General features: G+C 32.8%; 2 protein-coding genes across 5 annotated transcripts; one reads left to right on the forward strand and one right to left on the reverse strand.

Moving 5' to 3' along the window:
* The first annotated feature begins 1,576 nt into the window (after window positions 1-1,576).
* On the forward strand, window positions 1,577-73,843 carry LOC147067180 (uncharacterized). 4 transcript variants are annotated; one of them, XM_085954897.1, is made up of 5 exons: window positions 1,577-1,721; window positions 7,341-8,081; window positions 46,364-47,668; window positions 48,691-48,915; window positions 72,204-73,843. In XM_085954897.1, the coding sequence occupies exons 2-5, from the start codon at window positions 7,480-7,482 to the stop codon at window positions 72,394-72,396; spliced, it is 2,325 nt and encodes a 774-aa protein (XP_085811023.1). In that variant the 5' UTR covers window positions 1,577-1,721; window positions 7,341-7,479; the 3' UTR covers window positions 72,397-73,843. The 4 variants fall into 4 exon arrangements, with proteins under 4 accessions (XP_085811023.1, XP_085811024.1, XP_085811026.1 ...); XM_085954898.1 differs by having other exon boundaries at window positions 7,376-8,081; XM_085954900.1 differs by having other exon boundaries at window positions 7,506-8,081.
* An 18,798-nt stretch (window positions 73,844-92,641) lies between these two features.
* Polr2H (DNA-directed RNA polymerases I, II, and III subunit Rpb8) lies at window positions 92,642-99,990 on the reverse strand. Its single transcript, XM_085953912.1, has 3 exons — window positions 99,602-99,990; window positions 98,803-98,925; window positions 92,642-93,381 (listed from the first exon to the last, which is right to left on the reverse strand). The coding sequence occupies exons 1-3, from the start codon at window positions 99,769-99,771 to the stop codon at window positions 93,222-93,224; spliced, it is 453 nt and encodes a 150-aa protein (XP_085810038.1). The 5' UTR covers window positions 99,772-99,990; the 3' UTR covers window positions 92,642-93,221.
* Window positions 99,991-143,951: the final 43,961 nt, after the last annotated feature.

Genomic DNA, 143,951 nt, shown 5'->3' on the forward strand with positions numbered 1-143,951 from the left:
CAAGTATTCGGCTGTTCAAATTTAAAACACAGCAAGGGACATTTTTTTTTAAATATTGTAAGTAGTTTTAAATACACATGCCTGTATTTTCTAACATTTTAACAAGGAACTGTTATTTTTTTTCGTTTCGGCTCAAGTAAAAACATATATATATCGGTTCGGTTCCGGTTTTCGTTCCGAAAAAAATAACGGGTTTTCCGGTTCTCGGTTCAGCTCCGAGTGATTAATTTTCTAATGTTGTTTCGTCAGTCCCTTCAATAACGTAAAAACGGGGTTCACTATATTAACGAATAAAAGAAAAAAACATTTAAAAAAAAATACGTATGGTTGGTAGTGAGTGACCCAAGAGTCCAAGGCACAACCAAGATGTAAGACGTCTTGCGCCTACGATAACTGAACGAAAACTAAAGTGGGCAGGGGAGTAAGATCATAACGTTAACGCGCGTATTTCAACATGTACCGAACGGAAATAAACCGATATTTTTTTCGGTTTTCGTTTTGAGAAAAATAACGGTTTTCCGGTTTTTGGTTCAGTTCCGATTCGAATCCCTGATTTTAACATTCAACGTTAAAAAAACCTAGCAAGTACACAGATTCATTACACAGTATCAAAAAAAAAAAACAAGTTCGAAATCAAGTAGGTGAGCAACACTAGCTGGGTTATAATTTAGATTGTGGCGTTTTTTAATATTAGATTATTGTATTATTGTTGGATTATGGCCACACTGTGATTAATTGAGACACCCACGGTGGCCGCGCGGCTTAAGCGTCGGACTATCACGCCGTGGGTCCCAGGTTCGAATCCTGGGTTTGGCAAGTACACATATTGTTTTTCAATTTGTGTCTGTCAGGGTATGGACCTAATAGGTTGAGCAAGTGGCTGACATCCATTTCTCGTAAAAATCTAAATCTGTTAATACAAACCTCTACTCTGTGGAGGCCCATCTGATCCTATTAGGATCGGACATGGTCGAAAGAAGAAGAAAGAAGTGATTAATTGATGTATACTTTTTTTTAATACCCACCGATAAATATAAATAATTGATAACTACAAGCACATTGTTTTCACAAGTGGACTACATAATGGTATTTTAATCATCTCAGAGTATTTTGTCAAAAAGGTAGATTTATAAGAACCAGCGCTCTCAGTTTGCGTAGGTGACTCCCAACTGTCTTAACTGCCAAAATTGTGATTATATTGTAAATTTTTAACATACCGTTTTAGTCATTGACACCGTACCATGCGTGATACGTATTTTGTTTAAAATTTATGAATATGCAGTGCTGAAAAATTTATGATTAAGTATATGATTTTATTTTCACTGTCGGCAGTATATTTGCCTACCATTTTTTACGAAATGGCATAATTGCTGTTGTAACTAAAAACATTGTCATTATAAAGAGTAGGTATCTGAGTTGATTTTAATTAATATTGTGGTTGATGCAAGAAAACAACACGTTTATAAGAGAGATGCAACTGGTTCGTTGTGATGATGATTGATCATTCGATGGTTGAAAAAAGTTTGGGAGCCGGTTTGGCACTGATGCAAGCATGTCGGCCGTCTCGATTCGCGCCAGTGTCATTTCAGACTTCGATCCTCTAACATCAAAAGTTCTGCAGTGCTTTCATTCGTGCTCGGCGGTTAAGTGGGGAACCGCTTGTCAAACCCCGCGGTAAAAGTTCGGGCGTCTTGTGTTAAAGTTAAACGGATTACAAAGTGGTAAATAATACATTTAATAGGAAAGCATTAAAAAAAACAACGGCGAACATTCAAATTATTGCGGATAATTAAAAAATAGTAACCTTGATAATAATAATTGCATATTATGTATATGCCAAAAGTTCATATTATCGTCGATAAAAATAATATTATCGAAAGCGCCGATTTTTAACAAAACTGAGAAAGTTTTACATACTTAATACATTGTAAAAAAATTAACACTGATAATATTATATACTCGAACATACCTACATTATATTTTTTGTACTTTTTCCATAATTAATTTATTATTATACTTAATATAATACCGTTTTCGCGAACATTTACAGACGAACAAAATTAATATAACTTCCATATTATTATATAAGTGTATAATATTAAGTGTTTGTTTTTCTTTTTATATTATCACGTCTTTCTATCAAGTATACAGTGAAATTATACATTATTTTGGTAACCTTGTAAGGCAATCTTAATATATTATTAAAAGTCACAAAAATATCTACCATTATTATATTTGTATAAAGCTAAATTATTAAAAGTCTATTAATCTAGTAAACAAGTCATATTTAGTTGTAAATAATTATAGTTCATTGTATCAACAAGGAAACTATAATATCACCTTAATTATAAGTACATCGTTATTATAAATACATGTTAGTTAATCCATTCCATAATATTATAAATTATAATATCAATACGTAATTAAATACGATTTTTTTTAAAAAAATTGTAGGTACTTCAATACATTGCTGTTGATTATTTATTTATTTTATTTATAAAAAGAGTATTACGGCATTACAGCTATTGGCCAATGCGCCATAATACATAATAAATACAAATGTATAAAAATATCTTAATTACAAATAACAATAAAAAGACAGCATGTGTAAATATTAATGAAATATGATAATTTATACAATTATAAATTTAGCCTATTTAATGCGTCCACAAACATTATAATGTCAATAAAAAACAAATCAACCTTTATGGTGCCATCAAATATTAAAAATTATAATATGTATCAAACTATTTTTCAACAATTTACATCATATTTTGATTACTTACCAAAAAATATCATAATCTAATTATATCGCCTGTTGAGTTATTAGTGGCCGGTAGTTGTATTCAATTTAAAAAGAAACTTTGTTTTCCTTATCGTATTTGTTTTTTGACTGTAATTAATTAGTATTTATATTTTTATATAATTATAACATTACAAAATAATAGTTTATCTAAAAGTTAAAGAAATCTGGTGTAATTTAAGGATATTTGAGTGATTGGTAAAATTGATACTAACATAAATTTATATAAACATTATCGACATGTCGCGGGTTCTGCTAAATAATGTATGGAATTATTTGTACGTACAACTAATATCAGAATTGCTATGGAAATATAAACGTTATTGTCTCAGGATAAAAAAGTATACAGTTTACGTAACATAACCATTCCATTTATTATAAATATTGCCCCAAACGTACGGATATCATTTCGTTTAATAGATATCTTGTAATACCAACATAATAGGACAATAGGTATAAAAATCCAATGTTATAAACTACTTACATCTCAGTGATCATACATACCATGGTAATCTTTTAAATATAACCAGTTATTAACACAATATTTATTGGATAATTGGATTGCTTTATCAGAAAGTTTTTAACTAATAACAGATGCATATTTTTCACAATCTAATGATTGTACGTGTAAACTGTAAAGTATCCTTGTAGTACAACTCTATTACTGAATTCACTCAGTATATTTACTTCTTATAGTACAGGGCTACATGCTAAATATCACAACCTGCCATAAGATATGACAGTATGACCAATTAATAGGGAAGTAAAAAAATCGTATACGTAAGTGCTACGTCAATCTGTTTTCGCAAATTAATGAACTATAATAGAACTGGCTTTTAATATTATATACTTACAAAAACAAAATTTGATTTTTTATTCTAAATGTTAAGTGATTTAATTTATATTGTAGGGGTCACGAAATAAGTTATCGCTTGGGGTCTCTACTTACCGTGTAAACCACCACTGATTATAGTATTTATACGTGGGTATCTTTAAACAGGTAGGTAGTACATATTGTATGCGAATGCAAGTCATGATTTTGGCGACCTATTAAAGAATTAGTAATCCACGTGTTGATAAAAAATTCGTTACTAAGTGAAAATAAATCTAAAATACTGGACAACTTAATTATTATTATTGCTGGTCAAACAGAAAATAATAGATTGTTTGTGTGTTAAACAAAATATAATTATTGTATTATCATTTTCATTACGATGCAAATCGCCCAATATTTCCCACAACGATAATAATATTTGGCCTATCTATGGGGGAGTTCGTGTTCGCTAGACATATTTATAAAATAATGTCTCATCATGACAATTGTTATTGAATGTAGGTAATTAATACTTTAATTAGAAGCGTCAGATTTCAATATGATTACCTCTTCTAAAGGCTAGATAAAGTGTGTTGCAGGACGAATGTATTGAAAACAATACAAACAAAATCACAGGTAGAGATAGAGGAAGAGCTGCATGAATAGAGTCTAAATTACATTGTTACCAATAGGCTCTAATTAAATCAGGATTTTCGTAAATAAATAATTGATACCCTTTTTAAAGCTGTCATAACCACAACTCTTTCTTTTGTTAATAATTATTATAAATCGATTTAAATTTAAGACCACCAAAGAGGTGTTTTGTTATTTCAATTTTTGTAACTTGAAATTGTAAATCGTGTTATTAATTATTATTATAATATCACGCCTGTTATTTCATGCAGTGTTTCTCAATTTTCCTAGATGACAGCTTTAATATTTTTGGACGATATGCCTAATTTTATTAACACTACAGCTAAAGAGCCATCGCTATTCGCCATTCAGCCTGAACCTCATGTCACCTGCATGACTTTTTTTAATCTTTAACGTTAACAATTTTTATACCATCATTCACCATGGTATCTTTCCAAATAAACTCTAGGTGTCCTACAGTATATTTTAAGATTTCTATAGTACCTATTCTATCTAAATTTAAGAACGTATTTAAATAACTTATCATTATCATTTACTGTTTCCACCTTGGACCATTCTAGGTTTGGCGAGCATCCTTAAATTTTCTCTTTCCATACGGAGATGCGTAGGTAACTACCACAGAACAGATAATTTCTGAGTTCCCTGGTACCTACATTTAGCGTAGGTCTTTTTTTTAAATGCCACGTGATCTTTTTGCCCCCATAACGTGTGTAGGTACAACCAACACCTCCTCACTGTTGTACCTCGACCTCCAAATGCCATTTTTCATGTAGGTAGTTAGATTTTAGGTGAAAATGTATTTTAATTTTCGTATCTGATTTCAATTGTTCGTAGTTTCGTAAAAAGTTCGTCGACGTTCGATAATACATTTTTTGAGTAACAGTGATAAATTGAACAAAGCAGTGTGTAAATTAAACAAATATTATAATCTTTTCGCAAAGCAATTATAGATTTCGTCGCGACGGTTCACTTGAAACTGCGATGGACTTCGATCCTCATAATCAAAAAAAAAACAAAATTTAACGAAAAAACATACATACACTCACTTAGTTTAATATCAATGACATTATTAATGGACAACTCACTCAATACAGTAGCTAGCAAGTAAATTCGCGCAAAGCGACATTCGCACATGTATAGGTAGACGTCACGCAATTTCCATTATGCGATATAACGCATCGGGAATTTATAGCAATATCACCTTTATTGTAATGGCGTTAGAACAGTGTTTCTAGTGTCAATGTTCATTTGAGCGAACCCGTTCGAACCGAACCATTCGGCAGACCCGACAAAAAGCATCGGGAAGTTATAGCAATATCACCTTTATTGTAATGACGTTAGAACAGATAATGCCATTCGGCAAAAACGACAAAAAAGTGAGTGTCATTTTTTTTCCAAATGCTTCGACCATATTAATGTCATTGCAATAATATACATAATTGTGATTAATTAATAATACTAGTGAAATAGTAAAAGTATGAGATATTTTTATTACCCTTTTTATCATTTCCTATTACTACGTTAGCACCTTTGGATATTATTAGTACATCACATAAGACATAACGTATACCAGTTATGTTCAACTTCTTCTACTATCCAGTATCAAAGCATACTATATTCTTCTACGTTCTACATGCTTACCTCCATCATTGGTGTGACGACTGGGTCTGCATTGTATTCACTATCTGTTGGATATCAGGCGAGTACTGAGTGAGCGCCAGCCACAGGAAACCCTGAAGCTATCACTAGGCTCGGTCTTAGGGCGATTGAACCGATTGAGCCCAATCGGGCCTAGTGCTCGGGAGGAGGACTTGCACCTTAGACTATAGATACATCTAGACGCCACCCGTTGCATTGCTAAATGAAGCTGCGTGCCGTGCGTTTGGTTTGTAGGCGATCGAACGCATTCGTACACAAATGTTTGAGACCATAGACCATTTCGCTAGTGCTCGCACTAGACGCTCAAAATTAAAATCTAATTTTCTATTTTTTTACGTTGTATAGTATTTTTAAGCGGTCAAAATGCAACCATTAGGTAAAGATATCCATAATTTAAGTTATTTTAAAGAAACACTAGGTCACTGATATTAAAATATATATTAATATACAAATAAATTATCACGAACATGTATCAACTACCTATGAAACGTAATACCATCTTCTTGCTTATCAGTACGGCTACCACATTTTAATACAACACACAGAATCATCTTTTATACTTCATTAACTAAAAATATTTACCACTGACTTTATGTTTAACACAAAAAATATCAATTTTAGCAACACGTGCTCGCAGGTTATCGACGCTTAGTTAAGCAACAAACTAAGATTTGGCGGCGCTACTGCTTGTAGAAAATTATGTGTCATATTCAAATAAAAATTAATAGTTTGAACGAAATATGCAATATCTTCATTTATTGCAAACAGGTTACCGCATTTCATTCGAATATAATAACTCGCACTACCATCGCAATTCGCTTAATACAGTGGGGCTTTGGTATTGACAGTTGTGTAAAAGCAATATTACTATCATTCGTGGTATTAATTATCAAATCTTGATGAAAAGACATTGTATTAATTACATTTTAACACAATCTGTAGTACTTGTTCTACATAGTTTAATAATGACCAGAGCCGTACTCGACCGCTTTAATAGAACATCCTCAGTTGAAACCGATCCTCATCATTATTTATTTATGAAATACGTACTTATTACATATTGTGTTTTATTTTGAATAATATGATATTTACTACATAGATATTCCATAAAAACTAATATTTTTATTTAACGAATAATTCACAAGATTTGAGAATATTAAATTATTTATTGAACATACATAATTTGAAAACACCTCAGAGAAATATATAAGCGGTTCGAGTTCCGCTGGGCGTCGTATTTTTTCAAAAATATATTTAATGGTAGTTATATATTTCTCTGAGGTGTTTTCAAATTATCTATGATAGATATTTTTTTTTTTTGTATAAACACCACAGTATAGTTTTAGGGTGATTATTACTTAGGAAATATGTAAATATCTATGTGAACGTGATTTATACTAATTGTTATAGAATACTTCAATTTTATCCAAAGAACTTAATTACAGTAAAGAATTTCTATATTTAAGTATATTTTTATTATACTTATACCTACCTACGGAGTGGTTCAAAGGATTCTATACGTGTGAACAAACAATGTGTGTGCATTAAAATGCTAAATATGTCATTTTACCATAGAAATTACGATAAAACATATAAAATGGCTTCAAAACTATTGTGTACCTTTATGCTATGCATACTCGTGCCAAATATTTTGGCGGAAAATTTAAACTTAGAACATTCAAGTGACAATCTCGTGTCAAAAAACATTGAAAATGCGAGAAAAGTACGATATAATACTTTTGATCCAATACGAGATGATGACGTGGATTATAAAAGTGAAAAGGTTGACAGTTATGATGCGCTGAATGATGGAGTCAAAAAAATTTCAGCAACAGACTCATACGATACAAAAGACTACGGTATTGTACATGATAATATCAGTGATGTTGTAAGTGAAAAAAATGGCGAGGTAGCTCCGTTCCAAAAAAAAGAATCTGATCCAGACGATGAATACCGGAATAACAAAAAGAAACGAAGACATGGCGGTAAACGAAACCGACATTTTGATGACAAAGACGCGCAAGATGGCGATCGCGACGATTGGCGAGATGGCGATTTTGTGATGACAGACGTTCTCGGCGATGGCGAGCGAGAGAAGAGGATTCGATACATGGGTATCAGCGCAAAAGAAACAACTGCTGGATCAAACGGGTAAGATCTTTTGATTAAATATATACTTAATACTGTAGTGCAGTGTGTGTCGAAAACAAGTGGTCTAATTACGGGGTGACCACGGACAGCACCTAAAGTGGTTTCCAGTGACGTCCGTAGACAAAATGCCACCCCTTGGAAGCGCCTAAATGCCGCCCCATTTTTTATACAATATTTTTATCACGCGTGCTCGTGTCGTTTCTGGTCACCAATGACTTCGAAGGGCAACGGAAGTAAACTAGACATGGTGAACCCGACAAAAATATTACAGCACTGTTTAACCTTCTATGTTAATTAATACATTTTGTTTGCAACCAGTGAGCTGATTTTTTTAAAGGAAAGATATTTTACCACGTTTTTCTTAGCTCGTATTCTTATTTGTCCGGTGGTTGTTTATCCAGTACAAATCTTGCAATCGACAAGTTAGACATTTTAAACTTTTAGAATATATCAGAACCATGAATGCCAATGCATTCTTTTAATACTTCTTGTCTTTTAGCCATCTTTAAGTAGAATTGAATTCATTTTCAGTTAATTCTATTTTGTATGAACAGTTATTTCGGAAGAAATCCATAATCCAATCCACTATTATTGGTTGCTAAGGGCAACCCCCCTAGCAATTAAATTATTAATATATGCGTGCGTTACTATGGACATCAAAATGACATTTCAGTATTCTATATTTGTTTGTTTGTTGCAAAATAGCAAAAAAATGATTTGTTGACAATTGCCTTATTTGTCCTAAATTATTAATACATAGAATTGTCAAGTTTATATGATTCAACAGAAAATTTAAAAACGTGGTATATAAAAAGTTATTTTTATCTTGTAATTATTCGTTATTAAGTACTCACTTTATGTAGCTATTTCTATATATACCAAACGATTCTCCTCGATTTGCCGCCCTTAGAGTAACTGCCGCCCCCAAGCGAAGCTCAATCTGCCTACCCCCACGGGATGTCACTGGTTGTTTCTCTGCAAACGCGGCCCTTTGATTTATGGGTTTATATGAGAGATTAATTCGTGCTATTAAATTTCAAGTCTGATTTTTATCTACGGATAGGTGTGTAAACAAAAGTAACTGTAGTAATTACACTTTTATGCCTCTTTATTGTATATCTTGTATTAATTGGTGAAACGATACTTGACTTGACAGATGTTCTAAAATCTAAAGTCATCGTTTGAACGTAATCATTTCCATTCCGCATGAGAAGGGCGTCGCATATAAATAAAGATATTTGTCAAAATTATTTATTAGGTAGTAGACTATTTCTAATTTTCAAGCGTTGCCTATTTTTCCACACAGGCAACTACCCCCTCAAGACACCCCTGCAGTGTAACCAATATTTGGAAGTTTTAAAAAAAATAAACTTACCTATTTAGAAATTCCATTATAACAATAGATTTTGTATCGTTTTTAAGGACGTCGTATCAAAATAAATTTATGAATAAATAATTCACTTAAATAATATGTACTAATTTTTTATTTATTTATTCACCTTTTTTAAGTTATCATAATAATATTTGAAAACACATAGGGTGGATTCACATCCTAATTCTCCTTCATTTGTGACAGTCCTATCTCTTGCCTCCCCACAGACTTGCAACTTACGACAGCCCTTCTATATCATAGTCTCTGTTAAATACCTTTTGATAGGGGGAATCTCATACAACCTAACCCAGAAGAGAGCAACATTTCTTCTATCTAATGATTATTTTCGACCATCATTGATACGATATATTTTAATTTTATATGTTGATAATTCATTATATAAGTTCGATTTTAGAGAACATAATATATGAACCAAGTTAGTTTTCCTACCATTTTTCAACATAAAAAAGTAGTCTGGCTTAAGTATTTTGTGTTACGTTGGAAAAATAATTCCCAACACAGCACAATAGGGTTATAAAATAAAAAAGAGAAAAACATGGCAATAATGCATTAATTGTACACTAAAAAAAATGGTACGCTGCACTATGTGATTTTGGTGTCATGTATTTTCAACGTAAGTATATATGGTAATAAGATAATAATGAGATGATTAGGATTAAACGAGTACAGGTGACATATAACTAAATAATTACAAGATAAAAAGAACTTTTTATATAAGTACAACGCTTTTAAATTTTCTGTTGAATCATATAAATCAAGTATAGAAATAGTGAATAAATATACTGAAATGTCATTTTGACACTTCATATTGATTTCCATAGTAACGCACGTATATATTAATATTAATAATTTAGTTGCTAGGACCCGCTTAGCAACCAATAATAGTTTTACTTTTTACGGATTTCTTCCGAAATAACTTTTCATACAAAACAGAATTAACTGAAAATGAAATCAATTCTACTTAAAGATGGCTAAAAGTATTACAAAAATGAATTGGCATCGTGTTCTGATATATTCTAAAAGTTTCAAATGTCTAGCTAGTCGGGAAGTTAGTTAAAAATCGATTGCAAGATTTGTACCGGACAAACAACCACCGGACAAATAAGAATACGAACTAAGAAAAACGTTGTAATAATAATAACATGAGTTAACGTCAGTTTTAAAACCACCATATTAAATTTATAGTACATGAAACAAGATGTAACTACTTTGAATGAAAATATATAACTATTTTTTTCCAACATTTAAGTAGGTGATACCTAAATGTTGATCACATTAACATGGTGTATATAATATTGTTATTATTTTTATATCAATCGTATATTATTTAAATATTTTGGATTGACTTAACCTTCTTCACCAATTAAACATAAATATTATATCTTTTCATAGAGTGGTAATAAAGGATAATTTGAAAATCAAACCTCATTAATAGAATATTGAAAACGGTTATGTAGAATTTTCAATCGTTACCAATGCTCTTGTATTAGGTCACTCTTCGGAACCTTTACGTCTTCATTCCAATAGTTGTATGATATCATATAATTATATTCTGACATAACTTAGTGTTATAATATACGCGGTATAATATTGAAATATTGTCAATATCTTTTATTTTTAAGTCTTTCTGATTATCGAGGCAATGTAGCCGTCGACGTAGGATACAAAATTAGTGAACGTTCTGATCAAAATTGTTGTGTAACAGACTTTGTAAAAAAATATATATCTCTTAAAAAATCTAAAATTATTACAATAACAATACAACCTACAATGTAAATGTCATTTCAATCAATGATTTTATTTCTCAATAGGTATGTCATAATATAATCTAACATCAGTGTCGTTCTGTGGGGTATGATAGTCAGGCCCACACTAAGAGTACATTTTGATGTAAGTATGGTAAATATTATATTGTATAAGAAATAATAATGAAATTAATATAAAGATAGTCTCTTGTGGAATAACCAAATTTATTATACTGGTATATACCTACATGTCTACTATAAAATGTAATACAAATCATATTATGCACTAATAAAAACATGTGTCTGTCTTTTACTGTAAAAAAAGTATATATTTTTAGTTATACGAAATGCGATTGGTGTAAAAATAATTATGTATCTGGGAAAGACATTCTAGTGTTATTTATGGTTAAAAAAAATCAATTAGATGCAACCGACAACAGGGGCGATTTTTAACTTTGTCTAACGGCGGCAATTTGCCTAAGAACGTGACTGTTTATTACAATACAATATATCAAATATACCTATCGCTTATTTTGATCTAGGTTTATATTATTTGTTATCCGTGGTTAAAGATGGGCACGCGTACCTCAGCTGGGTCACCTTTCCAGGAGTTAGTCAGTAGTCAGTAATGCAAACACATCGTCTCTCTTCATCCATACGTCGTCATTGTTTCAGATTGAGACGACTCAAAAGGTCGACTGCCGTTTGTCTTTTGTACGTTTTTTCTCTCATTGTGATATTTTACTAGTCACTTTTTTCATCATATCTGCTTTTAGACTTATCTTTCCGTGTTACAGTCTATCTCGTTGCCTCATAATCTTTTCGGCCGATCGCTTACTCAACATAAATTCTCAACATAGTTTTAAAAAGTAATTTATACAATTTACCATCATTAACGAACTAGTAGAAGCAGCATCTGAAAAACGAAAGGGCTCTTGTAAACGACATTTGTCATAGACATATGGGCTCATATTATAAATTCCATTCTTTCTATAAATATATGAATACGGATAGATGTGGTTGGAATCTGTACTCTTAAACTAATTCGCATTCATATCTTTGACTTATTTTGTTAGTTATCTATTCCCATTAAAAAGTCAACGGGGACCATATAAAAAATAAGCCGATCGTAATTAGAATACAATACACTGAAGCTAGGAACCACTCGAAATGAACCGGAGCAGACCGGAGCGTTGTTCCGGATCATCAGATCATCACGACCACCGCTCGTCTTATGGGAAAATTATAAATAGTGTTCCGGTTCATTTGCGTATGGTATTGTATGTTATTATTAAACATATTAATTAAATGATCGTTAATAATACATTATTTATAAGTACAAATCCAAAAAACAATGTCCCGTGAAGATAGATAGACCACACACTACTTATGGGTAATAGATAAAGGAGGAATAATACGATTTTTGACAGTTTTTCTATTGGGTAGATTTTTTCGCTGGGAAAATATTGTCTGCCCTAATAATTAGTATACTATAAGCGTGTTAGCCATTTAAAGACTGCTGTAGCATGTTATTCGTCCAATATATACGTAGCTATATAAAAAATATAAACACAATTTCAGAAAATTATTGGGCGTCAAAATATTATATTTCAAATGAGAAGACTTTTACGTCATTTCTATCGCTGTACAAAATTATCGGTAACTAATTATTCATTATTAATTCGGTAAGTCACATAAACGATACTGGGGGTTGTACTGAAGCACGTTGTAGAATTCAAGAAGAATTTCACAGCCTATAATATAATTAGGCTTAATAGAAATCGATTTTAGTTTTCAAATTGTCTTATATTATTTTATTCTCAAATAGATTGGCAATTTGATTCTTGCCTTACGCTTGATAAACCTTCTCGATTTATCCATACATGTGAAGATATAGAAAGGTGAGGTGAAACTAGCGTTGGAAAGGTATTAATGGAAACATGCTTACTTAAAATAATTAATAAAATTAAAATAATCAATAAACAGTTATATTAATTATTACAGCGTTTTTACTACGTTTTCTTCTTATTTATTCTTATTTGTTCGGTGGTTGTTTATCCAGTACAAATCTTGCAATCGATTTTTAACTAACTTCCCGACTAGCTAGACATTTGAAACTATTAGAATATATCAGAACACGATGCCAATGGATTCTTTTAATACTTTTAGCCATCTTTAGTAGAATTGAATCCATTTTCAATTAATTCTGTTTTGTATGAAAAGTTATTTCGGAAAAAGTCCGTAATCCAATCCACTATTATCGGTTGCTAGGGGTCTGGGGTCCTAGCAACTAAATTATTAATATATACGTGCGTGACTATGGAAATCAATATGAAATGTCAAAATGACATTTAAGTATTATTTCTATCAAGTACAATTTTTTTTGATCGTTTATGCTAGTCAAGTCAAGTTTATATGATTCAACATAACATATAAAAACGTTGTATATAAAAAGTTCTTTTTATCCTGTAATTATTTTTATATCATTAATTTTTCAAAATTATTTAATCACCTTTATCCTTAACTCGTTAAGGATGGATTTGCTGTTACGCCTGGCAGTCGATGGGATCATGAACATAATATTATAATATTATGCTTCTAACAGTCCAACATCATATCTTACAAGCATCGATCCTTTTCCGATACGCTGATTTTATGATCCATGTTTCCGCTGCATAAAAACATGTGAAAAGACCAAACTTTATACAAGATAGACTTTATACAACGTTAAGATGCCTCTCTCTATCTTTCCGGTCACGACACCATTGCAATTAGTCTTTTTATTTCTCCAAGGTAAACAAATTCTGTCATCACCTCTAGGGTGGAAGACAGGAATACAAGGGAGAAGGGGAAGAAATACAAAATTATATAGGTAAATGGAATATTACTTTTACTTATTTTTCGTCAGGACTTTATGACTGAGGATCGGGAAATGGATTATTTGGCTGTCAAACAGTGTATGAACGGGATGGACCTACTCCTTTCGGCATTCTACGACACGCAAAGCCTAGCTTTAATATTCCGATGTGAAAATGTCTAAAAGACAAGACATCGCGGACAACACAACATTTGCTTGTAGATGCGACAGTTCGCAATAAATTATTGTAGGTGAATACCATTGGTTATACCTGCAAGCTTTGTAAAAATTCTGCAAAATTGTTTATCACAAGATGCAAAGTGTAGAGTCTCTAGATATTGTGAATGTATCTGGTTTACCATCCTTGCTTATTTTAAAAGTCATCCTGATCGATTTAAATTCAACTCACACCCGGGAGAATTATGTGTGTAACATGAAGGGTGCATGCACTCGTTTAGGAGCACTGCTCTATTTATATTATGTATATTATGTCAATGTACCTACCCACATATCTTTTTAAAAATAAGTCAGTTTTACTTGGTTAACGTCGCCTACTCGTTTATAAGCGATGTGAAAGTTTTGCGACGCAATATTTATTGTAGGTCATCAAATTTTCTTTTTGGTATTTTCGATTTTTAATTTTGATATGTCCGTACCTATTAAATTTTCCGGTGTTTTGAAAGAATTCTAACTTTCTTCAAAAGTGAATATTATCCAAAAATAATTGCTGTATGCATACTTAAATAATTATTGTTGGTTTCGTAGATTGCTTTTATGCCTAGATCAGGGCTCGAAATGGACCAGAACGCACCGGAGCGCCATTCCGGTTCATAAGATCCCCAAAATTTTCGCTCCGTCTTGTGGAAAAATAATTTGACCGTCTGCGCTAGATCGGAAATATAACAAAAGAATCTTACACACTCTTTTTATAAAATACCCGTAAAATTAGATAAGTACGTTAATATTTTCGTAAAATTATCGAGCGCTCCGGTTCGTAATTTTTTCCTTTTCGAGCGCTGACCTAGATGGAATTTGTCAGCATATAAAGGGATTATCAAATCAGTGCTATAGATTTTCAAAACGTCATAGCAGCCATTTTTTTCTGATTCCTACCAAAATTTACATTTTTTTCAGTATTGTTTGGCAAATTATCATTGAAAGACACACAATTCTACAGTGTATACAAATTGTTTAAATGTAAAGTGAAATGGATCATATTTTTTTGAAAACGTAAATAGCAATGCAGTTACTTTCAATGGAGAACGCTACAAAAACATGTTTTCTGATTTTTTCTAGGATGAATTAAATGATTTTGATCTGGACGATATCTGGTTCCAACAAGATGGTGCAACATGCCATACAGCTCGCGATATAATCAACCTATTGAAAGAAAAGTTCAGTATAGATATATCTCTTATTTGATAACCCTTTACAATAAAAATAAAGATAGATCCCATGTTACATACGATTTTATAACAATTCGACAATAAGTTATCACTATAGTTAGATATATTCATATGAGCTTTTTTGGATTATAACGCTTTTTGACAACATTTTAAGTGGTTGGATTGGTGTAACCGTAGAAAAATATGTAATATTATGTATGTTGGCGCATTAATAGATAGCAACTTGTTATAATGTACGAATGACATACTATTTATTGCGATGTTCTTATCGTTCATAATATAAATATTTTATGAATAATAAATTTGTGTAATAATAAAAAAACTTGTTCTATACTAAGTAATATCCACAAATGTAAGGCTTTTGTTTAAGTATGGTTGTGCAAACCTGGAAAATAATTTTCAGAATTAATCTGCAATGTGAGATGACTTTGCGATTTAATCATTAACCTTAACTACTATCTAATCATTTTTTCTCATTCTTCTCAACTTTTGTACTACCTATACCTATACGAAACATGTTTTTGCGAAAACTGTATGAAAATGTGACTTATGAAGGTGAGATAGAATTAATTTTCCTTTTCTACTTTGTGTTATTAAAATTTCCCATGATCTGTGAATGCTGCGCCGAATTGTTAAAATTTGTCCAGGGGGCGATCATGGCATCCATGACAGACCTCCCGTCATTTTATTATACATACTTAATTGTATTAAGAAATTTTAAACTGCGCAATCCCTTTAATTGCACAACACTACGTAGGTAATTGTTTGTTTACGAATCGATTCCGAAATACAATATTCTTCTCAATACTTTCAGTATAAATTGTAAAATAAATGTTGGCTCACGTCCAGAAAATATTCGAAAGTTCTCTGACTTGAGTCATTCATCAGCGCAGGGAACAATAACAGCTATTCCTGATTTTCTCTGAAAAATAACCATTGCACGCAGTTCTCAAATCAAACGGACGTAATTGTACACCAAACGGTAAACTTGAGATTGCTTGCGCAGTGACTTTTTATTATTATTGGATTGAAGGCAAACCGAGAATATATTTCACAGTGGCATACGAATTCGATATGTAAGGTTGGCGAAAATTAATTTATGTCAAGACCTACAGACAAAATTTGAGACCGAAAACCAATGTCATGCTGAAGGGTAAATTATAATTATTAATACCTGCATAATTTTTATACACAGAAACTGAATATGTTAGATGCCTACTATTTTGTGAGCAGTTTTGCCAAATAATGTCGACTAGAAAAATATGCCAGGTGGGGTAAAAAAGTTTGTTTGGATCTAGGATTTGAATAAAAATCCGTCCATATTTTTCAGCTGCACATAAAAAAAATCTACCCATTTGGCGAGGCCGGAAATTGTAAATTTAAAGCCATATGTCAGATGCGTATTTTGCACGATATATACCTATATGCATAGTATAAAACGCTATTCTGGCAAGAAAACAACTTTTGCATCGCTAAGTTGTCTTTGTGTCAAGTTACATTATATCCATTTCTGGATAATTTGTGAAATGCTGCAATATTTAAATCGTCAAAAAGGCAAAGTTTAGTGTGGTATATTTTGGAATTATCTAAACGTGGTAATTTACTTAGAATGTCACTGCCGATATTCTCACAGGAAAAAAGAAGGTTCGGGACCTTAGAGAATTATAATATATCAGTTACACATTTTGTTTATTTTAAGCTAAATAATGTGTTCTAGTAAAATACTACTTCTTATTAAAATAAATGTTTTATAAAAATACGTATCTACATTTATAGCAAATTAGTTAATTAATGTAATATAATATTTTTGTCTTGCTGATACCGTAGATATGACGTCTGACGTCAAGAAAAAAGCTCTGTTTAATAACGGAAGAGCTTCTCCATACAGCTATTCTATAATAAAAAATAATAATAAACACATTCGAAGTCGTAAATACCTTTCTTATGTATGCAATATTTACTTTATTATAAGATAATACAAGTAAAAAAGGCCAACATGTTAATTTTTAAGCAAATGTGGTGTAATATTCTACCTTTTTATGAGAAAATTTAAGCTGTTTGCGTTATTCAAAAACGCTAGATTTAACGCCATACGTCAAATGTTTATTTTTCAAGCTAGATACATATTCAAAAATGCTAAATCTGCGTTAATAAGTTGGCAATATGCTGCTAAAGAGGCGGCTTTTCTAGGATTCGCGCGGAATGCTTATCAATATAATAATATGTATTCTGCCCTTTGCCATTGAAGACTTTTATTATATTTATGTTCGATTTAAATATTATGTAGATTAGTATATGATTCATTGAATTTAATGCAGTTATTAGTTTTACATTTTGAAGATAAGAGCATTGTAGGTATTTTTATCGAAAATATCGTACGATATGTTTATCTTTTATTATTCATTGATGCATTGACACGTCATACGAAGTTATGTGCCTATCTCACGCCACGTATTTCACAACAGCCTTTTACAACATTTTTTTAATAATTTCTGTATCTGTATACATTTTAAAACGGATGAACTAACCGCAGTGATTTTCAGTCAAGGTTCCGCGAGCTGTGTCCGGAATCCAGCAAGAATTAACAAAATATTGCAAAAATCTGTAAGCATGCGTAAAATTACACCTTGACACTTTTTTGATAAAAAAAAATATTTAACATGATTCATTTTTTAATCAATGGAGTATTTTCATAACATGGGTCATAATAATTATTACAGTCGCAAGAGTTTTGGTGGGAAGGGTATTTTTAGCAACAATAGAGGTACCTAAATATCATTTACCACCTCTACTGGTATCAACAGTAATTTTATGTAATGTAGATGATGGAATCGATTCGTCAGAAGGATTAAAAAGAGGCCACGAAACAGTTCAACGCAGTCATATAATTATTAAATTATACAAAAAAAACTTAAAAAGATCCTTATTTCGAAGATGAGTATAAAACTTATCCCAACGCATAACAAAGTTTCTGCATTGAATATCAAAAGGGCCTATAAAATAGCCACCCACACATAATATACGTATCTATGTACTTATACACAAAAAATCCACTAACTTCTTCGACCATGTCCGATCCTAATAGGATATAATTATTTTCATTAGTTACAGGACGTGATTCAAGGAAAGAGATACCAACTTTTTTTTTTCTTTCTTAATTTCTTTTATTTTGTTAACTGTCAATTCATGGTGGAACTGCATTGTATTGTTGTTTTTATTTAATAAAACGCATTTTTTTTATAGTACTTATTCCACTTTAATTAATATATTAGGACCGGTTTCGTCCGCCTCAGTGGGACATTTTCAACTGAATACATTTTTTTAAAACAATATTTTTCAAACAAAATTCAAAGCGATAGAAATAATATAACAATAGGTACATAATAATTATCCGTCCAATAATACCTTCCCAATAACAGACTAATTTAAAACTAATGAGGTTGGACATTAATATTTCATACTACGTCAGGGGCATTAAACAAATTATTTAAAATATTAACAAACCACAAAATATGAAACAATCTACACTTACAATAACATTAATATCAACAAATAATTATGATTAGTCAAAATTTACAATAAAATTTTTATAAAAAATAAAATAAAACAATATTATCAATTGAAGTGAGATCGAATAAAAAACAAATACAACCAAAATATGAGTCAAAATTAAATAAAAATTAAAATAATGTATCTGTCTTTTAAAAGCTGGCAAGCCGGTTCGCCCCCGCTTCAGCATCCATCCCGTTTCCTCCCATTGAAAACTTGCAACAGTTGAACGCGATGGCACAATGCTTTCCGTGTGACGCGTACGCAAGTTGATGGAATACAAACTCTAGTAGTGTTATTGAAATACTGTTAATTTAGAAAGGACTGAGAATAGTACAGCTTTAGAGAATAAATTTAGCGGAGATGACAAAATTTTAGCCTGCGGTACTAAAATATAACAATGTGTATATCAGAATTTTAAATAGTTTCTTTGCGTTTATCCGTTTAAGAAATGCTGAAATATTTAAGTATGAATATATATAATGAATTTACATACAATAATTTTAGACACACCGTAATAAGGGCACTTGATTGATTCAGGTCTGCAGTTACCTAGGCCCTAAATGTGTTACTGTCTACTGCTTTACACGTAGGTAAATTTTATAATTCCCTTTCCTTGTTCCACAAGATTTTAGAAAATGCTTCAATCTAAAGAGGCTGAGAATCACTGAACTAACGTACCTACCTATAATTTTTCTCAATGTGACGAGTTCTTCAGATTTCAATTAAGACATCGTAATAATGAAATATTAGTCGTCTGATTGAGTAGTTCAATGAATTTATCGTAAAAGTCACGAAAATTACTTGACCCAGAGATCATCTGTAATAACAGCAATCAAAAGTAATAATAATTTGTCACATTGTCGGTAAATATAAATAATAAATTAATTTTAATTAAGAGCGTACTTCAGTGAAACGGCAAATAATTTTCAACAGTAGGTGCGACGAAATTTCTCACTAGTCGCCAATCGGAGACGGACAGCGAGGTGTCTGCACGTCGATTTGTTTTGTCATGGCATCGGATGAAAATATTCTTAAATCGTGTAAAGATGACTAAAAAACTTTACGTATGTACTTAAAAAAGAAAACATGTCAATGAATATACTATTATTATTAGTAATATAACAATAAACATAACATTAAATGGCGCGTGTTGGATTTTTATGACAAATTATATTTCGTTCAGCACGCGTCATTTGAACAATCCACGCATCGCCTAGCGACGTTCTTTTTAAACCATGCCTCAACTGAAGCATAGCCTTAATACAGAAAGTGATTGAAATTTTATTACAGTAATTTGCAACCTGGTTATTTATTTTATACCGAATGTAATATGCGTTCTCCTTATTGTCTAGATTCTAGAACTACATCCTGCGAGGTTCTAAAGCAGGGAGGCTCAACCCGGTGCTCGCGGTCGCAGGCGCTCACGGAATCATTCGTGCATTTTATATATTAATAATACATTCTGATAAACTGAAAAAATACCCCCAAAATGTGGACATATACAATAACTTTGGTTGAACTTATTTGTGGGAATAATTATTCTCAAAACTATATCCATATACATTTCTAATTATGAAAAATGGATTGAAGAAATTCATTTCCAAAGGTCCAACTAATTAAATTGTAATTTTCTTTTGTTAAATATTTTTTGCATACCACGTTCATATATATTTTTATTAAAAAAAAAAACAAAAATTCATACCTAAATATCTAATTCATTATATTAAATAATTTTTTTGAATATTATTTTAACTTCTTGACAATGATTTCTTTTTAAATATAAGTAATATGTATTTGTCAAATATATTGAAATTGTTAGTTTCATCGGAGAAAAAAAATCCCTTCATTACATTTTTTGTTATATTATGTAGGTACTCCTGATGAAAACAAGGTTGGGAATTGTTCTTGAGGTTGTGAGAAATCATGAGAAAACGTGGTTTTCTTTTCTTGAGACTTTTAGTTCAGGATAATCATAGAGTTGAGGATATGTCGAGATTTTTATTTTTCGAGAAATTGTTAACGAGATTCTCATGAAATCAATAAATTTCTACTATAACCATTGGTGTATAATCAATCCAATGAAGAGAACCATTTCTCTTCATATGTCCCAGATTAAATAATTTGCCATCCCGTATATCATCCAATATAATAAACCTAAATTTTGTAATAATGATAAGAGTAGTGGAGATTAGGGATTCCAATACCGAGATCCCGAGCTATTTTCGATACGTATGAATCCCGGGATTGATAACCAAAACTTTCGGGATTGATTTTTTATCAATTTTTATGGAAAATAAAATAAAAACGAAAATATAACAGAAAAAATACTTTTAATAACAAATAACTACATTAGAAATAAACTGAGTTTGAATGAAGTTTGATTTATACCTATGTGTAAGTTGCCGATTCATTTTATTTTTTTCACATAAATTAATAAAAATGAGAAAGATTGGAAAAAACAATGCTTCGCACTATTACAAAGTAATTCCACCATGATCTCATACATTTTACGGCAGTTTCATATTTGGCTGACTAATTAGATTTATAAAGCGGAAAGGCCATAAGTACACCATGATTTGCTTTACTATTTTAAATCTCGCTAACCCATTAAGTCTTTACTATCAGAAACAGCAATCTCCTATTAAATTCACATTATTATTTATATTACAATATTATTTACTCCATTAAACTTATGTATTTCCAAGATTGAACGTATACAATAACAATAAATGTCTTAAATACTTAGTATAAATTATACCAGATTTATGTTTGACCGATTTTTACAATGTTATTTGTAAATATAAAAAAATTATATTAACAATGGAAAAAAATGCCAATCTCGGGACCAGTCCCGGGATTCCGGGATTTTCAAATTGTAATCTCGAAATCGCGCGATCAGAATTTTGGTTCGGGATTGGATTCCCTAGTGGGGACAATATCGTGTTACGCAAACATACATAATTTTATTAGTTTTTACTTACGTGCATACTGAATCTTAATTATGTGTATAACATAATATTTATAAAATTGTGGATTTCATTAGGTCGGTACCTACGCATTGTTTTATTAAATAATTTTAGATTTTCATAATATATGTAGAAATAACCTCATGTCTGGCTGTCACCAGACCGTATAAAAACTGTCAAAAAGAATAACAAATGTTAAATCCACGAGAAAGAGTCACTTAACTTACGCATTGGAAGTTCGCACTACTTGGCAAAGAAAACCACGTATACATCAATACGAGTATCATTAGGATTTTGTCGAAATATTATCATATCATTATTACTAGGATATTTTTATATTCTCTTCTTCTTCTTCTTGGTCGTGCACTCATGGCTGAGGATCGTGACCGCATTTGAATTTCGCCATCATTTGAGCGATCAAGACTTTCCATCCTTCTCGATCTTCCGCTTCACTCAGGGCAGAAGGTGCCCCCAGTCAGCTCTATCACTAGGTAGCTCCAGCGCGCAGACGCTCTTACTCTGCTTCGCCTTCCCTGGAGGCCACCCAAAACTACCAGTCTCTCCAGGTTGTCCGGTCCGCGCCTGATAATATGTCAAAAAAACTGCGAATTCTTCTCAGACATATTGTCGAGAGCTGTTCCTTTATCTTCAGTCTCTGGATTATTGACTGGTTCGTCATGTGCTCCGTCCAAGAAATACGAAGCATTCGTCGCCAACACCACATCTCAAAGGCATTAATTGCCTTCTGTTCCTTTGCCTTCAGGATCCACGACTGGACTCCGTATAGAAATATCGAGAACACTAATGTTTTCACAAGGATCATTTTTGTGGCAATAAGGGTCTTTATTACCTACCAATCTACCGCTGAATATGTCCATATCATATGTAGGTACCTACATCCATCAAAGTAGTTACCTACAAGATTAAGCTTATTGCAGGCATGTCCAACGCATCGATCGCGGGATGGATTTTGGTGGATCTCACCATATGTCCATAGGAATTGAATCATGTAGACGTAAAAAAACGTGTACGTTCCAGTCTCGAAGGGCAGAGGTATGCTTTAGAGATTTGACATGAATAGTGCACAATAAACTTTGACAGTCATACTTATTTGTTTTCATTGAATTAAGAATACAAATTGAACATGGTATTGGTTAGTTTAAAAAAAACCCAATACCAGTTATTTAATACTTAATACACTTCTTCACTGTGAGTCTTTGTGCCAGAAATATATGGCCATAAAGCATTGAGATCAAAAAATTACGCGTTGTTCGTGGAGAATTGCAGAAAGTAATGTTCCAATTTTATTACATTCAATTAACATTAATTTGATATTGGTTAGGATAAAATATCTGATAATTACGATATTATTATTATTATTATTAACTGTTTATGACGACTTTGCTTACGAGCACCTACTTGCTAAAATGCATTTGAATAATTCAGAATTTTGTATACTTACATATGTTTATTTCTACGATATGATTGTAGTTCTAATTTATTCTGCCTTTCCCTTGTATTCCGGTTGTTTTTATTACGTATTTTTAAGTGTTTTATATATACGTACATGATTTTATCCCGTATCTTCTATTTCCAAACTGTGAACTGTAATTCGGCCAAATTACCGGACACGCCTAATACCAATATACCGATTAATGAACGATCCTGATTGTTCGACGGAATGTCAAAAAATGTGCATGCGTTAAACCTGTATGGAATTATCAAAATGCTATCCTATAATAATTATAGTAAATATATGATTTTTTCTGTTAATTTCTATTCAGTACTATCGCTAAATAACTAATTTGTACTCGTAAATAAGATAATACAATGCTGGTTCTCTACTTCACGACAATGCTTAATGCGAATTTGAAAAGACAATATCTTGTTATGCTACATTTATTTTCTTTTAAAATCTTTCATCGGGTATTGAGTACAAATAATATATTTCAAAATTGTTATATTTGACGTGAAAAAAATGTTCAATTTATTGATGTAAATAAAAAAAATCGGTGTGTGTACTTATGTACATGCGTTAGAAGTTATACTTCTTTGGCGTAACAAAACAAAAAAAAAACTTGTGATAAACTAGATTCTTTGACTAGCTCTTAATTATCTTAAATTACACACTCAAGAAAAAGGACCGCTTATTGGAACGCCGTTGGTTTATTTCTATACACTTTAACTTATATTACTAAATTATATAATGGTTCTCGTTGTTTTTAAAGTACCAACTGTCACTCGTTGAACTCGTTGAAACTGGCGTTTAATCGTTTGTTTACGTAAGGAATTGCAAATGGCCGACAATAATAAATACGCTGCCTAGGAAACGGAACAATTCTAAACTATAATATTATACTGTATAATATTCACGATTGCAGTATCATACTGTGGCGTAAAGGTAGTGCGTTCGGCTGATAACCGAACAATCGGTGGTTCGAATCCAATCGAGTGCGTTTTTTTTCGTGTGAAAAAATATATTATGTGTTACATGTCACACGCGAAAAATACACTCTGATCTGATTTCCCAAATGCCCCAAAAGCAGTATAATTTCAAAAATATCTCTAAAGATTTTAATATAGGTAGGTAACCTATGACTTTCTTAATTATTCGTCTGTAGACGAATAAATGAATTATAACTATATCAATGTAATATATCTATAAGCATGTTTTATTCCAATATAATTTATGCCTGAAATTGTCCATATTATATAAGTTATATTTTTTTAAATTTGATTGTCATAAAAGTAACTACTTCTATGGTTACGGGGATGCGGCCTTTTGTAAAGCTTTTTTACGAATACGTAAAACATGTTCATTTTAATGGAAAATAACAGTTACCACGTTGTTATTGCGTCGATAACAATTATTAATATTATACACATGCTGCCATGTAATTCGTATGCTTGCATTTTTTTGTGTCGGCGGATGACATGTTTATTTGGCAAACGCTTCCGAAAATGCCGACGTGTCGTTGTTTCAAAAACAACCTGAAAATACTTTCCAACTATTATGTATTTCAAATATTCTGACATTGAAATAAATGGCTCTAGATGATTAATTAACAACCAGAAGTTTAAGTTTAAGCTAATAATAGATACATATTTAATAAATCTTACGAAACCGGAAAAAATAGCAAAATTCTATTTACCTATGTTAGGTAAAGAATATGATTATTAACAAGTTATCATTGTCTCACTGTAAATTAATTTATTACTTTTAATTATCTGCTTGGATACCTGGATGTATTTACGGATATATATTAGACACCATGGCCCTCACATCCCGAATCGGGCCCCTAGGCTAGGATGTTTGGCGGCCCCCCTACCTATCGCTAAGGGTAAAGTCACTGTGAAATTTTAAAAAATTGTAAAATAACGTGTATTTTACCGATTTTTTGTATTTTTAATATGCGCATCCGTTTGAATTGTAGAGTTGTCGAGTAAAAAATTGCATCATACAACCATATATATTTAATTATTATTATCACTGAAGTGGCGAATATAGCGCCGCAGGCTACTTTTTTACTATTAGAGCAAATTTGTGATGTACTGTGTTTATCTCACTTATCTGGTCGACTCGTCACGCCGGGCCCTTTTTGAGCCCGGGCCTCCAGGCTAGAGCCCTGTCAGCCCCCCCTTTGTGGGGGCCATGTTAGACACGTATTATAAGTATTATAAGTTATTCGTATAGGTATGCCTTTGTAATGTTATTTGTGTATGTTATTTTACGTTTTTTTCTATTCTGAAAATCGAATATTCTTAACTTACCTGACCCATATTTTCATGTCTCAGACAATTTGAACAAAGCTGCGTGCACTTTTTCTATTAAATTTATTACCATTGACATCTTGTTTGTTTAATGTAAGCACTGATTTATTAGGCATTGCGCATTTTCTACCAAATTTACTAACATAGCAGTTTATTTTAGTGATATAGATACCTAAGTTTTATAATATAAGAGAAAGTATAGTTTAAAACGAGGGTTCTCATTTCACTAAAACCAAATACACTGTCTTTTTACTTAGCAGGGCAGTATTAGTAGCCACGTATAGTCAGATTTTTTATTAAGTTTTCAGGTCAACGTAATTTGAATGCCAAATTAAATACTTACTATCTAATTAAAGAAAATACCGCAATTCAAGATTTTATCAACACGCTCACCTCAACATCCTTCAAGATAAAAAAAACTCTAACCACCAATAAAATATAATATTTTGTTATCATCAAATTCAATGATATGTGTATTTGCTGAGAGTTTTTCCCCGATAATGACGCCAGAGCAAAGAATTGTTTGAAAAGTGCTGATTGCAATGAGGTTGTGATTGAGAATAATTCTCGAGAAATAATCAGAAAAAGAAAATCTCCAATCCCGAGAAATTAATCTTCAGATATTTCGAAAAATCTCATTTCTCGAGAAATCGTCAATGGGATTCTCAAGATATTGTTACTAGGCTTAGCTGCCGATTGCAATCGGAGTTTTAAAAAGTCGCCGGTAAAAACGGAATTTGATAAATTTGTCGATAATAGGTTGAAAAAGCTGAATTGCGAAAAAAAATCGGCAAAAACAGGTAATTTCATAATAATGTCTCTCTCTGAAAATTGTTCTTGATAAAAACAATTATTGTTGATTTCACAATCTCGATTCGAGAAAAAACTTCACAAAATAATACAAAACTCTCATTCATCAATTTTCATATAAATTCAATATATATAATGTAATATAATACTAATTTTATTTTCTAAACGTATTATGTACTTATTTCTTAATTATAATATAAATTGAATTTCCATGAAGTACCTTCCGTCGTTAGTATTAATTTAATATTAGTAGACAATTATTACAACCCAGTCAATACAGTACAAATACAATTATGAAACATAAAATTGTGTTAGCCATTTTTGTTTGGCTCATATGTTTCGAGCCCTGCAGTTACAAGGGCGTCGTGTCCATACGTGATCTATTATAAGATTCCTCATCTACAAGTACCCAGACAAAAGTGGATTAGTTGTCATACAATATAATTTAGATTTTAATACATTATACTTACCTACCACTAATTAAACAATATATTCTTCAACTAGTGCACCTTAATATCTTATCCTATTATTATACATACATAGATAATATGATTTTGTGAAACGATGCCTATTCTGATACATGACGACAGTCTATAATATAAATAATATTTAAATTGAGTACGCGACGTATGATTGCAAGTTATCGGCTGGATAATGATTTTTTTTTATTACTAGACTATTATTTCTCAACTCGGGCGGCGTTTTCTCTCGCATCCTTCCGTTAGTGTTAGAAGAACACATTGGTTAAACACGTTACGTTTCAGGAATGGTGGGAGGTCACTTTTGAATATCTTATTCATGACTCAAAATGCTCTCAATCCCGTTGAGATCTCTGGACAATTTCGTCTGATGATGTACTTACCTATGCATGTTTGGATTAGCTAATGTATATAATTGTGATCTGAATATGTGAATAAAAAAATATCTAGTAGGTATCCAATCAATTAAAGCTCTTAACGCGGCTTAAGCGTTGGACTATCAAGCCGTGGGTCCCAGGTTCAAATCCTGGGTCTTGCAAGTATACATATTGTTTTTCAATTTGTGTGTGAGTCAGGGTATGGACCTAATAGGTTGAGCAAGTGGCTGACATCCATTTCTCGTAAAAATCAAAATCTGTTAATACAAACCTCTACTCTGTGGAGGCCCATAATATGATCCTATTAGGATTGGACATGGTCGAAAAAAAAATATTTAAGTGAAATGTAGGTTATATTATTTTACGAAACTTTTTATCTTAGTTTGAAAATCACTGCGACAAGGGTCAATGTAAAAAAAATATTGAGGTAGTTTACACTTTTAATACTTCTCTATTAATTAAAAAGGGATATCCCGAAGATGTTTATCACTACTAGATGTACCTATATATCAATTAAAATAACTCTCGCTTTCCGACACGTCCCCTTGGGGTGAACGGGGTTTTTCTAATATTTTATTTTAAATGAACCTTTGTATCGAATATGATTAGATAATACAATGTTAAAATACAAGAAGAATATTTTTTTATATATTTTAACACGTTATACATATATAGTTAATTTGTACTATGATAGTCATTGAGGCTATATACTATATTCTTGTAGCTCTCAGTATATTATTGATCAAATATCTATTTTTAATGTATCAAATTATTCGACCGCAATAGTAAATTCCCAGAGACTCATATACCGGTAAACAACTGTTTACCTGGGTCAGAAAATTGATTGACGATATTAAATACGGTATCGCAATGGAAAATTAGTCTAATATCCATTCCCATTGTATCATATTATATTATGATTGTAATAATAAATAAAATTCACAGCTAGTCGTATTTAAGCCGCTGACTCGTTCAATATAATTATGTACTGGAATATAATGTTTAGGTATTACTTTTGACTGTATAAATTACGAATACTGATTTATCAAAATGTCACTCGAATATACGTTTCCAGTTTGTTACCATCGCAGTTCTCTATATCGCTTCGCCCAACACCTGATTGTACCGAGATGCGGACCTCGGATCCGTACTTATCATAAGTTTAGTATTGTAACATAACTGCTGTAACCACAGATTTCTGAGTTCCCTGGCTGTAACATACTATTGTACGAGTACCAACCGTTACGCCTAATAAAATTCGCTCCTGCATACATCTTCGACTTCTTCATCATCAGCCTCAACACCATAACCTACGACACATCGACGACTCCCAAAGTGATAACCCACACCCATCCAACACCACAGTGGTAACTCACACATCGAACCCCAAATTCTTAATTAGTAAATCCAGTCCAGATCAACATATATATCCATATCCATATATCCACAAATAAATAAACACTGTATATAAAAACTGTTAACCTTATAATTAATGACTATGTTTTTGTATTCGCCGTGGATGGAATACATAACGTGTAAATGCACTAACAAACGAACATGCGGTGATAACCCAAAAATCGATTGCAATAATAAACAACAGTGAAAGTCGCATACATTATAGTTATAAGAAGAAATGAAAGGCCGATTGAAATAATGACTTTGAGCGTTTTAGTTTTGCACAATAGAATTTTCTAAATCAATTCGTCTAACATGGAAGCACGCGAAAACTTAAAATACTGGTACTGTTAGTAAGCAGTAAGCAGTAACACCTCCCGTGGGAGTCGAACCGCAAATCGGATTACAGCGGACGTCCATTTGCAGTCGTTGGCCAACTTTGTTGTTTGTTAACTTCGTTCGGAGAACGAACATACTGCGCGGTTTTAATAAGCATTATGAGTTAATCGAAGCGCAATATGGTGGTTAGTGCGCAGAAAGCCATTGGACTATCATTATTGTCAAGTTCGAAACACCGATGAAAAATCAAGATGCTTTCGTATTTACTTGATAACAATTTTTAACTTTATTAGCTGCTATTACGTTTTATTATTGATATGTTTAAATCTGTTTAACGGTTCATGGTCCACAGATCAGATCATATCTTAAGTTAGAGCTCATACTTCTTTATCTAATGGAAAGTGTTTCGTAATTACTTAACAATTAAGACTATCAAAAGCATAGGCAAATTCATTTGTACATAGGAGGGGGTGGGGCAATAAGTATACAGACTATTTATTATGAGTTTTGTAACGAAGAGGGCCCTACGGTATTTGAATGATCAAAGTAGCTCATGGCGCCTAATTTTTTTTTAATCACTGGTTTATAAATACCGCACCGTTTATAGGTTATTACAAATTACCTATTTTTACGTCAGTATATAATTTTGTGAATTACTTTTTCATACTAAATGCCAACACAGTATATATTTTCTGGATGCACTGGTGCTCAGAAGAATCATAATCAGTATGCACTATATGATAAAATACGTTCATGTAGGTCGTAGTCCATTATCAAGAAGTTTTACAAGTACGTACTTTAAAAATATTAATTAGTATTAAATCATTAACTTGGTAACAATTTGTTCATCTCTACAGAATTTACCTTGGAAAGGTGTATTTTTCGTATTACTTCTTTAATTAAATTCTCGTGGAACCCCATGGTTCTACGGAACTCTCGTTGGGAATCATGTGTTAAAATTATTTAATATCATAATTACACAGTTATAATGAGATAGTTTTTTTTTAATCATGTTAATTGGTATTATTAAAACCCGTTGCCCTTTGAAATACTCATAATAAATTGTCATGATTTCTCATAAAGAACAATTGCTCTAGGCATTACACAATATTATGAAAACACGTGAATAAATAATGATTGATTGATGTGACATTCGATTGACAGTAACGCTGAATAATGTTATTTGTGGATTATGTATGCCCTATTTGGCGTAGCTTTGTGACAACCCTAATCCCCAATAAATACCTTCTGATCGCTTTACATAACGAAACAGATAATGCGATAAAATCAATCCATACTACTTCTCGTACATTGACATCTTAATTAAAGAACGACATCTGTCGTTTGTTGGAACGCTTTTCTATTTTTATCTCAACTATTATGGACGTGTTACGGTAAAAGTCTTGAAACCAGGTATTTCAGAAACCTGGATAGATGTAAGGTAATTATTTACTAAATGTATTGTTTACCAACTGATATTGTAATGTTTCACTTTTAAAACTAGATTATGTAATGGAATTCCCTATGTAGTGAATACATTTCATAGAATAGGGATGTAAATGTTAAGATTTTCTTGATTCAAAAATATGTGCTGAGGATGAGAGTCATAAAGAGAGAAACAAATAGGATACTCTCATAATATTTTGACAGACACTTACAGTGCACTACTAGCAAATCGATAATATATTATAAAGTATTAAACGACATTACAATTAATTTGTATTAGAAAAGAACGGAAAAGTATAAATAAATATAGTATTGGACTGGAAACAAGATTTTGAAAATGTCAATTTCTATTTTTAAAAAATATGCTCGATTCAAATTGAAGGGATTTCGAGAGTGACTAAATCGAAAGAAAAATGTTTAAAAATCAACTAAGTGGCGTTTATATAAGAAATAAATAAATTATTCAACACAATCAATCAAGAATAGAAATATTATGGAAGAGGATAACCATCAGCTAAGTATCTCCGCGCCTTGACAAATTAACGAGTTCGAGCTAAATCCAAGAATGTTTCTAGCATATAGAATAAAAGTCCACATATTACTAAACCGTCCACGTATCTGCTTTATTTACGTGTGATTAATACGCCCTCACCTGTAAGTTATCTGACATGAACAGATGCTAGATTTTCTTTGAAAACTAATCTTTTCTTATAAATTTCAATATGAAACTATAAACATAATTATTGAATATCGTGTTTAACATCGACGTTTTGATGAAACGAAATACACGATGTTTTAAACATGTTTGAACATTTTCGAAAGAACTTATAACATACAATCTCAGCAACTCTTTGGGGAAGGGTTACTTTTGTAACCTGTTGCACCTTTATCTGAAGATGTTCCGGGGAAGTTAGATATAGCCGGTACGCATTCGTTTGAGACAGATCTTTTACCGATAATGATAACATCTTTATGGCCGTGCCGTAATTCTCTACAAATAAATTATGTCTATTTACCTGCATATTACAACAACAGGGATACCAAAAATAATATAGAAAAAACGCACTGTAATAAAATATAGCAGCTAATATCAAGTTGGCAATAAGTCTTAGCCGGGTCGTACACAGTGACGTCCCTAGATAAAATGCCGCCCCTAGGCAGCGCGACAATGCCGCCCCATTTTTTATACAGTATTTTTATCATCCTTTTATGACTCCAATATCTAAGAAATGACGTGTTGTATGGATAAATTAATAACAAAGTATATATCACTAAAACATACAAATTAAATTTCGATATAAAAAGGTCAAAATATAATATAGGTCTGTCATCCAAATTCTTCACCAAATCATCAGAGTCTGAGGTTCTATTCGGTTGATATTTCTGTCACATTTGGTTTGTATCAATCAATAATACACAAAATTATTATTTTCACACTATTTTTGCATACATGTAAACAAAATAAGTTTAGCTATTTATATGTACTTATACCAAATGGTTCTCGATTTGCCGCCCTTCGAGTAACTGCCGCCCCCAAGCGACGCTCAATCTGCTTACCCCCACGGGACGTCACTAGTCGTACACCTAAACTCGTCTCGACTGCAACACGTCTATGTCGATGTGATTTTATTGGTATTCACAAAAAACAATATATAACGATCGAATTCAACACTTTAATTTGAAAAAACACAGCTGGTGTCGCAAGTAACAAATTTCATTCGACATGTCGCATCGGCACATATGCAGAAGCTGCTTTTTCATTCGTTTTTGCCAGCCGCGTAACGTAACTACCCCGCCATGTCCTCGCTTGTGCTCACGGAAGACAGTCGCCACATTACGCCCGATTTTGTTTTACGACCATATCAAGACGAGACTATTTCTAATGTGCGACCGGACTAAAGTCAAAATATGAATATCTGAAGCGATTAATTTGATAAACACATGTATTGGCTTCCCAATTGGCATTACCAATGGCAGGTTAGTTTAACATTTTGGGACAGAAAACAAATCACAGTGACTTAGAGATCAGTAAATTTCTTATATATATATTATGTTTTAATTTACACCGCAGTCAGAAAAATATAGTTATTTTCTAAATTTTAAACTACAGTATGTCAGAATACTTAAGAGGAAACTGAAATAGTTATCGAAGAATAAACTCATTTTATGGAATTTTATCGTATTTTTATTGGGTCTACGAAAAAGAAAAGGATTCGGCCATACTCTGCGTCCAAATAAACCTGAAATATATATTTTTTGCCAGACCCAGGATTCGAACTCAGGACTCGTCATCACTACATTGGTACCTAATATAATTTGATAACAATGTTCGTAAGTGTATATGTAGGTATATATGTTTAGGCACGTGCATTTGTGTAACGGAAAAACTTCGCAAACAATTATTGTAGGTATAGCCTAGGTTTTATTCATATATGTCTGCTATTATAACTAATATTGTTGTTATTCATATGTGATAGCAGAGTAAGTAAACAATAGAGTGGTGCATGTCGACTATTCGCTGTATTAAATATAAATAAGTACATAATATTATTTTGTCGCTGAAACGCGTCGATCGTGCGTTTACGATGCCTCGGCGTGTTGCAATTGATTTACAGCATGTTAGTAGTCCTTTTACGACCCATGTTTTATGATATCCGTTCTTTCACTGAGTGTTTTTTTGATTTAATAGTGTTTTGTGTCATATGTTTATACCATAATAATATAAACTCTATGATAAATAGAGAAATAAAAAATTGTTGCTAATATCTAAAATATGCGACTGTTGGGAGTATTATATAATATGTATATACATATCAGTGGCGAAGGGTGGTGGTAGGATATGTAGATTCGACATAAATAGTGCACACTAAATTTTGTCAGACAAAATAATTATTAATTTGTTTTTATTGAACTAAGAATACAAATTGCAGATGGTGTTGTGTAGTGATTGATTAAATTCAATTAATCCCCGCTGAACTAAATAATAATAGATTATATAAATGTATATTGTAATAAAATAAGAAGATTTGGTGTAGTTACCAATGACATGTAGGTACGGATTTATGAAACATCCTGTTTAATTTATGGAAAAATGTATCAATAAAAAGAAATCTTAATATTTTAAAATCCAAATATAAATTCACAATAGAAGTTCAAGGTTCATAAATATAACTAAAATGTAACATAATAGAATTTTTTTATCATAATACCTATGCAAGTAAGTGCCGCGGCCTGATTATAGGCGGCCTTGGTTTATACATACACCATCGTAAGAACATACGAGCAGGAACATACTGGTATCTATTTCAAAGTGTTCTATTTCAAATAAGTAATGAATGAATTTATATATATATATATATATATATATATATATATAATATAATCGTCTCTGTTCTGGCATAACACACTAACTGGAGAATACTAGTTTTGAGTAATTTGACTTTGAAGTTGTTAAAATGTTTGAAATAATGGTCTATCATGTGAGTTTATTAAGTAATCGTAAAAAGGATGACTTTAAAATAAAGACTGTTTATTTATTAAGAAGGTTTCCACACGGTAAAGTTTGAAATAAGGAACATTTTGGTACTAACTCAATTTGTCATTTTTTCGAATTAGTGTTTTCTGCCAGAACAGTGACGTTATATATAGCCATTTTCAGTTAGTTTTTCATATAACAAAGTTAACGTATTGTTTCATAGTAGATTTTATCTCACATAAAAAGGTGAGCCATATTTGAATTAAGAATTGTCATAATAATATGTAAAACTGCAATTAAAAGTCTCACAGGTAGTGTAAGGAATATTTCCGTTAAGTAAACCACAGTCAACTTATTGTGCTTTAATAGAGCGTTAGCAGTGGTCCAGACAGTCTCTGGCGTCCAGCAGTGAATTTGTATGAAAATTATTTTGACGTCTACCGCTATAATTCGTTTTCCCGAAGAGGAGTGCATTATTTGTTTTTTGTTTACCTACAGTAATTTTATTACCGATATCTCCGCATATTATTTGGATACCTAGATAGTATTTCAATTTATTTTTATTCTGTCTTACAGGTAATAATATGAATCTTTTGCTTATGTAAAATAATCCAAAGAGGATAATATGTATCGATTAAGTATATTAGATTTTTAGTGGATAGCAATTTATTTCGTAAATAGCATAAATGTGTCGCTACCAGGGAACTCAGAAATAATGGGAACTGAAATACACAACGGGTAAGGCGATAGCAGGTAACCGACTCGAGTAAGGAAGAATCCGGATTAAACTTACACAAGTGTCTAGAATACGTTTTACGTCGAATACTGAAAACTGTTCTCGGTTTATGCATTTACGCTCATTTAATGTTGGTGTATTACACACACTATTGCACGTGCATAATGCGTGCTTCATTTTCGTAGGACACTCACACATTCAAAAGCCTGCTTCACCATGCGGCGTATTGAATATAGCCTATCGGTATTCTATTTATTATCTGTTCTGTGGTCGCTACATTTCAAAATCAGCCAAGTCCACCTTTAGGTATTTTTGACTTTTTGTGAATTGCTGAAGAACTACTGCTTTCTAATATTTCTGCATTATCAAAATGTGGAATTTAATAATTTTAAATATTTTATACTCGAAATAATATGAACTTTCACCCTTGTGACTGTGTATTTGAGAAAACAAAAAGCTGTTTTTGTCCTATTCATCTATTATGGACTTGGCTGATTTTGAAATCTAGCGACACAAATATATTGATTATAAAGCGAAATTATGCAATGTAAATTCTAACTAAATTAATGTTAAACAGTGATTTTGGAAAATCATACTATGGGAAATAGTCTAGAAAAGTTACACACTTAATTGACATCTTTTTAGTTACGTCCAGTAGCGGTTTTCAATGAAACAGATAAGATGGTAGCGTCATCAGAGAGTATGATAATAAAAACGGTTCACAAATTTCATGGTTAAATTAATTAAAACCGTCACTAGTTTTGTTTTGAGAGTTGAGATTTGTACACATTTTTGTTTTTACGATAAATGGGTGGGACCATACTTTGAAATTGGGCATTGAATAACAATAATATGTGTATTTCTCAGATGTATGATTCGAACCTGAAACCTAAAACATTATAAGACAAAGCATGTCAAATTGAAATCAAAATTGTTGTAGTTATACAGAAAGCAACCAGCCGCAATTTGGGCAAAAAGAGTTAATATCACGTAACAACGTAGGGAATAGATACACAATAATGACAGTAAAAGAGTAAAACAGACAGTGAGAAAAGTTGTAAAATGAATTATATAAGTATCTACATAATTATTACATATAAACTAATTTTTATAAAACTTTTGATATCCTAGGTTTCCCTAGTGGTCTAGTATATAACACATCTCCTCCAGTCCCCTGGTTACCTCAAGAATATTCAAAACAGAATTTGCATTACCTTTATATTATACAATTTTTGTGATAGATTATTTTGATTCTAGATGGTTAATATTACTATCAAGGCTTTATGAGATTTTTTACTTCTATTTTTAAATACAAATATAAAAAATCATATTCGCTTTATTATTAAAGCCAGAACACACTTTGTTTAGTTTTCTTTGATGAATAATATACAATATATTATATTATTTGTAGACTATGCATAAGTACTAAAAGTATGTAAGTAGTTACTTAATATACCTATGACGTCCGATCCCCAAGTCTTTCTCTACTTTAGGATTACCTCTAAGTGAATTTAAAACAAATACTTAAGCCTTCGACATGTTTTAAAAATACAAAGAGTGTTTTTTGAAACACCACTTTTAGGATTAAGCATAGGTACCCCACATGGATTCGGTAAAAAAGGTTATAAAGTATCTACCTTCATGACAAAGATAGATACCTACTTATTTCTTTCTAGTTGTAGATTTAATGTTGATTTCTACTTTGCGCGAAAGTGTCTGGCATAATGTCTGAATGACATGGCAGAGAAATATAATTATAATCCATGGATAGTAATATATAGCAGTCGCGTTTTACTGTAAAGCATATGCGGCATCAGAAAGCCACAAAAACTTGACCAAGAACGTATATTTTTCGCAATCTGGGGTTTCTCTAATAAATCAATGTAGAACTCGATTAGATACTTTTCCTACTTTTAACACTCAGTACCTGCATATATCGCAATAAAATGTAACCAAACATGTCATAAAATACGAACGTACAGTGATTTTGTATGTAAATTAATTTAATACAATAAAAAAATCGGTGTGTGTACTTATGTACGCGTTAATAAATAAATTGACATTGGGTTATACGAAAAATATTATCCTTAACTGTAAAAATATGTATTTTTGTGTATGAAGTGTTTAAATATTGTAAATTTACAACGTACCATTGCTTGAATTATTTACCAACTCATCATTCACAAAGTTTATTTATTTATTGATATAGAATTTTACTCATAAATAATACTTACATAAATATAGCCTGAAATCTTGATACACAATCTTTATAATGAAAAATAAATATACACTCCAATATAAATAAAGTTTTATGAATATAAATTTACAGTGTAGAATATTAGTTGCCAGAAATTTGTTTATAAACACATATGTTTATTATGACACAATATTAGTTATGTTTATAACACGTGCTGTTTACTTGGTTGTATTGAATTACTATGCGCATGTACGCTTGAGACCGAAATGAAAAATGAATAATCATAATAAAAGTTGCAACATTCAGTCTTTACCCAACCGGCCCAAGCCACAGCCCTCAATATCACAGCTGAAAATTACAAACCTCCAGCATTTAGAATACCCGAACGTCGCCGCGCAAAAAAAAATATGTTGCATTGGCGGGCAAAACTTCCGTCCCATGCCAAATTAATGCGTTACATTTACGCGCGCAACTTCGTCACACGCCAAAAATACACTCTGATCTTGTCTCTGTTCTGGCAGAACATACTAACTGGAGAATACTAGTTTTGAGTAATTTGACTGAAGTTGTTAAAATGTTTGAAATAATGGTCCATCGGGTGACTTTAAAATAAAGACTGTTTATTTATTAAGGTTTCCAGACGGTAAAGTTTGAAATAAGGAACATTTTGGTACTAACTCAATTTGTCATTTTTTCGAATTAGTGTCTTCCGCCAGAACAGTGACATTCTGTTTTCCCAAACGCGCCTAAATAAGTATAACTTCAACAATATTTTTGTTAATGTTACAATATGAAAATGAAACGAATTAATATAATACATATATATTACTAAAAGTCGATTTGTTTAATTTTTACCGTTGGAACTTATGAAGCTCTAAACTGGTCAACGGCTGCCACCACCAATATACCTTAAGGTTATACCTCAGTTGAGGCACGGTCTAAAGAGATCGTGGCTAGGCGATGCGCGGATTGCGGGTCGCGGGTGCAAAAGACGCATGTCAAACGAAATATAATCTGTCATATAAATCCAACATGTGTCCATTTAATGCTCTGTTTATTTTTCTATCAGTAACACATTTTCTCTCTTAACTTTCTTCTTTAAGCACTACGGTGCATGGTTGCAGCATCAGTCCCATGCGGCTCCGTCTCGGGACGGAATGAGCACTTAAAATCACTTCTTTCAGACATGTTTAAAGCGTCATAGAAAGCGGCCGTGCATATCCACGGTTGTGCATATATGACGGGTGGTGGTGGGCACTTTAACGTATGTTCTATCAGTAACAATAATAAAATAATATATTCATTGACATGTTTTCTTTTTAAAGTAAATGGGTAACGTTTTTAGTCATCTTTACACGATTTAAGAATTAATACGCCCGTCGCCATCACGAAACAAATTAACGTGTTTCCAGCTTTACGTTCTCTCTCCGAATGGCAGCGAGTCCAAAATTTCGTTGCGCCTATAGTTGAAAATTATTTGGCGTTTCACTGATGTATCACCTTAAGGTGAATACTTTGTTTCTTGTAGGTATTTCACATTTTATTGAATTAATCAATAGTTACCCGGAGTTAACAATAGCATAGGATATGAGTGTAGGCTTGATATATAGTATGCAGAGACAATGAAACACAACGTAGGTATAGAAGAGAGACCAAAAATTATGCAAAAACCATTCAAAAAATAAATTATAGATACAAATTTAATAATTGTTTTCACATGTCTGACTTGTGTGAGACTTGTCCTTACATACATACTGACTATCATTCAAGGTTTAAGAAATGAAATTATTTCTTTCATCGTAAAATGAGATACAGATGACTTTAATTAAACAATAATTATTGGATCATGATACAATATTTTTTATTGTTTAAAATTATGTTTGATGAACTTTAACTAGTAATATGCCACATGTTGCCAAATCAGCGAAGTTTTAATTAGAGCAAGACGTAAAATATTATAATCAAATTACAAGAAACTTAATTTTAATAATTACCACATGTCATTAGTACATACTAGGTACATAATATGCAAGTCAAAAATATCATTGATAATAAATACTGAAATATCAAGTATATTTTGAATACATGTATATTATATCTTCTTCGTATGGTGCCATCCCCTAGTGGAGGTCGGCCACCATCAGGGCGATCTTAGCTTTGTAATCTGCTACCCGGAACAGTTCAGTGGAGCAGTACTCGTACCAATCGCGGAGGTTCTTAAGCCACCAAATGCGATATCGTCTTCTGCTACGATTATCGTTTGGAGTACTGCATTTTTATCCTAATAGAAATTCTCGGTCATTTCCCATTAGATTGAGAACTTCAACATTAATTTGTCACCCGGTCAGTCCAAGGAATTTTGAGGATGCGTCTATATACAGCCACATATAAATACATTATTTAGATAATTAGGTAGTTTGAGTATAATCTTAGCAAAGTTTTGCAATTGAACGCATAATTAAATTCTTATTACACTTACTCCCCTTTAAGCCGAAGTCCGGAGTAGGAGTGTATGTACATATTATTATTATTATTGCAACCCCTGTTACAATAAATGTGATGCATTCTCCCTCGGGGGTTAGATGAACACTATTGTGTTACATTTTATACATCGCGATTCCCACGTGACCTTCTATAATCTGAAAACACTTGTCGGTACAAAGTAGGTACACGGGTTCTGGTGATCTCCCCAGTTGCATAAATTAGTGCACTGTTGATGCATTTATTTTCAGAGTGAGAGATCTACGCACAATAATAGTTCTTTTAATGTTATTGATTCATTAATTTTCGCTTGAAACACAAAGTCGAAGTCGCTAGAAACACAATGACGCGCCAATCGTGGGTGTTGGGGTGCGAAACACACGAGCGGCAGGATTCTGGGGGCAGAAAAACGCACAGAAAACATATTTTATAATACTTAATATTCACTATTAAAAAGATAATAAATTGTGTCGCTACATTTCAAAATCAGCCAAGTCCACCTTTAGGTATTTTTGACTTTTTTGTGAATTGCTAAGAACTTACTCCTTTCTAAAATTTCTGCATTATCAAAATGTGGAATTTATTAATTTTAAATATTCTATAAGTACTCGAAATAATATAAACTTTCACCCTTGTGACATACTTTCATACTTGTGTATTTGAGAAAACAAAAAGCTGTTTTTATTCTATTCATATATTATGGACTTGGCTGATTTTGAAATGTAGCGACCACAAAACAGATAATAAATAGAATACCGATAGGCTATATTCAATACGCCACATGTTGATGCAGACTTTTGAATGTGTGAGTGTCCTACGAAAATGAAGCACGCATTATGCACGTGCAAATTGTGTGTGTAATACACCAACATTAAATGAGCGTACATGCATAAACAGAGAGCAGTTTTCAGTATTCGACGTAAAACGTATTCTTGACACGTGTATAAGTTTAACACGGATACTTCCTTACTCGAGTCGGTTACCTGCTATCGCCTTACCCGTTATGTATTTCAGTTCCCATTATTTCTGAGTTTCCTGGTAGCGACACATATACAATTACGCAAACTAAATATAATATTGAAATAGGTATATGAAATAACAATGTACGTGTGACGTGTGTTGTATACTACCGTGGGATGACGAACATCGAAAAAATAGCCCATGGTACATTTTAAATATAGGAAGATAATAATAATCCTATGTTTGAGTTCAAGATCTCCGATCTATGACTATTGAGATGCATCATAAATGTTTAAAAATATACTGAAAAGCATTCTCTCGAAGTCTTCCCAGAATGGTTCAGTGCCATATAATATTTCAGCAAAATGTAATTAATTGTACATAGTCAGGATATTAACCGAATCATTAGGCTATAATATTATATGCTAAGCAATAAATTGTAAAGAATCGGTTTAATTTAATCGGATAGCAAAAAATGGCATAGTTCTCAATTTTATTAATAAACATCGTAGTAAAAAATGGCAACATAATCTGTCATAATATAAATATTTTGGTGAGAATAAAATAACGATTTCACTGTTTTCACTAATTTTCATATGTTTTAAGCTCCATCTGTATAGAATAGGGTTTCTTTCAATATCTATTTTATAGAGAAACTTTCTTTTTCAACTATCTTACGTGCCGTAAAAGAAAATCGTGACATGCAGTTATTTATCGTGAACAAACTAAATAAACAAATTGTACTGTCAATATCTCTGAACTTGCAAATATACCGCGGTTGAATGGTTCTGTACTCTGCCTGTGTTATATGTTGTAATACTTGTAATAGAAAAATAATTTTATGGTACGAAACTGCCATACTTTCCAATAAATCTTCCCGCATTAAATCGTCAATGCATTCACCCTCCTTATATGAAGATATCACAATTCACATTACAACAATGATAACTCAATTACGAAAACAGCGAAGCTATTAATTTTATTTTGTATTACTTGGTTTGTGCTATGGTTGCATTTTTATTTGTAACTTACAAGCGATACATAAATTATATCAGTGAAAATATTGGTGCATACACTCATCTATAATAATATTAATGTATTAATTGCTTGTAGGGTGCGTTCTTTGCAATACGCGCGAGAGCACGAAAAACTCAAACGAAGAGGTGATTTTTTGTCCAATGACAGGCTATTTTACAACGTTTTTATTAGCTCGTATTCTTATTTGTCCGGTGGTTGTTCATCCAGTACAAATCTTGCAATCGATTTTTAACCAACTTCCCGACTAGCTAGACGTTTGAAACTTTTAGAATACATCAGAACACAGATCAGCCAATGCATTCTTTTAATACTCTTAGCCATCTTTAAGTAGAATTGAATTCATTTTCAGTTAATTCTGTTTTGTATGAAAAGTTATTTCGGAAGAAATCCGTAATCCAATCCACTGTTATTGGTTGCTAAGTGGGTGGTCCTAGCAACTAAATTATTAATATATACGTGCGTTACTATGGAAATCAAAATGACATTTCAGTATTCTATATTTGTTTGTTTGTTTGTTTTTTATTTACTTCATATCAAGTACAAGTTTGAGCATATTGAGCATAATGAATCAACAGAAAATTTAAAAACGTTGTATATCAAAAGTTCTTTTTATCGTGTAATTACTAATACTATAATTATTATATCCTAAGCCCACTTGTTTGCATTCATATACACTAATATATTTAAAATAGATTTGAATGCTGATAAAAAGGGTATTATGAATATAGGTACCACATTAGTGTGAGGTTTGATAGTTTTGATATAAGACAAGAAATATTCGGACCGGCACCGAGTGAAAGAAAGCGATGCAACCTGGTGAAAGCCTAATCTAGAATACCAACCGTAACATTAATAACATTCGCCCTGCCAAATGTTATCAGCGCATGTTCAAGGTTAAATTGTTCCACTAATGACCAAAATGCTTGAAAGCAATTTCGCATTACAGATTTATTTGCAGTAAGTTTCACACGTTTGATTTTGGATTTATTTTCCGTTGCCACATCAAGATAAAAAAACACCTTCCATTTGTATATTATTTAGTTGATCAATCATGCAAAATTTCGAATAATATTTAGTGGGTAAGTAAACAAATCAACACGTTAACAGGAGACTGCCATTAGTTTTTATTAAATTTATAAGCGATGCATTCAATGCTCCCAACACAGAATAATATTAAATTGTTTTATATTTAGCAGTTCAACCATACTAAAAACTATCTAAAACTCTATAATTGTTATTCAAATAATTTGATGGCACACCAGGTAATGAGCATTACTGATTGTATTTTTTTGTTACGGCTATTTTTCTGAAGTTGTTCTAATTAGGACGATACTTCAGTGAATCGGCAAATAATTTTCAACTATAGGTGCGACGAATTTTCGGACTGGCTGGCAATCGGAGAGCGAAAGTCGAGCTGCGAACACGTCAATTTGTTTTATGATGGCGACGGGGGAATTAATTCTTAAATTGTCTAAAGATGACTAAAAAACGTTACCCATTTACATGAAAAAGGAAACATGTCAATGAATATATTAATATTATTAGTATAGAACAATAAACATAACATTAAATGGACGCATGTTGACTTTTTATGACAAATTAGGTTTTGTTCTGCACGCGTCATTTGCACAATATTCGCGTCGCGTAGTCGATCGTTTTAGACCGTGCTCCAGCTGAAGTATAGCCTTAATGATCTGTGTACGTTAATGTTCAATAAACAATATTTAATTCTTAATTATCGTGCTTGAAAAAAATATATATAATTACCTACCTTAAAATTCCCGTTATAAATAATTATAGGAAGAAATTCAAAATGTCATAATGATTACATGCATAAATAATTAATTAAGTACAGTTATTAAAATATTTTTAATAGTAGCATTTAGAAATCAGCTATGTATATTTAAAATTATCGTTTTTATGTAGTCTGTAGTCAGCTTCATCAATGATGACCTATGAAATATCAATTAGAAAAAGTAATTACAAAAAAATAGTAATAGGCACATAGTTATTAGCATCTGGAAAATTATTCAACCATATTCACTTTAATAATTCGGTACCTACACTATTTTTATGTAAGTAGGTATGTAGTTTATGCATTTATATATTACAATATTATGTTATATATGTAGGATACGCTTTTAACTAATTTTGGATAATGCAATGCAATTTTGACATTTAAGAATGATTTTGACGTTTTAATCACAATTATTATTCTGCCCTTCTAAGCCAAAAAGGCGTATCTCATTTTTTCCTTATCGGGTTTTGGTTGTATTAAGAAGATTTAGGGGGCGTCGTAATTAAATTGGTTAATACATTATTATGGATAATTTTTCGAAAAGGACCCCCCCATACCGTTTTTTTCTGTGTGCGCGCCTGATGTCTGTCTGTCTATGAGACGAAAAATATGAGATACGCCTTTGTAGTGAGGGCAGTATTGTGCAGTTAACTTCACAGTAGCCAAAGCTGATAGTGGGTTCTGTACGATTTCTGCAAATATTATCATGTCTATAAGTCAAAATCTATGAGTTTAAGTATCTTGATTTATTATTAGAGATACTAATTACTTATGTACGAGTATCATGCACAAAACAAATCTTTGCAGTTTTGTCCTAAATTTATATTGTCTACGAATACTCTGATAAAAAAAAAACTATTTACTCGAAATGTCCAGGAATACATTATCTATATAGACCATCAAGTTATTTTGCACTGGAGATTAATTTGTAGGACCAATAATAACTTCATACAATTTATTATCGGTCAAAAACCGCAAGTATTTCAATCTAAGAACGAGAATAAGTTAATACCATGTACTGAAATAAACTCTGAACCGTGACTTAATGAATGATGAAACAGTACTATTAATGTTAACAAAAATATACCATAGGTGCATTATATCAAACCATAAAAACAGAACAATAATAGTTAATAACATCCATCTTTAAATGTGCCAATGTTAAGAAAATTCATAATTTGGAAACACTTCAAAAACATTCATATTAGGAAAAATATTGAAAAAATAGTGTGTCGGGCGGGACTTGAACCCACATCCATCGAATTCCGGTCTGTGTTTTACCAATTTACCCACATACTACGTTATACACCTTACCTAATTATGAGGAAATTAATACTTTGGACGCGGAAGACGCACACGGTGCGTAATGACCAGGCGGCCGATCGATGTAATTAACGTGCATTTTAAAGGGGGCAATTAAAATCTCATTATCTATTCAGCAGCGAAAGCGTTAACTAACATTTATGCATTTCACACGCTTTTCAAATTTCATTAATATTGCCTACCGGCTTTTGTAGTTTGAAACAAGGTACCTAGATAGTCTAGTCGACGTCCGGATAAGTCAAAATTTTAGTCTTAACGTATTTGTACACCTTGCTAATAATCGAATAAACTATTTTTTATTGAACGAATCATTTACAAAATTTGTTGAAAAGTTAAAGAACTTTAAATTCTTAAATCTTGTGAACAATTCGTTGAATAAAAAATAAATGAAGAAGTCTAAATTTTCCTATTTCGTAAAACCGATTTCGTTTTACTAACCACTCAGTCACATCCCCTGGACAGAAGTATAACCTACCTATAAATGAAACTCGTTCGCAGTTCGTTAAAATTCCACAAAGCAAGTTTTGACGAACACGACGAGAAACAATTCCAAGAAATTTGACGGAAAGTGGAATTCTTCCGATATAAATCTAGCTTACTTACAGCTGCACTTAATCGACCGCAGCATTGTTAAGTACTACAGTACCTACCCACTTATGCGCACGTGCTAACTTGTGTAAATTGGCGGAAAGCTTTTAAAGCTTTTTGTATTGGAATTATTAGGCATTTTAATTGGAGGCATGTTCAGCAAAATAATATGTCCTCATTTTGTGTTCTGGTCCTCTCAGACCTTCGACCTAACGAAAAACCACTAGTTTTTCTAAGTTGTCATTCTTCTTGCGGTATATGTGACCAAACAACTAGACTCCGGAGTCAGTCTTTGAAAGTCAACCTCATTTAAATTGCACTCGTTTGTCCGTTTGAATATCCACGAGATTCAGCGTCCACTTACTGCACCACATTTCAAATAAGTCGTTTCTCTGTCTTTCTCTTATCTATATCGTCCAAACAGTGACGTCCCTAGGCAAAATGCCGCCGCTACACAGCGCCAAAATGCTGCCTCATTTTTTTATACTGTATTTTTACTACTATGTACATCAGCTTCTGGAGACGTTTATCTTTAGGCTCGTTGATTACGGTTTATTATATTGATGCTTGAATTTCTACATATTATGTACTCATAATTATTTGAGAATAAACTTAATGTAAAGCAACGTACCGCAAACTAGACACAACTTGCTTACTTACTAAATAGTGTGAGGCTTTAGTTAGATGTTGAGTTAAAATGCCCACATGAAATATCAAATAACTGCATGTGTCCATATAATACGCAAGTACCATTTTAAGTAAGTATTCCCACTTACCCCTGATTTTCCAGCAAGACCAAGAGAGCGAAATATTGGGAAGGAAGTAAAATCAGTTTCATATAGTTCAATCCATTTAAATGTTCCTTCAATTTCATAGGATTTTTATTTGAAATATTATGCATTCTTCGTGAAATATTGAATTAGGACATAGAAATTGTAAATGGACTTATTTCAAAACAGAATGTTTTTAATGTTTCGTGGGAAAATCCACTATAATTAATTATTATTAAAATGTCAATCATATTATTATTATTATAGATATGAACTCATTTTAAATGAATCGACTCAATGTGTTTTAAATGTGCAAAAAATACACTATGTAGATAATTATGCATAATTAAATTAATATTTTTTTCGTTGTTTGTTCACAGAAACGGTCTGCTGCTACGACAACTAACAGATGGTCGTCATTTTATTCAAGTCATAGCAGATTTAACTGGAAAAATTATAGACTGTGAATATGTGCACGAGAAAATATACATCAACGACTTCCTGACACAATTCAATGAAGAAATAACAGCACGAGGGGCGTCCCACGACAGTAAAACATATGGAAAATTAAAGAAATACAAAAATAATCACGACCATAAATATGGTGAAGGGAAAAAATATAAATATCGCGATGCCAAGAAAGACTATAAAAATAAAAAATATTTAATAAAGAATAAGAAATTGAATTTTGATATACACGTGGACGATTATAATTTAGACCGACAGTATGAAAGATACGGGCATACTGAAAATTATAAATTGACAAAACCATATTCGCTTAAGAATCACCGAATTGGTGAAGAAGAAAAACCAAATACTGATTATTTAAAGAAATATGAAGGGAATAATGATGATATTCTTGAAGTAAATGCTCGTCAAATTAAAGACGGTATAGATATTGATGACAATGCGGCGCTGACTAATGAAAATTACGATTCCGATGTTTTTGACAGGAATGATCGTGATAAAAGGTCATTAGAAAATGGCCGTGAACATATCTTGCGAGACTTCAAAAAGGAAGCGGATTATTACACTGATCTATATAATAGCGGAGCGTGGAACGATTTTAATGGCGATGTTAATGAAGACAGTGAAGAAGATTTTCAATCTGAAGCTAAGGAAAGTTTTAGAGAATTAAATTCAAATGAATCTAAAGCGACCGCAGAAAGTGAAGATAAACTCGGACCTCGTATAAGGATACCACTTGAATTTGAGTATAATGAAGAAAAGCACGTCCGTCCAAATAAACGATCCAGACAATTTAATAACCCGAATGAATTAGGACACGATCTGCATAAGCATGTAAAATTAATGGGTAAAATGAATAATCAAGAAACAAAAAGAAAAAAACACAATGAAGATTTTCAAACATATGACGAACAAGATGACAAAACATTTAAAGGAAGATCTCAAATAACAGGATATGATGACGAATTCATCGAGAGAACTTATAACGGTTTTAAAAATCGTCCAAGAATTTCACCGAGAAAATCGTTTGATGGACTATACAATGTGACTATTCTCAAGTTAGGGCGAAATTCCTTAATTTCAAAAGATCTCTTTGATTGGTTGGACTATGCCGAATTGGAAAGAAAATGTGACGCCGTTCATTCTGAATTATCCAAGAAATTGGGAATTACGGATAGTCATAAAGGGATGGATGACGCGCAAAATGGAAAAAGCAGGTATGATTTTTTTTTTTTGTTATGTTTTGTGTTAATACTTATTCGAATAAGTGGGTGTGTCAATCGGATTACAATTTTTATCAGTGCCGGTAAATGATAAAAATATAAATAAATAATTACAGGCATCAACCAACACACTGAAAATTTTGTATTATAACTATTATTGCAGGAAAACGATGTTCAGTTAAGTAATCATTGTATTAATACATGTCGTTGTGACAGGTACCTTCATCACTTATTGTTGAAATGAAAAGACAATACGTAATATTGTGCATATGATCGATAATTATTTTTGATTAGAATATGTAATACAGATTGATTTGATTTGAAATTTTTATTTGTTTCTTCTGAGTTCATTGTTGAAAAAGATCTATTCATTTTTTCTTCCTGGGAGACGAACTTTTACGTTTTATTTAAGGCTGTTCGCTTTTTTTCATGGTCTTAAACGTGCATCTTCAAATCACGATTAAAACAAACTGATATAATTATATATATATTATATATATATATTTATTTTTTCAATACCTTATAGGTAAAACTTTCATACACTTATTTTTAGTATTTATAATTTATAACCCATATAAGATTTCCAAATACAACTCAAACAATCACTGACGTTTTCAGATTCGGTCTAAAAAATTCATACGCCACAAATCTTTTTGAATTAACTTTTGAATAGCAGTTTTAGAAGTAATAGATACTAATATATGTATAGTAAGATTACTATTTGCTGTCTATTAGAAAAAGTTACATGTGTTATAAATTATAAATAGTAAAAACGACCTTAGAATAGTAAAAGTGGTATAAAAATGTGGCTAATACGTATCAGTTCGGTGTAATTATGCCTGGAAGATACATGTTATCGGCATATAGTGAGCGAACGAGAGTGACTGCCTTAACTATCCGTAGATGGTTAGTAAAATGGAAAAAATTGCATCGTGAAGTGATGAAAAATCTAATCGGTTTTCATTTTTGAATCCAAAATCAAGATTGCTAAACTATAAAGTTTAAATATTGCACAGAAGTCGCCGGTCACTTCGCCAATTCGCCATGATGCCAGGCACCCTGTGGTGTGGCTCAGGACAAATAGCAAATACCAACGCACAACTGGGAGAGCTCCAAGACACCGACGTCTGCTGTCGAGCACATGACGCGTGTCCAGGAAGTGTCCCGGCCTTCCATAGAGCTTCCGGCGGCGTTATCAATAAGATGCCATACTCGCTGTCCAAGTGCGAGTGTGATAGGAGGTCAGAAAGCTAGCTTTCAATGAGAATTGTTGTTATATAGCTTTGGGAATCAGCCGTTGTGGTCTAATGGTTTTTTGAGTGTCTAGTTACTAACACAGCTTTAAAAAATGCCGACGAATGCAAGGGTTCTTGCTAAATGAGGAAAACGGTTATACCTAATGTTGACAATTTATTATGGAATTTTAGAATGAGAACTTATTATGAGTTAAGTACCTATTATATATTTATCTGGATAACCTAAATTAAAAGCTTGCCTCACACGGGCCTAATTTTGCGGTTGATACTGTCGTGTCTCGGCAAACTGTGATAAACTTATATTGTATGAGAACATAATTACGACCGCAAATGAAGTCTGTGTGGGATAAGGCTTTTGTCACATCCATCAACTATTAGAATACCGGGGATAGTATTTTAGTTATTATTGATCTACAATAATGTCGATATTGTATCCATTATCGTAATAATTGTAAGTACAACAGTTTCTTATCCGTATTTTGGCATGAACTAGTGATTTAATTTTTTATTTCTATTTTTTTGGCTTTATGTAGATTTTGTGTTGTTTTATTGTTTAATGTTTTTTTCGTTTTTTTAATTTTCTTATTCAATTTATTTTATTGCTTTTTCTATGCTTTGTTTTATTTTGTCCTGTATTGTATAATATTATTGTGACCAAAGCCTGTGAATCATCGATAATCAACGTTCTGGATACGTTATGTAGGAGGTATGTAAATCATTGTTAATTGTTTTCAAGATTTAATGAATACGTACTAACTCCATAGTAATTCCTCATTATAAAATCAGTATACATAAATCGACAACATTCTATTTCATGTGGTGTTTTGTATGCAGTTTCCAATTTCAAATTATCTTATCGTCGTTTTTACATACTAATAAAAGGATTCAAATAAAGATAACCTTTTCATTTGAAAATTAAATCATATTATCTATTACGTCCTAGTCTGTTAATTTATATAAAACTATGTAGGTGTTGCTCAGTAGCTATCTGACAGTGATTCTCAAGCACTGTTCTGCAGAGCTTTGGGGGTCCGCGAGAATTCGCGAAAGCTTGCGAATAAGGTAGGTACCTACCTGTTACTTCTTTTAATTGAGCGAGCAATATAATAAATAATACTTAACCACGAATTAAATTATGTTTAAATAAAGACGCTCAAGTTTGACATGAAATTATGAAACCATTGATAACAACGATAAAATAAAATTTAATTAGTTTTCGTAAACAACTTTACAAAATATATTCGTACACATTTTTCGTTTGTAACCAATAAGCCGTACCGTGAAGTGAAAATGTTTTTTTAACATGTATATAAATTAAATAAAAAAAATACACACTTTTGTTAATAAACCTGATGTATTTTTCGTAATTCACTCCCGTAATACCTAATATTTGTTTACCAGAGAGTAATTCTCCGTAATTTTACAATATGTTTCAAAAGTTACCTTTATCAACGAGGTTGATAATTACTGGTTTAACTCATCAATATAATCAATGTAAAACCGCATATGAGTTTATATATATATAGTTAGATTTAGATCATTTATTATAATATAAGAGTGGGTCGATTGTTTAGGCCCCGCATCAGTTGAAATACAACCTTATGGTGGACCACAGCGCCGACTGAGTGAACTTATCTATAATATGAATAGTTTCTGTAAAGAAAGACGGTTATGAATTGACACATCCACTTTATCTACAATAATAGTTTGAATACTTGATTTATTAATCTGTTTATAATTCTTAAGAAAATATCAAGTAAATATGACTGTCTATGTTCGTACATATGTTATTTATTTAATATTATGATATTTATTATTTTATTACTATGGCAATTGATATCAACAAGTATTTCTTCTTTAATACACACGTCATAATAAATAATATACAAAAAATAGTTTTCTTAAAAACATAATTATGTATCCGTTACATAGTTATTGAAAAATTTATTGCGGTAATATTTAATTTGACTTGCACATTAAATTTGAATAAGTAGATATATTTTTTATACTTCACATAATTTTCTTCTTATTGAAATCGTCACTAAATATTATTATAAAGCAGTAAATTGTTGTAATTACCTACCTATAGAGTAAACTCGATGCAGAAAATACTAAAAAAAACACGTTCTGCCATATTATTAATTACTATTTTAATGTCACTAGAGTTATTGTGATTTGTTAGTGGTGTCATATCGAATTTTAAAACAACTATGTCGCAATTTAATTTAACCATTTGTATAATATCTAGTAGTTTGCGTAAAATATCGAAGCAACCGATAGGTGAAACCATTCTAATTGCAAATTACCCTCTATGTATATGAGAGTTTTGTAAGATATTTGTACATCGGATCTTCATACCCATACAAGGTCTTTGTTGAAGTGATAATAATATATGAATAATTTCAAGATAACAAGAACTTTTTATATACAACGTTTTTAAATTTTCTGTTGAATCATATAAACTTGACTTGACTAGGTTAAACGATCAAAAAGATTTGTACTTGATAGAAATAATACTGAAGTGTCATTTTGACATATTGATTTCCATAGTAACGCACGTATACATTAATAATTTAGTTGCTAGGACCCCAGACCCCTAGCAACCAATAATAGTGGATTAGATTACGGATTTCTTCCGAAATAACTTTTCATACAAAACAGAATTAAGTGAAAATGAATTAAATTCTGCTTAAAGATGGCTAGAAGTATTAAAAAAATGCATTGTAATCGTGTTCTGATATATTCGAAAAGTTTCAAATGTCTAGCTAGTCAGGAAGTTAGTTAAACATTGATTATAAGATTTGTACTGGACAAACAACCACCGGACAAACAAGAATACGAGCTAATAATAACGTTGTAAAAAAAAATAGAAATAGGAAACCAAACGATGGTAAAGACCAGAGAATCACAAATTTATTTCTTTTAAAACAGCCAGTTTCACAAATTAGAGCGAATCAATTGAATGAGACCACATGTCATAATGTCATATCATTAGTCTGGTTATAATAGTACAAATAGCTATGAATCTCAACCAATACTCCTGTCTCCTGCAAGTAGGTAAAACAATAACATCATACGTTTGTGCTTTTACTTTCCCAACTAACACTCCCAGGAATTTCAGGCGCAGAACTGCTCGGTCGGTTCTTGTACCCGGCACCCTCTGGTGTGGACGAGGGTACAGTGCATCGACACACGCTCAGCTTGGAGCGTTCTCGTCGGCGGACAGATGCTGCAGAAGTCACGACATGAGGTGTCCGTTTTGGATAGCCGCCACTGAAACCAAGTATGGCCTTTTCAATTGGAGGCCGAATACTTTAATGCACTGTAGATGCGACGAAAGGTAAGCTTAGATTTTTTATACGTTGCAAATAATATATATATATATATATAAGAACACTTGCAAATATATCTGAGAAAAGGAGAACGAGGATTTTATATAGTCAAATTTAACCTCGAGTGACTTGTAAATAATAAGTGACCCAGTTTTTAAATGTAAGTCTTGCATAATATTATGTTTTTGGACAGGTTTTATAAAGACACACATACCTGGCAATTCACCAATGCATTCGAGTTAAGTTAAATATTTCTTTCTAATGATTTTTGCCATTAAAATTTTAATATACGTTTTCCTTTTGTGTGATTTTGATACGTTGATGATACAACAGAAATTCCCTAAATTAACTCACGTATAGATAAATATTTGAAAAGTTAAAGTATAACCTATCTGGCGAAGCGATTATTTGTCATTTGTGTATATAATAATTTTGTATCGAAGTATTGTAAGGAATTATTCATCAAATGCTACAAGGCTAAGTGGTAAGTGTTTGTTATTTTTTCTTATTGGTTGGTTTTATGTGTTAACGCCTTAGATTATAGAAGTTAACGCATATATTAATTTATTCATGTACATATATATATTCGGGAATTGGGTATGGGGTGTCTTTTTTATTTCTTGGTGTATGCTGTATAGTGTATGTAATACTATCTATTTTTTTCTAGGCAATATACCTAATAAATAATATTGTTTGTACTATGTAAACAATGGTTGATAAAAAAACCATTTCTTTTTGTGACATTAAAAATAATTGTTTTTCTCTAGATCGGTATAAATGTTGGTAGGTATAAATTAATAACTTCGATTTTTCATATTCGTATAATAAATAAAGTACCTATCCAGTAAGATATTCAGACAATTAATATCTTTCTAACTGACCATAGATCACTTACTACTCGTAGAAGTCATTAATCGCCGTCGTACATTGTCTATTCCCGCGCTTTTTTCTTGCTTCAAATGGTAACAATGCATTGAGCATTGACACGAACGCGGGGAAGGGGTTACGATTACTGACGCACCGATTGGCAAAGAAAACGGACGTTTTGGAAAATGTGCGCATGTCAAACTTTTCCCGACGGTGTTGTCATAGACAATAAATACATCGGATGGAATAAAATACCATAGAAGCTTGTATGGTTCAAATAGACTATATGACGATCGGGCACATATATGCTAAGAGCGTTTTAGTGTCTATGATCAAATCTATGCCATTCTGACATTTATACATACATATTGTATGACAGCTATGACTTCGTATTTACACTCTATGACACCCTGTGACACAGGACGCCAACATAAGAAACGGGGTTTTCGACATATATATGACCGATCGTCATAGTGTGTATTTGAAGCATAATATGATTTTAAACTATTATTTATGAAATACAATTAATTATAATTCAGTTGAATTCTATTTTTGAATTTAGCATTTTCGTGCAATGCAAAAAATATAATATGTCGACGCCTAATAACTATGTCTATCGTGAGGTACCAATAAACATATAATAATAATATCGAATATGTCCTAGATCTCTTTTTTCTACGTTGATTTTAATTACGATCAATATAATTATTACCAGGTATGGCATTATGAATATCTCTCCTACAATATTATAAATAGGAAATGAGAATAGTTTGAGGAAGTACCTATGTCAAAGATGGTGAATAAAATATTGATATAAAAGTTTCTCTATTAGATAAAGCCTGAACATGAATCTAAAAAAAATATATTTTATTAACTGACGTTTAAAGTCGTATCGTGAAATCATTTATTACAAGCTGCATACTGTTATAATTATTCATTTAAACACAGTTTCAGATCCACTCAAACAATTTTATTATTATTTCCAAACATTATTAAATGTGCAGCAATTTCTAAGATAAAGCCTGACGTTCTTGTTTTCTTTATTACCTACTATATAATATGTAGGTATTTGACCATTTCGAGTACTAAATATGGCGTTTGACTTGTACCAGAACCAAAACATTCATATTCAATAATGTAAACGTAGCCAAAAAAAGACAGACTCTGACAATTACTACACATACATAAACCGAATAATAATTATCTAGAACAGTTAGTTGATCAATCACAAAAATTGCGTATGCTATACGTCTATTACCGAAACGTCAATTGCTAAAGATAAAAATGGCACCTATAAATAATGGCAATATGTTTCAATGTAGATATTCTAGAAAATAATTTTCTGTGGCCCCCAATTCTACCGCAATAAAAACATCATCAATCTATAAACATAGGTACCACTCATGAAGTTCGATAGTTTTGACAGAAAGCTGCACATAGTCAGCCAAACAAGAGAAAGCGATTCAACACTGGTAACGTAAGTGCGGTCCACAAATGCAACCGTAGCAATGATCACATTTGCGCACTAGTAGAAATCATATCTGCGCATGTTTAAGGTTAAATTGTTAAATTTGTGGATTATCAAAATATTTTCCTAGTGTGCCTACATGTATGTGTACCTAAGAGCCTACTACGCGACTGAAGATTGAGCTACGCCTCAGCTTGGAGCACAGAGATCTACATCTTCTCTTTCTGTCACTCCTGTGGCAGACCATGAGTGATGCAAAGAGGTCACGTAGACTTCCTCATAGTTAATTTGAATACTTCTTTCAAGTAAGCTGGTTATTGAAATACAAATCAGAATAGTTAGCTTCGAATTTACACGCTTTTTAGATTTTCATGACTCAATTCCCATGGGCCAAACTCTATTACGCGTTCGACTTGATGGACATGTCTGTATATTAAATAGGTATATAGTTCAAAATCTATGGAGTATGCATGTCCGTATTCATCGTAAATCTAGTTACTAGTGACTAGTTGTTGGTAGAATGAGGTTAGATATGTTTAATGCTAATTATTATTAAATAATATTATATACTAAGCATTATATCTATATCAGTTTGAGAAGAGTAGAGCACCCCAGTTGACAATGATAGTCAAACAACAATAGAGGCATTCGCCCGTAATGCGAGATATCCCTTTGCCAGTCACATGTATTGGTGAACTAAAATCATGGACATGAGCCACCTTCTTGTGTATGGGTAATTTTGAATATTTTGTTATACTTAGTTGTCATGTGTGTGTACTTTATTGTTATTTAATTGTCCAAAGACTTACCATAGATCAATACATTATTGAATTTCTCCAAGCATAGACAAAAAGTAAGCAGCCTGCTGTAAAAAATATTAAATTCCGGGAGGTTGATAATTAATAACTATTGCTTGCTATTTTCAGACTGTCATGATTCTATTTTCAATTTAGCATATACACATTAATATGACCTAATAAATTACGAACAGTATAAAAAAACTAGTGACCTGTTTAGTCGATAGCCCCAATCTAGGGGGTACTACTACCTTGGTCTTAGTCGCTAATTTCAAGTATGTACCTATAATGTACTTATATATTATATAAATTATCGATAGCTTGCGACTTCTATATGAAATACGGATAGAACTATGGAATGAAAAAATATACCGATTCATGAGTTAGACATCGGTTGGATCTAAGCGCGACTCACCTCACCACTCTACCGCTACAATCTGATCAGTTTTACGAGTAATAAATTTTGGCTAGTGCGTATTTTTGAGATTTTTATCCTATAAATTCAGAATCTTTTGAGATATTGAGATAAAATTGTACTAAATTGGTACCTACTAATAATGAAATTTGTGTAGGTTTCATCAATATTGATTTAGTAGTTTTTTTGTGTTAGTAGGCAATCTAACAAAATTTGAAAAATAACAAACAGCTATATATTGTGGAAATATTTTGAAATAACATACAAATATATGTATGTGTACATTAGCAAGAAAGAAAAACTTTCTTGATATAACCTTATTACCTAATTCATTTGAGAGCGTCTACACCGTACCGCGTAGAGGTGCTACGCTGGCTGTAAGAACTAGTTTTTTTTACCAATGATAAGATATGATCTCGACAATGCTATGGAATATTTAAAAACAACATATTGATTTCAAATTGAATACATTATATCACATACATGGCTATATCGATATTCTTAATCCAATATGGCGTAAGAAATCATTTGCTACCTCTTTACAAGAGAAGTTAAAAAAATTTTTTAATATTCTTCACGAACAACACTAGGTATCCAAAAATAGTTTTAATAACTGTTCCTGTTGCACTTTTTGAAATCTGAAGATGACATTCAAAACACACTAATCCAATAAACAACTGATATACACCAAAATTCCCTTACGCATTTTTCGCTTAGTAATTAACAGAAACCAATAAAAATATATATGTAGGTAGGTACTAACGACAATATTAAATTTTATTATTTGAAGTATGATAAATATGTTTGAAGTGTAAATTATTAATGAAATGTTTAAAAAAAACAGTTGGAATTCTGTCCTAATTTAATTTATACGTCTGATGTTATATTGTTTATAATTAATCGGGTCATACACTTATAGCATTTTTTACAAACATACTTCGTTATATTATTCTATTTAAATCTATAAATAAAATTATCGATTGGTCAAACCATACTTATCTTGAAATATACAAATAATAAAATGATTATCATGCTTACTTTATTATAATGAAAAGAGTGTGGAGAAATATTCAAATTAAGAAAACATTAGTTTTATTAAAAATGTATAATTTTAACTCTTTGACCAATAGGTTTTCTTTATCGAACTCAATACTTACATGTCTGGATTATATGCATTATAATTCCAATTATATTATTCAACAAGAGACCAACTTTACCAACAGTTCTTATAGACCAAATATATTTAGTTAGGTACCTACAGTTTTGTATGATAGTCTTTTAAAAGTTTAAATACAAAGGATTCTGACTGGATACTTGACTAAACGGAAATAGACGAATCTCAAAGTACCGGAAGTGACTTTGAACACCGGAAACTCGAACTTTTAAAGTGTCCTTCTCTAAAAAAGACTTGATCAAAAATCTGCTACACTTAGGTATCGCTAAATATAAGCAAATACAATATAAAAATCGATTTAAAAAAAAGGTAATTGCTACACTGCCGTTATATAAAGCTGGGTTACAGAATCATACATGTTTTTAGTAAAATATTCTTGATATGTACAAAGTTATAATATTATCATAGCAAAACACAATTTATAATGGATCTGTTTTTATAAGTAAGGAATGAATAATGTCATTTGGAATCAAAAGAAAATTATGTATATATAATAATAGTAGATATAATAATAGGTAGGTATTAACTATATAATATGGCAATATCTAAAAGATACGAAAATATGTAGGGTAGGTAAGGTAATCTTTAGGGAATTTATTTAATAATAAACACATAAACACGGTCCATAGACTAGATTTATCAATATCGAATGACTCATAGATAATTGTTTAATGGTGTGAACACTCTTTTACATGTATTATATTTTCCAACGCTCCAGGAATAAATGGTCGTAGCTGTACGTTTGAATATAACATGCTAAAATTATGTTGTGCATATCGTAACTTAATTATTATTTATAGAATTGTTTTTTTTAATACTGTTAAATCTTCATTTAATAACATGTACATATAGTATAGTTATACTATATAGATACCTATAAAATATGTGAAAGTAATAACTTGAAAAGTACTAACTTAAAGTAATAACAACTCATATATTATTATAAAGTAATAACTTGAGTAAAATGCAACTTAGGCATCAAACAATAAATTTACTAGTTTTTAATGTTTTAATGCGAGATATTAAGCAATGCAAGAGACAATTCTATAATTCTCATCGTAGTACATAACGATATTATTATCTAGGTAGGTACTATAATGTCATACGAAAAATTAATAATATAATAATTATTGTACATCAATATTTGTGTAGCTAGATTTCAAAATCAGCCAAGTCCATAATAGATGAATAGAAGAACAGCTTTTTGGTTTCTCAAATACACAGTCACAAGGGTGAAAGTTTATATTATTTCGAGTATAGAATATTTAAAAATAATAAATTCCACATTTTGATAATGCAGAAATGTTAGAAAGCAGTAATTCTTCAGCAATTCACAAAAAAGCAAAAAATACCTAAAGGTGGACTTGGCTGATTTTGAAATGTAGCGACACATTTATCTGATATAGATAGATTCTTGATTAATTGTCAAGGTTTAATTTTAGGTAATAAATATTTAAAAAAATATCATTTATACTAGTATGCCTAAATGGTAGAGAGTTATTATATCATCCACCACAAAGCAAACCAAAATTGTCTATTGTTCGTTTTAGCCTAAAATTTGGGGTTAGGAAATACATCAGTGGCTTCTGAAATAGGGAATAAATCAAATAAGTTGAACCACTATAAGAAGGTTTTTCTTGAACATCTTTTGAAAAAATATTATTTTAACCATGACCTATTCTTTTTCAATTTTTCGGCATGTACATTTAAATTTTATATCGCTTATAATCATTATTTCATAATTCCATTCAATCATAAACATCAAACGGCAGGGCTCTGGCTTCTCATAATATCAGAGGTTCTGGATTCGATTCCCTGTGAATGTGAGGTGACTGTGTTTTTTATGCCAATGCTTACAGGAGCGATTTTAGGTACGTGTAGGCCCGACGCGCAAATAGGTTTGGAGGCTCCCTTGTCGATGGATAGTTATGTTGATCAGCGCATCTATTCTATACACAAGGCTACTATCGGCGGCTATCGAGGGCAGTTTATATATTTATGTATTGAGGTATTATAATTGTTACAATAAGTTAGTCGTCTAAACTGTCAAAATTGTCTATATCGCTCTAAAAGTTAACAAAGCCAAGATAGGTGCTGTTAAAATATTGTGTATGCCCAGCTTTATTTTACTTTATTACGATTTTATTTTTCACATTAATTTTGGAAAAAATCTTTTTTAGATTTTCTTTCTACTTTCTGACAACCGTCAATGTGTTTTTAGGTTTTAAAATAGAAAGCATCTGTTAACTTCATAATCATTTTTGGTTATCAATAGAATAATTATTGGGATATTTTATTTAGGTAGGTACATATCTAAAATCAGTTTCAGGTTTAAGGACATGGATGACCGAAGCATTGACTAATTTTGAGCTACTATAAAAACTAAATAAAAACCATAAATTCCATACCAACATTATCAATAGGTATATATATTATTTTCCATCTTAGAATCGCATGCTGTAGGTATATAAAAATAATTATTGTAGAAAATGACACAGTGATTACACTTCATAATAATTTTAGTGGTCTATTTTCTGTGTAAGTACAAGTGTGTATTTGTTTGTGTTTATATTATTGACCCCGTTGATGTTAGTTGCAGGGATTTTGTAATGCTTAGATATTTGATATCTAGATATAAGATAGTTGTATTCAGTAATTGCATTACTGGTTTGATCTGTTTCAAGGCTCCTTTTAAATCTTCAGAGTAACCGATTGCGTCGTTTGCGTCAAAGAAACCCATCGCTTACTGAAGTATAAGCGTAGGTACAGACACCAAAGTGTCTACATTTAGTAGTTAGTAAGTAGGCAAACGCGATGGCAGGCAAAATTTGAATTGCATTCAAACATGGTTACAGTGCCACAAATTTATTTGAAGAATTGATGGGGGAGCCACAGTCGAAAACTACCCAATCAAGACTCATAACTGGACAGAATCTGACAGTGGAGTCACGTATTCAATATGGCGTATAGTAGTTCCATTTTTGTCCGTTCTTCAGATAAGTTAGTGGGACTGTATAAATACCGTGTTGCTATGAAAAGATGGATTATCATGGTTGTGAAACTGTGTTAATAATGACAAAATTACCCCACTGATTAGCGTTAGGGAAAAATGAGTCGAGTCAACATTTATAATTTATTTCTAACGGAGATATCGAAAGGGAAGTGATACATTTTGTCGAAATAACGAATATTTTACGTATTCATAGCTTAGTTTTTCCAAAAAAATCCAATGTATCTCAACTTTCTTTAGTATCACAGAGTGATTAAGTATATTCATATCTAATAATGTAGGAGGAATATTATCAATTATGTTTTTCTATTATATCAATGTCGACGTAAGTTAAATCATTCATCAAGTAGGTACGTCTATGGAAATTCGAAATCCATACTCGGTTGTGGTAACATATAATATAGTATATACATTTTGTTAATAAAAAAAACTGCTGAAGCCTAGCTATGTTTAGATACTACTAAACTATTAATATGACGCCATAAACATATGTAAATATAACAATATAATATATAAGTATATATTATATATAGATATATGTTACACGTTACACTTCATGCATGCAGACAATAACAATATTACTATATTAATCAATTTACATTAGGTATATTCTTGTAAAGACGAATCCAGAACGAGATACAAATGAACATTGTATTAAAATAATAAGAACATAATATAAACTAACGTGTCGTTATGAATGTCTATATTTTTATTTAAAAAAACACGGACGAACTAACTACTGCTGGAGGGTCAATTCAAGTGTTTCGCGCGTGGTGTCATGGATTGTTGTTTTGATTAAAACACTTAAATTTGTACTATGTATTTTATTTATAGTGAAGTTTATAGGTGTGGGCGTGCATTAGTTTCGAATAAATGATTATGCGTAGACATTTTTAGTACAGATGTTTACAGACATTTGTATAACTTCTCCACATATAGACGTATATCGGTATGTAGTCGCGCATAACAAACAACCTTCTTGTAGGAGCTGTAAACGCCGGAAATATAATTTAGATAAATAATACGATTGATAGAAAATTGACTTTCATGAACAATGATAATAATATAATGAAAGAAGACGCATTAATTCATAGGTGTTTTCAAATCATTTATTTGCTCACTTTATCGTTACTGTATTAGAAATGGATAAAAAGAAAAATCTACTGGCGTAACTCATTTAATTGATTACAAAATACAATTGTCCAGAAATATATTTAACTTATTTTATGAATACAAAGTGGTCTTTACACAGTTTTAATTTTAATATCGTAATGGTTTTTTTTAATGATATTAGCAATGTGTCCGCGCGCGCAATTTTTTTTGTGGCAGGCAATCATTTGGGTACGATTGGTTTAGTTTAGTTTATAATAATATAATACCTTCACAACTATACTAAGCACAGAGTCTAACTTAAAATGGAGCTTTTATGCCATTTTAAAAGCATGATCCTGGACATTCCTTAAACGTTGTAGATAATCTATTTACATAATTTTGAAGCCTTATTATCCTTTATATATTTTAAACATTTGATGCCTGCATAAAGTATTACATAAAATAGTATTCTTTAAAACCTCTCGCTCTAATGTTTTAGAATATAGTCATATTTCAGTACGTCCATGTGAAGTGGTGTTAAGATTTTTTATATTTATTAATTTTTAAAAGCATTTATAAAACTATTAGTAAAATTTATGTCGACATTATTATAGTAAAATATTTACGATAAAACATTATATTGATAATCTCTGTGACCAAATTTGACAAGAGTTAGGCATTTTATTATTCAAAAAATGGGCAAGATTTACACATTTAAAGATAATTTTAAAGATACTGATTATAAGCTATGTCTTTGAGCATTCAAATGTGATAAACATTCTACGAATAATGTTTGCTTTATAATAATTATTGACCTAAGAATAAGGTAGTATTTTTTTGAAATACGCCATTTCTATTGGCATTTCCCAGTGGCTAAGCTAAAACATACAGCCGTAGCCATAAATTGACAAACGATATATGAAGTAGGGAGTAAGATCATGTTAACGCGCGTGTGTGAACATGTACATAACCGATTTTTTTTTTAAACGGTACATGTTCAAACACGTTTAAAAGAATACTATTGTATGCAATAAAAATACTTTATGCAGTCATCAAATGTTTAAAATAAATATAAAGGATAATAAGGCTTCAAAATTATGTAAATAGATTATCTATAACGTTTAAGGAATGTCCAGGATCATGCTTTGAAGATAGCATAAAAGCTCCATTTTGACGTACGCTGAGCATGTCCCCACATTTTTTTTTTATATCTTGATTTTGTTATTAGGTTTCATTGAATGAATATAATTAATATAACTTCGGATGAGGCCAGTCATCGTGTGGTTTCCTTTATTATTTTTTCATTTCAATGATTCTGGCATGTTGTAGTGGCCAATTTCAAGACTGATGAACCATTCCCTTGAATCTTGGAATTGGCCTCTGCAATGAGCCCGACCATTGTTGACTCAAGTAGAAAGCCGATACATTCATAACGACTAGTCCTACTTTTTCTGCCCCTCCCGTTGTTGTCTACAAATGACCTGTGACTGCCTGCCATTGTTCTATAGAGTGCTCATACTGACGCGTTTGTCGTGTTCACACAGGGAATGATTTGATTTGGATAGATGAGTTACAATATGATAAATAATACACTAGCATTAACACACCTTCTACAAATATAATGCATAGATTAATGGTACATATTTTTTGAAAATAGATATTACCACCGTTTTCTGTGTGAAGGACTAGTCTGACTTTGACAGCTGATATATAACAGGAATGTATATTATTTATAAATAACACTGATAGATAATAATATATTTGATTTGAGATTTTTTATAATTCAATTTGAAACGAGACAGGGCGAATCAATATGTCAAGCAATTTGGGATCTGATTTTGGCAGCTGCACAGTGGACCACTCGTTGTTTGTGAAAAATGATATGTTTAGGCTTTATTAATCTAAAGATAGCGCTGGCCCGACACGTCGAGGATGGAAGGAGAAGAAAGAACATGCAGCGACAGTCTTAATACCAAATGTGCCAGTGCGTTTAATATTAGATACCTACCAAAAACTATCCGTTAAATCTTATTTATTCTTCTGTTTATTTAAAAGTAGTACTTACCTTCTACTTGGTAGGTAGTTACACCATACGTTGACGAAAATCTTCTTCTAGAGATAAATATATGAAAGCGAACCTGAATGCTAATGATCAAATAATGTACGAGTAATTTAGATTTGCAGATTAATTTGAAGAAAACATGGCATTCACTAAGTATAAACAACTTTCATTTGTGTTAACAGCAACAAACAAATCAGTTTTTTTATACAAATTACTCAACATTTTAGAAAACGGGTCGCGGTAATGATTTTCCTATCTTACGGGGGGATAAAGGAATACAAAATTGTCGGGAACTGCTGAGGTAAAACACTTGTTAAGGCTATACTTTAGTTGAGGCATGGTCTAAAAAGATCGTGGCTAGGCGATGCGCGGATTGTGCAAATGACGCGTGCCGAACGAAATATAATTTATCATAAAAATCCAACATGCGTATATTTAATGTTATGTTTATTGTTATATTACTATTAATAATATATTCATTGACATTTTTTCTTTTTTAAGTACATACGTAAAGTTTTTTAGTCATCTTTATACGATATTTTCATCCGACGCCATGACACAACAAATCGACGTGCGGACACCTCGACTATCCGTCTCCGATTGGCGACTAGTGAGAAATTTCGTCGCACCTACTGTTGAAAATAATTTGCCGTTTCACTGAAGTACGCTCTTAAAGAATATATTATTTTCAATAGTTACATTATGTATCATAATATGGCTTAAAGTTGTCACGTAAACAAAATGCGCATCCAATATTTGAATACAGTCGGCTCGCTTCGTGTTCTTTGGATCGGGTCATAAAATAATAAAAATAGCCCTGCTTCAAGAACTTGGTCCAGGGCAACTGGCTTTCACATGTTTACCTTATTAATCATTTTTATGCGGGGGGCGATATTACTCTCCGGCGAAAAGTGTGTATGCATAGATCAGGGTTATCTAGAGGGAATTTTGGTACTAATGCATCTACGGTGTTCATACTTAATCTCCGGAATTTTTCGTGAGGAAGGGCTCATAATATAACGTTTAACAGTACGAGGCATGATATTGTATAAACGGATTGTAATTCTACGACAAAACACGCCGAATTGAAAGATAGCTAACTCAATATACATTACAACCTTATCATAACCCGTCTATTCCAACAACAATCATAGTATTTTCGTCTATATGGTGATCTTTGAATTTGAAAGATCCCTCTATGATCGCGACCAACGCTATTTATTACGTACAGTATAGCAAAATTCGAAGGAAATGCAATATTAATTATTCATGAATGGTTGCCAATTTAACCACACTTAAAACTTTATCGCTAAGTCAAGTGCTGTAATACCAAAGTTATGAAGGACAAACTGTTCGGCGTGCACTTAATAAATTAATATTTTGCTAATAGGATCGTTTATTATAAAATTAAAACAAAATAAGATTATTTTTATATTAAATGGGCAGTATATTTTAGACATAATAAAGGCTGCGACGTCGACGCCCGCGACGTCGTTTACCAGGAAGCGCAGCGCAGCACGCATTGCTACGTCCGCGGTATATTTTTATTCACAAAAATGTTCACCCTGAAATATTGTAGGGGTGTAAATATGGCTGTGTACGTTTTTTCTTATCTTAATAGTTTCCAAGCCATAAAATCATTATTTTTGGCCTTAAAAACACCGTATTTTCATCATAAAAATATGTTTTTTCTGGTTATTTATGAATATGCCATATTTTCTGTTTAGCCTAAGTATTTGCCAGAATGTTTAGGTATTATGAAGTTCATATTCATAGACAATGCTTCTCGTTTACAACCAAAATGCGTATACAGACATGGTGCTAACTTTGTATATAATAACTAGCTGAAATAGCCGGCTTTGCATGAGGTCAAAATAATCATAATCAATAATGATCGAAAATAATTACATTTTTTAATATCAAATTAACTGAATGTACCTACTCAATAATGTCAAATGGAAATAATTCAGCAGTAAAATTCAAACAAAAGAAAACCAAAATAAAATGCACAATATATTTCATGTTAAATAGTGAATATTCGTTGAATAAAAGAAATTGTTCATTACAAAATTGAAGGAAACAAAATATAATTTATTATATCTACGTATTATATATCTACGTATGTTAAGAATCATAAATACATAAAGTTAGGCACATAAGCAAAATAAATATAATTGTTGGGAGCATATTTTCGCTGTAAAACACTTGCAATTAAATTAAGTTACATATTTCTTTTTGTATACCTACATAACTGTTGAGGTTCGTGATCATTTTTAAATGTCTTCGTTGTAATATCTCTCCATTCGTCTCAACATCTCTGCATCTCTGAAGGTTTCTGTACTGATAAGCGATTTAAAAAAAACATTTAATAACATTTAGAGTAATTTAGACTATAATTATTATACCTAATACAGTGGTTGAAAAAACGATTTGCTTTAGTGTCGCAATATTTTGGCAAGTTTCTCATTGGATATGACTTCAAACGAAATTTGGAGTAAAGAAAGACGATTCTATAAACTTATTGTATTACATTATTTATTAATTAAAATGATGGCCTGCTGGCGACGTTTTGTTTCGATTATATTCTTACGTATTATTATTTGCTATATTGCGTGAGTACCATAATGAGTACCATAATGAGTACCATCATGATGATTCGTTGTATAAAAAAATGTAACAATAATGCAAGGTGCTATTTTTAAATTGAAATATAAATCTTAAAGTACGAGTGTAATTTTCGCCATATGAATATCAATATCTGAAATATGAAACAGATAGACACCGGCTTTAGTAATTTTGGGTCTTTAAATTTGATTCAAATCCGCAAATCTCGGATCAAGAGGCAAGCATTTTAACGTCTACTCCACGATATACCCATACCAATATAGATATCGTGATTTTGATATACAAAGAAAAACGATCGCATTTCTATTTAAGACGGAATTTCTCACATTGTTTTCTAAAACAATGTACTTACATGATTAAGTATGTGTCTAACTATTCTTAAGATCGTGTTTAATCCCATCTTAGAAGTGCTTAAACCACATCATTAGTAACAAAGGCATTCGATATGTTTTACTCTATTTCTTTTACTGACCATTATATCTGGCTTTTGATTCTTAATTGGCGCCCCCACAAAGAAAAGCGCCTCGTGTGGCGAGAGGGTGCAACGTTTGTAGTTTTTTTTGTGGAGTGAAATGCACCTACGTACCTAAATACTTTGCCAAGTTTTAAGAACGGGGGTTTCCGCTTTTGCAGTGTTGCTGGAATTTTAGCTTTCCATTTCCAACCATTTATTACGTTCAAACACCATTCGAAAATTAAATAACATTTTGTCATAGAGAAGTAATACAGATTGTATGTACTTACCGACGTAGAATATAACTACCCTATTTTTTAATGTATATAAAAATATATATATACCTATATGGAGATTTGATAGAGGCACATGAAAAACGTTTATAATAAAGATGTATATACCTACGTTGTAATACGTTGTTGTTTATTAATTTTATTATTATTGATAAAATAATAAGAACAATTTACATACCTTTTTATATTTGGTTATAAATTTGGCACATATCTGTCGTCTCATACCTGTTATTTTTCTTCTTTAAACCATTAATTTCTCAATTTTGCAATAGTCACTTTCATAAAACTAACCACCAAATACGTTTATCATTTAATTTTATTTGATTTAACCTATGAAAAAAATTCGGAAAGTTTATATTTACCTATCTTTGAATTATTAATTTTTCAGATCATACATTGACTTAATACCACAGGTATTTCCCCCAATTTAGGTATTTAGGTGCTTAAGAATTTAATTAAAAAGAAGAAATAAGATTATATAGATAGGTATATACCAGTGGTCGGCAAACTCATTAGTCAAAAGAGCCAAATATCAACAGTACAACGATCGAGATTTCTTTTGAGAGCCAAATATCTTAAACTGAAATTATATTATAATATGTAGGTACACTGTTTATTAACTTATAAACTTTAATTAAAGATTTAAGTCTTAATTAAACTATAGGTACACTGAATAAAACTTGATATCATACTTAATAATGAACTTATTTATTGATAAAAATTAAATTATAAGTTAGGTATCAATAGTCAGAGTTGTATGTTGATGCTTTTAATTTTAAACCTAATTCCAGGTTCTCATCAATAAAACGACTTCTCAATGATTTGAACTCTTGATTTTCTATGTTAGAAATCTCTTTACTAACCACAAAACATGGAATATTAACATTGTTGGAAGATTGTGTTCAGTAATTAAATACAGAACTTGATTTTTCTTGACTCTTCTAAAGTTCCTCAACTGCTCTCTTCCTTGAATCATCGACAGGATATTCAATGCCAAATTTGACTTCATGTTATGCGCCATTTTTTTTCGACAAATAATACAGGTCGGTAAGTCATTTCTAAGTTTTGAATAAACGCGAAAGTCTCGGTCCATTCAACTTTAAATCCACGGTTTTCCTCATCCATTTTCCTTTACTTCTTCTTTGTAGCCATGTCAAATAGGGCATGGTGTGTAAAATTCCCACCTCCGCTCTCCTTATGTATATGCAGAGGGCATTTGTGGTAGAGCCGCACTCAAGGGACCAAAAAGCCGCATGTGGCTCGCGAGCCGCGGTTTGCCGACTACTGGTATATACAATAGATACTCAATATAATCATTACATACTATTTAGTTATTATTATTATCACTAGTATTTGATGATTAAATCCTGCATGAATATACATAATATTATTATATATTATAATATGCACAGTTAATTAATTTTACTTCCATGTGTGGGTAGGAATCTACCTAGAATTTTCTCTGTTCTATTTTTATATAATCAAACTGCTTTATCAGTTATATAATATGTCAATCTATAGGTAAATAAAATGAAGTAGGTGTATGGTTGGCCACAGAATCCTAAATTACCTTAGTTACGCTTTTATTTCACAAAGGACAAAGTCGCAATAGTATTTATTGTAAGTGGGCATGTGGTTACTTTTATGTAGGTAGTAAATCACGATCAAAGATTTGTTAGGAAGTCGGGAGAATATATTTTTAAAAAAATCTAGTAAACATAAAATAGGTACGAATTAAGTAATAAGTTCATAATTTTAGAATGAATTGAAACTGCAGCGAATAATAATATGACAATTGGTCGTGGCCAAAAAGAAAAAAATAAACTAATTCTATTTTACCACGTTTTTATCAGCTCGTATTCTTGTTTTACCGGTGGTTGTTTTTCCAGTACAAATCTTGCAATCAATTTTTAAATAACTTCCCGACTAGTTAGACATTTGAAACTTTTAGAATATATCAGAACACGATGCCAATGCATTTTTTAAATATTTTTAGCCATCTTTAAGTAGAATTGAATTCATTGTCAGTTAATTCTGTTTTGTATGAAAAATTATTTCGGAAGAAATCCGTAAAAAGTAATACACTATTATTGGTTGCTAAGGGGGTGGTCCTAGCAACTAAATTATTAACATATACGTGCGTTATTATAGAAATCAATATGAAATGTCAAAATGACATTTCAGTATTCTATATTTATTCAGTAAGTATTTCTATCAAGTACACAAAAAAGTATTTATTAATACATAGAATTTTCAAGTTTATATGACTCAACAGAAAATTTAAAAACGTGCTAAGTATATAAAAAGTTCTTTTTATCTTGTAATTATTACATACTACATTGACTAAATTATTAAACCATAATTGAATTACCAAAAAGGCATTTGGATTTTTTTGTCGTGACCGATAGGAGGGCTTTTTAACGCTATTTTGTTCGTATCCGGAAATATGTACATATGCAGTTAGCCGTATCACAGTTTACCGTGAGATATTGTATTGGATTAGATGGCCGTGTAGTATTGACATGAGATTCATATCTGACAATTACGTAATACATACTACCATTATACAAGGGAAAGACTGAAGAAATAGGTAGGCAAGAAAATCAGAAATACAATCATACCGTATAATTTACACAAATTTCTGATGGGTGCTCGTAAGTATTAAGTCGTACCTATCAAATATCAAATAATTAATGTTCTTATTGGATCTAATAAAAATGGAATTTTACTGTTTGTCATACATACTTACTCAGAGACGTCCTTAGACAAAATGCCACCCCTAGGCATCGCCATAATACCGCCCCATTTTTTATACAGTAATTTTTATCATCCTTTCATGACTCCAATTTTTAAGAAATGTGCTATATGGACATATTACTAACAAAATATATAGAAATCTAATTAAAATGCCATCTGTACTTTAACAGACAATATTGCGAATCCACGGCTTCGTATGCATTTAAATATACACCTGACAACTTTCGAAACTCGCGAGTCACTGGCATAAGTAGGTATTTAGGTAAATTAATTATGTAAGTATGTACCTACCTATAATTCAAATATGATTCGCAAATCTGCACGTGTCATTTCTGGTCATCAAGGATGTGACGTCCAAGGAAAATGGAAGTAAACTGGACTACAAATCTACAGTCCTGTCAAACCTTTTATGTTACTAAGTTTAAGTATTAATTTCTAATGTAATATATATCTAATGATTCTTCTCGATTTGCCGCCCTTCGAGTAACTACCGCCCCCAAGCGACGCTCAATCTGCCTACCCCCACGGGACGTCACTGTACATATTCCACGAATCATGCGTATTTTTGATACGGCCATTTCTTTCTGGCTATGCGTAATGAACTAGTGTAATACGTACAATTTACATGTAACCATTTAGGATTTACCGATGAAGAGCTTCTAGCCATTTGATCAGCTTTATGTGGATTTTTTTTGACCTCATTGCGAGGTGCAACAAAACGGACACTTGAGAACGGTTAATATGTTTATTGAAACAAAGTATTTTGTTTTATAAATCCAGAGAATAGGTATTATTTGAAACTATACATAGGTATTATAAATATAAATATATAAATCAAGTTTCCCTCATTACAAAGGATTTATTCTTTCCCCCTTTTTTTCTTTTTATACGTCACTCTGCCAAAGATGTCAGATCAAACGATTCCTACAAACTAATCCATCGGTTGGAAAAGCTAACACGGATTCATCATGGGAAACAAGCGTATATGTAGGATTTCGATACATTAGAATATATTTAACAATATATACTATCTTAATTACAAAAGAATATTAATAGTCTTAACACATTACAGGTCACACCGTATACCAGGTTTAATTTGTTATTTTTCGTAACTTACCAATCAAAAGACATTATGAATAGGGTCTGCCAACCATCCCTATTCGCTCGTTATAGTCCCGGTAAAGAAGACCGTGCACCAGTGTTGCCATCTTTCCAAAGTGGGATTATAGTACAGAGCCTCCAAAATTATAGTATTTAGGGAAAAAATATAGTATGCGTTGCAATCTGTTGAAAATGTATAGGCTTTTTGTTTCTCAGAAGAAAAAATAACGGAGAATTTGAGAAACTCCGAGACCCCTATTTAGGCATCTCTTCCGACCAAAAATGCTTAACGATAAATTCAACAAATTTCATTTTAAACCAAAGTCAAAGGATTTTTTTACGTTTTTCAAGCAATTTTTGTTCCAAGTTCTACAAATCTTCTTATATTGCGAAATTATAGTACTTTGCAACAATTTATCGAAATTTTAGTACCTACTTTTTACATATTTTTTTCCGATTATCAAAATTATTGTATTTTGGGCGTACTATACCTGTTTTATATCGTACATAGTACACGGACCAAAATTATAGTACAAATACTATAATTATAGTACGGTTGGCAACACTGCCGTGCACGGACCTCGGATGAACTTCAACCAGGACGCACAATGTCCCAGGATTTTAAAGCCCACCAAACTATTTTTTTCCAAAAGCAATAATTTAGTAAGTAACATAATACATGGAAAAATTAGAAAAGAAAGATAAATCTGACGACAATCGAAATTATACTGACGAAAGAAAGTATTAGACGGAATTTTAAAAAGCTGAAAAGACGAACTAAATAAAAGTCTCGACCTGGATTAACCATAATTCAATTGATATAATATGCACCGATGTACAACCTTACTTCAATACGGCCTTCGTAGTCTAATGCAGTGCTCTTCAACCGGCGCCGGTCCGCAAGAATTTATTACCGGTCCGCGAAAGCTTTCACCATGCTATCAACCGTCTATAATATCGCTACACGATTCGGGGAATTCGCACTGGATGAAATGCTAGGAGAATTTTTGAATGCTGTTGATTATTAACCTGAAAGTCATTCAACATCATCAGCCAACATTTAAAAGCGTTAGCTGAAAACTTTAATAAACATTTATCTGAAAATTAAGATCTACGTAAAGGCGAACCTCTAACCACTGGATTAATAATCCCTTTTTGGACGATATTAAATCATATGCACTTGATCCTCGTGACAAAGAAAAGCTGATCGAGCTATCTTCTGCTGTCACTCTGGTGTCTCAATTTCGGATATCCTTTGATAAATAATATCCATCTCTGAATTTATTATAAAGATCAGATAATTGGTAATTTTGTCGACTTCCTATCTATGTGAAAAGACTTTTTCATCGATGTCAGTAATAAAACCAAACAGAGAAATCGAATGGATGTTAATGCAGCGCTTTGTCTCTCAGAAATAATGCTACAACCATGTATATCAAATTTGCTTACAAAGAAGCAGCAGCAGATGTGCCACAAACCAAAAGTTGTAAATTTAAAACATAAGATTTAATAAATAAAGTTCTACCTATTATGGTTATTAGATATATCTGGCTTTTTCCGGTCCGCGAAATATTTCTCCTATGTTCACCGGGCCGCGGGTGTTAAAAGGTTGAAGAACACTGGTCTAATGTATAAGGCACTGGTTTCTCATCCGGTGGGTCAGTTTTCGATTCCCGGTGATGTCACAATATATCTACGCGATTTTATCAAAACTGGTGTGTCTCTGTGATTGTTGCTACTGATGTGTTGCAGTCTGTTGTGTTCAAAACTTATTGTCGATAAAATTGATTGGGGCAGAATTAATTCATATTTTTTTGTATTTCCAGATTCCGGTCATGTCTGAAGCTGGCCAACACTGACTCAGCAAACATGGTTGGACAACTCTTCTTCAACGTCGTCCAAACGAAGTGCTTTGTCTTAAAACCAGCAAAGGTTTGCCTGGAGAGATCGTGGTGGGGGAAATGCTCGCAGGTGGGATACGCCAAGATGGCGCACCTGAGGGACAATCTCAGATATTAACAATAATAATTAATCACCATTCAAATAGAATATGTGCATCAGATAGGAGAGAAAACTGAATATCTCTGAGACTTATAAAATATAGTGATGTAATTTACTTACGAGCTTTTCGAATGACTGCTCGAAGAAATGACGGAGAGACAAACGATAAATCAAGCTCGTAATTATTAAACCGAAAGCTTAGTAAAAAATAAGCCACATTTAATCTTAGTATTTGAATGTTCTGAAACAGATGACAAGATATTTTATAGTGCGGGTGTAACATGTAAATACGACACGTACGAATTGTGCATTGTTAGTTTCAGAAAATACCTGGATGCCAGGGCTAAATGTAGACAGTCTACCTAATGGTTTTAACATGATGGCGTATTGTTGAAAATATACATTATCCAAATAAGATAATCAACTGTTTTCATACAATTAATAAGTGAATGGACACTTTGGAAGAATTTCGATTAGATTTTTAGAGTAATCATTAAATTACTAGATATCTAAAGTGTGGTGAATAGTATTTGTAGCTACTTATTTTTTTCTTGGAGAAAAACTTATTTTTTTATTGGGCAGTATTGAAAGGATTATAGCATATTTGGTTAATCAATCTAATATTTTAAAATTTGATATAAAAGTTTAGAATCACTCTGGACTACTTTAGATGGTCAATCTGTTATTTAAAATGAACGGATAAAGGAAAGTAGGTATTTAAAAAATGCAGGGATGTATAATTATACGAAATATCTTTTCGAATGTTGATGCTAGGCTATAATATTTTACCTGCATACTAAAAATATCTTCTAACCCCTCTTAAAACAAATAGCCTTAATATCCCGTTTACACATGCATGGAATTACTGCTAAGAGACGTATTATCGCGGGCCGCGGCCATATCAAAAAAATGCAGGTGTAAACACGCATTGTCGTGTAAATTGCAAGATTGCATGTATCGATCAAAAAAGTTCAGAAGCTTCTGAATTTTCATGTGACAGTAATTGGAATTTGTGAGATACCTGCGCCTGCGCAGAAGAACGATAGTGGCAAACCTGCCGGTAAAAAAAATGAACTACACCGCACAAAACATTTTTGACGTTTACCAATTTTCACAACCGCTCAAATAGCACCATACAATAACAACATCACGTCTCGCTTATGCTTGAGACACTTTTATGTGTAAACAGTTATTATCGCGATAGCTTAAAATACTCACTATTGGTGCCAGTAAATCCATCCATGTGTACAGGCGCTATACCTACATAATTGCATGATAATGATATAATGGTTTTTGATATCAAAATGCTCATATTTCTACAATTAATTCACAACCTAATAATAATGTCTTGAATTAAGATATAATTAAAATAAAGTATGCAGTGTTTAATTCACATAGGTAATTTTAATAATCATCACGACCAGTTTCATCCGATTACAAGAACTTTGTCAAGATATTAAATTATAAAAAAATTTAAAACATGCGGAATATTTTTGGTATTTTTGGTAAGCAGTATTCTATAACAATACAAAATAATAAACCGGTAACTTCAATTCCATTTTGACAGAAATGTATGTTAAGACTATTCATTTTATAAGGGTAATTATAATAATCTACCCGCTACCATGTGGGTAGAATCATAAAATTACAAACCACTTGGGTATTAGGGGAATTACCCAAAATATGTTTTGGTAGATTATTAAATGCATTCAAATTTTAACTCTCAACTATTCAATGATGCAGTGAAAGCGATTTCGGTATTCCAATACTTCACAATGAGACTTAAAGAGACAATATTTAGTTATTAGAGAAGAGAGATAACCATGATTGTAATAAAATATAATAATTTATTAAGCATATTATAAATGGCTTAGATGTGTACATTGTACAGTCCAGGGGCAAATATGTGTATTCAAGAACCATCGGATAACATTATTTATTGGCATGCAAGTCATAATATTATAACCATATTGCTTAGTGAACAAGAAGATTACTCAAATAGGTATGAATACATTATTTAACCCTGACCATAACTGTATTTACTTGCGAATGCTGTATAGTCATAAAGAAGTGGTGCAATTGATTTCTAGATACTTTATTTTAACCATAATTAATATCCTCATGTACTTAACAACTTACTTATTGTAATTTATTGTCAAAATCGATGAAATATTTTAAATGTGTTAATCTTTTAATATCATACATATGATTTTTCTTTATTTTATTAAGAAAATATGAAACACCGTCTGTCTGATAAAGAGTATAATTGTGATGAAATAATTTTTTTAATTCAATTATATTGAGGGGTACTATCGTAGGACAATTTTCAACTTTAAAGAGAGAAAAACGAAACTGAAATGCTGATGGCATTTTTTGGATATTCCAAATGAAATTATAAGCAATTTAATCCCTTAAATAACGTTTTTTTGCCATAATTCCCTTTACACCGTTTTGACCTCGCAAGCACGATTTTACATTATCGTGTATTCAGTGTTTCACCTTTTCAGTCAAGCTTGATACCTATAAAAATAAATATATTCGAGACTTTTATAAAGGAAATAAAGTGACCAGTAATAATTATTGAAATAACTTGTATGGCGATAAAAATTATTATTATTAACTCTTATAAGTACATATTATTTTATTTACCGACTTGTAACAATACTCTAAACTTGATAAAATTTAAATAGCTATTCATAGATGGCGCATTATTTTGTAGGTCTACAATAATACATTTCATTTTTAACAAGTAGATGTCAGTATTGGAACATTTTTTCATTAAATTACCATATAAATTTATTTTAATAATCACAATGTCACTATTATTACCAACATTCCCGTGTAAAAATGATAATTATCAGAGTGTAGATAATTGAAAAACAGATACTTCTTTGGTGAGTTCAATGTTCAAAGCGAGATTACAATGAAAATAAGATAGTAATCCAAAGTGGTTTCGGTCTAGCCTTATGTCAATGAGATTTAAAATTTTGCCCTGTGCTAATAGAGATGCCTTTACAAGCGAAAATCATACTGGGTACAAGTTTAGTCCTACGTGCCCCTTAGCGATATATAAAACTTTTTTGGCTACAGAATATTCCATACTAATCAGCAAACATCTCATTGGCTGCATCAAACCTACCAATAAGCCGACCAATGAACAACCTTGATTTTTTTACGAAATGTCAAAAAATATGCATGCATTAAACGTATGTCAAATCAGCTAAAAGTCTCTTTGGTAAATCAATGGCTTATTTGGATTAAAAACACAATCAAAATAAGATGAAAAAATAAAAGAAACGACAAGAAAGTCTCATTTTTTAGTACTGATGGGCTTCAAACAGGAAAAACTGATACTGGTAGGATTCTGTACGAATCAATGTTGCTAATGACGCGTTCTCGTATAGAGATTTTTGTCATTCAACTGTATGTTGACAGTTAATGTAAATTAACAGGTGAGGACAGTAATCGAACGAAGTTGGAGTTCTTTCTACTTTTGTTGATTCAACAGTGAATCATTATTTGAGTGAACTGGTTGTCTAGCAAGTTGCGTAGAGTAACCGAGACGATAACAACTCGTATCGGCATGTCAAACTTTTTTGTTTCACTTGACACCGTCTTAATTACAACTATCGGTTCAACTTAAATCAATACATGAGCATTCCTTTCAATTTCTTGTTGATGTAAGAACGCGGCATTAGAGCAATGTACAAAATAATAAATTATAGTAAGTATATTTTTATAATCCTGATAGAACACGTAACTGGCTTATGTAGGTACCCATTTTAATTCTTTACTGTGTATATTATGTATATCGTTGATAAGATTTTCCTGTATAAGTATCTGTAAATATTAACAATAATTATTGTAATCGTTTCGATACTTTATGCAATTGTTTTAAAAATCATTCTCATTATTAATAAATTTTACATCATCACAGATGGAATGAACAATTGGATGGTGATAAGCAGAAAGGAACCAACTAACATTTTTAAGTATTTTGAGTTATGAATGGGAACTTGTTCAAAAAAATCCAAATTTCAATTTGCCAAAGAGATCCAAGTTCAATTCGCTCTAGCTTCCATTTTATTTACATTATTTTCTATTTGCTTAACGGACAAATGTTCTAAACCTCAAATTTTCTGTTATGAAAAAAGAATGAACAGCTAAGTATCTGTCATAGTTAATATCAAAATGTCAGGAGAGGCAAGAGGTCAAGGTTTCTTTGATGGTATGGAGTACTCTATCTTTACCTTAAGTTATTTTGCTTAGGTTATTAATGATATACAAATATTTATTTGCAATTTGATGTCTTATGATAAATAAATAGTTGATAACTTTGCAAGTAATAATATGGAATAATAAAAAAGAGAATCAGCAGTTGGTTCATTTGTGTAAAATAGTTTCTAGTGATTGTTTGTATGGAAAATGTTATAAAATGGAAAGGAACCAACTGTATTATTGATTAATATCCTAAGATATATTACTGTATTTTATATTCTTTTACTGGTAATAGAGATAATATATTAATAATAGTCACAGTATTTAATAGTTTTCATGTTCCCAACATTTACATAAAGTATATAAAAACATGTACAGACTTTGAAGCTCAATATCTCCATTTAGCAATTTTACAGTTGGTTCCCTTATGTTTATCTCAATCCAATTATAATTCAAAGAAAACTCACTCATGTTCACGTGTTGTTACATTAAAATCATTCAATCAATCAAAAATACATTTTTACTGTTGCGTTCGGTGATGATTATAATTATATTATATTTATGTGTGAATAAATTGTATGTTGATAAGTGACATATTACATACAGATGTATAATTATGTTGTATTAAATAATATTTAGAACATTTACTGAAGTTCCTTTTAAAGTAAGGTGTGAAATAAGATTTAATATTGTAGGTATTCAATAATTAATTGTTAATATTTTAATTTAAGCATTAGAAGCAATAAACATTTAGTATAATATAATAAATTTTAACCAGAATTATGTATTTATTATGTATTGCTATACTTAACACTATTGTTGATGTAATATCTATCTACGATATGATATCATATCGTGGATGACACTGGCAAAAATTGATTATTATTAAGTATATTATTTTAATAATATAGTGTAGTATGCTTAATCCAGTAGTGCATTCATCTCCAAATAATTATTGGTGGTTGTTTCTTAGACAGCTTCAATATTCCTATAAATAAATGTGAAAACATTAATAAAAAACACAAATCATTTCATTTATAAAAAATATATATTATTCTTCCTTTCTCAAATAGACACTCGACAAAAAATTTAGAGACCTTAAATCTGTAGCTCGATGGCAAAACATGATATGTCCGTTTTTTTGGCAAGTTGAGTTATGTATACAGACCTACAAACTTATCTGGAGAATGGCCAAAAATGGAACTACAAACTACCATGGGACGCCATATTGAAAAATGTCATTCGAATGTCAGATTTTGCCAGTTACGAGTCGTGATTGGGTAGTTTTCGACAGTGGCTCCCCAACTCATTTTCCAGATAAGTTTGTAGGTCTGTACCAGTGTACCTTCAGACTCGTCTCATTGAGATCTACAAGATATTAAAATATGGTATCTATGTCAACGTCTTATAGGTTGGAAATAAACTGTGTCAATATGTGATATGTCAAAGGTGTCCTTATTTTAAGGCCAATACATATAAAATATGCAAAAACTAAATTTTCCAGCAGAGAGGAAACACATTTGGCAAAATAAATAACACAAATTTCAGTAGTCCATGGTTATATTTTTAATCGTAAACATGTGCTTAACTTAAAATATAACAATAAAACACAGCAAAATTAATGTTCTTGTTTTTATTTTGCCACATACGTCTCTGATGTAAAATTTTGTTTGAACATAATATTATGTTTAAATATTTAATTATACTTTATTGTAATTTTATAGGGATGCTTTCAAACATATAAAATATATACAACCTAACATGGATACAATGTTTTCTCTAATTATTATGTTGCAATTTTATATGCAAAAAACTCCAGATATACAATCCAAAAATTCCTTGCTGCATAATGTCGAAGGGCATGAAATATGCTCCAATTGAAATGTCATAGAGTTGCTTGTATAATTATAACTAGGACTCTCTAAATTTACCTACAATTTTACAAATACAGCTTTATAGTCAACAAAAATTTTGTGTACCTACCTATTTATTTTTCAATTTGCAAAATTTATTTGGATTTAAAACTTTAATTTGATTGAGCAATGTGATAATCTATTTCTCACGTGTACTCCTTAAAAGTTTGTGTGTGTACCTACATACAAACAAACACACGGCTTCAAGGGAGCTCTTTTCGGATGCACCTTGTGTTTTCAACAAAACTGATGATAGCAAAGACATCCTCTAGATTTGGTCTTACTAATAGATATCAGTGGCGAATAGTGCAGACTGGCAGACATACCCATTTGCTTTCAATTTTTCTTAGTTCAATGAAAACAAATAAGCATGACTGACAAAGTTTAATGTGCACTATTTATGTCGCATCTCCACAGTCTACCTCCACCCTTTCGCCACAGAATCTAATGTAAAAAACTTTTTAAATATCATTTTTCCGTGTTGTAAATTGTGCCAATGTAGAGATTAGGTATTTTTAATTTAGATTAACCTTAAGAAATAATAAATAAATAGTATTAAAAACAAAATTTTCTTTCTTTTACTGCATACACTAGCTTTAGCACCGTTGAAGCCTTGAGTTTATGACATCTGAAATTTCATCATCATCATCACCACATCACAATGTGGATTCTACCTGCTTCTAGGAAACGTAAGCTCTTTTCACCGCCTTACCTATAGGGATGGTGTGTCATTTTCTACGCAGTTCAATCACTGCAGTCTACTTTCTTTTAACCTCCTTTTCCTTTTTGGTCTGTTGAAGAGTGGCCTCTTTGGTTGTTTGGAGTCTTCCATCCTCGAGACATGGCCTGCCCAACAGAGTTACTCCACTCCATTAGACAGGCCGTGTCTGAATTTCAAGATAAAAGAAAAAATATCAATATTTCCATAATTTGACGTCACATGACTGTTATTAAAAAACAAATTCATTTAAAATTATCGATTTCAGTATAATATAATGTTCTCATGGAATATTTTTTTCTCACAAGAAAATAAGTTTATTAAACTATTTTTTTTATTCAATGAATAACTCGTTCATAAAGACGTTGAGAATGTAACATTCTTTATTGAACACACATAATTTGAAAACACCTCAAATCCTGCATGCATATATATAAGAGAAAATCTTTTTTACCATTTAATAATAAAGGTAAGTGATACTTTGATTTAAAACACAAAAGCCGACTGCTAAAATTAACGCAAATTAAGCGTTTCAGAAATGTAAAAACTGCCAGTTAATTTTGTTGTAATTAGATTGGACGCACATGGCTCAATTGGTAAATCACGTTGACGTAAATCCGGTTGATGCGGGTTTGTGACCCAGAGTGTCATATTTTTTTTTTTTCGAAAAAAGATTTTTCTAGTAAGTAGGTATACATTGTTTTAAAATTATGTACCTATTGTGATAGTTTTGTGATGTCACATTAGCTACAACCTCCTCTATTTCCCTTGATAGAAATTGTCACATGTCACACATACCAGACCTCACAAAAACACACAAATCTACAATGGAAAGACCTATATGGTATCGAATGCTAATTATAATAATTACCCGTATCACCATTCATTATGCTTAACTACTGATATGATGAGCTAGTGGAGGACTCTGCTTGAGTGGCCGAGGTCCTCTTTGGACAAATGATTTTACTATCAACAAGTAGCATTGTATACAAAGAAACAGAAACAAGTAAAATGTAAACTCATTTAATAAATATAAGTAACCTACAATAACTTACTGTCAGTGATAAGAAATAATGACTTTTAATAAATGTTTTGTGTTTTCAAAACCATGACCCGAAAGCAGGTAGTCAAAAAATTATAACACTATTATTTTATTTCCTGCTATTTTTCGGTGATTAAACAAGGAAATAACAACATGTTAAGAAAATCTTTTGTTGGAGGTCAACGATCATCAATATTATAACTTCTATACAAATGGAGCCTAAATGTATGAAATTGAAGCAAAAATAAAGAACCACTGACATTCAATGAAACATTGAAAAATCTTAGTGAGTAATCCTACAGGAGGTGGTGTGACGAAGTATAGAATTTGCAAAGGGTTTACGAGACATTACTAAAAAATCAGATGTTCCTGTACCACCCATATTAGTACCTAAGTAGTAAAATATTTACTCACATCATCTCGGAAAGTAAATCAATAGAATATTTATTTTACAATTCTGTCTGGAAATCGATCACTAAGGATCACAAAAAAAAATAGTATTATAAGTATGTAACAGAAACGCCTACTTCGGTCTGGATGCGATTTAAGTAATAATTAGATACACATCTACCATTTGCGTTAGACTAAGGATACTTACAAAGCTGTCCTATTTAGACATATTATTATAGTACCTACTGTATACAATGAATCAAGTGAAATGTAAACCTATTTAATAAATTAAAGTAACTGGCAATAATTTTAAGTCAGTGATAAGAAATTGTAGTCATTTTTTGTTAATAATAAATTAGAAAAGATTTGTATCTTCAAAACCATGACCCAAAAGCATTAATAATAATATACATAATATACCGGCAGATTATTTCAGACCCAAACAAGTTTTATGACACGTAAAATTTTATGTGGATTTGCAGATTTCTAAGACAAAAGTTTGGGATAGCATGTCTTTTGGTATCTTGAGAATTACACAGTAGTTATTTGTTTTTGTATTTTGGTGACAGCCCAAAAACAACATACGATATGTCTCCCAGTCCTTTACCAAGCGCATCAATTCTCCAATTTCTTGAATACCCTACTAACTGAATATATAAAGTTGGGTTGCAAAAACCTCATAGAGCCAACGATATTTTTTTCTGTGATGTGACTTATAAAAACACACACACTTTTTGCATATAACCACGTACACTGACACGCAAATGATTTGGGGGAGATTAATTTTAAGGCGGTGAGAAAGGGTGGGGTTAAGAATATTTGCAGGTACCACTGACATCCACATTTACTCTGCTTACTACTTTTACTTATAGCATCTTGTCGCTTCAACCGCAGAATACTGCACTTTTCAAGATACATTCTCCATACCAGACACTCCACACCTATGAGTTATTGTAAGTTGTCGCATCTACAAGAAAGAATGCATGTGGCCCAACGGTTATAATTATTAGGAACGTTAGTGTCCGTTTGTGAGATGAGTGGGACTAATCCATTCTTAGGCTGTTCAACAGCCATATCATTCGAGCCACGATCCTCAGTCATGAGACCCTGACGAAGAAAAAAAGAAGTAATATTCCGTTCACCTAAATAATTCAATTTTTTTCTATTTCCCCTTGTGTATGCGTGTGATTGCGTATAATGTCTGAAGTGTTTAGTTTTCATGGACATTATGATAAGTACACTTATAATAGCATATTATTATGCTCTCTCTGGTACATAAAATTGTCAGAAACGCTTTTCCGAGTAATTTTATTTACGATGCAGTTTGGTATTGATAATCTTGTTACATTCTATGCAAAAGAAATAATGAAAACATTATTGCAGCAGGCAAGTATTCAGTTAGTATATAATAACTGAAGTAGTGGGCTAAAATTCAGTTTAATATTTGTAACTGTTGCTGTTCTACGCATATCGGTCAAGATTAAAGCATTTTATAATTATGTATAATGTAAAATATATTTTTCTCATAATAGCTTTAACATATTCATTATGTTTTGTAACTTGTGATGACGACAGTGGTAAGAGAAATAAAAATATATCCAACAATCTTTTTAAACTTATCAAATAATGAATATAAATATTATTATTTAGTTACTCTTAGTAGGTAGGTACCTAATTCAAACAAAAATTAATAATTATTGTAGTTACTTACTTGATTAACAATGTTAAGCAATATTTTATTGTATCTTGGTGTGTATCCTTATCTAATATTGATAGATAGATTCTAAAGAGAGCTCGATAGCTGATATTGCCAGCTGCATGCAAATCAATGCAGAACATCTGGGGTTCCCAGTAAAGTTATACTCAAACGGGTGTCATGGCACCCTAAAATATGAACACATTATTTGGATCAACTAAGTATTTTTAAATAATAAAATAGTCTTATATTTTGGTCAGTGAATATGTATATTTAAAATAAAAATTTACTTATTGTTCCAGAACATTTTCCATTCTCATCAAAAGAATTATCTCCTACTGATATTGAGCTTAGAAATCTAATGACCAAAAAGGTGATGGAAAAACTTATACAGATTAGAGATAAACTCAATAAAACCAACTTGAATCAAATGTTACCAGGTAAAATTTATGTGTTACTTAATCGATTTTTATTTATGTACATATATAATTCTATTTTGTATCAATAATAATTATTTCATACTATTTTTATATTTTTTGAAAGATACTCGTACATAAATAGATACAAACGTCACCCATTTTTAAATTGTGATTTTTCTATATAATAATGTTTATGCAAATGAAACCAAAGTCACTGTTACAGTACCTACATTTTTGGGGATTTCATGGAGTTAATGATATTTTTATGAAATCAATAAGCAGAAATCATATGTGTAAAAATTAATTCACACCCACGGTGGCCGCGCGGCTTAAGCATTGGACTATCACGCCCTGGGTCTCAGGTTTGAATCCTGGGTCTGGCAAGTACACATATTGTTTTTCAATTTGTGTGAGTCAGGGTATGGACCTAATAGGTTGAGCAAGTGGCTGACATCCATTTCTCGTAAAAAACAAAATCTGTTAATACAAACCTCTACTCCAGGGGGGGGCAAACTGCGGCCCGCCGGGTATTTTTTTGCGGCCCGCCATCATTAATTGTACTTCTGATTACGAATAACTTTTTTATAATTTTTTTTTAAATATTGACAATAGATTAAAATTTGTTCGTAAATGTATTATCTCAGTACGTCTTCCTTGCGTCTCGTCTCACACTATATAACCACTATTTTCTACGTTGAACATCGTGACACATTTAAATACTTTTAAATCCGCGATGCAAGGAAAAAAATATATATGCCCATATGGTAAAAAGTTTGAATGGATTTCAATTAAAACTCAAGTTATTCCTTCGACAAATATCGAATAACAACGTGGACCACTTTCCAACTTTGAAGTTGCTGAATATACCAGAATATAAATTTGAAGAATATGGTAAAATTATTAAAGCTCTGAATGACGATTTTTCACAAAGATTTGGTGACTTCCGAAAAATTGAGACATGTTTAGCAATAGTACGCGATCCATTTTCAATATAAATTGATAGTGTACCGACAGAGCTACAACTTGAGATTATTGATCTGCAGTGTGACACTGATTTAAGAGAATTGCATCGTCGTGAAGAAATCTCCAAATTTTACAATGTCCTTAATTCAGACTAATTCGAACAACTTATCGTGATCAAATGTTAAAAAATGTACAACAGTTTCATTCTTCTCATTAATTTTTTTGTAATGTTTATTTTTCGTGATAATTTAAATAGTGTATATCTAAAAATGGTATTTTACTTGCGGCCCGCCGCTCATTTTGAATTCTTGAATTTGGCCCTCCATCCAAAAAGTTTGCCTCCCCCTGCTCTACTCTGTGGAGGCCCATATGATCCTATTCGGATCGGACATGGTCGAAAAAAAAAATTAATATTATATTAAAAATAATCCATGTTATTATTTATTTTACAGAACTCCAAGAAAACTTTACGATATTCGGAGTGCCAATGTCTAAAATTTGGGCTCTTTATATTCTGATGAATCCTTTTGAAATATAAGAATGAGATTGTCGATTCAATAAGTATTACTTACTCATTTCTTGGACACTTGTTTAAATAAATTGTCCAACAGATATCTGGACATCTTTAGTATAAGCTGCCTGCTGTTATGGTGAACTGAAATAAGAATGTTGCATGTTTATGTATTTAGCTAGAATATTATAAGCTAATTCGTTTTTAAGTTGATGAAATATGAAATAAAGTCTCTCAAATTACTATTCCATGTTTTGTTTTATTATGAGATAACAAAATCGCATGAAATAAAGATTCGTAAACCATTATCATCAGTTAAGTAGACATCTGATGTTTTAAATGGGAACACCTCCTCCACCTTCATTCCCTTCTCAATTGTTCAGTATTTTTTGCTGTACTTCAACATGTAAACATAAACAAATGTTCTGAGACTTCACTTAATTACAATTTGAAATTATTATGGAACTAGTAACCATTGAGTTACCCCACTCCGTTACACAGGCCATGTCAAAATTTCATCATAAAAGAAAAAATATCATGATTTCCATAATCGGGGATTGCCGGTTACGCCTCCAGCCTATGCCACCCTAGAATATCATTATCGAAAGTAAGAATTACTTTAATTAGCAGACAGCGACTCTCACTGATCTCATTGACAAAGGCCTACAGAATGACATTATCAGACGCGCTCCTGTCCTGGCAGAGATGCTGCCCCTTTACCTGCACATCCAAGTACAAGGATCGATCACCCTCCTCTTGAGAGGGATCAACACCACCATCGAGGGCATACATCTGACGCCTCTGCTGAGATTTGAAGATGTGCCTTACGCATCAAGATGCTGAACACGTCCTCTGGGACTGCCCGCTGATCCGACCGAGCGGAGCTGTTTGCCAGGGTTTGTCCACACACAGGCCCAATTGGTCACGCCGACTTGATATCAACCAAGGCCAACTTTGAGGCGTTTGAAAAATTTGCTGCGTTATATGGAGGATGAAATGAATCCGATCCCTCCTTAGATTCATCACATTTAACCCCTGACTCCTCTGTTTCGGCAGAGTTTCAGTACGCGGGTGGAGAGGAAACTTCATATCATTAAAGATAAATGACGGCAGAGCAAGTCTTTGCTTTTTTATTTTCTAAAACTCTTTCTTTAAGCACTAAGGTGCATGGTTGCTACATCGGTCCATGCAGCTTCGTTTCGGGACAAAGAAATATGGCACTAAAATCTTTTCATTCTGTCACGTTTATAGCGTTATGGAAAGCGTCCATGCACAAATCACGGCTGCATATACATGGCGGATGGAGATGGGGTAACTCAAATCATGTTTTTAAATGATGTCATATAATTTTCAGTGTTATTAAAAAACAAGTTCATTGAAAATTATCGATTTCAGTATACTTAATGTTCTCACGGAATATTTTCTTCCGAGCCTATTTTAAAGAGGCACCTAGCGGAAAAATACAAAGCTTGCAATTTGAGACATTTTTTTGATAATTTACAATTTCAACTGTACTAATTAATAAATATGTATTTGAAAACATTAAAAAGAAAAATATTTTTTATTTTAAGTCAAAGATAAACCTACAATTTAAGAAAAATGTTATAAAATGTGAATTTGGTGCAGGGTCCCACGTTATCATTACATATTATTTTATAGTCATATTTAATATTAAATTCAGTTTATTAAGTCTTCTTTTTTTTGTGATGGAGATTTTTGACTAATTCATAGTTTTAATATTTTTTATATTCATTTTAAAAATCATCGATTTTTATAAAAATATAAATGACGTGTATAACTTGAAATCATTTTTATTTATATCAAATCGTGCTTCAATATTAGGAGCATACCTAAATAAGAGATTGTTTCAAATTTGACGAGAGACTTACGTGGAAAACATTTTGATGATGATGAGTCCCTACAGGCAGCCGTAAACAAGCATTTTGAAGGCAAATCGAAAAATTATTTTTATGAAGGTTTAGTTTAGAAAAATTAATCAATAGATCTAATAAGTGTATTCATGTCCGAGGAGATTATATTGAAAAATAAAAATATAAAACATACATAATACATTCTTTTCTTTCTGTCCCATTCCGCGAACTTATGGAACTCCCCTCGTATGTAGCAGAAACACTTACTTCAACCAGGACAGGTAAGTTATAATTACATACACATCTACCACTTGAGTACATAATAATCATCTACATACATTTACAAAGAAAAACGAATTATAAAAAAAAAAATTGGTGTGTGTACTTATGTACGCGCGTCAAAAGTTATACTTCTTTGGCGTGACAAAACAAAAACAAAAATTGTGATAACCTAGATTCTTCGACTAGCTATTAATAATTATCTTGTTAAATTACACACTCAAGAAAAAGGACCACTTATTGGAACGCCGTTGGTTTATTTCTGTACACTTTAACTTATATTACTAAATTATATAATTATTTATCGTTGTTTTTATTTTTAAAGTAACAACTGCCACTATGACTTTTAATAGTTTGTTTACGTAAGGAATAGCAAATGGCTGACAATAATAAACTCGCTGCCTAGGCAACGGAACAATTCTAAACTATAATATTATACTGTATAATCGTCACGATTGGAGTATCATACTGTGGCGTAATGGTAGTGCGTTCGGCTGATAACCGAACAATCGGTGGTTCGAATCCAATCAAGTGCGTTTATTTTTGTGTGAAAAAATAAATTATGTGTTACATGTCACACGCCAAAAATACACTCTGATCTGATTTTCCAAACGTGCCTAAAGAAGTATAACTTCAAAAATCCAATTAAAAACAAATTAATTGATATGCACTTCACAATATTTATTTGAAAACGGTTCCCCATCTCTGTTAAAATCTTAACGGAAATTTCAAATATGACTTGAAAATTTAGATTAGCATTTACCTCATTATTCAGCGGTTTTCTTGCAGGGTTTATTAGAAGATGATACGTATCATTAGCCAGCTTCTTTCAGTTTTTTCTTTGCAAAATTCACACTCTTGTCATCATGTTTACGACGTTTTTTAACATTAGTACACCATCATCATGAGCCATTTTGATACTAATGTTAGTTGAAGTTGAAACCGAACGGCACTTAGTGCCTATTTTAAAAATAATCACGCTGCCTCCTACACCCAGAGCCATCGTTGAATATTGAAGGTTTAATATATTTTTTTGGCACTTGGACATGGATTTAGGATATTGGTGATGGCACATAGAAAATATCTGTATAAGTACACACTTCTTTTTTTATTTTTGGGCACTTAATGCCTATTTTATTTTGTGTATACAATTACATAGCTGTCCTATCTAGATATAATATTATAGTACCTACTGTATACAAAGAATCAAGTGAAATGTTAACCTATAAGTAACTGGCAATAACTTACAGTCAGTGATAAGAAATTGTAGTCATTTTTTGTGAATAATATTAGAAAAGATTTGTATCTTCAAAACCATGACCCAAAAGCATTAAGTCAATATAATATACATAATATGAAAGCAGATTATTTCCGACACAAACAAGTTTTATGCCACGTAAAATTTTACGTAGATTTGCAGATTTCTGAAGACTTCTACAAAAGTTTGGTATAGTAGGTATATCTTCCGGTATCTTGAGAGTTTCACAGTAGTTATTTGTTTTTGTATTTTGGTGACAGCCCAAAAACAACATACAATATGTCTCCCAGTCCTTTACCAAGCGCATCAATTCTTCAATTTCTTGAATACCCTACTAACTGAATATATAAAGTTGGGTTACTAAAACCTTATATATTAAACTAGGTATATTTTTTTCTGTATATACATCATTGCATATAAGCATGCACACAGAGAAATGATTTGGGGGGGAGATTAATTTTAAGGCCGTGAGAAAGGGTGGGATAAGAATATTTGCAAGTACCACTGACTTCCATATTTACTCTACCTACTACTGATAGCTTCTTGTCGCTTCAACCGCGGAGTACTGCACTTTTCCAAATACATTCTCCATACCACTCCACATTTATAAGTTATTGCGAGCTGTCGCATCCACAAGTGCTTAATGAGTGCATGTGGGCTAACGGTTATAATTATTAGGAACGTTAGTGTCCGTTGGTGAGAGGAGTGGGACCAAGAAGTAATATTCCATTTATCTAAATAATTAAATTTTTTCCATTTCCCCTTGAGTGCGTATCTGATTGAGTATTATGTCTGAAGTGTTTAGGTTTTATGGACATTATGATATGTAGACTTATACGCTCTCTCTGGTACATAAATTTGTCAGAAACGCTTTTCCGAGTAATTTTATTTACGATGCAGTTTGGTATTGATAATTTTGTTACATTGTATGCAAAATAATGAAAACATTATTGCAGCACGCAAGTATTCATTTAGTATATAATAACTGAAATAGTGGGCTAAAATTCAGTTCAACATTTGTAACTATTGCTGTTCTATATCGGTCAAAATTAAACCATATTTATAATCATGTATAATGCAAAATATATTTTTCTCATAATTGCTTTAACATATTCAGTATGTTTTGTAACTTGCGATGACGACAGTGGTAAGTCAATGTGTTTTTTTTAAATAAAAATATATCCAATAATCTTTTTAAACTTATCAAATGAATATAAATATTATTATTTAGTTACTCTTAGTGGGTATAGGTAAATCATTCTACAGTGGCACCATAGGCGATTCACGCGTGTATTGAATTGCTTGCGACAATGCCTGTTTCAATGCTAGCAAACAATACCACTACAACTGCAAGCCACATTTGCCATGGTGCCACTGTAAAACGATTTACCTATAGGTAGTAGTTGTCACTTGATTAACAATGTTAAGCAATATTTTATTGTACCTTGGTGCGTATACATATGAAATATTGATAGATGGATTCCAAAGAGAGCTCGATAGCTGGATGCAAATCAATGCAGAACATCTGGGGTTCCCAGTAAAGTTATACTCAATCAGTACCAATGGTTACCTGTTCAATGCTTATAGTCTGACGGTGCTGCTTTACTGTAGTGTCATGGCACCCTATTGAGTATGCAGTGGTACAGCTTTGACAGAAATTAAGAGATAAGAGAGCAGACTGAGCAGTCTCTTGTCACAACTAAGGTGAAGATGGATGTCTTAATAGTTTTAACTTGGCCAACCTTTTTTTCATGTTTCAAGTTTTTCAACACTATAGTGTCCTGGAAGGCCGCTAAATAGCATTTATCTTGTATAAGAGGAGTTACAGGGCACTGACATGACTTAGGAACACATAAAGAGCGGAGACATAGACAATACTACTTGGCAGATAATGAAATTAGATACAGGAAATACATTAAAAAAATTATTTTCATTTTAGATGATTCAAAGCCACAGTATAACCCAAATCAACTGAGATGTAATCAAATTGTTTTACACAAGGACTCATTAGATAAATGCTATTCAATCAACAATGCTATCAAACACCTACAAGATGCTTTGGACTCGGTCAATAACAGTATGAACTATTGAAAATATTTTCGATAATTTTATTACACTCTAAAATATACATATTATTTGGACCAAATAAGTATTTTTTTAAATAGTAAAAGTCTTATATTTTGATCAGTGAAAAAATTTACTTGTTCCAGGACATTTTCCATTCTCATCAAAAGAATTATCTCCTAGTGATATTGAGCTTAAAAATTTAATGACCAAAGCGGTGATAGAAAAGCTTATTCAGATTAGAGATAAACTCAATAAAACCAACTTGAATCAAATGTTACCAGGTAAAATTTATGTGTTAATCGATTATTATTTATGTATATAATATTTTGTATCAATTATTTCATACTATTTTAATATTTTCATAAAGATACATAAATAGATACAAACGTCACCTATTTTTAGATTGTAATTTTTCTCTAAAATAATATTTATGAAAATGAAACCAAAATATGTTTCAGTGCATTTTTAGCGATTTCATGGTGATTTCAACGAGTTAATGATATTTTTATGAAAACAAGAAGCAGACATTATATAAAAATTATTATATTAAAAATAATGGATGTTATTATTTATTTTACAGAACTCCAAGAAAACTTTATGATATTCGGAGTGCCAATGTCTAAAATTTGGGCTCTTTATATTCTGATGAATCCTTTTGAAATATAAGAATGATGTTTTATTCATTTTTACTCATTTCTTGGACATATTTATGATTTCTGGACAACTATTGTATAAACTGCCTGCTGTTATTGTGGACTGACATAGGAACATTTTTGTGTGTTTAGTTATAATATTATTACCTACCTAATTAGTTTTTAAGTTTTGAAATAAATTCTCTCAAAATACTATTACATGTTTTATTTTATTATAACAAAAACTCATGAAATGAAAATTTGGAAAGTTTTAATTTTGGGATGTATTATCATAATGAGGAGTCCATAATAATATGATCATCAGCGGTGACCGATGATAATAAAATTAGGGACTGCAGATAAACATAAATTTCCTTTTCCTGGTATTGAAAAAAGTGGTGGAAGCAGGTTTGTGCTTAAACATAGAATACATCCTGAGGGGTTGATTAATGAAACAACGCTTACATTCACTAACAGCATTTTTTTGTTGCCAAAATTACAAAGTCCAAGACTCTGATTTATGATAAGTATAATTATAAGGCTATACAAACTCTTTTCGATGTTTATTGTAATTAAATTTCATGTGTCGACATGGTTGGAGTGTCAAAACTCCTAACTTCCATCAATCAGAACTGACGCGAGTATTTTAGACATGTCATTAAGACAAAGCAGCAAACTCATTTGCGTAGCTCTGAATGGTAGTGCATGAGTTATGGACGGTAAAAGTTCACAGATGTCATGTCTTATACTCCCCTTTCGGCCCTTTGTGTCCCACATTCCTCACACATACGCGCTATATCATTTTGATAAATACTATGGACCGTTGATTTTCCAACAGGATATCACTAATTGTTACTATCTGTTAAAATTTCCTACTACTTTTGTATACCCCAACACCAGAATTGCACTCCAAATGGGATTGATTTGCAAGACATATGAAACATCAAAAATACTTCGATAACAAGATATTGTATTTGATTGACGATATTATTTTTTCCATTCAATTAACATTGCGAAATTCATTCCATCTTCTCAAAAAATATTTTATCATCTTTTACATTGAAAAACAACACTCATACTCTAGACATTATTGAAATAATAACTACTTCTCGTAGATTAATATAAATAGTACATCAGTCATTTACCTTTTAAAGTTTACTTTGCTATAGGTATAATAAAATTATTTTTACTTTGATTTAAAGAACCTGTACCTACTTCAGAAACACGTGTGAGTAAAGCTTTTATGCGCCAGCATAGATTAAACGCGCCACTCGCCAGTCACACTCGTCTTCGGTCGTTGTTGGCCTACGTTCGTAAGCTTTCGGATCGGGATGCACATTGTCCCAGCTAAGTCAAAATATTCTATGCTCGTAAATGAAAAGGATCACAACTGAGCCACATTATCGGCAGCGTGCAAAAAAAATTCATTGACCGGCAATACAGTTCCTTTCCTGCACATACAGACAGACAAACACGTCAGAAATTACATGGAGGATGGGAGATGAATTAAAGATATTTTACAATAATTAATTCATGCAATATGTAGGTATTTGAATACGTACTTATTATTACATAATAATTTAGGAGATCAGTGCACCGTTTGCTCCTATACAAGACCCGTCCCTGATAACCATTATCAGTTAAGTAGACATTTAATGTTTTAAATGGGAATACCTCCTCCATTCTATTCATTCCCTTCTCAATTGTTGATTCTGCTGTACTTGAACATGTAAACATAAACAAATGTTCCGAGACTTCACCTAATTACAATTTGAAAATAGTATAAATCAAGTAACCATTGGCCTAGATCAGTGGTGGCGAACCGTTTGAAGAGAAAAAAGACCTATAACAACAATAAATGACAGATCGCATTGTATAAAAAAATAGCAGGCAAATACTCTTCAAGGATAAGCATTACGTATATAATTGTATATGTAAAAGCTATATGCGTGCTATGTTCTGTAAGTGGTATCTAGAACATCATTTTTAATAGAATTCTTAAAAACCATTTCCCCCTGTGAAAAACTGCTTGGCACGTCAGACAGTTGAAAAATAATATTTGGGAAATTTTGGCACGCGTACGTAAAAAGGTTCGCCAACCAAACAAATTCTATACGCTTGTTCTGAATAGCAGCATCCAGAGTGCAGACTTGAATGATCTTATGAAGTCGCCCTTGAAGGAGAAATGGATTCCATATTCATACATTAAATTAAGTTCCAACTTCCAGAAATAATTTCATATCTACTGATGTGATATATGTAGCTACTAAAGAAATAAAACTAAAATTTCTTCTTAAATTATTATTTATTTGTAAAAATATTAAATTTATTACATTGCTATTCCACCTTAGCAATAATTTTGAACCATCAATAAAATAATTTGACATCTCAGGAATCATTGAGAAACCTTACATACGCACCAACAAAAACTGATAGATAATAATTTTTACAAATATGGGTATCTCCATAATCAACAAGCAACAAAATTTTAAACCTTCTTGGTTAATGTGAACATCGAATTATTCTATTGGTGGTCTATTCATACATTAATAATTGCAGATCTTCGGCAGACTGTAAATGTCGAGAAAATTAATTGATATAAAAACAACATTTTTGACACCCTGCCACAAAAACCATTATCAATTGTACAATCATTCACGAAGCACAATCTGGTAATAGTCACTGAAAACGTTGGCTGATTAATTATTTGTAATTGTATTTGACACAGTTACATTTTTGTTTCAGCCCTTCATAATAAATAATAAAATCATGCCAAATACATTTCACAAAAATGTAATATTATCGGTCAACAAAGTTTGTACTGATCTTTGATTGCAGTATGTTTTATTTACAAAGTAAAACCAGTTTAAAACGCAAGTTTCTTCATTAGAAGATAAATATGTTGATCCACTTCAAAACCGTGAAGATTGTTGGCATCACCCTGAAGTCTCATGAGGAGACCTCCGAAGCTCACGTAAGCTGCTAGTCGGGATGATGGCTCAGTGGCTGCTTCATCACCCTCTATCCTGAAAGGACATTTCATCATAGATTATTTGAATGAAGATAAAATCAACGTACATTAGCTAATTTAACTAATTTTGTATATATATACATGAAGGCCACCAGGTATCTAATGGGGTAGTGCATGCGTACCGCACGACACTGTATCCTGATAGTGTCGCATAGCCTCTCCTACCCAATTCCTATCTCCACCTCCACGTGGTGAATCCTGGAAGCCTGAGCAACTACACCTAAGATCAGGTAGTCAACCCTGGTGGAAGGTGTGGTCAGGACTAACGGAGAAGGAAGAAATGGCCCTCCGAAAAGGGGGTTGAGCATGGGGTTAACAACCCCACCTTGTAAAAACCCAACTGTTACGAATCCTCAACCAAAGCCTCGGAAACCGGCAACATCTCCACGACGACCTCGCAAACGAAACATGGACTTGATTTTTGGTACATGGAACACACAAACACTGTATAGAAGGGGAGCCCTCAAGGAACTAGTCTCCGAAATAGACAAATATAAAATTAATGTTCTGGCAGTCCAAGAAACTAGATGGATGGGCAGCGGGACGTTCGACCTAAAATCTCACACGGTATTACATAATAGTAAGGAGAAGGGTCACCATGAATTTGGAGTTGCCTTTATTGTTGACAAAAAGATAAAAGGCAATATTCTAGATTTTACCCCAATTAATGAAAGAATATGTGTACTCAGACTAAAAACTAAATTTTTCAACCTATCGATCATCAATGTACACGCAGAAACAGAAGATAAAGATGACCTAATAAAAGATACGTTCTACAATAAATTAGAAGATGTCTATGATAAAGCCCCCTCAAATGATATAAAAATTATAATCGGGGACCTAAATGCAAAAATCGGCAAAGAACAAATATATCAGGGAACAATAGGCAAAAACAGTCTACACAATGAGAGCAATAATAACGGAATTCGGATCATAGACTTTGCTATATCCAAAAACATGGTTATAAGCTCGACCCAGTTCCCTAGAAAAGACATACACAAGTGGACATGGACCTCTCCTGATGGCAAACACCATAATCAAATCGATCATGCACTGATCGACAAAAGGAGTGCCTCTAGTGTAACAAAGGTCCGAAGCTATAGAGGCGCCAATTGCGAGTCTGACCATTATCTACTGTGCATGTCTTATAGATGCCGTATAACATGTAGAAAAACAGACAAGCACCAACGAGCGCCACAAATAAATATCGACAGCCTTGAAGACCCAGAAGTTATATGCCAATATCAGGACTCTCTAACCGACGATCTCCCTGGATCTGATGCAGCAATCTCCACTGAAGATTCCTGGAACAACATCAAAAATGCTATCGCACTCTCAGCTGAAAAGAGTATAGGCAGTAGCCCTAGAAGAACCAGAAGTAACTGGTTTGATGAAGACTGCTTAGCAGCCATACAGAAAAGAAATGAAGATAGACGAATATATTTAGAGAGACCAACGAGAGAGAAAAGAGCTAAGTACGAGCAGTCGCGAAGAGAGGCCAACAAGACTATAACAACAAAGAAGCGAGCATACCTAAACGCAACAGTGCTTAAAATGAAAAACGACTTTAGGAATAACAGATCGAGAGACGCATACAAAGGGTTCAACTTTTTCAAAAAAGGATTTATACCCACCACCAGCCTATGCCGGACGAAAACGGGAGAGATTATAGGTGATGAAGAAGGAATTAAACGAAGATGGATGGAATTCTTCAAGGAACTCCTGAACCCTAACTTACAGGATGAAAATACTCCACGGGATCCGCGACTACAGCACCAGTGCAACGAACCATGCATCTCTCCACCCACGCTTAGGGAAACCGAAAGAGCTATTATGACACTAAAGAATCATAAAGCACCAGGAGCCGATAACATCCCTGCAAAACTTCTAAAGTATGATGGACACCGATTAATAGCAGCAGTGCATGAGTTAATGCTTAAAATCTGGGAGTCCGAAAGCATTCCAGCGGATTGGCAGATCAGCGTTATATGTCCAATATATAAAAAAGGAGACAGACTGCGATGTGAAAATTTCAGAGGGATATCACTCCTGAGCACAAGTTATAAGGTATTCACAATGATCCTGAAGACAAAACTGGAAGGTTACGCGGAAAACATAGTAAGTGAATACCAAGCTGGCTTCAGGGCAGGAAGGTCTACAACGGATCAGCTCTTCACAGTTCGCCAAATACTGGAAAAATGCTGGGAATTCGATGTGGACATTTATCAGCTCTTTATTGATTTTAAGCAGGCATATGACAGCATCGACCGGGAAAAACTATTCACTGCTCTCTGGACACTGCTGAATACACTCTCCCAGGTGAAGGAGAATGGCCAACTGACGGAGGGCTTTGAAGTATCTCGGGGTCTTAAGCAAGGAGACGGATTGGCCCCCATGCTGCTCAACTTAGCCCTCGAATCCGCTATCAGAAAGTCTCAAGTGAACAGGAGCGGCACTATATTAAGCAGACCGAGCCAATTGGTTGGCTACGCAGACGACATCAACATGATGGGTAGATGCATACAGATTATGAAGAAAGAATTTGACCACCTCCAAAGGGCCGCACTAGAGATTGGCTTAAGAGTAAAAGAAAACAAAACCAAAGTCATGGTACAAAGCCGACAAAATCAGAGTAGGCTAGGCCAAATTTCCAGTTTTGGAAACCATCAATTTGAGGTTGTCAACCGGTTCACATACCTGGGTTCCAATATTACAAAAGAGAACGAGGAACTGGAAGAAATAAAAGCCCGAATAACCGCTGCAAATAAATCGTACTTCTTATTGCTGCCCATATTCAAATCCAGAAATGTCCACAGAAAAACTAAGACGCGGCTCTATAAAACCGTCATACGCACAGTCGTTGCATACGGGTGCGAGTCATGGACGCTAAATGTGAAAGCAGCTGAAATGGTGGATTGCTTTGAGAGAAAGATCCTTAGGCGGATATACGGACCCATGAATGATGGTGGGGAGTGGAGAATTAGGTACAACACGGAACTATACCGCTTATACCAAGATACAAAACTCTCCAACTTCATAAAACTCCAGAGGCTAAACTGGGCAGGCCATGTCCAGCGCATGCCTGAGTCACGGATACCGAAGAAGATCCTCGAAAGACCCAGGGGGGAAAAGGCCAGTGGGAAAGCCACGCACACGATGGGGTGATAGTGTTGCAAAGGATGCCAACCAGCTGCTAAAGGTCGGGAACTGGAAAGGACGTGCGGAGGACCGTTCCGGCTGGAGGACAGCGGTGGAGGAGGCCAGGGCTCGACTTGAGCTGTAGTGCCATCGAAGAAGAAGAAGACATGAAGGCCACAGGGATTGGTAGTTCCTCAGTTAACAAAAGCACTTTTAACTCTTTAGTGCCAGACCCAATTGTTCACGTTAGTGTCACCCGTGTCCATATGGACACGCAATTATTGTAGTACAGTTTACTTTGCCTAATTGTTATTTTAAAATAATAATTTGGTTTATAAATGTTAGTCAGTTGAAATAAGTACACTTCTTCAATTGTTCGTCATTTGAATGATCTAGCTGACATAATAAAATTAATATCAAGTGTCAAAGTGGCCATTCATTTTATAATCACAAAATGATGGACTTATGTTAAAGGTAACCGTGGTTTTCTGATTATATTGTTTCAAAGAATAATATTTCTGTCATTTAATGCATTATAAACGTGTTCAGTTCCATGATATGTAATTACGAAATGGAATTATTTTTGATTATGTGGTGTTATTGCATAATGAATTAATGCGTGTCCATATGGACACGCGTGCCACTTAACACTACAAATTTAAATTATGATTTATTATCAGTGTTATCACTATATTTTTTATAAAATATATTATTCTCATTTTGTCAATTTATTTAGTTTCTGGGATATGTCTAAGATTGAAGAAAGAAAAATGCTTGTAAATAATGCATTGAATGCACTTTATGAAGCTAGTGATGATGATAATATCGACGAATATAATATTATTATTTATCTCACCACCGACCAGATCCTGCAGTTTTAACAAATGAGGATGGTGGTGGAACAATCGATAATTTAAAACATAGACAATTAAAAGCAGATACACAAGTGAAATCTAGGAATACAAGAACATAGATAGACCAATCTGATATTTTATACTCCAACTAAAGATTCTACACGCAATTACACCTAGCTGCACAAAATATCAATTTTACGGGAAAAATGTAGAAAATAAGAACGCTGATGGATCTTGATAGGATGGATATTTAAAACTATGTACATCAAAATCAATGGTTCTAGCAGATATACGATTTAATGGGTTAAATTATTTTATTAAAAAAAATAGAAAAAATTGACTCTGTGACTGATTTTTTGAAAGAAAAAGAAACATCTGAAATCAGAACGCAGTGAAGAAAATGCAATATTAGCTTGTGTATACTGTGTATTGAAAACTATCATACTTTATAATAATTCTACTGATAAACCATACAATCCAAAAAAAAAAAAAAATTGATAACAAAAGTGTCACGCGTGTCCATATGGACACGGCTATTATCTCAAAACTTAAAAACAATATGAAAATTTTATTTTCACTATTTCATCAATTGATGTGTCCATATGGACACCTGTGCCACTAATGAGTTAATTACCATATTTAAATAACACGATAATTATATCTAATTGCCAACGATTCCAAACGTGCCAGTCGCGGTGTTAGCACGAAATGAGTTAACTGATATAATTTGTTAACCAATACATGGAATTATTCTAGTTAAGTCTTTTTTCGCCATTTCACACTATAATTATATGACGTAAAATCTCATTTGCCTTAGTAGCCTGTTGAAGAGGAGCCTCTTAGGTGGCTGGGTGTCTACCTTCCTTGAGACATGGCCAACCCAACGGAGTCGCCACACTTTCATGTGTGAGACAATGGTGATTATCGTAAAACAAACATGCTTTGTGGTTGTATCTTCCTCGCATACGGCTCTGAAGACCCTCCTTAGTATTTCCCCTACCATATTTTTTGAAAAGGTCCAGCATTCCGACCAATATCAATATGGACCTGATAAAGGTTTTGTATAACTTTATTTTAGCTTTCCTTGAGAACTTGAAAAGAGTATTGATCTAAAGTGTTTCTATAAACTAGTATGATTTGTTTGCCAGAGTGATTCTTCTAACTTCTTGTCTGATATCGTTTTGAGGGGTTATATGTGATCCTAGATATATGAATTCGTTAACATTCGCAAATTCATATCCATTGCTGTAAATGGTGAGCTTGACGGCGCTGTACTCGCTGGAATATTACAATACCACAAATTATTGAGTATCTCCTAGTTGATTATGAATAATTTTCCAGACACTGTCTAATCATGTCAAGGCTTGAAAGGCTGTGTATCATTTAAATACTGTATAAAATATGTAAGTATTATTAATTGTTACCTATATATCTTGCCGTACATAACATATTCAAAACTATCAGCACGAGAGCCTTCTGTATCTTGAGCTGTCCAGTCACCTCCATCTGGATAGCCATCTTCTCGGAGAGTTGTGGCCAATACGAGTCTGAAAATAACATCGATCATAAAGGTATTATGTAGGAATTAAGTTTAAAGCTGTTGTAGCTATATAGGCAACCTTTACATACTCATCTGGTAGGTTAACAATGAAGTAAAATCGATCACAAGAACAAAATTTGTAACACCCAGACTTGTATCTAACCGACATACCGAAAGACAGGAATGGGTAATTGTGCCGCAGAGGTGAAAATGAGCTTTTATAAAAAAAAAAGTTACAAACAGTTTATTCCATGTAGGCAATTATAATGAATACCTTTTTCTGTCGGCGCATCGGCTTTTCGATCCAATAATCGTTAATCGAAAATTTTAAATTTGTATACATTTTGATACACCATTATCACAAACTAAGATTATATGAGCTAATATTAGGTTGGAGTAGGTTAGATTAGGTTATGTTAGGTTTGGTATGGTCTAAAAAGAAAGTTGTAAAATCTCATGTCCACCTCTGCGGCACTTCGTTGACCACCTGCGGCACCCAGGAGTGTTTGGCATTAAAGTTTTAATATTTAAGATTTGATACATGATCCAATATAAATTCATTCTATTGTTGTTTATCAGATCTTATAGATATATGGATATAGATTGCCAGTCAATACAAAGAAGTTGGAAGTATCCAAATAAAGTAAGGCCAAATTTTCGACATACAAAAGATAAAAACTAACCTGAATTTATCTCCAAGTTCCAAAGGGTAGAGCCACGAATTTATATCCAAAATAAGATCCATTTTGAATGATTCTGACTCACAATGCAGTCTATTAACCCTATCGAATTTCTTTCCCTCCGGATCCATATCTTTAATGTTGAAAATGTCCTCGAAAAGTACACCAGCCATTTTTAAGGTTATGTAGAACTAACAGCCGTCGGAAGTATTAAGAATGAATGCATGAATCAGTTAAACGCAGCAAAATATTTAACTGATTATGGGGAACAGAAAATTAATTTCATGTTATTAAAGTAGAGTCATTTGCACTGTATTCGATTGATATTAGGAATGTGTCAAAACAAACGCCGCCAACGCGTATGCGCTCGTCGTCAAGTCAAGAATCACACTATTGCCATATGAAGAAAAATATACCTACCTAAGATAATTATACCAATTTACGTTCACATTATGCACTGAACAATAAGTACTACATCAAAATTCCTGAACCGCCAATTCTAATAAAGCTAAAACAATAACGTCCTGTCTTAAATCTATAAGTTGGCAAAAAAATATGTTTTATATATTTTTTAAGAAATAATAATCATATTAAGAATACAGTGATATTTGAAAAAATATTTTAAGTTATTTGACAGCATGAAGTATTTTGTAATGGGCGCTTTTGTATGGTTGTGTATAAGATAGTACATTCTCATTATATTTGTGTAGTAACTATTGAAAAATAAAGCTATTCTGATTTTTTTATTATGTAGGTAGGTATAAAATAAATTCCTGCTGTATAACGATTTTACGTGTGCGGGCAATATAATTATTCAACCATCAGAAAAATGAATAATTTTATTTTATTCTAGGTCTACCTAGGTATATTTTTTGCCATATTCCACCAATTTTACTTAATGTTGAAGCTAGAACATGTGATTTCATGACTTTTTTCTTGATTTTCAAGATTCGGAAATTAGAAAATCTCGAAATAATTATTCACAACAATTTTTATTGAAGATATTATTATACGAGGATGATTTCGGGCCGTTTCCTCCCTCCTAATGATTTTCCGTGGAAAGTCGAGAGCTTTTATTAATTTTATTTAACTTTCATTCGAAAGAAAATCCATTCAGAAGAATGCGTAGGTATTTAGTTTTCTATCCAACTATTTCCATTCTAATTCAATTACAAAATCCATACTCGCGAATTTCTGGAATTATAATATTTTGCAATTCTCGAGAAGAATTCTTGAAAAAACTAGAACTCGATATTCCTGAGAAATCAATTTTCGTGAACCCGAATTATGTGAATAATATGTTTTGACCGTCTAAAATACTCTAAAAACTTAATATTTTATAAATAATATGTTGTAGTATCTACCCATTTAACATTTTTATTGTGCATGCAAGATATTGGTCATTTTTGTTTTCCCTAATTAGTGACGGACACTTTGATTATGGAGTATCTTCAGAATTTGCCATATTTTTAACGTGCTAGAGACCGACAAGTTTAACGTGGCAACTATGGTATGCAACGTCTCTATCTGTGAAGCGAGGAGCAGGCATGCACACAGAAAAATGGTTTGGAAGGGGTCGATTTCCAAAAATATCCATAATATATTAATAATATTTTTAAGGTGGTGGATAGGTGCGGGTTAAGAACATCTAGCAGGTGCCATTGACTTCCAAATGTACTCCACCTACTAATTATAGCTTCTCTTCGCTATAACCGCGGAATACCGCAATTTTTCATATACATACATTCCAAATAGGTACCCAGACACTCCGCACTTTGAGTCTAGGCCTGCAAATTATATCAAGTCATCCGGGTCACGATCCTCAATCATGAGGCATAGACGAAAAATAAAAAAAATATATATCATTTCATTTTACTTATATAAATATGTATTTTTCTATTTCTGATTGGGGGGGTACGGACACGACACCCCATCCCCTTGTGTGCGCGCCCGGTGAAAAGTGCACATCATAGTAGTTATTATGTTGTGACATTTAACAATACGATTATATAAGAAACATGTGTGTTGACTTAAAACTAAAATCGTTCATTAGAGTTACCTTCAACGGATGTTACGACAAGCTGTAAGATACCATCAATGTATGTACCTAATTTAAAAAAAAGACCAAATAATTAATCATCCTATCCCAACCTGCACGGGGTGTGGTGAACGTAGTTCCGCCGCTGCTTTAAACTACAAAGCTTGTTGTATCTACCCTCTGTAGCACAGAAACAGTCTGGTCAATGGTTTGACCTCAAAATTAGTTTCAAAACCTCACTTTATACTATACGGGGTTTATAATAATCATTCTCAACTTTAACTCAACTTTTTGTGGTTAGCAAAACAACTACAGTAGAAACAAGTTCGCACTATATCCGTAAATCTCCATGCCACATAATAGCCATAATATTATGATTAGTGATGCAGTACGCATATTATTATAATTTCAAAGTCGAACCTATTTAATTATATTAGTAGGTAGATGTACTCAACTATTATGGATCAATCAGTGACGGGCAGGCGAGCACACAAGGGGGGTTTTCAGGTCCGGACGCCCCACAGAAACGAAAAAAATACAAATTATTTGGATAAATGGAATATTATTTCGTCAGAATCTCATAATTGGGTATCGTGACCAGTGGCGGCTTGTGGATAAGATATTTGGGGGTGCTGCGGTTGATTAAAAATAAAAATAAATGTTTATTTGGATATAAATAATTAATTAAGTATATTAATAATTAAAATAAAGAACTTTGCATAAATTGCTTGCAGAAATAAATTTTAACAATGTGAACTCATTATAGCTATATTTCTTTCCTCGCTCTTGTGCGCATGCCGAGCTCACTCGCGACGCAGAAATGGAGAAATACTGAAAACGGACTGTCTGACCGGCAGTACGAAGCTGCGAGCACCGCTGCCCGCGCCCCTCCGTCGCTGACTCGAGAATATTCTATTGAAATCGGTACTGTGCAAAATCAATTACCTACCGAGCTGTGTGATAATATTATTGGACATTGGATGTATCAATGCGCGGGCGAGCTGATTGCACTAATAATAATGTTGATATTTTTATATAATACTAGCTGACCCAGCAAACGTTGTTCTGCCATATAAATTATTTCTAGTGAATATTTTGGTTGTAGTGTAAAATAACGAATGTATCGTAAGTGTGTGGGGATAGGATCTATGACAGAAAGAGGAATAGAGCGCTGTAGACGATGACCGCCGATAAAAACAAAAAAACATCAACCATTCATTTTCTCAATTCAAAATGAGTAATGATGTTCATAATGAATGAATTACCTGTAACAGGATCTCGTTCTTTACTATTTATGCAATATCCGTTTTGTCCCTTCCAGAAAATTAGCGGATATTGGAGAGCGTCGTATGAACGGTGTGTGTCAGCGATGAACTCCAGATTATTGTTTCTTCTTCGAATCACGATTTCTCGCGTCGATGTGCGGTCGCCAACCATGATTCCAGCAATTTCGTCAACAACAGTCGCATTGAATCAACGTACGTGCTCTCCAGCTGGTGTTTTATCAGGATTGATGACAATAGCGTGATTGTCACTTTGCAATTCGTGCATGTGTGCTTTGAAGAATTTCAATAATTCATTGTGCTCATTCAACAGGGCGTCCAGTTCGCCGACATGATTGATGTCCTCACCGCCGCATGAAGTAGATTTGTAAAAATGTATGTGGTTCGTTTGGCATTGGCAGCAATGAGCCTACTTTGTGGTATACTTGACCTTTGATTTTGAACGTAGAATGGAATTGTTGACCATTTGCCGCAGTATTGTGAACTATTTCTGTTGCTCCGGACGAAGTCATTTGGAAGCATGAATTGAATGTGTGAATGGACTTCAGGAACAGGTTTGAATCTGGAACCGTGCCGATGAGCAAGCCGTTCAATGGTTCTGGTGGTATCTCAATTTCTGGTAGTTGCACTTTTCCTGATGCGCAACACATCCCGGCTGACTCATGTTTAAATTTGAGCGCATGACAATGGGGACATTCTTTGTCCATAGCACCAATCAGCACTTTCGGATGAGCGGAATATTCAATATCTGGCTCGTACTTGAATGCGAGACGAAGGAACGAAGCGAATGTAAATGTTCGATGTACTTGTTGGCGTTGTCGGTCATTTGCTCTGCGTGTGTTAACTACGAACCGGCGCGCTTGGCTCCGTTCCAATTGTCGTTGTTGATTTTGTTCAGCTCGTGCCTCTTGTGATTGAGATATACGCAATTGCGACATGCTCACACGCTCGTTTTTGTTATTTTGTTGGATTTGTTCGTCTGTTCTTTCTGCTCTACTATTTCGCATGTTCGTTGCTTTATTCGTTCGACGGCCCAAATGGCCCCCCTTGATTCTTGCTGGCATTGTGCACTGTAATACACGCACATTAAAATAGATAAATTAAAATAAATCGTACAAAATTTTGCACGCACTGCGTTGTGATATGCCGAATGAAATGTCAAAATGACGCGACGCTCCTCTTGAATTCTTCTCGGATGTAGCGCCATCTGAAATTCAACAACATAAATAATTTCGTTCCGTTTGAAATATGAACGACGGTTAAATTGAAAATTAAAAATTGTTCATACAAAAATAATAAAATCGCGATTAAAAAATGGGAGGGTGGGGTAAGAGGGTGAAAATTTGAGGTTATAGGTATTTTTTATGCCAAATAATAAAAAAAATACAAAAAAAAAAATGTCAAAAAAATAAAAGAAAAATTTTCTGGATAGAGATACCCTAATCACATAGCGATATGAAATATACTTGTTGACCTATTCTCATACCTAACAAATATACATTAAAAAAAATCATAAAAATCGGTCGAGCCATTTCGGAGGAGTTCGACCACAAACATCGTGACACGAGATTTTTATATATATGGAGATATATAAATAATTTATGTAAGTATATTAAAATATCGCATTTGTCTCAATTTTCTTAGGGGTGCTGCAGTACCGCAATGCATATGGACGAGCCGCCACTGATCGTGACCTAGGCGATTTAGCTGTGAACAGCATTCTACGTTAGGTAGGTACTCGAGACCTGTAGCCATTGGAAGACCCAAGGCACTCATAAATTGATGCAACTAAAAGACAAGATAAACGAACACTAACGATCGAAATAATTATGACCTGTTAATCCACACGCATACGACAATCGCTTGTGGATGCGACAGATATAATTTAAAGTGTGGAGTGTGTGGGTATGGGGAAAGTATCGGGAAAAGTCCGGTATTCTGCGATTGAAGTAACGAGAAGCCATAAGTAGCAGGCGGAGTAGCCGTGGAAGTAAATGGCACCTGCTAGATTTTATTAACCTCGCCCCCTTCCGTTGCATTGTAAATCAATTAAAAAAATGGTACTGTTCGGTTATACCGGAGCCAGCGGAAAACGCATTTTGAAAATAGCCGATAAACTGGATTATTTGTTAGTTTGGGTTAGTTTAGGTTCGGTTAGGTTGGGTTAGGTTAGGTTAGGTTAGGTTAGGTTAGGTTAGGTTTGGTTAGGTTAACCTAACAAATAATCCAGTTTATCGGCTATTTTCAAAATGCGTTTTCCGCTGGCTCCGGTATAACCGAACAGTACCAAAAAAATATTAGAGATATTTTTTTCAATATGGACCCTCCGCAAAACATTTTTTTGTGTCCGGGTTTACGGACGTGAGAGCCTGAGCAACTGACTGATTTGGAGATACGATCACGATAAAAAAATAAAACAAAATCCATAAATAATTCTAACTTATTTTTCCGACCATGTCCGATCCTAATAAGATCATATGGTCCTCCACAGAGTGGAGGTTTGTATTAACAGATTTTGTTTTTACGAGAAATGGATGTCAGTCACTTGGTCAACCTATTAAATTAGGTCCATACTCTAGCTCATACACAAATTGAAAAACAATATGTTCACTTGAAAGACCCAGGATTTGAACCTAGGACCCTAGGCCAGCGCTTAAGAGCATACTTCAGTGAAACGGAAAATAATTTTCAACTATAGGTGCGACGAAATTTCGTGCTCGCTGTCAATCGGAGAGCGAAAGCGAGCTGTGAACACGTCAATTTGTTTTGTGATGGCGTCGGGGGAATTACTTCTTAAATCGTGTAAAGATGACTAAAAAACGTTACTTATTTACTTGAAAAAGAAAACATGTCAATGAATATATTATTATTCTCCTCGAATGGATCTCCACCTTGTCGTGGTGAGGAGGTTTGCGTGTTCCGAGGATTCGTAGGGTCTAGGTAAGGGTCTCCCAAGCCAGACAGGTCTATAATGAGGAGCCAGACTAAGAGGGATTCACTGGAGGAAGGCAGCAATTTCTTCAGTACTGACTAAGGGTGGTGATCAAGGGGATTGGAACAGCCTTAGAGCAGACACTTGAAGGCGATAATGAAAACATTATGAACGGTTTCAATATTGCAATGTGGATGGCAACGGGAAACCACCACATTAAAATCCCACGAAAACCACATGAAATGCAACATCAAAATCGTAACAGTACGTCAGGCGATATGTAATCATATAATTATTACTCATTTCCTCATTAATAAAATCATATTATCATAAGTAGCTTGGTACATAATGTATAATATGAGAAAGTAGATAGGTATGTATGTATATTTAATAGTTAACAGCTAAACCCTGCTACCTAGAAAGTCGTCGAGCCGCCACTGAGTTTGTATATCTGGGATCGACTATCAGTGGAAAGTGCGGATGCAAGCGGAAATAAGAAGTTGCAAAATTGCAAAAAACACACAAATTGCAAAAAAATGCCGTGACACGCCTTACCACTATATGGAAGGATCGGGGAATTTCGATTGCCACAAAAATGACGCTTGTGCAAACATTAGTGTTCTCGATATTGCTATACGGAGTCGAGTCGTGGACCCCGAAGGCAAGGGAGCGGAAGGCAATTGATGCCTTTGAGATGTGGTGTTGGCGCCGAATGCTTCGCATTTCTTGGACGGAGCACAGGACGAACCAGTCAATCATCCAGAGACTGAAGATAAAGGAACGGCTCTCGACGATATGTCTGAGAAGAATTCTGCAGTTTTTTGGACATATTGTCAGGCGCGGACCGGACAACCTGGAGAGACTGGTAGTTTTGGGTAGCCTCCAGGGAAGGCGAAGCAGAGGAAGAGCGTCTGCGCGATGGAGCGACCAAGTGAAAGAGCTCACTGGGGGCACCATCCATTCTGCCGTGAGAGAAGCGGAAGATCGAGAAGGATGAAAAGTCTTGGTCGCTCAAAGGATGGCGAAATTTAAATATGGTCACGATCCTCAGCCATGAGTGCACGACCAAGAAGAAGAAAAATTACTAATAGAACAGTAAACATAACATTAAATTGACGCATGGTGAATTTTTATGACAAATTATGTTTTGTTCTGCACGCGTCGTTTGCACAATCTTCGCGTCGCGTAATTACGATCGTTTTAGACCGTGACCCAGCTGAAGTATAGCCTTAAGCCGCGCGGCCATCGTGAGTGTACCACCTATTAAAATATCAATATATTTCTCACCGATAATAACATGTACCTACCTAACTAAAAATAATTATTATTGCACTCAGCATTAATTTTGGACGGGAAAATCGTTTTGAAACAAAAATTGGATGGAAGAACTAAAAAAAGAATCGAATTTGATTTCGGACACTGAGGTAGGCCTAGCGCAATTTCCGGAGTGGGGAAATATTTCTAGCTACCTACGCCATTGCTAGGAGCCTTCGTAAGCTTCCATATCAGAGTGCAAACGTCCTACAAGATATTCCGCATCGAGTTGAATGTTGGTCCAGCAATTTCTATTCGGATAGCGAGCTCACTTTGCAGAGTGCCACCACCCGTTATGTGCACCCCCAGGTATCTAAAGCTGTCGACACTCTCCATGTTTTACCCGTTGTTAATCGTGAGGGGGGACTGTATCGCGACAAGTGGTAGGTACCTATATTGCATTGCAAAATACGATGGTTTTCTTCGAGTTGATTTTCAAACCGGCGCGAGACATTCTATGCCGTTTATATCTATGTATATTATAATCCATCACATACGAGTAATAATCCAATTCAGTGGATACGAGTACCTAGCAAATAATAACAGCCATCCTTCCTTTAAAAAAATGTCTGTTGAGATCCTCCATAGTTTAGCGGATTTACAACACGGAAGTTAGCAGTATCAATTCAACAAACCTGATTTGACCTTTTCAATGCCAATTGTCATTTTTCTATCAATTAGTTTTTCAACGCGAGGCAGCGAATAAATTTTGCATCCCTACAATAGTGTTCATTCTACATATATATGATATTATACATACCTAAATATAATATAATATTATTATATGTAAGATAAATAATCAGTCAAGACCATGGTCTTAATAGGTTGAGGAAATGGCTAATCCAAAAAATATGAGAAATTTTCTACACAGGAAGCAGCTATGGATTTATAACCTACCTAAAGGATTGTAGAACAAATTAATGAGTATTCTATTAAATTCGGCGAAACCTAAATAAGTAATAATATTACACTGTAAAATCAGTCCAGAAGTAGGTATCTAATAATAAATTATGGTAAGTACCATTTTGCGAAATTATATTGGATGATATGCAATTCACCGTCATAGTCGATGTCTATTCATTACACCAGACTTGATTGGTCACCCTAATTCACAAAACGGCAATTGTAACAGCTCACACACACAAGGGCGCAAGTCTCATCGCATTCCTGTGATATTAAAATAACTACGACAAAGGAATAACTTACAAATCACCTGATTTCATTTCATACAAAGCTGTGGGGTGACCAGGCGTTCAGACGAGGGAATATTTTTATTCCAATTTCTGGAATCGTTTATCAATATGAAAAGACATACATAATTGAATCAATTGTTATCAAAAGAAAATCTACTGGCGTCCGACGATGACACGGGACATCAATCATAAGGTGTTTATAATAAATTAATATATTCAATTGTATACGCACTAGAGAGATTGAAATAACATAAAAAATCAATCCCAAGATTAGACAAAAATAATTACAAGATAAAAAGAACTTTTTTATATACTTACAACGTTTTTAAATTTTCTGTTCAATTATTATTCTCAATATGCTCAAACTTGTTCTTGATATGAAGTAAATAAAAAAAACAAACAAATATAGAATACTGAAATGTTATTTTGATTTCCACAGTAACGCACGTATATATTAATAATTTAGTTGCTAGGACCCCAGACCCCTAGCAACCAATAATAGTGGATTGGATTACGGATTTCTTCCGAAATAACTTTTCATACAAAACAGAATTAACTGAAAATGAATTCAATTCTACTTAAAGATGGCTAAAAGTATTAAAAGAATGCATTGGCATCGTGTTCTGATATATTCTAAAAATTCAAATGTATAGCTAGTCGGGAAGTTAGTTAAAAATCGATTTCAAGATTTGTACTGGATAAACAACCACCGGATAAATAAGAATACGAGCTAATAAAAACGCTGTAATAAGAAATGAAAGTTTGCCAAAAAATTGTTCTAGGTACTGTCTGGTTAGAGATAATCACAGAGCAGATTAATAAGATAGACATTCGAAAGCCAGTCACAGACCAATACTTTGAACCAGTTTTGGTTTACGTCTTAATTACGGTCCGGCTATAAAACACAATAAATACAAAACCTCATGTATACCAAAAATTACCAATAGTTATACATGTTATATCGGATATTCGGTACATATTTACGTGACAAACATTCATGAATACTATGACACGTCATACGTAATTATTCAAAATAACATATTCTTTAACACGTGTTTAAATATCCCAAATTTCCCCACATTCAAGAATTTCACCTTCTTACAACCACAGCCAGAAGGTTATAATTCACTTCCTATATTATAATTGTGTTCTCCGGACATAAAATGAAATTATGTTAACAAAAAAAATACATAACAGTTTTTAAACCATGTCCGATCTTAAGAAGATCACATTAGCATCGAAAGAGTGGAGATTATAGGTACTAACAAAAAAAAATATTTTACGAGAAATGGATGTTAGCCACTTGCTCAACATATTAGGTACTCTGGATCCAAAAACACATTGAAAAACAACATGGGATTTTTCCAGACCCGGGATTCACGACATTGTAGGCCTAACGCGCAACCGCTCGGTCATCGTGGACATCCAGAACAGTTTACTTTTAATAATAAGAAGATGTGTAATTATGCATTTTCCGTAATCTCTTGGTTTTTGTTGACAGTTTTGGAATTAGTGGTATTTTTCTGAGGGTTTAATATGCTGTATTTTATAAACAAAACAGTTTTTTAAATAGTACTTATATGCATGACTTTAAATAGTACCTTTTTAATCATATAAAAACATATCCGAAATTCTGGGAATATAAATTGGGCATGATTTCAAATAATTGTGTTTGTATTTTGAGCTCTGATAATTAATGAAAAATAACTGTAACTCGATAGACTTTGTTAAGTGCTTCTGATTTCATCAAAATTAGTACAATATATTATTTTTTCTCTTAATAGTATGGAAATTATATCCATCCTATTACACAAAATATACTCAGGCGGGTACTCATATAATATACGAACAAGTACTTACACCACACCCTAGTATTATTTTCAAATACATACGTCGTTTTGTAAAAGCCACTTGGCTTATAAGTGCCTCGCCAAATAGGGGGTTTCGATATTATACTATCTAATATAAATAACTTTCTACATATATCATAGTATCACCTGTATTATATATATTATTATTTGTAACTATTTGAGATTATTTACCAAAGTTGACTTTGTCGAATATTCATATATGGAAAACGGTCCATTTCAAACACAGCTGCCACTGAAAGATTTTCTTCAGTCATACACATAAATATCTACCCATGTACATGGGCGAAATATCAATAAGCACATTGATTTTTTTCATAATGTAGGGTAATCACAAGGTTGCGCCCCGCCTCTTCCCATGCCACGCCTGTAGCGTATAAATTATTAGCGTATAAAATCTATGCAACTGTATCACAAGAAGCCACTCATCCATGTACAATGCATCTTGTGATCACATTCGTCATCGAGTAGCGACGCGTCCCACTCACGAACGCGACTGTGGGTAACATGGTCGTACGAGTGTACCCCGAAGACCCGGCGGAGATAAAAAATCACCAAATCTGGAAAGTTGAGACCCTTGATCCGTGATTAAATGCCATATCTCACAGAATACATGCGCAAAGGTAGCACGCACGTGTTAAACAATCAGCATTTGGTATACAGCGACAAATTCCATGCGACGTAGACATTTTCTTATGAAACATAACGATCTGTCAGATGTTTTCAATGCCAATGTTTTGTTGGCTTGTTGGTGTGATCGAGAAATCTCGTCTCGAAAAAAAATCAACGAGATTCTTGAGAATTCGAGAAATGTTTCACAAAGAAAAAATAGCAAAGGGAAATTGAAACGGAAAAAGAAGCTGCTGACCGCAGCCGGAATTTAAAAAAATTGCCGATTTAAAAAATATTTGTTTAGGAAAAGCTAAAAAATTAACTCGTATTTGAACCGAAACATAATAATATAATAATAGGTAAAAAAATCCTCTTGAGTTTGATTCTGAACGGAATTTTCTTAATTTGCTAAAATAGCTAAAAATACATTTTCGAATAGTAATAATCCTGAACGGAATTTTTTAAATTTCTGTGTGAAAAATATTTGGAAGAAATAGCTAAAATAAAAAGCTCTCGAATTTAATCTCAAACGGATTCGACTAGTAGAAAACTTTTACCGGATAAGATTAAGAAGAAATAAAGAAGTAAATAAACCAATCTCGAATTCTCAAGATTTTGAGAATTCTCGAATCTCACATGCTCTACTTGTCAATGCTTGTTACAATGATCATTGAGTCATAATTACGCTTTTTTATCAAAAAGATTTTGACTTGCGGTTTTTCTTCATTGAATAAAATTTCTCAATAATCATTGAAAATATCGACTATGAATGAAAAGTATGTAATGATATTATTATAATATATATTTTTAAAATACTATTTTATATTTTCTGAGAGTAAATTAGTTCCATAAAATTCTAAAGTGAAAACTAGGTCTCAAGTCCAAAAAGATTCGATACATGAGAATTATGATAATAATGTAGTTTAGCAGTTATTGATAGTGAAAACGCTTTGTTTAGCGGTTAAAATACGCACCCAAAGAGGTGGGTACCTACCTACTAAAAATTACCCACTCACGCTCTGTAGTTACAGCATAGGAAAACATCGAAGGGTGCTCCTCCCTCGCTGATATTATAAATACTCTGGTGATTTATCCGCTCAAATAAAAATACCTTGCTCTCTTTGTTACAAAATGATCATGATGGGGTAATCCCCTATTTAACTAAGCAGGGAACACTGCTACAGGATGACGGAAATGTGACTTAACTAGCTTAATGAAATAATCATAATATTTTGACATTTAGGTATAACTTATTTTCATAATCACTGAGGTTGATCCACTGGTGGATGAAGGCCTCTCTTTCCTTCATTCCACTCTCCTTATTCCGTAGTTCTTTACTGCCACGCATATCCACAGTACATCGCGAGTTCGTCAATCCAGCGGGTTTCAGGGCAACCCTGTGGTCGTATAATGCCATTTGGGTACGGGCACATTTGTCCGTATCCGCTGTGCAACCTCTCTTCTAGCACATACTTTTGTCCGTTTCCTTTTCGATTAATTTCTTTTGTAGTCTTTCTGCATTATGCCCAACATGCCACGTTACTACTTGTAGTTTTTTGATACCTGTCTATTACATTATTCATTTTCCACGCAAACATGATCACTTGTAGCACACATCGGTTTAACACTTCTACCAAATATATAACATAATAATAATATTATGTAAATATAATAAATAATTATATTAATATAATAATAAATAATAATATGACGATCGTCTATCTCGAACACTCCCGATCGTGAAATGTCATTTTGGATCGTACTCTAGTCTCTGTGTGTGTAGAGAGTTTAATTAGAATAGGAACTATTATAGTTCTTATTTTTCAGTAATTTGAGCTTTATTTCAATTTCAATTTATTTATTTTTAACATATTGTGGACATTACAAATTATAAGTTTAAGACGTTCACAACATGACATTTAGAAACAGAGATATATAAATATAACAGTATTACATAAAAAAGAGATATATCAGTAGATAAATTATATAGGTACAAGGAAGTACACCGGATGAGGTAAGCAGACCCTATTTTAAGAATTTATAAAACAACATCCACCTAAACTCATTCTCACGTAGGTGGAATATATCAACACCCGAAGCAATTTCGTTGAACATAGTTATCGCCCTCCCAATTGGCATTACCAGTGGCAGGTTGGTTCTGCACCTTGGGAGAATAAACAACTGATGTTCTCTATTTCTAAGATAGTTATCAGGGACACACAGGTCAACACTGCCCGGAATGGCAGAGTTCTCATTTATACCTCGTATAATACGAAAACAATACGTAGCTAAATAAAGATTTCTTCTAAATTGCAAACTGCAGTATGTAAGCATGCCTAAGAGAAAGTCAGTTGGATAAAGCCACGGATAGTATCCGTAGGTACAACCTCAAATAAAGGAGTCTCAAGAATTTCTTCTGAACCCTCTCCACCATAAGGCCATACTTCAACTGATGCGGTGCCCAAACAATAGACCCACTCTCAAGTCTGCTTCGAACTAAAGAATTAAATAAAAGTTTTAATACCGTAATATCCGAAAAGACCCGTGAAGTACGCATGACGAAGCCCAACATTTTAAGCGCCTTGTTACAAATGGTAACTATATGGCTAATAAATGTCAGTTTACTCTTAAACGTAATGCCAAGATCCCTTACAGATAATATTCGTGACAGAACTCTGCCATGCATCGAGTATTTGGAAAAACAACACTTTTGAGGCTCTGGTAAACGACAAAAGAATGCATTTATCAATATTGAATTCTAGTTTGTTACGCCTGCCCCAATCTAATATACTATCTATATCAAGTTGGAGCTGACGACAATCGTCCAAGGTGACAACTTCCAAAAAGAGTTTCAAGTCATCAGCGAACAACAAAAACATAGCATTTTTTATTACTAATGCTATGTCATTTATAAAAATCGTGAACAGCAACGGCCCTAAGTTTGAGCCCTGAGGGACACCAGAAAATGTGTAAAAGGTCTGTGACTGATAAAGGCCGTACGATACGTATTGTTGACGGTTCCTAAAATAACTCCCGAATAGCTTCAAAAATCGATCAGACAATCCAATAAGTTGGAGTTTTTCCATCAAGATATCATGATCGACTTTGTCAAATGCTTTCGAGAAGTCGTTGTAAGAACAGTCAACATGGTGGCCTCTATCCAGGGCCGATGACACATAATTTGTAAATACCATCAGGTTAGTTTCCGTTGATCGGCCTGCTCTAAATCCATGCTGTTCATTTATTATAAATGACTCAAATTTTGGAGAAATCATGTTGTGCATGATCATCTCAAGAACTTTTGCTGGTGCAGAGAGAACAGTTACCGGCCTGTTATTCTCCACTGATGACTCTGTACCACTCTTATGGATTGGAGTAACCTTCGACATCTTCCACGTTTCCGGAAAGATACCTGTCTCCATTGTAAGATTATATATATATGCAAGTGGGCCTTTGACAGAATCAACACACCCCTTTAAAAAAAATGTAGGGACGTTATCAGGTCCCAAAGAGTGAGTATTTTTTAGTTTTTTAATAAATTTTAACACATCACTCTCATCAACTAGAAAAATATCAATGTACTGGGCACCGCATGATGGCTGTCTTGACGTGGAGGCAACATCCAAATAAGGAATACTACTTGCGTAGACAGACCTGGAGTGACCAGCAAATGCTTCTGCCACTCCATGTCCGGTCACCTCTTCGCTTTTCCGACTCATCGAATCGGCATACCCACCATCCCTTCTTAATGATTTAATATAATCCCAAAACGATTTGGAATTTTCACGAATGCAATCTTCTACCGATTCCATATAATATGTTCGATAGGCCATTCGAACAGCTTGCCTCACTCTCAAGCGATAAAGGCTAAACATTTCATAGTCGCGTTGACCATGCTCAGCCTTCCAAGCTTTGTGATAGCGATGCTTGATCTGAATGTCCCCAATAATCTCTCGAGAAAACCACCTCGGGTATCGCCTTCCACCACGACATGGCGACCTCCTTGAAAAACATTCATCAAACACATTATATCCAGTATTATAAAAGAATTGTACCGCCTCGTTTACATCACAAATCCCGAGCAACTCACTCCAATCTACTTCACTCATTAATGAGTAAAGTAGCTTGAAGTTTCCACCTTCAAACTTCCATCCCCTGCACCGATCGGTTTCATGTGAGGGTATTTCAGTTCGTAGCGGGTGAGTCGACCGAAACCTAAGCACAAAAACCAAAGTAGGATGATAGTCATCCTCCCGTACAAGAGGGGACATGCATCGGGAAACTGACAAATTGATGTTGCTGAATACCCTATCCAGAAGCCCATTACTAGAGTTAGAAATATCATTGTACCTAGAAAATCCAAAAACAGCGCACATAAATTCCAGGTCACTGTTGACCCTTTCACCGTTGGGCGCTGAAGTTAGATTAAAGTCTCCCATCACAATAATACTTCTGTCTCCAATCAAGTTGATACTAGATAACATATTCTCAACAAAACATGTATACACCTCCACGTCACTGGCTGGAGGAAAATATACAACACAAACGTAAATAGTGACTCCATCACAGGTTAGTTGCACCCAAAGGTCCTCCTAAAGCCATAGGTTTATAATATTTTTTTGTGTCACAATAATTAATAATTATATTAATCCATCACTGGAATTCGTATATGTCCCTAAAACTGTTCAAACTTATCGTAATCGCCATCGATAAAGTCGGCTTTGCATGGCATGGCCCCGACATCCTAAAGCGGGCCCCCAGGCTAGGATCTTTGCCCCCCCCTACCTATCGCTATGGATAAAGACAGTGTGCAAATCAACCGGTGTAAGTACGCGGTAAAATTAATGTGTATATTTAGTGTTTTTTTGTATATTAATAAATACATCCATTTGAATTATGGAGTTTTTTTACACCCTCCACCACCCACCGTGCCTGTACAGCCGTGGATGTCGAGTATCGATACACAATTAAAATTGTATCGTACAACCACAACCACATAATTTTAAATAATAACAGTAATGAAGAAAAATACTGCCGGTGACTTTTTTACTATAAGAGAGAATTTGTGATGTGTGTTTATATCACTTATCTGGTCGACTCAACACGCCGGGCCCTTCGTGAGCTTGGACCCCCAGGCTAGAGCCCTGTCAGTCCCCCCTTTGTGGGGGGCATGATGCACGGTCACATATACCTACCTGCAAAATATGCACCCTCAGTAAAAGAGAGAACTAAAAACTTAGAACACGTCAGCATGGTATGAAGTAACGCGTGCTGGACAATATACGGCGATAGTACAAAAAGAAAACATTTAGTGTAAAAAAGATAGGTATTAAAAACAAAATCACAAAAATAAAATGACATAACAAGTTACAGTGGAACCGGGAAGGCAGGTTCGGCCTGGTGTATGACATTAACTCCTCCGAGGAGACATTTTCCAAGACTCCATGGTCTGAATCTCACTACACTCTAAAAGTACGGACTCTTTAAAGCCCCACTTATGCATCATGTGTTGGGCACAATGCGCAAAAAATCCGAATAATTGGATGTGGGAGCAAACAACACGACCTATGCTATATAATAAAGTTTGCCAAAACTTCAAAAGGCAGCAGATAATCGCTGGACAAATCTTGGCAGCCAATGGTACCTAAGAGGTAGAAATCTTCCGAAAGGTAGACAAAATAAAAAGTAAGTATGTATATACGTGATAACAGAACCGAGAGGAATGGAATCAGCTCGGAGAGGCTTCCATCGAGTTGTGGATTGATCCAGGTTAATGGAAAGAATAAATGACTAATGGAATATTTGACGTATCAATGGACGGATTCCACAGAAACTTTATATAAATAGGTATCTATATGCATAGGTTTGAATAAAAAAAATATGAAAACCTGATAAAGGAAAAATATTAGTATCGAAAATACGACTACAATCAATATCATAGTATAGGTTCAACCGTAATACCAGTCGGTAAAAATATTTCTAATCAGCAAGCTATCATTAAGTAATCATGAATCTTGATCGCATTTTTCTAGTTTTTAACACATATTTATATAAACTGATGTAGACATTTTTTTTATAGCTGGTAACTCTTATTGTGTTTTCTTAAATACTCGTACATACATAGGTATTCATACCAATCATACCACTAATGATGCTATGCGATAGTTTTACCATTTTATAATGTAAAGCAATTCCCTGAGCATCCGGTAGCTTCATTATTAGTTGGAGATTTGTTCTTTAGGTGTCATTGACAAGCAAAAGGACAGAGAGTCACCCTTCAACCCAACATCCCCTTGAAAAACAAAATACACACTCCCCATTTAACATAAAATAACGAATCAAGGAATCATTATTCCATATTTTTTTAATTATTTTTCATTTGCCTATCACTAATTCATTTTCATCCAGATCATATGATAATATACCAAAACATTCAATATTACACATACCTACTAACATATTAAAGATAATCTTAAATTAAAAATGTATTCTATTTTTTAGAATAATTTAATTTCATACCTAGATATCTGCGTATTAATAATAATTATCTATGGTTTGATTGTCGGTTGGTTTCATGAAAATAAGCCAATATTATTAGATAACCGATTTACAGTGCTTGTTATTTTCTATTATACTCACATTTTCATTATAAGGCTATTATAAGACACCACAACTGAGAGATTTTACTTGAATCAGCTGTCAACCATGAGTTCAGTTCTCTCAACCGAGAGAAGAGAAGAAAGAAAAAATTTCATCTCTATGGTACCCTTAGGTATTTATTTGTACACATGCGGAAAACTACTAAAACTATTATTATATCTCATAAAATTAAAGCTTAATTACGAAATCACATACTATAATTGATTGTCTTCAATTTCTTTAATAGGCACCCCTCTACCACTCCCTAACGGGTGACCCCATTTTTAATTTAGCCTGACGTCAATAAAATAAAATTGTATAACGAGTAATAAAAATATTTTGTCAAACGATTCTGTGACACAAAGGGCGAATTCTTTTATAAGTAGAATTCGGATGTAATGAAAAAATATACATTCGCTGTTCATAGGATAGATACAAATAAATTATAGGGGTGGAAAACCTACTCTGTCATCATTACGATTTTATACTTTATTAACTTGCGATAATTAAATATTATTTATACTATTTATTTTTTAAGTGCTTAATATAACAATTGTGCATGCATATTAGATAATTATTCATGTTTATTAGGAAAACCGTCTTAGATACCTAGTAGGTAACAAATATTTCCTGCATACCTACGTATATAAAAAAGTGTTAGATAATTTTATTAATATGTTCAATTTTGTAAACTGAACTCCATTTTAAAATTGATATGTATTTTTGTTAATTTTAATGCATTCGGTGTCGTGTGTCTCACTGTTGAGGATCGTAACATCATTCAAAAGTTTCCTTCTTCCGCATCGACTACCAATGTTTGGCATAACGTATGAATCTCTCAAAATTGTTGCTGACTATAGGATGGTTGAAGATCAGCTAAACTCTCTGGATAGGAGACATATTTTGGAGAGCCGGCTTTTACCTTATGATTACGTATATTATACGTTTATGGTCTTGTAGATTACTCTTGACAATTTATTATTTGGTTATTCTTTCAGAAATTATTTTATATTTAGTCTAAATAGCAATCTTTCTTTCAATTTATTTTGAATTTTACCGATCTATTTCTCAATTATAAGTATTATATCGTATAATTATTATAAATTATAGCTATAATTGATTGCATTGAATATAGATAGATATATTCCACGTGTGTGAGGCGAGTTCGGGTGGATGTCGTTTTATAAATTTTTAAAATAAGGTCTATTTAGGTTATTATTCTGTGAATCTTCTTCGACCATGTCCGATCCTAATAGGATCATATGGGCCTCCACAGAGTAGAGGTTTGTATTAATAGATTTTGTTTTTAGGAAAAATGGATGTCAGCCACTTGTTCAACCTATTAGGTCCATACCCTGACTCACACACATATTGAAAAACAATATGTGTACTTGCCAGACCCAGGATTCGAACCTGGGATCCACGGCATGATAGTCCAACGCTTATGCCGCGCGGCCACCGTGGCCAAATTACTTCTTGTAATTTTATTTATTGCGCTGTTTTTTTTTAAATTTTGTTTTATTTATTTATTTTAATAAGTTACTTATATTATTCATGTCATCTGGTGAAAGCCTTAAACTTGTAATTTGTAATATTTTATCCATTGATTATTGTTTCTTAGTGACAAAAACGATTGCATTGGAATTGGTGATTTATCGATCATTTTTTTTTTTAATATGTATTTTTTTAAATAGGTACGTATACTATGTAGATATGTAGATTCGTCTATACTCTATAGCAATCTCAGAATTATTTGTGAAAACGATATGATAAGCACACAATCCAAAAAAAACATTGTAGCACCCCTAATTTGGCACGTGCAATAAAAATAGGGTGATAAGTATTATTATCATTTTATTATTGCAAACAACATACGTGCCCAGTGAGTATCAGCAGCCGCTGTTTGTTAAATAATTCGTTTGGGAACATATTTTATTGCATTTTTAATCGGGGAATCCCTTTACCGCATTCCTCCCAACGTATGCACGACAAGTAGATAACAATTCCACAACATACATACATACATACATACTAAAACTTTTAGGAGACATTTCTCGAGGATCCCTCATCTCGTTCCAACTGATAATATCTATAATAGGTATTCCATATGCACGAGTATGCGCGAAAGGAAAATGAAGATAAGTCTTGAAAATTTAAAAATGAATTTAATAATATGCTAAATTAACTTAATTCAAAAAAGAGAAAGGAAAAAAATTGAATGAACGTTTCACAAAGAAATAAGAACGTTAATTACATACTTAGTACAAAACTCAATATTTTTGACCCTCTTGAAAAACCCCTAAAGATCTAGTAATAGTTTAATACTTATCTCCCCTTTCCTTTCGCACAAATAAATTTCTGGCCATTATTTTCAATTTAAAGTTTTATCCAAATATACCATAAATAAATTAAAACAGGTTTTTTTTCAAAACAGGCTGAAAACTCGTACTCACATCTACTCATCAATGGATTGTTCCAGTTTCCAATCCCCAAGATTTGCTAGATAGTTTGATAAAATTACTAGGTATTAACTATCATGCACACACAATATATTGGGGTAATTTGCAAAGCGGTCGTCTTTGTAGTTATAAGAACGAAGCCGCGGATCGCGGACTCCGCGGCTATAAAATACTACATAAGCGTGAAGTTCGACAGTTTTGACGGAAATATGACGTAGTTAGAGCGACGCAGAGCGAGAGAAAGCGATGCAATAGGCTTCATGTAAGAGTAGTCAGAAATAATAATGGTAATAATAATGAAATTTACTCTATGTAATTCGTGCGCAGTAGAAGATATCTCAATCTGCGCAGTTCCAAGGTTAAGTTTTTTCACTAATCAAGAATGCACGTTGTTTTTTCCAGCGTGTATTTAATCTAGATTATTGTGCAAGCAAGGGTTTGTTGAATGATTAACAACTATTCCTCGTAAAAACTCTGTTTATTATATTACCTTTACTCTAATATACTTTTTGTGCATTATGTATAAAAAAATACAATTTATCTCTACTAAGAATTTACATCTACTACCTAATATATTTACTATACTTCTTAAACACATTATGTAAGCTCTCCATAATCAATTAAGTATAATTAAATTATATAGACTAATGTAACTAGGAGTAAGAAGCTGTTTTGTAGATTAATTACCCAGTTATTACAGAAAATAATATGTACGCTATCAACTGTCTTCTATCCATAAACTCAAGACTTCTTTACTGGGCTCATGTATATACCTATAAAACGGGTACGACTGTAAAAATGACTTCTTTCGCCGTATAATAAAAGGAAAAATACTTCTGAGGGACAGATTAATACGGGCCTGGTCTTGGGAATGCGACGTATTTGTATTAATCTGAGGAAATCAAAAGAGGCGACCTGCTAACAGGCGAAAGCGTCTCATCCCCCGGCGCCACCCTCTGCTACGACCATCGCGTCAATGGAAATATTCGCGACATTTTATTTTATTAACCATTAGTTATACGAAAACCTATATAAACTATAATAGCATAATATATGTGAGGTAGTTTAGAAGAAATGTAGGAGTAGACTATCGATAGTACTTTGTCGTCCAACCTTTGAAGACGTGTAAGTAACATTATTATTAAACTCGCAATTAATTTTTCCACCTACCCACAATATTGTTTAATACCTACATACTATTTTCTATAGATAGTTGGACTATCTATCACTGAAGTGACTTTTCTTGGAAGAGTTTTTCTACTATAAAAGCCTTTTTCGTTATGTCCCAAAATCCCTACAGGGTATAAATCCAAAAGTTGGTAAAGACAACACAGTATTTATCAGCTCGTAATATATCTCGCTGTAATTGCATTTTAGTGAACGTTGTTACACAAATGTACCTATTACATGAAGTGACGTTTCGTGAAGGCAGGAAGTTCACGCGTTGCTTAGGGGCCCGCAAAGTAAGCTATGAATGTGAATAATACTACAACTATTTAGAGTAAAAAAAAACGTCAGAGGTTTGGTTGTCGACAATAAGCTTTTTCGGGATTTAAGCCTGGTTTTGCGTATTAGAATAAACAAATTTAACAAATCTGCAATATTTATTTTAAATTAGAGTAATGATAGTATTTTTACTAGTAGTGTCAATCTAGTCTGTCTTCGTGTGTATTATCACAAATCTACGGGATGCTGGTGTAACCTGGGAAGACGCAAGAAGGCGCAAATGACAAGGGTTTTTGGAGAGACCACGTGGTGTCAATATGTTATCTGAAGAACGAATAGACAAATATGATTTTAAAAAGTGCGAATGACTAAAGTTTGACGGTATTAATCTGCTGAGTTGATCAAATTACCAATGAGGCTAAGATAACTTGTAGTGTAGCCATATTTTCCGCAACAATAAGTATGATTTAGGACAGGTACTCCAACTCATAAAGCAGTAAAGTGTACAAAATATCACAAGCTCCGTAAGTGAATCATTGGCCAATACGTTAGTAATCTGCAATTTTAGTTATCAACTTTCAATGGAAGATGGCACAAAATGAAGAAGTATAACTAAAAACGGTAACAATCAACATAATTTAGTTTTAAGGAATTATACTACTATTATTTAAATCGAAGTGTACTGAGGAAAACTGTAGGCTTTATTTAAGGTGTATATTTTAGTTCCAATGTTTTATTTAATGATCCAACATAATGTTCACCTTATAAATTCTCCCTCTTCGGCTTCGTAAACTTCCATCCACCGCTAGCAGGCCCTTGATGTCTCGTTTTGTATGGAAGCGGAGGGGATTGTCAATGAATTCTCCGAAAACACTGCGATGCTGTTAATAATTTTAAACTTATTTCCGGCAGTGAAGCTGGGAAGGTTATATTCAAGTTGATTACCTGAAAGACTGGAAATCTATATACCTATTAACGATAATAATATTATGCACCTATGGATTGTCTGCCAGGTATTGAATTCACGATTATATGTGAAATGTTTTGTTTGTATATCCATTAACGGTTTTGATTTTACCGTAGCTTCAAAAAGTTTGGAAAGTGCTGATGGAAGGTTTTATGAAAACTATTATAGTAAGTGGATGAGATTTAATTTAGATAATATTATACCTAACGTTCAGTGCGGACGCATATTTGTATATACGTCGAACTCGTTTATTGCGATCACGGACATCTCGCTATGTCGGATGTAATGAGGAAAAATTCGTTGAAATTTTAGTTTATGATTTTCTCCATACATTTATTCACTTTTATAACGAGCTACTTATCGGATATATCTACCGAGCAAAAATATCGTCAAAAAGTTAAATACTTATCTAAAATTTTGCAATTAAATCATACATCATTTTGGATATTTTATAGATAGAATAATATTTTTTATCTTTTATAGTTTGGTTTAGGCAGGGAAAAAATTAACCGACAATATGTGTAATAATATGTATTCTTAATCCAACGAAAACAGATAAGTATGAATGAAAAAGTGAGCACAATTTTGTCGTATCGCCAAGAATATACCAAAACTATTATGGTAATGGTTAGGCAGGGCTTAATTGATTTTTAAAAACTAACCAACATCATATTCTGTAAATTGAAGTCTTAGTTCAATAAAAACAAATACGTATGCCGAATAAAGTTTAATGTACACTATTCATTTTCAGATCTTAACAGCCTACCTCCACCCTTCGCTACTGCGGTATTTACATACTTTCCTTGCTACTACATTCCCCTCGCCAATAATTCAACATGTGTGTTCGATATCGCATGTAGTATTATTAATAATGAAGTATTTATTAACATTAGCTACCTACCTCAGTATTGACTAGGTATATTCCTGATGACGTATTAAAGTTTTTGTTTTTATGTAAAAAAATCTTTGATTCTTTTATTTATGTATTATAAAATAACTGTCTTATATAAATATATCTAATGACTCGCTTGAAAGTCTCTGCTTGAACATTCGGGTGCACATAAATTACTTTGTATTGGTATGCCTGAATATAGAAAAGTTCTCACCGAATAAGCGGGAACGAAAGTTGTGCCATTTTATTAGAACGTTTTTTACAACGTTTTCTTAGGTCGTATTCTTATTTGTCCTGTACAAATCTTGCAATCGATTTTCAACTAACTTCCCGACTAGCTAGACATTTGAAACTTTTATAACATATCAGAACACGATGCCAATGCATTTTTTAATACTGTTAGCCATCTTTAAGTAGAATTGAATAATTCATTTTCAGTTAATTCTGTTTTGTATGAAAAGTTATTTCGATACCATTATTGGTTGCTAGGGGGTCCTAGCAACGAAATTATTAAATAATATATACGTGCGTTACTATGGAAATCAATATGAAACGACATTTCATTATTCAGTATTTCTAAGAAAAAATTTTTTTGATCGTTTCGTCTCTGTTCTGGTAGAACACACTAACTGGAGAATACTAGTTTTGAGTCATTTGACTTTGAAGTTGTTAAAATGTTTGAAATAATGGTCTATCATGTGAGTTTATTAAGTAATCGTAAAAAGGATGACTTTAAAATAAAGACTGTTTATTTATTAAGAAGGTTTCCAGACGGTAAAGTTTGAAATAAGGAACATTTTGGTACTAACTCAATATTTCATTTTTTCGAATTAGTGTCTTCTGCCAGAACAGTGACGGTATAAGCTAGTCAAGTCAAGTTTATATGATTCAACAGGAATTTTAAAAACGTTGTATATAAAAAGTTCTTTTTATCTTGTAATTATTTTAAATTATTTAAATAATATTCGGTTTTATAGAAGAAATAGTAGGTACCACACTATACAAGCTAGTTTATCTTGTCTACCAATCTTAATTCTCCGTCTCCTTGACACTCGGTCCTTCGCTGCTGTACTCCACTTGTCCACCACACTACGTTATATCCGTCCACACATTATTATTATTAAGGATAATGATAATGTGTGGAGGGCCTATACCTTAGGGGTTCATAAGGACCGTCCTGTCATATAAAAATACACCTCTAATATTATTTGTATTATTTTTGACATAATTTACATACTTCATCATATTATGTTTAAATTAACTACATAATGTATCGTAATATACAACTCAAACCATCGCTTTCTTATAGAGATATTATTTTATTATTATTAGAAATTTATGTAACTGTAGGTATGTAATACACATGACAAATGTTGGTAGGATAATTTATTCTAATAAGCATTTAGAACGTATTAGGTATATATCGTAGTCAGTTTTACACTATAATATATATTTTTGGTGTGTGATCGTGACGTAGACAGAATTATCAAGAACTAATTCAAAAATATATTACATATGTAGTCACTACGATATAGATAGAACACAATATAAATATTACCACTATAACATCATAAAACAATAATTACGTTTCGATCACACTATTTCATCCAATGACATTAATATGGACGAATCATCTGGAAAAAAAATGACACTCACTTTATTGTCGGGTCTGCCGAATGGCATAATCTGTTCTAACGCCATTACAATAAAGGTGATATTGCTATAAATTCCTGATGCTTTTTGTTGGGTCTGCCGAATGGTTTGGTTCGAACGGGTTCGCTCAAATGAACATTGACATTAGAAACACTACTCTAACGCCATTACAATAAAGGTCATATTGCTATAAATTCCCGATGCGTGATATCGCATAATGGAATTGCGTGGCGTCTACCTATACATGCGAATGCGCGAATTTACTTGCTAGCTACTGTATTGAGTGAGTCGTCCATTAATAATGTCATTGATTTCATCATATAACGTTTACTAACGATTCGTAATGTTTTTTTTTTACAAAAAAATAATTTTCATTTGCATGAGTTACGCCTGTTATTTTTTTTTAATTCTTCCCCGAATTATGCAGCAACCGTGAAATAAACAATGCAATGAAAAAAAAGTTAAATTATACTATATCGTATTGCCCGCGGCAGTACATTTTCCGTAACCCATGTTCCGCCTCAAACGATGATTTATTAGATTTATCTCATCTATTTTTTTCATTTGCCGTATTTTTTGTAGAACAATTAAAACAATAGAACCGTAGAACAATTTGGCGTAGCACTTGGCTGAATTCTGGTGAGGTTTTTAAATGATTTTGTTACTAGATGTTGAATCATCTTTCAGTTTTCCATATTAAAATCGCTGCAGACACAACAAGGAAATTAATATTGACAGTCTGTATGAAAATTGTTGGCCCTAGTGTTTCTTTTTGCCATCAATTTCATACATTTGGTCGTTATCGCTAGTGTTATCCATTTACTCAATCTATTATTCCTCTTCTCTGGATCCAAGTATATTGAGATTTGAGACATTAGAAATATGGAGAAGCAGGCTTTGCACCTACACCTTACCATTCCTCCACCGCAAGCAATAATATTTCTGGATTGAAAATTAATATTAAATTACATATACATATAAAAATGAATGTTTGTTTGTTTGTCTGTCCCGTATGACACTGTATCCATAAGCACTTCAATAAACAGAATTAAAACACAAACACTTTCTTTCTTTGGGTGCAGGGACGTCCCTAGATAAAATGCCGCCCCTAGGCAGCGCCAAAATGCCGCCCCATTTTTAAATTTTTATCATCCTTTCATGAGTCCAATATCTAAGATTATGAGAAATGTGTTGTATGGATACATTACTAACAAAATATCACACTGTAAATATTCGCAAATCTGCATGTGTCGTTTCTAGTCACCATGGGCGTCGAAGGGCAACGGAAGTAAACTAGATATCGCGAACTCGACAAAACCAGTGAGCTGATTTTTTTTAATGGAAAGGTGTTTTCGTTATTACTAAGTTAAGGCAGCTATTTCTATATATTCCAAATGGTTCTCCTCGATTTGCCGCCCTTCAAGTAACTGCCGCCCCCAAGCGACGCTCAATCTGCCTACCCCCACGGGACGTCACTGTTTGGGTGGCATTGCAACGCAAGCCGGGTACTCACTAGTTTATCATAAAACAACATACGAAGGTATTAGTTGTAATAATCTTGGGAATTATCCTAAAGATGGATAGTTGTTTAAATTGCAGAATGACGTTTCTAATTATTATGTATCTATGTTTCTGATGCTTTTCGAAATTGTAAGGTGATGGTATTTTCAACAAGCAATACTACATTATATAAAATAATTGATATTAATAAAGTACATTACTTTCGGTAAGTTGAGCGCTTAGCATCCCCGACGTAATTGGGCGCGTCGGTAATAAGCCGGTCGCTCTTTTCACAGCGCGAATTCCTCTGCCCTCCTACTCTCCTTCTCTCGGTCCTTTATTCGCTGATTCGCCGCTGCGCCCGCGATTCGCAGCCGCCATTAATATCATGCTTGTTGGGACTCGGCGCCCCCTCGTGGAAAGTACCTACCTCTCTAGTAAGAATCACGATGGAGGATTGGGAGATCATTAACTACTCATTATGATAACTTGGATAGGTCACCAAAAAAATCACCTAAAATCCGTAACCAGAATCAGAATGAGCGAAAACCATACAAATAATATAGATAAGAAAATATTAAATGATATTTTGAGAGACCTTGCCTACTAGCTTTCAATAATTTGCGTCTAATCCAGAAAGTATTTCTGAGTCTTAACTGGTACGGCGATATTGGAGAAGTCTGGAGGTGTGACGTAATGAACGCGGGCACCCGAGTGAAGAAAATTCTATCTGGTGATGGAAAAAATTATAGAGCTCCAGGTTCCACTGCTTTCAAGCACCGACTCATATTATAAACATATTTTTACAACAGTTGCACCAGTTACTGGTGGTGGGATGAATCAAATTACGACAAATTGCAGCGGAAAGGTATTTATTTGAAAATGATGATTACAGCTTATACAATAATTAATAATATTGTAAACATATTTATGTATGGCGGCAAACCATCCCGACGTGCTAAAAGGACATGACCCGGGTGACCTCCATTACCATACCTGCGATCTGGAGTGATTAGCGAGTGTCATCATCACTCCTCTCATCATAGGCATTCTCTTTACCTGAATGCCGTATCTGACTGCCGTTCGTGTGGTGTTTGTTAGAATCTTGAATACGCTAACAATCGATTAAACTGACATGTAGTTATATGTATGTACTAATTTACAATTCTTGAAGCTAGTTTTAGCACAATTGTCATGGTAAATAATATAATACAAATAAATCTTAATCATTAGATAGATGTTAAATTTAAGCTAACTCACAGTTGTAAGATCACCACCCTCGGTCAGTTTCGGCCTAATCCTTGAAAGGCAATCAACATAGTGGATGTCATTACATAGTTATGTTATTATTTTGTATATACCTTTTGTCAATATATGTCAATAAACGGATTAAAAAATCCTCAGATTGTATTATATTAGGTACTGTTACATCCATAATTAATGGGCCTCTCCCGATAGTCTAAATTAAGTAATTATTAGGTGTAACCATGTCACCTGACCTCTAGTCAACAATGGACGTACGTACGTCCAAAATTCCTTCATTGAATGTCAAAATGTTCAACATGCACTTAGCACGTAAGAATTGTATCTAATTATAATAATATTATGTCAGAGAAGAATGTGATTTGCCGAATAAAAGAGACGAAAACCAAAGGAATTTAATAATAAGGAGTATGTAAGGGAAAGATGGCAACACTGCTCGACATAAAAAAGTCAGTCTGGGGTCACCATCTAAAGAGTAAACATCGCCCCCACGACTCGGAGAATAAAACAAATACATAATCGAGCATGGAAGTGAAAAATGGGATACGGAGTGAAAGGCCATAGATTAAGAGTTGTTAACGATAATAATTATTAATAACGAAACTAAAATTGAGAGCATAAAATATTTGGAAGTGTAACTAACATGAGTAATCTGAGAATATAAATCGACCAAAATAAAACGAGTTTCATTTAATCCTGCCATGAAACAGATAGAAATTTGATTATTTTTTGTGAATCCCGGGTTCCACCAATACCCTGAGCTAGCACAGAACTCTGGATATCTCAGTACCTTCTCATATATAATGTTTCTAGCTGTGCTGCTCAACGACGGTTGTGTTGTAAAACCATCATTATAATCCATCAAGAAATTTAACGTTTAAAGTAATAATTAATTTAGATAATTATTTATTATATAACTTGGTTATTCAATAAAAAAATATTTAATACAACACGTGGTTTACTCACATAGTTTGCTTTGACGTTTTCAATTATTGGGTATCTAACTATTATCGATAGATAACATGAAGCCATTGCACGAAATTGTGTAATTAATGTGACTGCAGTAGGTACATAACAATTAATTATAAGGCATAGGCTAACTTTCGAAAACAGAATTATTTTTTCCTTGATACAATATTACATCATGGGAAAGGGAATGGGATAAGGTGGAGGTGGCAGAGGGTAACATGGAACAGTCCAGGGTCGAACCTAATGGCGATAAATTCCTCTAAATATGTGCAGTAACAATAATTACACGCCAAGGTAATTTAATGTCAATTAAATCACACTGATGGATAGAATTATTAATGATGTTTGATTAAATATCATGAAAAATTGTTTATCGGTCATTAACGCGAATTAAAAAAATATGACGTGTCGTGATGGATGACGTCTGCGTTTTCGGATGGTTACATGAACATTGTACATAAATATTATATTTCGTCGCAGTATATTCACCGTGAGCTATCTTGCTGAGAAGAGGCGTAAAGCACGGAGATCAAAAAAGTATGCGTACAGCAATTTTAGTAGATTCAATAAAAACATAAATTTGACATTGATTGGTATCAAATAACGTATAATAACGGTGTCATTATTATCAACTATTAGACAGGCATGTCTTGATACTTACGAGCACCTACCAGGATTTTATGTAAATTATACGATGTGATTGGATTTCTAATTTACTTACCTACCTTTTCCCTTCTATCTTTCCCTTGTATTCCGGTGCTTTTTATTACGTATTTTATTTAGACATGAATTTGCTCTCAATAGTATACGGCCACAGGACCATCTATTTCCGATACAACATCTTACGGTGAACTATCATACAACCATTTGTATACGTACACAATTCTGAATACGTTTTCAGACACCATTTCAAATGTAATAGAGAGATTTTCATATCTTTCTAAATTCACTGGACATAGTTATTAAGACGATACATCAGTGAAACGGCAAATAATTTTTAACTATAGGCGCGACCAAATTTTGGACTCGCTGGCATTCGGAGAGCGAGCGTTGAGGAGAGCGAACGTCAATTTGTTTCGTGATGGCGACGGGGGTATTAATTCTTAAATCGTGTAAAGATGGCTAAAAACGTTACCCATTTACTTGAAAAAGAAAACATGTCACTGAATATATTATTATTGTTACTAATAGAACAATAAACAGAACATTAAATGGACGCATGTTGGATTTATATGACAAATTATATTTCGTTTGGCGTGCGTCATTTGCACCCGCGACCCGCAATCCGCGCATCGTCTAGCCACGATCTTTTGAGACCATGCCTCAACTGAGGTATAGCCTTAAGGAATTGTAATTAAAACGTTGTATGTAAAGCAAGTAAGTTGTTTAGAAAGTAGGTACTGACATCCACTAAATTCTGGGATTAGCCAGAGGCGGCTTCTGACGGCCTATAAGGACTACAAGGAGTTGGCTGCGACTTGGACAACGATTTATACTATGTTTTATTTAAATAGTTCTATAAATGTCTAAAATTGGATAAATGATGTAGCTAACATTGTACTTTAACTATCCGCCAGTGAGCCATTATCAAGAAGGTTACTCCCTCGCATGGCACCAGGAGGGGACGACGATTATAAGTATATGATCGTCACTTGCCGTTACCCAAGAATAGCAGGCAATGCTGGAGCTAGCCCGTCGTCTGGTTAATTCATAATTTATAAAATAAATATTGTAAACTGTACACTGTTGTTCTTGATCTTTAAAATATAAATCGTTTTCCACCTTAATTATTATTTATTGGATTCGCCACTCCCCAGCAGTAACGGTACTTACCTACATCAGATTTTGTATACTTTATTATAATATGCCAAACAAATGCTAAATAGTGTTAGGTAAAGCTATTCAATATGCTTAATAAATTTTACTTTCACAAGATAATGATTTCAAATAAAAACCATGCTGTGAACATCCATCAAAATTGATTTTAAAAACATTAATTATTGTAAATTCACTTTTTATTTTACAAATATATAAAACTAATTAAATTGGTATTGCCGTCTATCATAAATAAAAGGTTTAATAACATTGATTTTAACGACATAACGCAGATCACTTTCAAATCTCACCAATTCATAATTCTGAAATAAACTACATACTGACATTTTAAATCAGTGTTTTTATACGGAGGAAACACTTTATAATATATAATGTTATACACAAGATATGTGTACCCTCTTCAAGTTTCGCTATGCCGGTAAAACGTGTTAATTATTATCGTATAGTGATTGCTACGTGAGGCCTACGCCACACAACAATGCCTACGAATCGTCTACGGTTTTACCTCTACGCGCGACGGTCACCCGCCATAGAAAATGCCAGCGAAACCCGGTATGTAATTTTAAATGTATTCTGATCCAAAGTAACTATTGTTTATTGGATACTAATTCTTTTTCTAATTATATTGACTTACATACTGGGCAAATATATGATATACCGAACATTATGTTGTTTTGAGAATTTCTAATAGTAATAATGCCTACGTTCGAAGCTTTTATTGATAGAACTGAATTTGTAGTAAAATATAATAATAAATTAATAAAAGTAACACCCAACCATGTTTTCAAAGCATAAACCTTAAAATGGAGCTAAAACGCATAAAATTAAACTCAGAAAAGATGAATATGTATAAAAAATAGTATCACATTAAATTTAATGGCGATAAAGATTGTGTTTAGTCGATGCACTGTTGAAGTATAGAATAGTATATAGCTACCCGTGTCCGGAAACTTGTACTTAATCTAAAGATGGCGGTGGCTCTGTACGATTTTAGTGTGAAAAGGCGTCTTCATAGCAAAAAATTCAAATATAATGATATTCTCTAACTATGTATGCTTCATTTTTAGTGGTTTCCTTCATTATTAAAATTAAATATGACTAAGGATTCTTAATTAGGTATTTAAAACATAACCAAAGGCGGATTATAGCGATTCGCGTATCATTAATTAAATATTCTGTAGACATTATTATCAAACGCTACCTTGTTTTAAAAATTTACCTGTGCCGGACTTATTCGAACATGTTGACCAGATAAGTGATAATGCAGATTAAAAATGACCGGCAACCAGATTAAATAAGTAGCAAATGTACATCGCTTGGGTTTAATTGGTTTAAACCCCTTAACATACGCATAGTATCTATTATCTTGATGAAGCGGATTGACCCTTCGGAAAGGATACTATTGTGATCTGCAACGTCATCATCATCATCATCATCATTGGAGGTTTTACAGTCTTGCAGTAGGTATCCTCTGGAAAAATAATAACCTATCTATCTATGCCGTAAGTTATATGACATTCTTAATCTATTTTTCGAAAAATCACCTTCGCGTCACCTGATATCACATCTTCCACTACTCAGTAGCACTCGTGACAATTTGCATCACCCATGGCCATTTTGGTATTTCATAGGCATATTCAGCACCATAAAATACATATTGTCTAAACTAAAAATCAATCAAAAAAGTTTATCTCCATCATTTTAGAACTTGGGGCTCCTATAGCTGCTCAATATCTTTAAAATTACCATTAGGATAGACGTTTTCAGCATTCCAAACAGGGAAAATAGAAATAATGGGAACTGAAATACCTAACGGGTATGGAGTGACAGGCAACCGATCTCAAGTATGGAAGAATATGGGATAAACTTAAACACGTGCAAAGATTACGCTTGTCTTTCGTTCTGACAACTGCTCTCGGTTTATGCGCTGACGCTCATTCAATATTGGTGTATTTGAAGGTTGCAACACACACTATTACAAGTTTATAATGTGTGGTTAATTTTAGTAAGGCACTCACACATTCAAAACCCTGCGTCAAAATGTAGTGTATTGGGGAATAGCCTATCGGAACTCTATGAATTAATCTGCTCTGTGAAGCTCATGCTTTCATACTTAGGGTTATACCTCAGTTGAGGCATGGTCCAAAAAGATCGTGGATAGGCGATGCGCGGATTGTGCAAATGACGCTAGCCGAACGAAATATAATTTGTCATATAAATCCAACATGCGTCCATTTAATGTTCTGTTTATTGTTCTATTAGTAACAATAATAATATATTCATTGACATATTCTATTTTTCAAGTAAATCGGTAACGTTTTTTAGTCATCTTTACACGATTTAAGAATTAATACCCCCGTCGCCATCACGAAACAATTTGACGTGTTCACAGCTCGACGTTCACTCTCCGATTGCCAGCGAGTCCAAAATTTCGTCGCACCTATAGTTGAAAATTATTTGCCGTTTCACTGAAGTACCGTCTTAAATAATTCGTTGGCTGTAATCCAAACTAGGTATGCCGTAAAGACTACCAGGGAAAATCTCGTGACAATATTAATAATAGTCTACGTTCATCTGGTCATTCCACGTTCTTACCATCCTTCACGCTCACTGATTGACTTTCTAACTATCTCTGAAGGTAATATTATGACAAAATAAGTGGAGATTAGGACACCGGGAAATACTAGAGAATCTTTCACTGATATTCAGCTTCATAACAAACTACGCGTTTTCCGCTTGGAACCTACTATAAATTTTCGTTTCAAATGCGAAAATGATTACCTATTATTATGTACATATAAAATTTTATTTTACATTCATCACCACTCCACACTCTTTATCCGAGAGTATACCGGATTTCAAGACCCTATGGTCAAACCCACATCTGAATATTATGTACATCTACGAGCACAGAATTATTTGTGTTCCCTGTCTACGATATTGCCGTAAGACACCGCGTTTATTAAAACAAATATTCATATACTAATAGACAGGGCTCAAAATGACCGGAGCGCACCGGAGCGCCGTTCCTGTTCCTGAAATCGGTAAGTTATCGCTCCGTCTCGTGGAAAAAATAATTTTACCGTTTGAGCTAGATAGGCCATATAATAGAAAATCTAACATATTTATTTTTATGAAATACACAAAAAAATGATAACTATATTGTCTTCTAACTATGCTAACTTCTTATTAGTATTGTTCTTCAGAAAACTGTCGTGCGCTCCGGTTCCTAAACTTTTCCATTTCGAGCGCTGCTAATAGAGCTCACCATCCAACACAATCTGCACCATACCCGGTCTTAATCGGCCCCTCCACGAGACGCAAATAAACGACATGAGGCGTCTGCAGTTTTTTAGACCAAGTAATGTCTCAAGAACAATCAACAAAGTTGCCACGCACTCAAGTGTGTTGACTGAGTTTGATTATTAAAAATGATTATGGAAGATATGAGCAAACATATTTTAAATACATTAGAATCGGCCTTTGTGGCGACCAGATTGGACGGTCTGGTGGGCAGCTGACCGGCTTGAAAAGATCTTCCCTTTATGTACATGTTTAAGGACATTCACGTAAGATGTGGTTAGTATCTTGCTATGTGTAGGTACCTACATAATAATGAACCTAATTTTCTATTGATAAATTCCCATCAATATTAGCCGTGGGATTTTTGGCACGTAAGCATATAAAGGTTCGCCATCACTGGCATAGGTGATTAAAAATATATGGCTATTTACATCCTTGTGTAAGAAATAAAAATATTATAATAAAAAAGTCAGCTCAGATTGGTTTAATAGCCAATTTGGACGCATGACTAGAAAATGAATTAAATTACGATAAAGTTTATAACGCTGTATCTATCTATAAGTTTTCTGCCTCTCTTATTGATATTAATTCCAACTAATTTCATTATGTAATCACTAATCATATACCTACATAGTTGTATTTACACGCAGGCAAATGTACCAGTTCACGGGTTCCCAACCAGGGTTGCCAGACGTCTCTATTTGCATGGGATTGTCCCGAGATCAACAGACAAATCCCGAGTCCCGCATTGCCTCTGAAAATCCTGACTTAACAACAGTTGTATATTATGTACAAAAAGATACGCATATACTTAAAGAGGCTCGCTTAATTTTTGTAGACAACCTGGCGTACCACCTTTTATGAATTAATGTTCAAATAATTATTGTAATGACTTTAGAAAAATTTTATCCAGCAAGGATGGCGAACATATTTTGAAACAAGTATACTATATTCTGTGTTATATATTGAAGTTATACTTCTTTTGGGCGTTGGTAGAGAGTGAAATTGAGAGCTGCGCGCGCACATCGTTACGAAAGTAATCGACAGTACGAAGTTAGCTGCGAATCAGTAAGCTGTATACAAACAAAAGTTTAATAGTAGAATTGTTCCGTTGCCCAGTCAACGAATTTACCAGTGTTACCTATATTCATATACAGTACAGTTGATGTTTACACCGTATTAAAAAAAAAACTTAGGGCATCAATGTGATAATTTCATCAATATTATCAAACTAATGGCAAATACAAAAATTATGGAAATTGATTAAAATTCATCTTATATTTTTTGTTAAGTAATACTGTCAATATTAAAATCACACTTGATCGCATATTTATGACATGAGTTCTTAGATCAGCAGACTTGTCGTCATGGGGTAGGAATATGAAACAAAGATTTTTAGTGTGACCAAGTTAATCGCTATTTTGTTAAAAGACGAATATAGTTAGGAATGTTTTCGTTTTTGAATGCATTCATATCTAGCAGTGACATCCTTTGTCAAAGCGACACTCCTAAGCAGATTTCTAATCAACGTTTCTACAAAACCTACTGTTTGCAGTGACGTCCCGTGGGGGTAGGCAGATTGAGCGTCGCTTGGGGGCGGCAGTTACTTGAAGGGCGGCAAATCGAGGATAATCATTTGGACTATATTATATAAATAGCTATAATTATTATTTAAAAAGTCAGCTCCCTGGTTTTGTCGGGTTCACAATGTCTAGTTTACTTCCGTTGCCCTTCGACAAGTGCAAATAATTACAGTCTGAGTTAGTAAACCAGTACGCACGGAAATTGCGTTGGCCGGCGCCCTCCTCTTACAGAGCGTCCCACCTACCACTCCGGGTCCACGATTTTAGTCTGTATCGAAGCGTCACGCCGTCATCGATTATCGATTTAATAATGCCTAAACCTTTGCGATCTCAAACTAAACATATCATTACAGAATATATTAGAACATATTTCTTAGATATTGGAGTCATGAAAGGATGATGAAAAATACTGTATGAAAAATGGGGCGGCATTTTGGCGCTGCCTAGGGGCGGGACTTTTTCTAGGGACGTCACTGACTGTTTGTCTTATGCTTTAGGCACGGGCCCCCAGGCTATAATCTTTTGCGGGCCCCCCTACCTATCGCTAAGGATAAAGTCAGTGTGACGCTCTACAGTAGTGTTTTCCTAATGGTGTACGCGGTAAAATTAATGAGTACTTATATTTAGTGTTTTTTGTATATTTTAATACATCCATTTGAATTAAGGTGCTGTCGAGCATCGATACACAATTAAAATTGTATCGTACAACTACATAATTTTAAATATCGAAGGAGAATAGCGGCGCAGGCGACTTTTTTTGCTATTAAAGCAAATTTGTGATCATGATATCATTTATCTGGTCGACTCGCCACGCCGAGCCCCTCCTGAGCGCGGGCCCCCGGCCTAGAGCCCCCCTCTTGTGGGGGCCATGGTTTTAGGTACATAGAGGTCTGTAACACTGACTGGTTTGAAGGTACCTTTGTAAAAAATAAACCGCCAGTACAATACATGTATTGAAATGGATATTATAATATGACAATAGGTATGTATGATTTCTTTATATTTCGATTATTTTTTAAACAATGATCGATATTTTACAATGAAGCTACCGCATCGTCTGTTTCATTGAAAACCGCCATTGCTCTCAAATTGTATTTTCCTTCATTAGCTGCTATTTATAATGCCGCCCCTGTGCAACGCATAACCTGCTTACTCCTACCCCTACCAAACGCATGAAAAAGACTATACTCTAATTATACCTACCTGTTATTCCCAGTAAACTGATACACGAATATCGTAACCAAATTACGGTAGGTATAATCCCTCCGAAGTGTAAAACCCTTGATATCCGGAAAATTACAATTTTAGAAAACAAAATAATCATCTTATGAATGAATCTCTGAACACTAGACGTCATTATAAATTAGTAACTTAAACAGATTATTTTAACCTTGTTGCTATCAGTCTTAAGATCATGTTAAATAATATAATATCGAGTCTGCTAAGCCAAAAGGGCGTAGATCTCATTTGGCGAAAATTGTTTAGTTATAGAGTTAGTTCAGATTAGGGAATCCAATCCCGAGCCAAAATTCTGATCCCGGGATTGGCATTTTTTTTCCATTGTTAATATAAAAAATTTATATTTACAATTTTATATTTACATAAAATCGGTCAAAAATAAATCTAGTATACTTTATACTACTTAAGACATTTATTGTTAATATTGTATATCTACGTTCAATCTTGGAAATACATAAGTTTAATGGAATAAATAATATTGTAATATAAATAATAATGTGAATTTAATATGAGATTGCTGTTTCTGATGGTAAATACTTAATAAATGGATTAGCGAGATTTAAAACAGTAAAGCAAATAATCATGGTGTACTTCTGGCCTTTCCGCTTCATAAATCTAATTAGTCAGCCAAATATGAAACTGCCGTAAAACGTATGAGATCATAGTGGAATTACTTTGTTAAAAGTGCGAAGCATTGATTTTTCCAATCTTTCTCATTCTCATTAATTTATGTGAAAAAATAAAATAAATCGGCAACCTATTCATGGGTATAAATCAAACTTCATTCAAACTCAGTTTATTTCTAATGTAGTTATTTGTTATTAAAAGTATTTTTTCTGTTATATTTTCGTTTTTATTTTATTTTCCATAAAAACTAATAAAAAAATCAATCCCGAAACTTTCGGGATTATGTTTGTCAATCCCGGGATTCATAGGTATCGAAAATAGCTCGGGATCCCGGGATTGGAATCCCTAGTTCTGATTATTCAGAAAAAATCTTGCATAAGTCCGTAAGTCCCGTAAGTAAAGTTATTATTCCATGACTGTATCACAACATTTTTGGTTGGGATTTGTAAAAGAATACGTATATCGACGAAAACAACGAAACCATAATTTCATGTAAATTGAAAATTATTCTTTCCGTCTTTTTGTCTTAGCAAACACGGGATAATTAAATTTAAGAATGTACGAGTATATCTGATTGTCGAGAATTAGATATTTGTTTATTATTTTTAGGGCATTAGGAGACGGAAATATTTCTTATAACGATTATGTTTCCAAATCCTTGCACTCGCGATACTATGCGAGGTGTCGATATCAGTTTGAAACCGGACTGTCCGGGGTATTGTGATCAGTTGCCGTTATTATTGTTTTTCGTATTATTTAATAGTTTGTAGAACGTAGGCCTCGCGTTTTGAATACTTATTTGATGCGGTTAAAATTCTCGAATTGTTGAGAATGTCATTTACAATTTCTCAAGAAATGAGATTCTTTAAAATTCTTTTAAAAACTCTTGAGAAGCGAGAATCATGTACCTCCAGGACGAAACATGATATATATAAATATAATAGATATTATGTAATTTATAGGGCAGCCATAATTCTTTTCAATTTATAGTGAATATTGTTTGAATACGATGCTTTGAAGTGATAATAAAATTAACCCATACGGTTTGATAAAAAGTACAAGAATATACACGGATTACAGTTGGTAGTATACATAATATGTAAATTAATACATTTAGGCATAGACGCTTTCGTGAATATTGATTTGATAACATATAAAATATAATCCGCTATTTCCGTAATTTAGTTAATGATCGGCAGACAAGAGTTCAATATCTCGCACACAATATAATCCGTAGGTACCTACGTTTATTTTCATTATGTGGGTTTTAACATAAAGCGCTTTTCATCTCTGGAAAATGAACGGAAAACTTTAATATGTCTATTAGAAAGAGAAAATTGATATTGTGAGGAGGTGGAGCTCTCTGTGACACGCCCTAAAGGCGTTGTTCAGAGTAGAGGTAGGGGGTGGAAAACAGTGAAGCGCTCGCTGGGAAAATTCAATCGAGTGTATGAATTTTTCTGTGAGCTGTGAGTGTTGATAAGTATCTACTATCTACGTATGAAAGTTATATTCAGTGTAATATAGAAATTGTATTTATAATTAAATAAATATAATAGCTTTTGAAACTATCTATTACAACTAATAACAAAGCATGGATACAAGTTATTGTTTTATTTATTGCACCAAATAAGTTGTTGAGTAAGTATTTAGTACGGTTAACAAAAATCTAAGCTACTTGTTGGCTACTATTGAACTGGATTAAAAAGTATACATTTAAATTATTTTATTGGCTTAGCTTTTACACAAATATGTTTAAATAAAACCTTGCTCTGTGAAAATTGAAAATAAAAAAAAATAATATACCAACTTAACATTAAATTACCTGTAAGTCATGTCATATTGAATTGTAGCATGTTGCAAAAATGTAGGTACTGTGAAATTGTATTGCCAACACCGCACTGGTATAAAAACGCAAATATGTAAGAGTACCCACCCACGCAAGTACGTAACCAAAGCAAAACGTCGTTATTATTAAAAAATATTTATTAGTAACGTCGCCATATATATAATATTATTTGGTAATGTTCGGTTATCAGGAATACAGCGGAAAACACATTTTGAAAATACCCAATATACTGGATTATTTGTTAGTTTAGGTTAGGTTAGTTTTGGTTAGGTTAACCTAATAAATAATCCAGTTTATCTGCTATTTTCAAAATGTGTTTTGCGCTGTATTCCTGATAACCGAACAGTACCTATTATTTATATAGTTAGCTACCTTATGAATGTCGTTAAAAATGCATTGTCAAAATATTGTAATACATAATGTTAATATTGTGATTCTGTTTTTGTATAATTCAAATTCTTTAATGAGATTAATAGTATGAATGAGAAGTCATATACCTATCAGTGTATGAAATTGAATTATCAATAACTTTACTTCTTACTAATATGGGAGCTCATTTTTCACCATTGTTAGAAGCTTTACATCCTGAAAGATCCATTTATTCATATGAATATCGTGCAGTGAATACTGTGTGAGCAAACAGAACATCGTGTAATGTTATACAGAAGATTCTTACCGAGCTTGGTACGTATCAGTGCATCGTATACCTATATAATGAGCAGAACAAGCAACAATACAATATAAAGGTAGGTATATAATACTATGCTAAATGAAACCATTTGATTAAATAAGTAGCAATTTGTCATGTAGGAGTATCTTGAACTATTGAGAAAAAATGTCGCTCCATATATGTATTTATTTATCTAAATTGTTCGACTAAAAGCAACCAACCAATTTTTCCAATATTTTTGCTACGCACATGCTTTTAACCCCTACACCGAGCGATATAGCCGGCATCAAAAAATACCAGAACAATACCCCTCCTCTGTAGTAAATAGGTACCCCTATTAACGGCCATTGTGCCCGCCCTCCAGACCTCGGCTACACTAATCATAATAAAATCTCTTCTCGTGTGTGGTTCACCATTGCTTTAACACTGGCTGTGCGAAGGAGTTCATTTTCCGCTCCATCAAATCTCGTAATTAGTGTGAAAATTATCATGAAGTGTATTGTCGATTAAAGGTTTGGTGACAACGTTATAAAACAAAAGTATTACTTATCTAAGTTTGATATTTAAAAAGCTTTTTCGTGTAAATAGAGAGTGTGACAACACAAGAAAAATAAAATCACGTGCGCATATTGATTGAATAATCAAAACGATTAGTAGGTGTGTGCTTAAAAGAGAAAAGTGCGTTTGTGTTTTAATACACGAAACTAATAATATTTCCACTTAAATATGTAAGTACTACATTACAATCAGTTCAACGATTCCCTTAAAACCACTAATGTTTGCCTAGCTTTTTTAATATCTATAAAACAAAACCATCAAATATCTCAGTTGTAAGTGTAAATAAATAATGTATACAGTATTTTAATATAAAAAAGAATATTTAAGTACAATCAGAACATATTTAATAAAAAATTATGAAACTCAAGTGTAAGTCTCTTAAAGATACTAACATTCGCATTGGTGATTATTTGTCGTGAAGCAAATATACGGATGCTTCGTTAGATTGTACTAACATCATTAAAATATTATGGGTATTTTTCACAGAATGAGAATGACAAATAATTATCTGAAGTGTAAATAAATCCCGGAGACATTTCTATATTTCAACACGCAATAGAGGTTTATCACATAAACAAAAATTTCGCAGGGTGCATTCAAACCTGAACCTAAAAACATCATTAAACATTCGCAATCAGCTGCTTCCAGAAGGTTGACTTTTTCAAAATTGAAGTAGTAGATATATCAATGTAACACAAACACCCTTTTCATGGATCTAAATAGACAATCTAATATGGAAAATATTAACAGTAAAAGTTCTCTTGTATATTTTTGAAGATGTTCCTGTACAATAAATAATATATTATACGGTAATCGAGTGAAAGGAAAATGAACGGTCTCCGAGCTACATGTGTTAATACGATAACATTCGAGATTTTGCATTAGACCGCCCACCTGCCGTCTGGCTGCATACTATGCAATTGTTTTACAAAGGTGAGCGCGTTTTCAGCCCGGGAAATTGTTGGAAAATCTGTCATTTTCTTTAAAACAAAGTGCCGTGAGCTAACTTCAAATGAAATTATATTTTAAAAGTCACTTCAGTTGGTTAATGTATCCTAACGATAGGACAGACATTTTCTTATGTTTTTCATTAAAAACGCTTTTCCTTCGTTATCAACAACCATCTTATAAAGTTTTTCATTTTATTAATTATGTATTATTATTATTAATTAGTACGTAGATACTATATTAGATTTTGTAATTTGGCGCCTAACTTCAAATTATTTCTAGATAAAATTTGGTTTTAGTTACTGCCCTCCCTGCATGGTTGAAAGTTTTTTTTTATATATTATAAATAACTGTATTGTCTCTGCAAGGCATTATTATTGTTTCTAGAGATGGAAGGGAAAACAAATAGTTTACATAATTGGTTACACGTTTTCATAATTAGCTCGAAGGCTTTCACGCGTTTCAAATACATAAACTTCAATATTTATTTATTTTTATTTTTCAATATTGAAATCTATTAAAACGGTAAACAAAGTAATTGTTTAATTTTGAATATGAATTAGGCAACATTAGCAAACATTCCTAGTGTCTTGTACTGAATATCCTGATAACCAGTCTATATGCCAAAACATCTGCAATCTTCACTGACTATAAACTTTGGAAAAAAATATTTCTTAAGATTAAAATTTAATTAACAATTTATTAACTATGCACAATAGAACGATGCATCATGTCTCGTAAGTTGAACTAGGCTTTATACAATTCAACAGCTTTTCATTTTCCTCGGCGGCCATCTTGCAATAGCTTTATTTTCAATCGCATCGCGCGCGGAAAAGGTTGTCGACATTCCTTTTCGGGCAAATTAAAATGTCGTTTCCGAAGCTATTTTAAATGCCAAAACATAATCCATAAATATCTATTCAATCCCCAATCTTTTTTGCTAATTGACTACATAATGTGTTTATTAGATACTCGGTTGTCTATTACTAGATACAATTTTGTTGCAATTACAATTAATACCTACATAATAATAATAATGGATTCATCGATAAGTAATACACTTGATTATCACAATAAGTAATCCATTTAACGATTTATTATTGAATCAGTGTTAAAGTATATTTGGTAGATTACAGTGATTACGTAGGTTGTGGTTTAATAATATCAGTTTCTTATATTCACTTAGTAATAATTATTTAGGATTAAAAGAACTTTTATTTTAAACTTATATTACATAATTATTTATTAATAATATGGATTGATACAAGAAATCAGTGAAATATAAAATTAAAATAATCCCATACGGATAAAAAATAACTTCAGTATCTTAGTTTTAAAGATATTACTGTGGATTGCGATAAAAAAATTTGGGTAGGTATGTAACTATTAAGCTATAATATCAATACATACAATCATTTTGAACACCGAATCAATCAATAGGCATTTTTTCAATGAAATGTGTTGGTATACTCATACTGTATACTACCTAATAACTTTAAAAGTGAAAATAAAAAAATACTTACACACTCATTGTAAACATATTATAAAAATTTGAAAAACCCTCGTAAATTAATCGAAATTATTTATCATTTTTGAAAAACGATAGATATAGTTATCCTATTATTACAATGCTAGTAAGTTATTGTAGAGACACAGAAACCTAAATAAACTAACTGCGAATAAAAAAACAAGTAAGATTATCTATGATGAGAAAAAATAAATGATAACCATATTTTAAAAGATTTTTATAGTTTTAAAGCAGTTTATTGAAATATTATTCAGTTGTCGCATATTATGTATTTCTTTGTATGAAATAAATTCCATATTTTGAATTGGTCGATTGTTCAAAAATATACATAAATCACGTATAGATAGGTACCGTATTTAGGTGTTATGTATAAGGTTCTAGTAGTTAATTAATCAACCGTTTGCCATTGCTAGTCAGCAAAGTTTCGTTCATTCAATATATTATTTTACCTGCGAACAATTTAATGTACATTAAGTAGGTACATAATAATATGGTAAGGGATATATTTGTTTTGTTTTTCAATAAATGAAGATAGATAATATTCTCTATACTGTGCCCAGTTTCCTTACGTGTTCCTCTTTAATTAGACAATACGTTATGACTAGATTAAAATAACAATTTGTTTAAATTACATAATTAGGTACTCACCTAATATATTACCATTGGTTTATAAAATTTAAAACAATAGAGAATAGTTTACATACGGTCACAATACCAAAAAGCGAATGAATTATGAAAAATAGAATTATAAGTTAAACATATTTATATTTTCGATGCTTCTTTTTAATTAAAAAAATACGTTAAAACTATGAATTGTTCAAAAATCTTCGAAATCATAGAAAACTTCAATTATAAAAATATCTACAACGTACGTTGTAACTACTAATAAAAATCTGATTTTCAATTAACGCATATTTTCTATCTGTTTTTAAATACCTACGTATTGATTATTTCAAATGAAAATGTAAAAAATTGCAGTTTTGCAGGTTTATAATAAATGTTTCTGAGGATTTTAAAAGTTTCTATATTGTCAACTTTCTATGTTGTAGTACTTTGTGTGGTTAGTCCTTTATATTTAAAATCTTTGTTGCGCGATTTTTTTATTGTGTACCTATGTATCAAACTCTGACTCGGCTGAAAATAATGAATACCTTTATGGTGTTTTTTTTTAAAATAATATATAG

Source organism: Rhyacophila brunnea, unplaced genomic scaffold, assembly GCF_057557595.1.
Source record: "Rhyacophila brunnea isolate RB1 unplaced genomic scaffold, BYU_Rbru_1.0 scaffold_4, whole genome shotgun sequence".
Classification (NCBI taxonomy): Eukaryota; Metazoa; Arthropoda; class Insecta; order Trichoptera; family Rhyacophilidae; genus Rhyacophila; species Rhyacophila brunnea.

Bases quoted from the DNA above. Each gene is read 5' to 3' on its own strand.
- LOC147067180 (XM_085954897.1), top strand. From the start codon at position 7,480: ATGCTAAATATGTCATTTTACCATAGAAATTACGATAAAACATATAAA. The intron at 8,082-46,363 runs GTAAGATCTTTT...GTTTGTTCACAG, and splicing joins ACAACTGCTGGATCAAACGG to AAACGGTCTGCTGCTACGAC. The intron at 48,916-72,203 runs GTCAGAAAGCTA...TTGTATTTCCAG, and splicing joins AAGTGCGAGTGTGATAGGAG to ATTCCGGTCATGTCTGAAGC.
- Polr2H (XM_085953912.1), bottom strand. From the start codon at position 99,771: ATGGCTGGTGTACTTTTCGAGGACATTTTCAACATTAAAGATATGGAT. The intron at 98,926-99,601 runs GTTAGTTTTTAT...TGTTATTTTCAG, and splicing joins GAACTTGGAGATAAATTCAG to ACTCGTATTGGCCACAACTC. The intron at 93,382-98,802 runs GTAACAATTAAT...ATGTCCTTTCAG, and splicing joins ATGTACGGCAAGATATATAG to GATAGAGGGTGATGAAGCAG.